Below are 144179 nucleotides of genomic sequence, written 5' to 3'. Positions count from 1 at the left end.
GTCGAATCCCACTTGCTGGACTGTCAAAACCGCAACATACAGGGGCACAACGAACGCACGACAGATCCGGCCGCTCTAAGGAGGAAGAGGCACAGGGGAGGCGACGTCCTCACCTAGGGAAGAAGAGGGGGCGCCGAACGGGAAGGAGGAGCGCCGGAGGGGAAGAAGCCGTCGACGAAGACGTCCTTGCGCTGCAGAACCGAAGGGGAGGAAGAAGACACCGCGGACACGTCCTTGACGGGCTCGGGGTCGTCGGCGTGGCCGTTCTCCGGGGCTGCTAGCGCCGGGAATGGATCGCAGGGATCCACCCCGAGCGCCCGGACATGGCGACGGCGGCGAACGAAGGCGGGGCGCGACGGTCGTCGGCGATGGCCTACTGCTCTACTGTCTACTCCTACCACTACCTTACCTGACAGAGAAGAGTGGAAGAGAGATGGGGAACGAGATGGTGGCGGCGCGAGATGGGAGGGGAGGAGGAACCCTAGATGAGGGGGAGAGGGCACAGACGCCAACGCACTTATAAGGGGGACCTCGACGTTGCTGCTCACGGCGTCAACTCCTCTCTCTCTCTCTCGTTCTGACGGAAAGGAACATGCGCGGGGGTGAGACGGCGTCAAGGAAAGAAAGAAGGGGGGGTGACTCGCCTGGGCTGCCGCTGGACAGTGGGGATATGGGCCAGCGAAGGGAGGAAGCCCATGCTGCGCCAGGGGAGAGAAGAAAAAAAACGCTGGGGTTTTCTATTTAGATTATAACACGCATGGAGAAAAAAATAAAACACAAGATAAACTACTGGGATAAAATCAAAAGGAAATCCTCCTGGACATAAGGAATTATGGCCCATTAGAAAAAAATTGGAAAGCAATATTTGGAGCCATTTGAAATAAATGCAAAACAGTAATTAATTTACTGTTTTGGGTTTATTTGCACCTTTAAAATCAAAGAAGAAATCAGCAAAATTACACCTCCTCATAACCACAATTTACTCTAACCACCAGACATTTTAGAATAACTTTTGGGAATAAGGAATTTTGACATGAGATAATAGGAGGGAAAAGGATTTAAAATAGCTAAGAGCTTTGAAATCCCTAGCACTCACTCCTACCCATCACCACCAACATCACATGTGCCTCAACACCAGAAATTACCATAACACAACATTACACCTAGCAAGATCACATGCAATCATAACACCACCAACACTAACTCCTAGTAATAACATATGCCAACATGATCATGACATGCAATCATAACATGACATAGAATCAAAGGTATGGCAAAGATGGTATGGCATGGATGCATGCATGCAAATGTAAAATAGAAGGTGACACATGAAATCCTACGCGCATAGAAACTCTCATGACAAAGTCAAGGTGGTCCCACATGGAAGGTTACAAAAAGGGAAAGTCCTACACTTAGGGCATTACAAACTCTCCCACACTACAAAGAAGATCTCGACCTCGAGATCTAAGACTGAAAGAAATCAGGAAATTCGGAATGGAGGTGATCCTCGCGTTCCCACGTAGCCTCTTTATCAGAATGGTGTGACCACTGCACTTTGAGAAACTTGACAGACTTGTTACGGGTCTTGCGCTCAGTCGCCTCGAGAATCGCAACTGGATGCTCGCGATAAGAAAGGTCAGGCTGAATATCGATATCCTGAAGATGCACAGTGCGCTCGGGGTTCTTGAAACACCTCCGAAGCTGAGAAACATGGAACACATCATGGACATTTGCAAAGGTTGACGAAAGCTCGAGCTGGTACGCGAGGTCGCCCCTCTTGCCAACCACTCTGAACGGACCAACGAAACGAGGCGCAAGCTTGCCTTTGATGCCAGAACGATGCATACCCTTCATAGGCGACACCTTGAGATAGACAAAATCATCAAGCTCATACGACATGTCACGGTGCTTGCTATCATAATAGCTCTTCTGACGGGACTGAGCTGCTCTGAGGTTGTCGCGAATGATCCGACACATCTCCTCAGCTTCTTCTATCATATCATTGCCAAGGATCTGACGCTCGCCTGTCTAGGACCAGTTGAGAGGAGTACGGCACTTCCTGCCATAGAGAACTTCAAACGGAGCCTTGCCAGAACTAGCTTGATAACTGTTGTTATACGAGAACTCCGCGAAAGGCAGACAATCCTCCCACTTCATGCCAAACGAGATAACATAGGCTCTCAGCATGTCCTCAAGAACTTGATTCACTCTCTCCACTTGACCACTAGTCTGAGGATGGAACGCTGTCCTGAAGCGGATCTTCATGCCCATAGCAGACTGAAAAGAGTCCCAGAATTTGGAAGTGAAGATACTCCCGCTATCTGATGAGATCATCATAGGTACACCGTGCAACGAGACAATCCTCGAGGTGTACAACTCTGCCAGCTGAGCTGCTGAAATGGACTCCTTGACTGGAAGGAAATGCGCCACTTTACTCAATTTGTCGATGACGACGAAGATAGCGTCATTGCCCTTCTTGGACTTCGAAAAACCTGTGACGAAGTCCATCTCAATGTGATCGAACTTCCACTCGGGAATCGGCAAAGGCTGCAAGAGGCTCGCTGGTCTTTGATGTTCTGCTTTCACCCTTCGACATACATCACACTCATTGACGAATTGTGCAATTTCACGCTTCATACGGGTCCACCAGAAAGTCTACTTCAAGTCATGGTACATCTTGGAACTTCCCGGATGAATAGAAAGCAGAGAATTATGAGCTTCTTCCATGATCACCTTCCTGAGATCACCTTTCGGGACGACAAGACGGTCCTCGAAAAACAAAGTGTCCCTGGCATCAACAGTGAAACACTTATACTTGGGAAGACTCTTTCCCACACCAATCTTGACCTTCTTCACCATAGTATCAAGTAGCTGAGCTGCTCTGACCTGATCTTCCAAGGTAGGAGAGATCTGAAGGTTCGCAAGAAAACCCTGAGGAACCAGCTGAAGATTGAGCTTCCTGAAAGACTCAGAAAGACCCGGCTGGAGAGGTTGCAGAATCAGACTGTTGCAATATGCCTTCCTGCTCAATGCATCTGCCACAACATTTTCCTTGCCTGGCGTGTACTCAACACTCGGGTTAAAATCCTGGAGCATTTCCACCCAACGTGTTTGCCGAAGATTCAAGTTAGGCTGAGTGAAGATATACTTGAGGCTCTTGTGATCGGTGAAAACTTCAACCTTACGTTCCAACAAGAGATGTCTCCAAGTCATCAAAGCATGCACAACAGCTGCTAGCTCGAGATCGTGCACAGGATAGTTCTTCTCCGCAGGCTTCAATTGCCTGGAGGTATAAGCAACCACCTTCCTATCTTGCATCAAGACTGCACCGAAACCCTGGGGAGAAGCATCGCAAAAGACCTGGTACGGCTTGGAATCATCCGGAGGAGCCAATACCGGAGTGGAGGTAAGCTTCTCTTTGAGTGTATCGAAAGCCAGTTGACACTCTGGAGACCACACATACTTGACACCCTTCTGAAGAAGACTAGAGAGCGGCTTGGTGATTTTGGAGAAGTTCTCAACGAATCTTCTGCAATATCTGGCAAGACCGAGAAAGCTTCGAAGCTGCTTCACATTCTGCGGAGGTTCCCATTCAACAATGGCTTGAACCTTGGACGGATCAACCTTAATGCCCTCGGTAGAGATAATATGCCCAAGATACACCACTTCTTTCAACCAGAACTCACACTTGGAAAACTTGGCATACAACTTGTATTCTCTCAGTTTATCAAGCACCAGCCTGAGATGTTTCTCATGTTCTTCCTCATCCTCAGAAAAAACCAGAATGTCATCGAGATATAGCAAGACAAACTCATTCTTGAATGGCGAGAAAATATACTTCATCAATCGGCAAAAAGTCGGAGGAGCATTAGCCAGACCAAAAGACATGACCGTATACTCATACGAGCCAAAACTGGTCCTGAATGCCGTCTTGGGAATGTCTTCCTCGCGAATGCGAATCTGATGATAGCCCATTCGGAGATCAAGCTTGGAGAATACTTTAGCACCTTTCAGCTGCTCGAACAACTCATTTATGTTCGGAAGCGGATATTTGTTCTTGATTGTCTTCTTGTTCAATGGGCGGTAATCGACACACAGCCGTTCCGTACCATCCTTCTTCTTGACAAACAGAACACCACATCCCCACGGAGACGAGCTTGGTCTGATCAAACCCAAATGCTCCTTCTCATCGAGTTGCCTCTTGAGTTCCTTCAACTCTTCTGGACCCAGCTTGTACGGCCGTTTGCACACTGGCTCTATGCCTGGCTCAAGCTCAATGACGAACTCCACTTCACGGTGCGGAGGCATGCCTGGCAGCTCTTCAGGAAACACGTCTTGATATTCGCAGACTACTGGAACTTGCTCAATGGGATTGATCGCACCCTTTTCATTCAAGGAGAACAAGCGGATTGTGTCATCGCGCGTCGCGAATATAATCACATCCTCCGAAGAGTGGGTAAGTTTCACTTCTTTATCTTCACAATCAATTGATGCCTTGTTCATGGCCAACCAGTCCACACCAAGGATCAAATCAATGTCGGGCTTGCCCAAGACAATAGGAGACGCCAGAAAAGAATAACTACCTATCTTGACAGAAGCATCCCGAACCACTCTGTTGGCGCTCATAAGAGTACCGGGTGACACCACACGCAATGCCTTCTTCAAATACTCAGAATCAAAATCATGCTCGGCAAAGAATGTTCTAGACATGAACGAATGAGAAGCACCGGAATCAAACAGGACTTTAGCAGGAAAATCATTGACTAAGAGATTACCCATGAGCACATCTGATGATTTTTCTGCCTCAGGTGCATTCACCATGTTGACTCGAGCTGATCTGGGGTTGAACTTCACAAGAGCGTTGCTAGGAGGTTTGCGTGGAGGAGGAGGCGGCAGACGGAGCTGAGAAGTGCATTTGTTGGCATAGTGACCCTTCTACCCACATTTGTGACAAGTGACATCTGCTGGCTGCGGGAACTGAATCTGAGGAGGCCCCTGCTTCTGATGCTGATATCTTTGTTGGAAGCCAGGGTTGGGTGGGTGGGAAGAACCACGTCCACCTGAGTGCTTCGGCTGCTGAGAGTGCCGAGGAGGAGGAGGAGAAACCCAAAACCTCTGTTGCTTCTGAACCACCTGAGCCGAGGAAGAGCTGGAATCTCTGAAACGTTTCTTGGAGTTCTCCACCCTGAGCAAGACTGCCTCTGCTCTGAGAGCTAAGTTATAGAATTTGTCAAACTCCTCAGGATCGTGCAAAGGGAGTGCTAACTGCAAATCCTCCTTCAAGCCACCGCTGAACTGGTATATCTTGCTCTTCTGATCCGGAACATCCTGAAGTGCGTAACGGGCCAACTCGTGGAACTCAACATTGTACTTGTACACAGAATTGCTGCCCTGCTTCAAGCGCCTGAACTTCTTGCGCATCTCCTCAACAAAACTGGAAGGAATGTAGTGGGACCTGAAGTCACGACAAAACTCGTCCCAAGACATCACCCTGCCACCTCTAGAGTCCTTAAGCTGCTGCCACCAAATAGAAGCCTGCCCCTTCAACTGGAATGTTGCAAACTTGACATAGTCCTCTGGACGCACATTGTTACACTCAAAATGCTTGTTCATATCACAGATCCAATCTTCCGCATCAACCGACTGGTCGCAAGAAGTGAACGTCTTAGGCTGGTTTGACAGGAACTGACTCAGACTGGCGACGTGATTGCCACCCTGCTGGAAATTGCCCTGCTGATGATTGGCTCTCTCCTGGATCAACTGCAACAGCATGTGATTGTTTGCATTGGTAGCTTCCATCATCACCTGCCAGGCCTCTGCAGGAGGAGGCGGCGGCGGTGGCAGAGGAGGAGGTGGAGGCGGCATATCCTCACGCGCTGGGGTCTGACGAGTTGGTGGAGCCATCCTGAAGACGGACATCATATTAGTCCACAGAATAATTGAAGATATGCTGAATCAAAAGACAGAATATCCGAATAGAATTTAGCATTGCACTCGAACAACATAGCAAGAGTGCATCCTCAAAGAAACAGACAACAAAATCCCGATAAGGGCCACTACAAACAAGTGTGAGCTAGAACTGCTCGGAACAAACATATGATCAAGATTTGCCCAACCTCAATCAAGCGTCTGTAGGAAGATAGTCCTATAAGATACTACTAGATATCCCACCTATGAATTCCCGAAATAACTGGTCATGCAATCAGGCACACGGATACAAGGAGTATTTCACACAACTCCTAAACTAACCCGTCACCTGTATCACATCCTTCAACACACAACCAGCACCTCGGACCTTCATCTACAACAGATCCTCGTGATTACAACGATACAGAGTGTGGTAGTACCCCCGAACTATCTACACCAGTACTGGGGACGTCGGGGTTATCTCACCACTACCCGTATTGAAGCAATAACGAACACCCTCCATTCTTAGATACTCAGAAATCTGAATGATGGCGATGTGCGCGATAATCCCTGGAGCTCAACTCCCCTGATACTTAGAGCAGATAGGAGGCACCAGGACATGATTCCGTCACATCGAAATCATATAGATTTCACAAATACCCGCGTGATCCTAAAAAAAATTTGACCGAGAAAAGGAGTAGAGTTAAAGATTTCCTAAGACGGAAGCCTCACCAGAGCAAATAAGAGGAGAAAAATGAAACCTACTCTCCGATATAACTAAGACTCAAAACATTTACTAGACTCGACTCGGCCAAATACGATCACACAAAGGCTCCTATGGTCGTAAGGCTCTGATTACCAACTTGTAACGACCCAGATGCGGTCCTTTCCGATGTGGGGGTCGAGGCCCCCGAATAGGAAAGAAGCGCATCTAAGCGTTTCGCAAGCAAGTAAACATAGCACATAATAATAATTACAGTAGACAATCTGGGATTCAACTGTCTTCTTATTAATAATACAGAGTACAATGCAGATACAAACAAGGTAGTTCCGGTACGGACTACAAAACAAGGAAAATGCTATGCTACCCGCTGCAGGCCCACGATCACGACCACGGCTCAGTCCTCTGGATAGTTCACGTAAAGGCGATCTGTCTCCTCGTCATACTGCCACGCCAGCTGGGTGCAGTCGGGATCATCTGTCTCCGGGATACCTGTACCTACTGGCAGTTTCGGAGGAATCCGTGAGCCACGGGGACTCAGCAATCTAGGACCTTGGTGCCAAAACTAGTCACGTTATTTGGGTAAGGAAGGGATGAAGTGTCTCAGGCTGCTACATCCTATGATTGAATGAGTGGCTATCTTTCGCAAAAGAGAAGTGAAAGTGGTCTATGCTAACGATCGGGATTACTTGATCAGTAAGTGATCCTGAACACCTACCTACGACATTCATAACCCCACCGTGTTCCGATCGAAGAGAGATCTTCGAAGGGACAGTCACGGTTACGCACACAGTTGGCATATTTTATTTGTTTGTGTTTAAGTTCTCTAATACCGGATATTAACAAAATATTCCAAGTTGCCACATAACCGCGGGCACGGCTTTCAGAAAGATTAAACCCTGCACGGGTGCTCCAACTAGTCCATCACAAACGAACACAGGCCGCAAAGGCATCCTCCATCACGAATCTCTTGATCTCGTCGGATTCCTTAGAGGAAAACCTCAACTCCGGGGAAAACCAAAGCTTCACTGGGATTCCTATACGCAAGATATACCGCTAAGGTAAGACAAGACTGGCAGGACCTCCCGACGTGTCGACGACCCTGATAAGAGCTGCGTATCTCAGTCTCAGGACATGACGGATGAGCGACGCGTACAGTGGCCTGATAGAAATCTCTCAAGTTGCCTTGAGTTGGCCCCGCACAGTGCTCTAATTTGGACCAACACTCATGAGGAGCACTGGCCCGGGTTATTGATTAAATTCCTCGGGGTAGCTATTCCCTATGCAGTTTATTATTAGGTGATTAGCAAATAGTACCAATGTTGGGTCCTACGGGACAAGCCTTAACACTACGCGATTTATCAAGGGGGTCCCCATAACAACCCCGAACGTGTTAGGAGCGATCATTATGGAATCAAACACCGGTAACCGGTAACTAAGGCGGCAATAACGGAACAAGGCACCCGGCAAAACGCTAGGCCTCCCGTCATTTACCAAGTATATAGGTGCATTAAATGAATAACAGAATTTAAAATAATGATATCAAGCTCATGTCACCACATGATTTTAAATCACCTGCAACTAACAATGCTAACATTAGTAGCTGAGCAAGCCTACCTAGCCATACAAGTTTGCTAGGAAAGAGTTCGATGTTTAAGCTCATGGGATATGAAGAGGCAATATATTTTCAGTGGTAGGCAGCGATCAATATGACATGGAATCGAAACTAACATAACAAGTCTAGAGATGGAATCAAGGTCATATCATCTTGCCTGTGATATCCTCAGCTTGGAATGGTTCTGGATCGTTCTGCACGTACTCTCCGGACTCCATGTATTCGTTCTCCGCTCCCGGTGCTACCCAACATAATAATAACAGCCAATGAACAGCAACACCACAAAATGCAACAATCACATGATGCAAGAGATGAAAGTTGAGCATGCACCACTATTTCTATCACTCGCACAAGCAAAACAAACTACAGCAAGTTTCTGGACAGAACTTTGCACTAACTATTTGGACATGTATGGGAATGACGTGATCAGATGAAGCTCGTAAAAACGGTGCAAAACCATATAAAGTACATTGCAAACGGAGCTACGGATCAATGGGAACCAACGATACAAGATATGAAGCTCTACGTGAAAGATTCAACACCACACACACAATTGGCACAAATCTGGTATTCCCAGGTTACCAAGACATATATTAACCCAACATGAATGAAATGGAGCAAGGTAGAACACCACAACAACAATTAAGCACACACTTTGAACAAAATGGCAAAACTACATAATCTGCCAGTTTCTGCATCTTAGCTGTTTGAGAGCAACATGCAACATAGCTACAGGTCTTCAAACATGACAAATAATATATGTGGCTGTTGCCAACCAAGAACACTACACGCCCCAGCAAGAATCACAGCAAAAGGAATTAAACTCTAGAAGATACAAGGCCACAAACTTTCCCAAAACCATCAGATCTCAGGGACTTAGTGAAAATTCCTGCACCTGAGTTTATGTTTCTGTTCTGAAGCTTTTTGACAGAAATCAAAACACAAGCTACTAGACTCCAAATGACTTGAACATTGACAGGAAGCTTCACAAACATACCAGGTTCAATATACTAGCACTGATCCAAGGCCAGTTCTCAACAGAATGACCAGCACATCCTCATCTACAGGGGAAGAAAATATTTCTAGCATCCCAGACTTAGTGAAATTTTCAGAGTTCAAAAATCTGGAATTTTCCAGCCACATGCCCACTTTGTCTAGGCATAGTTTTCACACACATGTCACCAAGAGGTTATTGACACCACTATGGTGTTGAGCACAAACCCCTACTATTAACACACAAAACCCCATGCCCTTGGGCTCCATCTATACCATGGAATCAAAGACCAAACTTCCAACAAAACGTAAATGCAACTCCATAAGGTATTCTTCTAAGATGACAATTACATAGGTGAGTTTTATGTGCACAATGACAAAGTGACATGGGGGTTTGAACCCCATGTTTGTGTCATGCACATCAACAACACCAACACCCATATCACAATAACACTAGCATCAAGCACACCACAATATAACTCTATACTAACAAGAGAGTATGCTCACCCCCACATATGGGCATGTGATGGTACACACTCTCACATGCATTACTAGGATCACCCTAGGAATCATGTCATCCTCAAAGTGCAACCCCCACAACAATCTACCCTAGCTTAACTAGTAATCCACACCTTCACATGCTAACATAGATAGCCACCTAGTGCATTTCATCACATCAAGTGCATGTGGTGAGGGGGAGGCATCCACACCCCACTAAATATATGCAAGCAAATGAAAGTACAAGATCAACTTAGTCCACACTAAAACTCAAAAGATGGGGCTACACATGATTAACTAGTGATACTTTCACACCTTAAGAACAACACTCACAAGAAACCACATCACATGCACAAACTCCCACCAAGGGTAACTTCACACCACAAGATGCACTCATCATAGGTTCACAAGGCTAGCAATACATCAACTAACACACACTAGTGTGCAAAACACACACACAAACAAATATAACCTAACTATACTAGCAAAAACAGAAATTTAAACCCCACTAATCCTAAGAGATAGTTAACCAGCAGAATTAACAGCAATAAAAAGCCACTTTGTATAAGAGTTAGGATAAACAGAAAGTAAAAAGGCACAAAAAGAAAAGACAGCAAAACAGACAATGGGATTCGAACCCAGAACCTCTGGTTCTAGCAACAGCAACACACCACCACACCACTGTCATCTCGTCGACAGGATAGAGGAAGGAAACAAAGTGAATTGCTTTACTGGTCACTGTGCACCGAATTAGCAAAAACAAAAATAGGCCGAGGGGGGGATCGAACCCAGAACCTCTCATCAGGCGCAAACATGGAACAACCACTGGGCTACGATGTGGTTACTAACAGAGGGGGGAAACTCAAAGAGAACAGTTAACGGGAAATCGCCCTCTGTCAACAGAGAACGCCAGCGACAGAGATCCTGACGGGCTACTCTTGCCGGCGTTGCTGCGCTGCGCTACCGACGACGAGAAGAACCTGCACCTGCTGAACACCTATCTACGCGGGGAAGGAATCCCTGCTGCTGCTAGTGAACACCTGCATGGCGGCCTAGACAGAAAGAGAACTCGCTCAATATCTACGCTGCTGCTCTGCGTCTACCGAGATCGAGGCGACAGGAAGGTCACTGCTGCTACACGTCGGCGGGAGACTACTGCACACCTACACATCCAAACGAGAGGAAGAGGTCTGCTGCCCAACTCGCGCGCGCTAAGCTACTGCACGTCGAATCCCACCTGCTGGACTATCAAAACCGCAACATACAGGGGCACAACGAACACACGACAGATCCGGCCGCTCTAAGGAGGAAGAGGCACAGGGGAGGCGACGTCCTCACCTAGGGAAGAAGAGGGGGCGCCGAACGGGAAGGTGGAGCGCCGGAGGGGAAGAGGCCGTCGACGAAGACGTCCTTGCGCTGCAGAACCGAAGGGGAGGAAGAAGACACCGCGGACACGTTCTTGACGGGCTCGGGGTCGTCGGCGTGGCTATTCTCCGGGGCTGCTAGCGCCGGGAATGGATCGCAGGGATCCACCCCGAGCGCCCGGACATGGCGACGGCGGCGAACGGAGGCGGGCGCGACGGTCGCCGGCGATGGCCTACTGCTCTACTATCTACTCCTACCACTACCTTACCTGACAGAGAAGAGTGGAAGAGAGATGGGGAACGATATGGTGGCGGCGCGAGATGGGAGGGGAGGAGGAACCCTAGATGAGGGGGAGAGGGCACGGATGCCAACACACTTATAAGGGGGACCTCGACGTTGCTGCTCACGGCGTCAACTCCTCTCTCTCTCTCGTTCTGACGGAAAGGAACACGCGCGGGGGTGAGACGGCGTCAGGGAAAGAAAGAAGGGGGGTGACTCGCCTGGGCTGCCGCTGGACAGTGGGGATATGGGCCAGCGAAGGGAGGAAGCCCATCCTGCGCCAGGGGAGAGAAGAAAAAAAGCTCGGGTTTTCTATTTAGATTATAACACGCATGGAGAAAAAAATAAAACACAAGATAAACTACTGGGATAAAATCAAAAGGAAATCCTCCTGGACATAAGGAATTATGGCCCATTAGAAAAAAATAGGAAAGCAATATTTGGAGCCATTTGAAATAAATGCAAAACAGTAATTAATTTACTGTTTTGGGTTTATTTGCACCTTTAAAATCAAAGAACAAATCAGCAAAATTACACCTCTTCATAACCACAATTTACTCTAACCACCAGACATTTTAGAATAACTTTTGGGAAGAAGGAATTTTGACATGAGATAATAGGAGGGAAAAGGATTTAAAATAGCTAAGAGCTTTGAAATGCCTAGCACTCACTCCTACCCATCACCACCAACATCACATGTGCCTCAACACCAGAAATTACCATAACACAACATTACACCTAGCAAGATCACATGCAATCATAACACCACCAACACTAACTCCTAGTAAGAACATATGCCAACATGATCATGACATGCAATCATAACATGACATAGAATCAAAGGTATGGCAAAGATGGTATGGCATGGATGCATGCATGCAAATGCAAAATAGAAGGTGACACATGAAATCATACGCGCATAGAAACTCTCATGACAAAGTCAAGGTGGTCCCACATGGAAGGTTACAAAAAGGGAAAGTCCTACACTTGGGGCATTACACTAGGCCCATGGCAAATTTCCTTTTTCCAGTAGTGATGAGTCCATGACCAATAGCTATGTGATGTCTCCTCTCCAATCTTGTGCTTCCATGATTAGCCCTTGTGAGCTTCCCTACATGATCAAGGCATCTATGTAATTCTCTTGCTATTGCTATGCTCGGTTTGTTGGGATCCGATGGATTATGAGACTATGTTCATATTGTTATGAGTTATATATCTTATTATCCTTTTATATTATGTTCCTTAGTTATTCGTGCATGTTCTCCGTTACTTTTTATTGCTTTGGCCGAGTAGTGGATTGTAACTCCAAGAGGGAGCGTTATGCATGATTGTGGGTTCATGCCCCTCGATGTCTAGCTTGAGTGACAGAAACATGAGACCAGGGGATGTGCCATTACCACCAGGAAGAAAACATCGGTGCTTGTGACCACGGTTGCAATGATTTTTTACCTTACGCATACTTCGTTAATGCAGTTGTTCGTTGCTTTGAGTTTACACTCGGGGTGGGGCTCGCAACTTAATACCAGCGAGATGTTCTGGATAGATATCTCAAGGTGGATGATTAGTAAGTAGATGCTGATGAACAAATGGTATACTTGTCTTGGCATACTGCCCATTACTATTGAGCATCTAACTTTCAAGTAGCGTAATTAGCATTGCGGTGCGTTTATAATTCTATCAATTGCCTAGTTGTAATTTGTTTGCCCAAGCATAGTTGTTTATCGTCTTTTGGGAGAGAGACATCACTAGTGAACATCATGTGACTCAGGTCCATATAATCACCATTGTTTACACCTCCATCATTTACCAATTTCATTTACTTTTCCGTTGCAATCACTATTACTATTCCCGCTTGTGTTTGATCCTTTGCAAACTACAAGCCCGGAGAGATTGACAACCTCTCTGTACTTGTTGGGAGCAAAATTATTTGTGTGTGTGCTGGTCCATGTCTTCTACCAGCGCCAGGGTGGGAGACACCTACTTGTTGATCCTAGGAGTCCTCCTGGTTCGATAAACCTTACACTCTCCGTGTAAGGGAAAACTTGCTTATGACTACATCTCAACCTTCCACTTGGGGTAACCAACGAGGAGCGAGAAGTATATACATCATCTCATCATCAAGCAAAGTTTTCTGGCACCGTTGCCGGGGACTCTAGTCTTCAAGATAGGGGAGTTAAACACTATCTTTTACTTTTGCTTTTTAGTCTTGTTAGTTTGCTTTCTAGTTTTTGCTTTAGAGTCTTATACCAAAAACCACAAAAAAATTAGTTGATTTGTTCTTGCTTGTTGCCACTGCTATGGGTTCCACTGAAAACACCAAGTTGTGTGACTTCACTAGTCACAACAACAATGACTTTATCTGCACTCCTATTTCTGCTCCCGCCACTCGAGCCACGTCCTATGAGATTAAACCTGCTTTACTGAACCTTGTTATGAAAGATCAATTCTCCAGTGCTGGAGATGATGTTGCTTTGCAATTGAACAATTTTGTTGAGCTCTATGATATGCAAAAATATAAAGAAGTAGATGGTGATATTGTTAAACTTAAGCTTTTTTCCTTTCTCCTTGAGAGGAGCAGCTAAAGTGCGGCTTCAATCTTTGCCTAGGAATAGCACAGATTCTTGGAATAAGTGCAAAGATGCTTTTATTGGGAAGTATTACCCGCTTTCTAGGATTATCCAGTTAAGAAGTAACATTATGAATTTTAGACAATTGCATAATGAACATGTTGCTCAAGCTTGGGAACGTATAAAATCTCTTGTTAAGAATTGCCCTACACATGGTTTGACTACTTGGATGGTTATGCAAACTTTCTATGCAGGATTGAACTTTACCTCGCGGAATCTGTTAGACTCAACCGCGGGAGGAACCTTTATGTCAACTACACTTGGTGCTGCCACAAAGCTATTGGATGAGATGATGACAAATTATTCTCAGTGGCACACCGAGAGAGCTCCAACAGGTAGGAAGGTAAACTCTGTTGACGAGATCTCCTCCCTTATTGATAAGGTTGACATGATCATGACTTTACTCACTAAGAAAGCTCCTATAGATCCTCATGATGTTCCTTTAAATTCTTTGGTTTCTCAAGAAAGAGAGAAAGTTGATGTTAATTTTATCGCTAGGAACAACTTTAATAATAATGCTTGTAGGAGTGATTTTGGTAGCAATCCTAGACCTTTCCCATCCAACAACTATGGGAATAGCAACACCTATAGTTACACTCCTAATGATAGAAGAATGCCTAGTTATGAAAAACTTTTAGAGATAGAAAAAGCTATAAAGAATTATATGCACACCCAATATGAACAAAACAAGGCCTTCTATAAACAATTAGGTGAGCATTCTTCTATCTTGCAAAACATTGGAAGACAACTTGAGAGCCTGAATAGTGAGATTTCCAATCTCAAAACTAGACTCACCACCACGGAGACCCAAGTTTCCAATATGTCTCACACACAGTCCACTTTGATAAATCAAATGGCAGCCAAACCCAAAGTTGTTGTAACTCAAGAATAGGAAGACAGGATTAAGAGCATTCCTTCACACGCTACCATTGCTACTATAGAAGTTGTTGAGGATCTCAAAACTTTTAGCACCCATCGCACTCCTAGTCCCAACGGACCTAATAATTGTGATGCTAATACATCAACTATAGGACACGAAGGTCCTTTGAATTTAGAGACTACTAAAAGAATGAGGTTAGATGACATTACTACCACTTTAATTAATGGTAGTAATCTTGATTTTAACAATTATAGTCTTTCCAAAGTTATCACCTTTTTGCAAAGAATGGCTAATACCCCCACACTAGTACACTTAATATCGCCTTCACCGAGCATATTGATTGTTCTGCTGTGTATCCCTTGCAATGGCGCCAGAAATACTTCTGCTACCTCAAAAAGATCCCCGGCAACGGTGCGAGGAAGTAGTTGTGTCGACGGCACCAGGAATCCTTCAGCTACGGCTACGCCTTAAGGGACTTCCTAGGCAAGTATGCAAATGATTTCCCCCGTGGCCTTGGAGCCTTGTGTTGGTGTTCCCTCGAAGAGGAAAGGGTGATGTAGTAGAAGAACGATAAGTATTTCCCTCAGTTTGAGAACCAAGGTATCAATCCAGCGGAAGAGTATCTCAAGATCCTTCACAAACACAAAAGCTTGCACCCAACGCTATGAAGGGGTTGTCAATCCCTTATAGATTGTTTGCCAAGTGAGAACTGAAAGCAACAAAGTAACAAATCAAAGTAAAAGCGGAGTTGTAAACGATGGATGTGAATAGACCCGGAGGCCTAGTGTTTACTAGTGGCTTATCTCACGAAAGCAAGTAGACGGTGGGTGAACAAATTACTGTCGAGCAATTGATAGAACTGTGCAGAGTCGTGACGATTTCTATAGGCATCACGTCCGAAACAAGTAGACCGATACTTTCTGCATCTACTACTATTACTCCACACGTGGACCGCTATCTAGCATGCATCTAGTGTATTAAGTCCATAAGAACAGAGTAACGCCTTAAGCAAGATGACATGATGTAGAGGGCTAATCTCAAACCAATGATAAAAACCCCATCTTTTTACCCTTGATGGCAACTGCTTGATGTGTGCCTTGCTGCCCCTACTGTCACTGGGAAAGGTCACCACATGGCAGAACCCAAAACCAAGCACTTCTCCCATTGCAAGAATCATAGATCTAGTTGGTCAAACAAAACCCAAGACTCGGAGAGACTTACAAGGATATAAAATCATGCATATAAGAAATCAGCAAAGACTCAAATATATATCATAGATAATCTGATCACAAGTCCACAATTCATCGGATCTCGACAAACACACCGCCAAAGAAGATTACATCGGATAGATCTCCATGAAGATCATGGAGAACTTTGTATTGAAGATCCAAGAGAGAGAATAAGCCATCTAGCTACTAACTACTGACCCGTGGGTCTGAAGTGAACTACTCACGAGTCATTGGAGGGGCGATGATGATGAAGAAGAAGCCCTCCACCTCCAAAGTCCCCTCTGGCAGGCCGCCGGGAAGGATCTCCAGATGAGATCTCACGGGAACGGAAGCTTGCGGCGGCCGAAAAGTATTTTCGAGGCTCCCCTGATTTTTTGCGGAATATTTTGGAATATATAGGCGCAAGACCTAGGTCAGGGGCGGCCAGGGTGGCCACAAGCTTGCCCACCGCCGCCTCCCCCCTGGTGACGTGGTGGGAGCTTGTGGGCTCCCGGGGGCCCATATGGCTTGGCCCAAAGGCTCCCTGGTCTTCTTTCGTTTGGGAAAAAATCATTTCGGGGTTTTTCTTCCGTTTGGACTCCATTCCAAAATCAGATCTGAAAAGAGTCAAAAACACGGAAAAAACAGGAACTGGCACTTGGCACTGAATTAATAAGTTAGTCCCAAAAATATATAAAAAGGTACATAAAACATACAAAGAAGGCAAGATAACAACGTGAAACCATCAAAAATTATAGATACGTTTGAGACGTATCACATATTACCAATGCTCTTATCAAAGCTAGGGAGGAGAAGCTCAAGCTTGAGACTTCTATCCCTAGGAAACTAGATGATGGTTGGGATCCTATGGTCAAGATTAAATTGAACAATATCTCTTGCTTTGCTTTATGTGATGTTGGAGCTAGTGCCTCCGTTATGCCCAAAAGAATGTATGATATGCTTGATTTGGAACCTTTTGATACATGTTCTTTTGGTGTTCGTCTTGTTGATTCTTCCGTGAAGAAACCTTTAGGGAGAATTGATGATGTTCTTATTGTTGTCAATGATAATTATGTGCCCATTGATTTTCTTATTATGGACATTGAATGTGATCCTTCACATCCAATTATTTTGGGACGTCCTTTTCTCTGCACCGTTGGTGCTATCATCCACATGAAAGAGGGGACCACTAGATTCCAATTCCCCTTAAAAAAGAGAATGGAACTGTTCCCTCAAAAGAAGATTAAGTTACCTTATGAGTCCGTCATTCGGGCAAGTTATTCTTATGGAGTTGATAAAACTTGATCTTTTTGCATTATGCCTAGCTCAAAGGCATAAAATAAAGCGCTTGTTGGGAGGCAACCCAATTTGTTTTTACTTTCAGTTTTAGTGGTCTTGATGTGTGTTACTACTGTAGCAACATCATTGTATCTTTATTTTTAAGCTTTGTGCCAAGTTATAGCCTCCGATTACAAGAAAGTTCAAAAATTGTGACATGCTGTCCAGAAACAGATTCTGACTGCCTGACGGAAAAAATCGCCAAAAATCACCAGATCATGTTTTTGATATGAAACATTTTGACAACATGCTCTAGATAATTTCCTTTCTGGAATCTGTTTTGAGTTTTTTATTTGAGTTACAGAAGTGCCAGGATAAATTATTTAATACCTATTGTTCTGTTATTCACAAATTCTGCCATGTTTTGCGTTTTCATCATTTTGCAAATCTTTTGCTTGCTTATCCATTGCAAAAACCTTTTGGCAATCATGAGAAACAGTAGCTTTTCATGAAAATCATTATTTGCAATAGGTAATGAATTATTTTATCATGGGTACTAACCACTCTAATCAGCCTATGATGAGTTTCTTATGAAGGGAGTTTTCAAGTATGCGATGGGAGATGAAGAAAGAACATACAGGAGTGTCAAGCTCTCAAGCTTGGGGATGCCCCCATGAACCCCAAGAAATATTCAAGGAGACTCAAGCGTCTCAGCTTGGGGATGCCCCCGTGCATCTCCTTTTCTAACAACAATCATCACTTCGTCCATCTCCATGCTATATTTTTATCACTTCATATGTTTTGTGCTATGCTTGCAGCGTCCCGCTCTTTACTTTTTAGTTTGTTTCAATTTTGCTTGATATTCATAACAAGTCGGAACCTAGCCTACCTTGTTTGGGAGAGAAACACGATCCATTCCACTCTAGAACACAACATAGGTTTTTATGCTTATCCTTTTTGTGTGTTTTTTATCTTTTCGTAGCTACTGTCATGCCTAGCTCTTATTTTTCATGCTATATCTTTTTAAGAGATATTATTTAGGTTTCTTTTGGAACTCTCTTGAGTTATCATGCTTATCTTGTTTAGAGCGTTGGCTTGTTGCACTGAGTTGTGTGTCTTGCATGAGTAGGTAATTGACGTTGCTATTTAAGTATAGTAGTAACTTGCATTAGTTTTGATGTATTGACTTGAGTAATGTTTGGACTATTGGTGCCAAGAGCTTAAGCCCATTAGTGATAGGTGTCGTACTTTGGTAAATCCGTGTGTTTTTTAAAAATTAAAAATTAGTTGAGAACTATAGCTACTAGATTGATCGCTAACCTCTGGAGGGGTTGGAATATATAGAGTACCCTCACGTTACCATGAGTCGAGGATGCGCAAGGATAACCAAACCCCCAAACACTCCTCCTCAGGGTACTTGTCTCTTTGTGAATTTCCTAACTAGATAGAGAGTTACCGATAATAAATGTATGAGTTCTTCAGACTAATGAGAGAATTTGATTGTTGGCACTTCCACCATCCATATTTTGCTAGCCTCTTCGGTACTGTGCATTGCCCTTTCTCACATTGAGAGTTGGTGCAAACTTCGCCGGTGTATCCAAACCCATGACATGATACGCTCTGTCATACATAAGCCTCATTATATCTTTCCTCAAAACAGCCACCATACCTACCCATTAAGGCATTTCCATAGCCTTTCCGAGATACATTGCCATGCAACATCCACCATCTCATGACTTGATCTTCATGTCATACATGCTTTTGCTTGATCGAGGAGTTGCATGATAGTTGGGCCTTGCCCTTATTATTGCTACATGACGCGCTAGTATCATTGCATATCCTGCTATACTAGCACAGGCATACATTTGCATACATCATGTTATTTTCACTTGTCTTTATGTTGAGTACTTCTTATAAAGTGTGATGATTTTTCTTTTTATTCTTGTAAAACATAGAGTGTTGCCCTTAAGAGAGGAAAATATCCCAAAGAGGACAAATTAAAAGATCCCAAAGAGAACAAATGAGAGATAAAAAAGAAAGAGCCAAAGAGGCCACACAAAAAAAGAGAAAAAGGAAAAGGAAAAAAAGAAATAAAAAAGAAGAAGGGGGCAACACTACTATTCCTTTTGAAAGATCCACACTTGTACTCCATTGCTATATTTGTACTACATAGAGATTATCATTCATGCATAACTATGTGGGGACCCTTACACTATAGAACTTGGCTTGCATATTCCAATGATGAGCCTCCTCAAATGAGCTCTAGGTATTCATGAGCAAACAAGTTGGATGCGACCCCACTAGTTCCATTGGAGAGCTTACCTTAGCTCATATGTGCATCTGTTGCATGGCAATCCCTACTCCTCACATCATATCTATCATTTGGCTTTCTATTGCCTATGGTTGTCCTCATTGATGTGAGCCTTTCACACCTTTTTGTCTTCCTTCCCCATCATTATTCTATTTTCCATCCTAAGTGCCAACATATCTTGCTTACGCTCATCCATTGCATGAGTGCTCAAAGTCGAAAGGGAGAGGATCGTTTTGACTTGTGCCTGACTAGTGGTCTGGGGACGAGTCAAAATAAGATTCTGAAGGAGACTAAGTGTGAGGTTTGGTAGATTGAGTTCTTAATTAAAAAATATTTTATTCTCTCAACCCATCTCCCACTTCTTGCATGCAAACACCATTTGGAGACATTAGAGTCACGGACAGCGAGAGCTCTTGCACCTTTATGTTCTTACTTTGCTAATTTTAATACTAGATATATACTCTTGCTTGTTATTGTCTTGACTTGAATTACATATCTCACTTGCTTTAATTGGAAGTTCATATATGTGTGTTAGCATGTCACCACACAAATTATTGTCTTATCATTTACCTACTCGAGGACGAGCAGGAATTAAGCTTGGGGATGTTGATACGTCCCAAACGTATCTATAATTTCTGCTTGTTCCATGATCTTTTGCATGACATTGTTATATGTTTTGCTACACTTTTATATCTTTTACACATATTTGGACAAACCTACTAACTGAGTGCACCCAGTGCCAGTTTATGTCTGCTGATGTCTTTTTTGGAGGGGCTTTTACCCAATTTTCCGGAGACCCAAAAATCCCGAGAAAAATATATAAAAATCAGCGGAGCAGAAGCGTCACGAAGCACAAAAGGGGACCAGAGGGGGGCCAGGGGCCGCCCAGGCAACCTGTGGTCGCGGCCCACCCCCAAGTCCGGTGCCCTCCTTTCGCCTATATTTACCCCTTTATGAGGAAAACCCTATACGGGATCCAGAATCACAAATTTCTCCATCGTTCCGTTTCCGCAACGCTTCCGAGATCGGGATCGTTAGGAGACCTCTTCCCGGCACCCTACCAGGGGGAGGATTTACCTCTGGGAGCTTCTCCACCGCCATGGACACTTCCCGGAGATGCCGTGAGTAGTCCTCCTTGGACCATGAGTCCATGACCAGTAGCTATGTGATGTCTCCTCTCAAATCTTGTGCTTCCATGATTAGCCCTTGTGAGCTGCCCTACATGATCAAGGCATCTATGTAATTCTCTTGCTATTCTATGCTCTGTTTATTGGGATCCGATGGATTATGAGATTATGTTCAAATTGTTATGAGTTATATATTTGATTATCCTTTTATATTATGTTCCTTAGTGATTCATGCATGTTCTCCATTGCTATTTATTTCTTTGGACGAGTAGTAGATTGTAACTCCAAGAGGGAGCGTTATGCATGATTCTGGATTCATGCCCCTCGATGTCTAGCTTGAGTGACAAAAACATGAGACTAGGGGATGTGTTGTTGCCACCAGGGAGAAAACAATTGTGCTTGTGACCATGGTTGCAAGGATTGTTTACCTTACGCATAGTTCGTTAATGCAGTTGTCCATTGCTTTGAGTTTACACTTTGGGTGGGGCTCGCAACTTAATACCAGAGAGATGTTCTGGATAGATATCTGAAGGTGGATGATTAGTAAGTAGATGCTGATGAATAAACGGTCTACTTGTCTTGGCGTACTTCCCATTACTATTGAACCTCTAACTATCAAGTAGCATAATTAGCATTGTGGTCTGTTCATAATTCTATCAATTGCCCAACTGTGATTTGTTTACCCAGGACTTGCGTCAGACAAACTTGTCCTTGTCGCACACAACCTTCATGTCTCTATAGTAGGGGTCTATGATGGACATGGTGAGATCAACCAGGGAGTCCTTCTACTTCTTTTTCTCGCTGCCCCAGACATTGTACTAATCTTGGATGTTGGCATGGTTCTAGCAGGACAATACCGAAGTCTTGAGCACCTTGAGATCATTGGTGGTGTCCACCATTGCGAACCGGTAGTCGGGGCTGTTGGCAAACCTGTAAAACACTCGCAAGGTATTTTGGCCAGGCAGTAGTGGTAGACGAGGACGTGATGTCACATGGACAACTGGGCGATCGCAACCATCTGATCATGCCCAGCACGACCGTCAGTGTACTAGAGGTAGAAGCCGACCACTTTGTACTTGTCATCGTTAGCAAGTACCTGCTCCAACGTGTTGATGGTGTTCTCCACAATGATCGGGTGGTTGGTGTACACCACCGAGAGGTCCGTCTTCCTGATGTGGGTGTCCACTTTGACAATAATGGTGAACTCTTGCTCGTTGCTACAAGGTGCCATTGGTTTCGCACGGGAAGGATGAAGCGATGAAGAGGTGTGCATCCTCTCTCTATTCTTTGTCATCGTGGGTGTGCTTCTTGTCTTGTGTGGCGAGATCGAAAGGTCGAAGAGATGAAGGTAAATAGTCACGCAAATAAATGGGTGGGCGTCGGACGGCCTGGAATTTCGGCATGTCCGCATGGCAGTTTTAGCAGCGCTTAACTCCATGGTGGTGTGCGTGTAAGTGTGTAGTGTCGCCGGGTGCGGTGCAACCGCATGCATATGGTTCCCCAAACATGGAGGGACTCTGGCAGAGCGTGCATGCATGGAGGCGAGTAGAGGGTGCCGCAGTCGCCTCATGCGTAGAGCAGTTCGCAGCGGTGCATACAGAATGGTTGTTTGCTATGCAATAAAAGCAAACCCTTTTTGATTATTAACCATTTGTGTACTTGTCATTTCTCCCTCCTCTCCCATGTCTTGTCACCATGTTGCTACACGAGGATTCCAGTGCACACTTTGGGAGCATGCACGCATTTCCTTTGGCCTTCCGGTTCCCGCGCAATCGCGCAGGTTCCTGTGCAAGCTTTCTGCCCGGCTCGACAAAATCCCACAAACCCCCAATGCCTTGAGGCTTCCTTTATAAACCCTCACGGCCTGAGTCTGCATAGTGATTCATCCCCGCTTGATACGTCTCAAACGTAATGACTTTTCCAAACACTTTTGCTATTAATTCGGCCTCATTCTTGCATGATTTGAATGAAACTAACCCGTACTGACGCTGTTTTCAGCAGATCTGCGTGTATGGTTTTCTTGTGTGCAGGAAAATGGATATTTAGGCGTCCCAGAAAGTTTCAATAAAAAACAAAGAAAATCGATGCACCGGGAGGAACCCTGGGCTAGAAGATGGGCCAGAGGGGGGCCACCAAGCCTCCCGGTGACCTGTGGGCGCGGCCTGCTCCCTGGCCACGCCGGGAGGCTTCCTGGGTGGGGTCTACCTCCGCTGGTGCCCTACCTTGACTCCTATTTTTACCCGTGACGGAGAAATCCTAGAACAGAAGTCGTTTTGCAAGTTCTCAACGCGGAGCCGCCGCCACCCTCGGTTCTTCTCCGGGAGAGCTAATCTGGAGGCTGCTTTGGCCTCCGGAGAGGGGAAATCGTTCCCAGCATCATCACCTTCACTACTCCATCACCCTTCCATGGCTTCCCCCATCATGTGTGAGTAATTCCCTACTGTAGGTGAAGGGGATTGTAGGGATTGGATGAGTTAGATCATGTAATAGTTCGTTGGATTGTTGGGGGCATGTTGCCTATCATCTACTATGGTGTTTATCATCTTTGCTACTACTTGTTACTCTTAATGCTTGTCACTTTGGGCATGAATGCCATGATTTCATATCTGAATACCTTATGTTTTCATGAATATATTTGTGTTCTAGATCCTATCTATGATTAGTATGCACCTATTATAGTCTGGAACCGGCGATCCCAATGGTGACATCTTGGGACAACAAAGGGGATAGACTATAGTTTGAGGATTCATTGTATCCATAGATTGTTAATGCTTTGTTCCGGTGCTCTTTGGCAGGAGCACCTTAATCTCCATAAGTTCCTTTTGGCCCCGTTGGTAGCAGGATGGTAGGAGAAAAGATGGTGTGCAAGTTCTTATTGCAAGCACGCACGACTACCTTGGGATACATGCCTAATGTTTGATATTTGCCTAGACGATCATTAATTTTCTATGTGCCTTGCCCCAAGTTAAATACATGATATCTCTCATCCATGACCAACCATCCATCTCCCTAGCCTACAGTGTTTTAATCCTGCTAGTTACCAGTGGCTCTACTTTAGCTGTTTTACTTTCGTTGCTTTGTCACCATTATCTCCGTTGCCAGAATCAATTGCATATCACCGTTGCTACTAATATTTCGTTGCCAAGCAAGTATCTTTTAGGTGCGGTTGAATTGCCAACTTAATTGTTAAAGCTTATACATATTCTTTGGCCCCCCTTGTGTCGAATCAATAAATTGGGTTAGCTTACCCATGAAGACTATTGCGATCCCCTACACTTGTGGGTTATAACCGCTCTCCCCGTAGCTTCTCTAATTTGCTTATCCCCCAGTCGCCAATGACACCCGTCCATCGTTGTCGCTCCAACTCTCCGCCAGAGGACAGCTCCACCTAGGAGGCTGCACCGCGTCTATGGTGGAGTGCCCGGAAGCATGCAGTGCGTGTGGCGTCCTTGTTGGGTGTGCACATGCCACCCGCGACACGCTGCGCCACCGCTGCCCGAAGGCAATTGGTGCCGACGACCATTATGGCCGCCACCCCATCACCTGTTGGTATTGTCCCCACCCCCACCAGTGGACTCCTTGGTCGCCACCACACAATTGTCCGCCTTGGCGGCCATCCCACCGTCAATCGCCGGGGCCATCACCAGCTCTGCTACCACGGCCCGAAGGCGGGAGGAGGAGGCCGCCGGCAATGCCTAGCTGCTCGGCTTTTATGACAGCGGCCTTGCGCGCTACAGTAACTTCCTACACAAGGAGGAGGATCGCCAGGTCGAGCACGCAAAGAGGCTCACCGTCGCCGTGGCCGCAACAGATGTCGCAGAGGTGGCGCAGAATGAGAAGATCTATGCGGAGTCCTGTCGCTTCGGGGGGGTGTGTTTGTAGCAGCGGAGGGTAACAACGACAGGCAACGAATTCGAATCCTCCATCTAGTCCGTAGGCTCCTCCTCCTCTTCCTCTTACCGAACGCACTCGGCAGAGGAGAGGCTGTTAGAAGTAGTACAAAGCCCCTCCATAGTACTAGTATTTAGGGGCTATTTTGTTCAGTTCATCTAATTATAGATATGGTTGAACTGTACCATGTACTTTAAATTAGCTAGTATATATTTATATAGTTGAACTGGTTATTTCAGAACGTGCTTAGCAACAACCGGAGAAAAGTTTGCCCGATTTAGCTACCGAGTCGAACTGTTTTGTACAAAGACCACCTTCTTAATATATGGATGAAATCTATGTGTACTGAAGTTCAGTTGCAAAATTGAACCGTAATAGAGATTTTTTTCCTATGAAATTTGGAAAATGTGAGTGTTACAATGATGTTAAATGTCAATTTTAATAGATCCACAAATGCCAATGTTTCCAATTTTACAAATGGTAATTTACCCAATAGGACAGATGCAAATCCCGATCTCATTGTATGCACTCAGCACACATGTCATCGTACACAACCGTTTGCGATGACGCAATGAAAAAATCCTTCTCGCCAAATTTTGTCTTGGCTTAGTAGCGAAGGAACCATTGCCCTCCGTGTGCATACATGTATTCAATCTAGAACGTTTGCGATGGTGGTGTAAGGACACGCCTCCCCAATGAGCGTGCAGAGGACTACTCGCACACCTCCCGTCTACTCAAACACATGTCCACACACTACCTCATAGCCAATATAGAGTGTGACACATGGCAACACGTAAATGGTGAGTAGAACATCCATGATTTCTAAATAACATGCTTGTTTGCAATGGTAACATAACAGCTTTTTGTTCCGAAATGCCTTTGTTGGCTATTAATAATGTTTGCGCCTTCTCTCAAAGTGGACACAAAAAATACCACAACATACTTGAGCTATATGGCTAGGCCCTGCCTAACATAGACCTGGTGGATGTAGATCAAATTTGAATTATGTACAATAAATGCACATAAAACTCAATTAGTGTTTAAAAAGCAAGATTAACCCTTAATAATTTCATATTTTTGTTGTACACACCTACTGGTTTATGTTGTTTCTAGAAAAAAAATCAAGGAAAGAAGAGGCATCGTATGTCGTTTCACCACATGTGACATGCATGTTCCCTATCGGAACCACGTAGCTTATTGTGAGAAGCACCGGTTTGTAAGAAACTTGTGCCAAAACATGTCCATGTTGGTATTTCTTTTACCACGACATATGTGTGCCTTGTGATGACACCATGCCAAGTTTCATGAATTTCTGACGAGTTTTGGATTTACAGGAATTTAAGAACCTAATTTCTCGATGTTTCTCGTCGAGCCAAGACGATGAGATGTTTGAAATTCATTCCCATTTCTTCTGTTGGACCTAACACATGCATCCAGGGGCACATATATGATCTTTGAACCCATTTTGGTGCATTGAACATTGTGATTGTAGATCAAATTTGAATTATGCACATTAAATGCATAGAAAACTCAATTAATGTACTAAAAAGGGAGATGATCCCTTAATTTATTCATATTTTTGCACTTCGCACCTATTTATCTATGTTGCTTCTATAAAAAATGAGGAGAGAAGAGGCATCGGATGTCGTTTCACCCGCAAATGTGACATGCATAATGTTCGTTGTCGAAATCACAAAGCTTCTTGTAAAAAGCTCTGGTTTGTAAGAGGCTTTATAGCAGTACATGTCCAAGTTGGAAAAATTTTAACCAAGTCATATGTGTTCTCTTGTCATGACACCAAACCAGGTTTCATGAATTTCTAACGAGTTTTTGATTTATAGGAATTGGAAAACCAGGTTTCTCAATGTTTGCGGCCGAGCCAAGACACTCAGATGTTTGAAATTCATCCCTATTTCTTGCATGGGACCTAAACATCCATCCAAGGACTCATAAATGACTTTTCAACCCATTTTCATGAACTGGACCTTGTGATTATAGTTCAATTTTTATTTATGCGCATTAAATGGCTAGAAAACTCAATTAATGTATTAATTAGGCAAAATGAATCGTGGAAAATTCCATTATATAGCATGACAGTCATCATGCTCTAAGGTGACTCTAGAAATAAATTCAAGGCGAGAAGAGACAACAGATGTTCTTGCGCACATAAAAGATGAACTTCCCTATCGAAATCACATGGCTTTCATGTGAGAATCTCCGGTTTGTAAGAGGCTTGTGCCGAAAATTGTCCAAAATTGGGCAAAAACTTTTACCATAACACACAACAGGGTATCGTCATGACACCATGACCAAGTTGCGTGAATTTCTAACGAGTTTTGGATTTATAGGAATTGAAAAAACAAGTTTCTCACAATTTGTGAGCGAGCCAAGATGCTGAGAAGTTTGAAATTCATTCCCATTTCTTGCGTGAGACCTAAACATGCATCGAGGGAAACGTATATGATTTTTCATCATATTTTCATGCACTGTGCCTTGTGTTGTAGTTCTATTTTTCATTATGCACATTAAGTGCCCAGAAAAAGATCGAACAACCCGTGGAAAATTCCATAGTTAGCATGACAATCATGTTGCTCTATGGTGACTCTAGAAATAAATTCAAGGCAAGAAGAGACAACGGATGTTGTTTCACACATAAAAGGTGAACGTTCCCTATGGAACCACATGGCTTCTTGTGAGAATCCCCAGTTTGTAAGAAGCTTGTGCCAAAACTTGTCTAAAATTGGACACTTTTTTTTTACCAAAACACACAACAGGGCAAGGTCATGACACCATGCCCAAGTTTCATGACTTTTTGACGAGGTTTGGATTTGCACGAATTTGAAAACCAAGTTTCCCAATGTTTGCGGTTGAGCCAAGATGCGGATATGTTTGAGATTCATTCAAATTTCTTCCTTGGGATCCAAATATGCATACGGGGAAATGTATATGATTTTTAAGCTATTTTCATGCGCTGGACCTTGTGATTGTAGTTCAAACTTGAATTATGCATATTAAATGCTTAGAAAAATCAATTGATGTATTAAAAAGGCAAAACAAAACCTAGAAAATTCCATAGTTTAGCACGACAGTCAAGTTGCTCTACGGTGACTCTAGAAATAAATTCAAGGCAAGAAGAGACAACGGATGTTGTTTCACACATAAAAGGTGAACATTCCCTATCGGAACCACATCGCTTCTTGTGAGAATCTTCAATTTTTAAGAGGTTTGTGCCAAAACTTGTCCCCGTTTGGGATTTTTTTACCACAACACACATGAGCCATGACATGGCACCATGCAAAGTTTCATTGTTTTCTGACGATAGTTGGATTGACTGGAATTTGAAACAGACGGATTCTAAATGTCTATAGCCAAGCCAAAATACCGAGAGGTTTGAAATTCATTTCCATTTCTTGCATGGGACAAAAACATGTATCCACTGACACATATATGATTTCAACCCATCCACGTGCCTCTTTGAACTATGCACATGAAATGCCTAAAAAACTATTTTAAAAAGGCCTAAACAACCCTGAATAATTCCATATTTAACAGACACTCCTATAGTTGCATGTTCACTTCAAAATAAATGTTATTGCAATCCAAACACCTTCAATTGCCGATGTAACCTTATTTTCCATTTCAAAATAATATGAAAATCAAGTACATCACTAACGGTTCTTGATCATGAAACGTGTGTGATTTGGAATAAAATATCTTGGATCAATCCTCTTATATATGGCTTACGTTGGAAGCTTCATCGGCTAATGTCCATCGGCGGTGCACCAACCACACAGTCACCCTTACTCCCCAAGACAAGTGTATTGTTCAAACATCGCTGGTGAAAGATGGGGACGTGGATCCACATCGTGAAGGCAGCTTCGGTGACCCACTCCGGCTTGAGCACGGACGCATCACGCATGAACGCTCTCACAACATCCATGAGTGCGGTCGCAGTCTCCGACATGGCGGCTGCAGTCAACAAATGGGCACGTGAGATTGCAGCAGCAACATCTACGATCGGGATAGCAAATGGCGAGAACAGCACAACACATGTCCGTTCATCGACGGCCGCCATAACCCTGATGGCGGATTCCCATGCGTATGCCGAGGCCGCCCACGCCCAACTCGTGTCGGTCACCGCAAAAATAGCAGCGACCTTCTCCGTTGCCGTTTGACAACCCACATCCGAAGAGTTGGCAATCACCAAGAGCGCTTGGGCAGTTGTCCATTCGTCGACAGCCTCCCTAGCACAGATGGAGACCGTCAACGCCCAGACTGCGGACGCCTCACACCCGACTCGTGTCGGACTTTTCCAAAGATATGGCGGACTGATGACTCACAAGTATAGGGGATCAATCATAGTCCTTTCGATAAGTAAGAGTGTCGAACCCAACGAGGAGCAGAAGGATCTGACAAGTGGTTTTCAGCAAGGTAAAATCTGCAGGCACTATAATTGTCGGTAACAAGTGATTGTGTGGTGAGATGATTTGTAGCAAGCAACAAGTAACAAAAGTAGTAACGGTGCAGCAAAGTGGCCCAATCCCTTTTTAGCAAGGGACAAGCCTGGACAAAGTCTTATATGAGGAAAAACGCTCCCGAGGACACACGGGAATTTCTGTCATGCTATTTTCATCATGTTCATATGATTCGCGCTCGTTACTTTGATAGTTTGATATGTGGCTGGACCGGCGCTTGGGTACTGCCCTTACTTGGAAAAGCATCCCACTTATGATTAACCCCTCTCGCAAGCATCCACAACTACGAAAGAAGAATTAAGACAAAGTCTAACCATAGCATTAAACTAGTGGATCCAAATCAGCCCCTTACGAAGTAACGCATAAACTAGGGATTAAGCTTCTGTCACTCTAGCAATCCATCATCTACTTACTACTTCCCAATTCCTTCCTCTAGGCCCAAATAATGGTGAAGTGTTATGTAGTCGATGTTCACATAACACCACTAGAGGAAAAACAACATACAGCATATCAAAATACCGAACGAATACAAAATTCACATGACTATTATTAGCATGACTTATCCCATGTCCTCAGGAACAAAAGTAACTACTCACAAAGCATAATCATAATCATGATTAGAGGTGTAATGAGTAGCATCAAGGATCTGAACATAAACTCTTCCACCAAGTAATCTAACTAGCATCAACTACAAAGAGTAATCAACACTAGTAGCAACCTTACAAGTACCAATCGGAGTCGCGAGAAGGAGATTGGTTACAAGAGATGAACTAGAATTTGAGATGAGATGGTGCTGATGAAGATGTTGATGGTGACGAGTCCCCTCCGATGAGAGGAGTGTTGGTGATGACGATGGCGTCGATTTCCCCCTCCGGGAGGGAAGTTTCCCCGGCAGGATCGTCCTGCCAGAGCTCTAGATTGGTTCTGCTCAAGTTCCGCCTCGTGGCGGCGGCGAAACCCTCCATATAGCAAAAGAGGGGGACAAGTGGGCCAGCAGGGTTCCCACAAGCCCGCATGGCGCGGCCCGGGGGGTGGCCGCGCCGTGCAGGCTTGTGGCCACCCCCTAGCGCCCCTCTAGCACTTCGTCGGCCTAGTATTTTTTATAAATTGGGAAAAAAATCTCGGTTGATTTTCATGGCGTTTGGAGTTGCGTAGAATAGGTATCTCAACTTTGCTTCACTTTCAGGCCAGAATTCCATTTGCCGGTATTCTCCCTCTTCATGTAAACCTTGCAAAATAAGAGAGAAAAGGCATAAGAATAGTACCATGAAGTGAAATAACAGCCAAAGAAGCGATAAATATCAACGTGAAAATATGATGCAAAATGGACGTATCAACTCCCCAAAGCTTAGACCTCGCTTGTCCTCAAGCGAAAGCCTAGCTCAATAAATATGTCCACATCTTTAGGGAGCAAGGTGTTGACAAAACAAGATACGAACATGCATGCATCATGATCAAGATCAGAACAACAATACCAACATATAATCTCTCATGCTAAAGTGATAATTCCTTCACAAAGTAAAGCATGGATCAAGAACCTTACCGAGAAGTAACAACCGATAGCCTTTAGTCATTGAAGCAATTGCAATTTATCACAACATCCGAAAGAGTCAAATAAGAGCTTGTAAAGCAAATCCACATACTCAATCATTCTTTCGTTCTCTACAATTTCTACAACTCACGTGGTACTCATGAGATCAAAGTTTCAGCTGAACACAGAGAAAGATAGGGGCTTATATTTGCCTCCCAACTGCTTACCTCAAGGGTAATGTCAACAATAATAATTCATGAATACGTACCTCCAAGTTGACATATGAATATAGATCTTTCCCAAGCATGTCACGGTAGCCAAGACAAAGGCAAAATAGGGAATTGGTGAAGATCACCATGACTCTTTCAAGGGAAAAAAGTAAAGGTACAAGATAGGCCCTTCGCGGAGGGAAGCAGAGGTTTTCATGCACTTTTGAGGTTTGGATGTGTGTCCTCTTAGTCTGGAGGAACGTCATTTTATATTGCCTCCTGTGATAAAGAACTTTATTATGCAGTATGTCGCTTTTATGTCTTCCTCGTCATAGGTTCGTATAAAGCTTATTTTCCACACACTAATAGATCATACATATTAGAGAGAAATTTTTATTGCTTTCACCGATGACAACTTACTTGAGGGATCTTATTCAATCCATAGGTAGGTATGGTGGACACTCAAGGCAAAACTGGTTTGAAGGTTTATGGATGCACAAGTAGTATCTCTACTTGGTGCGGGAGTTTTGGCCATTATGAGGTGGAAGCAATCGTCACATGCTAAGGGTTCTCTAATCATATAACATTGTTCAGAGCCAAGCAAACATAATTCATTATGTTGTCTTCCTTGTCCAACATCTACTTCTAGGCATGCAATAGTTTGGTGAGTGTTCACAATCATAGACGGTGTCAGAGATGATATATTTATATGTGAACCTCTCCTTCCTTATCACTTCCTATTAATTGCAACAATGACCCAGGTCTACATTTGCCTACCCTCAACAAGTTTCAATCCTCATTCTTTTTATATGTGAAGCCATCACTTCCCATAAGATCATTACATGATCATTCATGCTTTTGTTCTATTCTCACTCTTTTGATCATGACAAGAGGCAAAGCCTTTCAACTAAGACACTCTTTATTATATGGCTCGCGAGCAAGAATACATCAGGGGTGACACAAAGCAAAACTCAAAACTAAAACACTAAGACTTTTACTCTACTAGAGAAGAAGAAAACTGAAAAGGAAAACTTAAAAACGAAAGTAAAGGCAAAAGATGTGATGGTGATACGATACCGGGGCAACTCCCCCAAGCTTGGCAAAAGCCAAGGGGATTGCCCATACCAATGCTCAGTTGTCTTCCTTTGGTGGTGATGGTGGTGAAGTGGTTGCAACCTTTGATTCCAAGAGGGCCATCAGTCTTCGATTTATACTCTGGAGATCTGTGATATGTTTCTCCAGCAAAACAACTTCACGAGTGAGACAAGTATTGCGAGCACGAGTTGTTTCACAAAACCTCAAGAGTTCAATCAAAGATGGAGACAGTAGGTGGAGGTACGGTTGGAGGAAATCCACTTCTTTAACTTCTTCCTTGTTGAGCACAGATTGCACTTCGTCCCATGCCTGATCCTTCTCCTTAGCCTTGCCCTTGGCTTCTTTAGGTAGCCTCTCCTTAGCCTCCATGACCTCCATCCTTTTCAGATCAACATGAACTTCTCTATAGATTTGACGGAGGTTGTTCTCCCCCACAGATTCTTGAGAAGACATCTTGACCTAGATCTGCGGCAGAAAACAGGCTCGAAACGAAAAACAGAGGAAATCTGCGTGATGCAGGGGTCAGACCAAACGGAAGTATATATAATGATTTTTTTTATACCAGAAGGAGTCCCCTCCACAAAAACGGAGTCCGAGAAGCACACGAGGTGGCCACAAGCCCTCACGGCGCGGCCAGGGGGTGGGCACGCGTCGTGCACGCTTGTCGCCTCCTCGCGCACTTTCCGGACTACTTCCATTTTTTGTATTTTTTCAAATATTCCAAAACGGAGAAAATTTCCTATTGGAGAAGTTTTGGACTCTGTTTTCTTACTGAATCACATACCTCTTCGTTTTCGGTGTCTGAAACAGGATGATAAACATCCCTTAGGTATTCCTCCGGAGTTATGGTATTAATGATATTGCTTTCAACATTTATGGGAGTACCTGAGATATAATGCTTGATTCTCCGCCCATTTACCACTCTCGGACAATTACCTTCCGTGCTGTTGATCTTGATAGCACCGGAATGATATACTTCCTCAACAACATAGGGACCTTCCCATTTAGAGAGAAGCTTGCCTGCAAAGAATTTTAAACGAGAGTTATATAGCAAGACATAATCACCTACATTGAACTCACGCTTTTGTATCCTTTTATCATGTCACCTCTTAACCTTCTCTTTGAAGATCTTGGCATTATCATATGCTTGAGTTCTCCACTCATCAAGCGAGCTAATGTCAAATAACCTCTTCCCACCGGCAGGTTTGAAATCAAAGTTGAGCTCTTTGATTGCCCAATAAGCTTTATGCTCTAGCTCAAGAGGTAGATGCCATGCTTTACCATACACCATTTTGTACAGAGACATGCCCATGGGATTCTTATAGCCAGCTCTATAAGCCCACAGTGCATCATCGAGCTTCTTAGACCAATTCTTTCTAGACCTGTTGACAGTCTTTTGCAGAACTAGTTTAATCTCTCTGTTGCTTAGCGCTACTTGACCACTGGACTGAGGGTGATAGGGAGACGCAATTCTATGGTTGACATCGTACTTAGCAAGCGTTTTACAGAAAGCACCATGAATGAAGTGTGAACCACCGTCGGTCATTAGATATCTAGGGACTCCAAATCTAGGGAAGATAATTTCTTTCAGCATCTTGATAGAGGTGTTGTGATCAGCACTACTAGTGGGGATAGCTTCTACCCACTTTGTGATGTAATCAACAACAACTAAGATGTGAGTATACCCGTTGGATTTTGGAAAAGGTCCCATATAATCAAAGCCCCAGACGTCAAATGGTTCAATGACAAGTGAATAGTTCATAGGCATTTCCTGACGTTTGCTAATATTGCCTATTATTTGACATTCGTCACAAGACAAGAGAAACTTACGGGCATCCTTGAAGAGAGTGGGCCAATAGAAACCTGATTGCAATACCTTGTGTGCAGTTCTATCTCCCGCATGGTGTCCTCCGTAGGCCTCGGAGTGACACTTCTGTAGGATCTGTCCCTGTTCATGTTCAGGTAAACAACTTCTAATAACACCATCTACTCCTTCCTTATAAAGGCGAGGATCATCCCAAAAGTAGTGTCTCAAGTCAAAGAAGAATTTCTTCTTTTGCTGGTACGTGAAACTAGGTGGTATATATTTGGCAACGATATAGTTTGCATAATCAGCATACCACGGTGCACTACATGAAGCATTGATGACATTCAATTGCTCATCGGGACAGCTATCATCAATAGGTTGTGGGTCATCAAGGACGTTCTCCAACCTAGACAAGTTATCTGCTACTAGGTTATCAGCACCCTTTCTGTCAACAACGTGCAGATCAAATTCTTGTAGCAAGAGAACCCATCTGATAAGTCTAGGCTTAGCGTCCTTCTTCTCCATGAGGTACTTGATAGCAGCATGATCAGTGTGAATAGTGACTTTGGAATCAACTATGTAAGACCTGAACTTTTCACATGCAAACATGACTGCTAAAAACTCCTTCTCCGTAGTGGCATAGTTTCTTTGGGCACTGTCTAGATTTTTACTAGCGTAGTCAATAACATTCAACTTCTTGTCAACAAGTTGCCCTAGAACAGCACCAACAACATAATCACTAGCGTCACACATGATCTCAAAAGGCAAGTTCCAATCAGGTGGTTGAACAATAGGTGCAGTATTCAAAGCCCTCTTAAGTATTTCGAAGGCTTACTCACAATCATCGTCAAAGAAAAAAGGAATATCCTTTTGCAAGAGATTGGTAAGAGGCCCAGAAATCTTAGAGAAGTCTTTAATGAACCTTCTATAGAAACCAGAATGACCAAGGAAATTTCTTATACCTTTGATATCTGTGGGGTATGGCATTTTCTCGATTGCATCAACCTTAGCCTTATCGAATTCAATACCTCTTTCAGAAATTTTATGTCCTAAGACGATGCCTTCATTAACCATAAAGTGGCACTTGTCCCAATTCAAGACAAGGTTGGTGTCTTTACATCTGTGTAAGACTCGATCAAGGTTGCCGAGGCAATCATCAAAGGAAGACCCGTAAACGGAGGTCATCCATGAAAACCTCGACAATCTTTTCACATAAGTCAGAGAATATAGCCATCATACATCTTTGAAAGGTGTTAGGTGCATTACATAAGCCAAAACGCATACGTCTATAGGCAAAGGTACCGAAAGGGCAGGTGAAAGTGGTTTTCTCCTGATCAGATTGTGCAACTGGTATTTGGGAGAAACCAGAATAACCTTCTAGAAAGCAGAAGTGTGTGTGTTTGGATAGTCTATCTAGCATTTGGTCGATAAAGGCAGAGGGTAATGATCTTTCCTAGTGGCCTTATTCAACTTCCTAAAATCAATCACCATCCTATAGCCAGTAATAATCCTCTGTGGGATCAACTCATCCTTATCCTTAGGGACAACGGTAATGCCTCCTTTCTTAGAAACGCAATGCACCGGACTCTCCGAATCGCTATGAGCAACAGGTTAGATAATACCCGCTTCCAGGAGCTTTAGTATTTCTTTTCTCACTACTTCTTTCATCTTAGGATTCAATCTCCTTTGATGATCAGCAACTCGTTTGAATTCAGGATCAGTTTTAATCTTGTGCTAGCATAGGGTAGGACTAATTCCCTTAAGATCATCAAGAGTATATCCAATAGTAACACGGTGCTTCCTCAGAGTTTTTAGTAACTTCTTTTCTTCATGCTCTGATAGGCTAGCACTAATAATGACAGGATATATCTATTTTTCATCAAGATAGGCATACTTAAGAGTATCAGGCAACTGTTTAAGCTCGAACACAGGATCACCCTTTGGTGGGGTTGGATCCCCAAGCAGTTCAACAGGCAAGTTATTCTTAAGGATAGGATATTGTTTTAAGACAACTCTATCTATTTCATCCCTTTCATCCATATGCATATCATTTTCATGCTCAAGAAAGTATTGCTCTAAGGTATCAGTAGGAGGCACGTCAATAGAAGCTAAGGCAATAGTTTCATCCCTACTAGGCAACTCCTTTTCATGAGGTTGTCTACCAAACTTGGAGAAATTGAACTCATGCGACACACCTTCAAAGCCAACAGTGACAGTTTTCTTCTCACAGTCAATATGAGCATTGACGGTATTGAGAAAAGGTCTGCCAAATATGATGGGACAAAAGCTATCTTGAGCGGTAGCAAGAACGAGGAAATCAGCAGGATACTTTGTTTTACCACACAAGACTTCAACATCCCTAACAATTCTCATAGGGAAGATAGTATCTCTATTGGCTAGCTGAATAGTGACATCTATAGGTTCTATCTCAACAGGTGCAATCTCATCTTTGACTTCATCGTATAAGGATTGAGGTAATGCACTAACACTAGAACTCAAGTCACATAAACCATGATAACAATGATCTCCTATCTTTACAGAAACCACAGGCATGCCAACAACAGGCCAATGTTTGTCTCTAACGTGAGGTTTAGCAATTCTAGCAGCATCTTCACAAAAGTGAATATTATGTCCCTCAACTTCTTCAGACAGAAGATCTTTGATAATAGCAATGCTAGGTTCAACTCTAATTTTCTCAGGGGGTGTAGGTGTTCTAATATAGCCTCTATGTATAAAAGTTGAAGCTTTAGAATGATCCTTTATCCTCACAGGGAAAGGTGGCTTCTCAATGTAAGCACTGGGTACCACAGGATCATTATAGGCAATGACTCTCTCTTCAACTGGAGTGGGTTTAACTACATTGACTTCTAACGGAGGATGATATTTAAACCACTTCTCTTTGGGGAGATCAATATGACCAGCAAAAGATTCACACAATAAAGCTACTATCTCAGAGTCAAGTCCATACTTAGCGCTAAAGTCACAAAATGTATTTGTCTCAACAAAGGATTTAACGCAATCAAAAGTGAAATTCATACCTGACTCCTTACCTTCTTCAAGCTCCCAATCTTCAGAGTTGCGTTTAATTCTCTCCAGTAAATTCCACTTGAAGCCAATATCTCTCTTCATAAAAGAACCGGTACAAGAAGTGTCAAGCATGGTGCGATCATCATGAGAAAGTCGAGCATAGAAGTTTTGAATGATAATTTCTCTCGAGAGCTCATGATTAGGGCATGAATATAGCATTGATGTAAGCCTCCCCCAAGCTTGAGCGATGCTTTCTCTGTCACGAGGCCAAAAGTTATAAATATAATTCCGATCACGATGTACTAAATGCATAGGATAAAACTTTTGATGAAATTCCAATTTCAACCGATTGTAGTCCCATGATCCAGTATCATCACATAGCCTATACCATGTCAACGCCTTATCCTTCAAAGATAAAGGAAATACCTTCTTCTTGACCTCATCCTCGAGCACACCTGCAAGCTTAAATAAACCACAAACCTCATCTACATAGATTAGATGCAAGTCTGGATGTGATGTTCCATCTCCTGTAAAAGGATTAGCGAGCAGTTTCTCAAGCATACCCAAAGGAAATTCAAAGCAAGTATTTTTAGTAGGTGCAGCAACTTGAGGATAAACTCTTTGTGCTTCCGTTCGAGGTGAAGATACCCCGAACAAGCCCCTCAAAGGATTAGTATCCATAGTGACAAGTGACAAGAAATTTCAGCACAATATTTGAATGTTTCCTTACCAAGTTCCACTTACCAAAGGCGCTTCACTCCCCGGCAACGGCACCAGAAAAGAGTCTTGATGAGCCACAAGTATAGGGGATCAATCGTAGTCCTTTCGATAAGTAATAGTTTCGAACCCAACGAGGAGCAGAAGGATCCGACAATTGGTTTTCAGCAAGGTAAAATCTGCAAGCACTGAAATTGTCGGTAACAAGTGATTGTGTGATGAGATGATTCGTAGCAAGCAACAAGTAACAAGAGTAGCAACGGGGCAGAAAAGTGGCCCAATCCCTTTTGTAGCAAGGGGCAAGCATGGACAAAGTCTTATAGGAGGAAAAACGCTCCCGAGGACACACGGGAATTTCTGTCATGCTAGTTTTCATCATGTTCATATGATTCGCGTTAGTTACTTTGATAGTTTGATATGTGGGTGGACCAGCGCTTGGGTACTGCCCTTACTTGGAGAAGCATCCCACTTATGATTAACCCCTCTCGCAAGCATCCGCAACTACGAAAGAAGAATTAAGACAAAGTCTAACCATAGCATTAAACTAGTGGATCCAAATCAGCCCCTCACGAAGTAACGCATACACTAGGGTTTAAGCTTCTGTCACTCTAGAAACCCATCATCTACTTACTACTTCCCAATGCCTTCCTCTAGGCCCAAATAATGGTCAAGTGTTATGTAGTTGACGTTCACATAACACCACTAGAGGAAAAACAACATACAACATATCAAAATACCGAACAAATACCAAATTCACATGACTATTATTAGCATGACTTATCCCATGTCCTCGGGAACAAAAGTAACTACACACAAAGCATAATCATAATCATGATCAGAGGTGTAATGAGTAGCATCAAGGATCTGAACATAAACTCTTCCACCAAGTAATCCAACTACCATCAACTACAAAGAGTAATCAGCACTACTAGCAACCTTACAAGTGCCAATCGGAGTCGCGGGATGGAGATTGGTTACAAGAGATGAACTAGGGTTTGGAGATGAGATGGTGCTGATGAAGATGTTGATGGTGACGAGTCCCCTCCGATGAGAGGAGTGTTGGTGATGACGATGGCGACGATTTCCCCCTCCGGGAGGGAAGTTTCCCCGGCAGGATCGTCCTGCTGGAGCTCTAGATTGGTTCTGCTCAAGTTGCGCCTCGTGGCGGGGGGGAAACCACGAAAAATCTCCCCTCCTGATTTTTTACTGGACGAAACCCTCCATATAGCAAAAGAGGGGGGCAAGTGGGCTAGCAGGGTGCCCACAAGCCCCCATGGTGCCGCCTGGGGGGTGATCGTGCCGTGCAGGCTTGTGGCCACCCCCTGGCACCCCTCTGGCACTTCTTCGGCCCAGTATTTTTTATAAATTGGGAAAAAAATCTCCGTTGATTTTCACGGCGTTTGGAGTTGCGTAGAATAGGTATCTCAACTTTGCTCCACTTTCAGGCGAGAATTCCAATTGCCGGTATTCTCCTTCTTCATGTAAACTTTGCAAAATAAGAGAGAAAAGGCATAAGAATAGTACCGTGAAGTGAAATAACAGCCAAAGAAGCGATAAATATCAACGTCAAAATATGATGCAAAATGGACTTATCACGGACGCGGACTGCAAGGTGCTTGTAGACTATGTGGCGACGGATGCCATGGAGAACCTTGATACGTCTCCATCTTATCTATCATTTTTGATTGTTCCATGACAATATTATACAACTTTCACATATTTTTTGCAACATTTTATAAAATTTATTGGACTAAAATATTCGTCGAGTGCCAACTGCCACTTCCTGTTTGTTGCATGTTTTTGTTTCGCAGAATATCCATATCAAACAAAGTCAAAACGCGATAAAAATTGATGGATAATTATTTTGGAATATATGTGATTTTGGGGGGAGGCGAGGGAGAAATAATAAGGAGGGGGGCTCTCTCCCGGTGGTGCAGGAGTGCCGCTGGGGCGAAGAGAGTGACAGCAATCTACATCAACAATCTTGCTGCCGTCAACACCTACTCCCCCCCCCTCTATGCAGCAGTGTAACACCTCTTTTCCCGCTATAACTCTCTACTTAAACATGGTGCTCAACAGTACATACTATTTTTCCCAATTATATGTGGTTATCCTATGATGTTTGAGTAGATCAGTTTTGTCCTACAGGTTAATTGTGATATGATGTTATTGATATGAGTTGCGAGTTGATATGGTGATGTCCTAAGGTGCCTTCCGTGATGCACACACATGAAGGATACATGCTAGAGGGTTTGCAATATGTTCATGATTCACTTATAGTGGGTGGTGAGAGTGACAAAAACTTACACCCGAGTAAGGGAATTGTGTGTTTATGGGAGTAAAGAGGACTTGATATTTAATGTTATGGTTGGGTTTACCTTAATGATTTCTAGTAGTTTCAAATGCTTGCTAGAGGTCTAATCATAAGTGCGTATTATCCAAGTACGGAAAGTAATGATTTCTAGTAGTTTGTAGAATTATTATTGCACTTGACTTATATCTTTTGAGTATGGCTTTATATAATGCTTCATGTGCTTCACTTATATTATTTGAAGTTTGGATTGCCTGTTTCTCTACATATAGAAAACCATTATTTGTAGAATGCTCTTCTTCTTCACTTATATTTATTAGAGCATGGTCTTTTGTAGAAATAATTAAATTCCCATGTTTCACGTATATCTATTTAGAAAGTCAAACGGAATTGGTCATTTACATGGTTAGTCATAAAATCCTACATAGAAGTTGTAGATCACTAAGTATGATATGTTTGATTCCCTGCAATAGTTTTGTGACATTAAGATAGTAACATGTGGGTGCACTAGTTGACGATTGTGGATTAGTAACAATATTGATGTTAAGGTTTGTGATACCCGAAGCATGCATGTATAGTCTCTAGTTATGCGATGAAGTTGGAGCATAATTTATCCTTGATTGAAATCCTTTGTGTTGTTATAATTAGAGTCGCGCAATGGTTAACTCCTCCCAACCCTCTCCCTCGGGGCATGCGAGTAGTGCTTTGCTTTGAGAGAGCTAATAAAATCTTGCAATAATTATGTGATTTTTTGTGTGACTAATGTGAATCCATGGATATACGCACTCTTACCTTTCCGCAATTTCCTAGCCTCTACGGTACCGTGCATTGCCCTTTCTCACCTCAAGAGATGGTGAGAACTTTGCAGGTGCATCGAAAGCCTATGATATGATACGCTCTATCACACATAAGACTTATTATATCTTCCTAAAAGCAGCCACCATACCTACCTATTATGGCATTTCCATAGCCATTCCCAGATATATTGCCATGCAAGTGCCACCTCTTCCATTTTGATGACTTGAGCATTCATTGTCATATTGCTTTGCATGATCGTTAGATAGCTAGCATGATATTTCCATGGCTTGTTCGTTTTTTGATTTCCGTGCTTTGCTAGATCATTACACATCCTGGTACTCTACCAGAGGCATTCATATAGAATCATACTTTGTTCTAGGTATCGAGTTGTATTATTGAGTTGTAAGTAAATAGAAGTGTGATGATCATCATTATTCATTTTTAGAGCATTGTCCCACCGAGGAAAGGATGATTGAGACTATGGTTCCCCCACAAGTCAGGATGAGACTCTGGAAAAAATAAAAAATAAAAAAAGGGAAGAAAAAAGAGAGAAATAAAAAAAAGAAAAAAAAAGAAAAAATGAATGAGAGAAAAGATAGAACAGGCATGCTAATTCCACACTTGTGCTTCAATGTAGCACCATGTTCTTCATATAGAGAGTCTCTTGTTTTGTCACTTCCATATACTAGTGGGAATTTTTCATTATAGAGTTTGATTTACACCCACTTAGTTTTCATATTGAGCTTTCATACACTTATAGCTCTTAGTGCATCTATTGCATGGCAGTCCATACTCCTCGCATTGATATCTATTGATGGGCATCTCCATAGCCCGTTGATATGCCAAGTTGATGTGAGACTTTCTTCCTCACTTTTACCCCTTTGAAACCTACCACTATATTCTATTCCACCTTTATGTTATATCCATGGTTCACGCTCATGTATTGAGTGAGTAATAAAAATCTGAAGTGCAATAAAAGTACGATCTAATTGCTTGATTTGACACCGAGGTACCCATGATTTACACCTTATGCTAGGAATACCAAGTATGAAAGGCTATATGATTTTGTAGGGATAGCATTCTATAGCATTGTTATTTTAGAAAGGACATGATTGTTTGCTAGTAAACCTGAGTATGGATGTCTTTTTGTCAAACGATAGACTATTGCCTTGAATCACTCGTTTTTTAATATTCATGCCATGATTAGATATATGATCAAGATTATGCTAGGTAGCATTCCATATCAAAAATTATCTTTTTTATCATTTACCTACTCGAGGACGAGTAGGAATTAAGCTTGGCGATGTTGATACGTACCCGTCGTATCGATAATTTTTTATTGTTCCATGCCAATATTATACAACTTTCACTACAAGAAATATGCTCATACTTGACGTTTTTTAAAATGTCGTTGATGAATTCGTCATAAATCTACGACGATTTCATCCGAGATCATCGTAAACCGTTTGAGGGGATCAAATCTACACATAAATTACGACGATGTGAGTCAAAAACGTCGTGACCGCATAAGATGAGATCGTCATAACTTTTACGACAATTATAAAAACATCGTAACACGATGTAACATAATGTTTACGACGATTATAAAAACATCGTAAAATGTATTGAATTTTGTTTCATCTTACTTTTCTGTTGGCTATTTTTTTCATCTTACTTTTCTGTTGGTTATTTTTTTTCATCTTACTTTTATATTGGGCTTGCTAATGGGCTTGTCCACATCGTGTGCACCACTGTGCCATTTACAAACCCTGCTGGCAAAAATTCGGCGCTGCTGGGACTCGAACCCGAGAGGTCTGCGCCAACCGCCACTACGCTAGCCACTGCGCTAGCCACTAACTTCTGTTAGTTGGATACAACTCAACCAATATATAGTATGTTTAGAAAGATATCCCTAATTCATATAGATACAAGAGCGCAGAGGGATGCAGTTTTCAGATATGTTGCGGCGGCGGATCTGGTGACCGGAGGTGGCCGGCGACGGCGGCTGATGCGAAGGTGACCGGCGGCGGTGGCTGGTGCGGCCGTGCCCAACGGAGGGGGCTGGTGCGGTCGTGCCCAACGGAGGGGGCTTGTGCGGGGGCGCTGAGCGGTGGAGGGAGCTGGTGCGGGGGCGCGCGCTGAGCGGCGGAGGGAGCTGGTGTGGGGCTCTGAGCGGCGGAGGGAGCTGGTCCGGCGGCGATGGCGTGCACTTCTTCCCCTGCTTCTTCCCCTGCTCCGAGCGGCGGAGGTATGGTTACTTCTTTCCCTGCTCTGTCTGTCTGTTTGTTGTCTTGGAAGTTTCTGCAATTTACCCTCTGCCCTGAAGTTGTCTTGGAAATTATGTGCACAATATATGGTACTCTATCAACTCCTTGGAGCTGTTGTCTGTCTAGTCATGGATGAAGCCTTGTAAACGAATTAAATCATGTTGCTACTACTATTTTGTATGTTGTCTTGGCAGTGGCTTAGCCGTGCAGTGGCATGGCACTAGCAGCTTAGATCTATTGTGGCAGCTGTTGCAACAACAAATGCTGGCCAAAGTATACGCTCTGCGCCAAATAATCATGTCACTATGTATTCTAATAAATACAGTATAATCACATAATCGGGGAATTCAATATGTCTGAATTTTATGTGGAAGAGAAAACTAGAAGGAGTGGGAGACTTTGGTTTTGTGCGTGGCTATATAGGCAGCTTGACCAGTATATTGTAAAAGAAGACATGGGAACACAACCTCGTGAAAGCAATCTGCGTTTCGAAATGATAAACGATGTTAGCAAGCACCAACAAGCAAATAGACTGATGTATGTACTCATGTGAAAGTTATATTATAGAAATGTAAATCTACTACCTGCACGAATATAATAATGAATGCATTCCTACTAAAATGAAGATTAAAATATGCATAGTGAAGGACTATCACAACCAACAAATGGTACCTGAATAGCTTGCACAGGAAAATATGACTGGTCTGCGAATAGAGCTTCTGTCCCTGCAGCATGAGCAAAAATGTCTGCAGTGGCATGGCACTAGCAGTGGCATATCCATGGAGGGACAGTGTCTATAGTGGCATGTGCAGATCTTAGATGAATATGTCGTGGTGAAAGTAGGGACAGGGTCTTAGCAGTGCCTACATCTACATGTTTTATATTTATATTTATAATTGGTGAAAGTAGAGGTAGTGGCAAGAATTGTTCTCTAGGTTTGGTTTGCTTTTTGCTAGCTACTGTTGGTCTCTGAGCTTTGATTAATGCTAAGTTGCAACATTTCTTGGTCTTTGGCAGATGGACAGGAGCTGGATTAAAGGAGTTAGAAGGCTTTCAGCTGAACATACAAAAGGAGTCGAAGAATTTATGCAATTTGTTCGCAGAAGTGCTGCCGAGGATGCTCATGTTCTTTGCCCATGTCGGAGCTGTCTCAACCGTGCACAACAACCTCTAGGAACTGTAGAGGCTCATCTATTGATTTATGGGATGGCAAGCACATATGATCGGTGGGTCTATCATGGAGAACCTTTACATGTTGAACCTGAACCTGAACCTGAACCTGATGCAGACCCACACCATGTTGATGAAGGCAATGATTTTGTACAAGATGATCGGCCAGCGGGTGCCGGTTTTGAGGAGGGTGGAAATGAAGATGACAGAATTCCTGAGTTGTTAAAGGATTTCTACAATTCAGAACCACAAGGTGATCGACAGAAGACAATCTTTGCCGAGCTATTAGAGGAGGCGAAGCGCCCAGCTAGTGATGGTGGTAAATTGTCCAAATTTTCCTTCACCGTGAAGTTACTTCACGCCAAGTCTTTCTACCACATGACCAATGTTCAATTCAACGGATTTCTCCATGTCATGACCTTGCAATATCCAGATAGCGAAATTCCCAAATCTTATGATGAAGCATTGAGTATAATCAGCACATTGGGACTTGGCTATGTTTCAATCCATGTCTGCCCGAATGACTGTGTCTTGTTTCGGAAGCAGTTTGCCGACTACGACGAGTGTCCAAATGTAACGCCTCTAGGTGGAAAAATGCTGATGGGAAGAAGCGGATACCGGTGAAGGTATTGAGGCACTTTCCTTTGATTCCAAGGCTGCAGAGGATGTTTATTTCGAAGAAACAATCGGAGGAGGTACAATGGCACAAGCTAAATCGGAAAGCCGTGGAGGGTGAACTCAGCCATGCAGCTGTCGGGGAGGCATGGAAAGAGTTGGACAAATTAGATAAAGAATTTGCCGCTGATCCAAGGAACTTTTGACTCGGCATTGCCGGTGATGGTTTTAATCCATTTGGAAAGATGAGCACATCCTATAGTATGTGGCCTGTATTTGTGATTCCATACAACCTTCCGCCGTGGGCATGTATGGATCAGTCCAACGTCATGATGGTGTTGCTGATTCTGGGTCCAAATTCTCCCGGCAAGGATTTTGATGTCTTTATGGAGCCCCTTGTAGATGAACTGCTCCTGCTATGGAAGGGTGTACTTACATATGATGCCGGAAGTCCCGAAAAGTTCAATCTATGTGCTGCGATCTTATGGTGCATCCATGATTACCCGGTGCTGCACACTTTATCGGGGAGGACCACAGGGGGGTATCAAGCATGCGTTCGTTGTGACAAGGACCCTTGCTCAAAGAGAATAAGGAGAAAGATATGCTTTACTGGGCACCGCCGTTTTCTTAGTCGCAGCCATCCTTGGCGGAAAAGCAAGGATTTTAACGGCGAGACTGAAACTCGCGACAAGCCAGCACAATTCACTCAAGAAGAGCTTGAGCAGCAACTTGACAAGGTCAAAGATGTGAGACCAGGAAAGCATGGAAAGAAAAGAAAGAGTCAGCAGGGTCAATGTTGGGACCGGAGGTCTATTCTGTGGGACCTCCCGTACTGGAAACACCTGAAGTTCAGGCAAAATCTTGATGTTATGCAGATCGAGAAAAACATATGTGAGAATCTGCTAGGGACATTTCTGAATATTGAAGGAAAGACAAAGGACACGGTTAACTCCAGGCTAGATTTGGAAGACATGGGCATAAGAGAAGATTTGCACCTACAGTCTTCTGAAGACGGAGAGTCATTCGAAATGCCAGAAGCATGGTATACGATGACTAAAGAAGAAAAGCTTGCATTCTGTGAATATATAATGAATGTGAGATTTCCAGATGGGTACGCCGCGAACCTAGCAAAATGTGTTTCTCCTGATGGATGCAAGCTTCAAGGCCTGAAAACACATGATTGTCACATCCTGCTGCAAAGGATTTTACCGGCGGGACTCCGAGGTTTGATGGATAAGGAAATATATGAAGCGGTTGCTGAGCTAGGGAATTTCTTTAAAGAGTTGTGCTGCAAAACACTGAAGCTAGATGTTCTGAAAAGACTTGAAAAAGAAATCACAATTATCCTTTGCAAGCTAGAGAAGATTTTCCCTCCATCTTTCTTCATTGTTATGGTTCATTTGGCCATCCATTTACCTGAAGAGGCAATGCTTAGAGGACCTATACAATACGGCTGGATGTACCCGATCGAAAGAAGGCTGCCTACACTGAAGCGGTATGTGCGAAACACGGCCAGACCGGAGGGATCCATTGCCGAAGAATATATTGTCGATGAGTGCTTGACATTTTGCTCAAGGTACTTTGACGATGTGGAAACGAGACTTAATCGACCGGGTAGAAACAGAGAGCGGGATGATTCACAAGGTGGTGATCTCTCGGTTTTCAAGCATGGTGTGAGCTTTCTTGGAGCTTCAGATTACGTGCCTGCTGGTGATGACTATGACAAGATGGTTTGGTATGTCCTTAGAAGTTGCCCTGAGGTTCAACCCTATATCGAGTATGGCATCTCTTGTGCACTTAATTGTATCATTTTGTTGGCCTGATGCTTTAATTTATTATTTAGGCCTGATGCTTTAATTTATTATTTTGTTGGCATTACAGCTTGTGCAAGGAAGAGCTGAACCAGCAAGGTATCATCAATGTTGATAAATGGCTTGCGAAGGGATTTTCTCAATGGTTTAAGACTCATGTGAGATATTTAGCATTTGATCAATTGACACGTAATTTTCCATGTGTGTTATTCACCCTGGTTTTATTTGTGCAGATTGGAAAATTACAAGAGAAGAACAATGTTAGTGATGATCTCTTTGCCTTGGCATGTGAACCGGATAAGCGAGTGAGATTGTATTCTGCGTGTATTGTTGATGGTGTCCGGTACCACACTATTGACCGCGAGAAAGATCAAAAGTCACAGAATAGTGGAATTTTTACCGAGGGAGAACATGAAGGCTCTGACATCGACTTCTATGGTCAGCTCAAAAGCATCATAAAGCTGCAGTACAACACTATCAGAGGTGTCCGTCGTTCGGTCGTCTTATTCCGTTGTGACTGGTTTGATCTTAGTTGCAAGAAAACCTACACAGGATTCAATGATGATGGACACTTCATAAGCATTAACACTGGTAAGTGTTGGTACAAGAATGATCCTTTTATTCTAACAACACAAGCAACAATGGTATTCTATGTGTCAGACACTCGTTTGCATGGAAATTGGCGAGTTGTGCAAAAGTTCCAGCATAGGCATTTGTGGAGTGTGACTGAAAATGAAATAGGAGATGGTCCCGGTGGTATCGGGCTATCATACCAAGATGATGACACCCCAGAAGTTCTAGTTCAAGCTCAAGAAGCCAATGTGCAAACCAGATTCCGAAGGGACGGGGAAGGCGTGTTTGTTGAGGCTACAGTGGTAGAAAGAATGCAGAAAAGGAGGAAGGAGGTAGTGGATGGTCATGAAAGCGAGGATGATGAAGAGATTGGGACTGACGATACAATCCTCCAATATTGTAGCGACGGCGAGAATGATATGGACGATGACGAGTAGCAGTTCCGCTCATGCATCTTTTGCCACAATCAGTTCAGTTCCTTAGACATGTAGTGACTCTCTTGCCAGTATTATGCATATATTGAATTCTCTAGAGAGATTGTAGTCTGTCTGTTTCGCTTTTGTTCCTTCATGTAATGTGCCTATATGCTGAATCAGACAAATCTAACATATGGCATACTGTCTCCTCATGGAATGGATGGTCTGTAAATTCAGGAGCAATGAAGCAATGTTTCTCTAGGCATTAATCGTATCTTATATTGTTTGTTGCCTGCCTTCCCTGTCATGTTAAAATTATTTTCCAGGGGTTATCAAGAACAACATGTAAATCTTGATCCAGTAGGCACCTTCTCCTGGGTGTTGATGGTCTGTAAATTGTTTTCCAGTTGTTATCTAGGAAAACATGCAAATCTTGCTCTAGTTCCCAGGAACCTTCTCAGGTGGGCAGAAAGAATTTAATAGCAGCACAAATGACAAGATAGCAGCAACAAGTGCAACTGCCAGAAACTGATTTAATAACAGGGTACAAAATAACAATGTACTGATTTAATAACCAGAATATTTTCACAAAGTATTCATGCATTTAGAGAAATAAAAGGGTACTGATTTAATAACCAGAATAGCCAAAATATTCATGCATTTAGCAGCAAGTGCAACTGCCAGAAACTGATTTAATTACTAGAATAGCAGCAGCACAAAATAACCAGAAACTGAAACAACAGCAGCACAAAATAACCAGAAACTGAAACAGCAGCAGCACAAAATAACCAGAAACTGATTTAGGATCTAGAATAGCAGCAGCACAAAATAAGAGGGTACTGATTTAATAACCAGAAACTGATTTAAGAAGAGGGTACTTGTCAAACTTGATTCTGATCAAACTGGGTACCATAACATAATAAGTGCCATCAGTTTACATAGCCATAACACCTACATAACCAGGGTACCATCAGTTTACATAGCCATAACACCTAGATAGTCCTACACTAGTTTAGTAACTATTAATTTGAGTCCACCAAAGTGACGGCGGAACCAAAACACGAAGATATCTCCCCTCTTCATCTTGGTCTTGTCCACGACATCCTTCCAGTTGGTTGTTATGCTAGCACCCTTCTTCCTTGCCTTGCTGAAGATCAGCCTAACTTGAGCAATGTACTTCGCCTTGTAATAGACCTCGAGGGAATGTTCTTCTTCCAAGGCAAGACGCTTTTTGATGTGTTGAGTGGTGTAGGGCTTGTTGAAGTACTACACATAAAAAAACATGGGCAACTTGTAAAAAACATGGGCAACATGGACAACTTATTAAAAAGATGGGCAACTTCTTACCATTTTGGCCTTCTTGGGTATCACGTGAGCTTCTTGAATGCTGCATATGTAATAAGGTATGGTTGGCTTTCGATCACGAATTCGGCGCTTTAATTTTTCAACCTGTGAGGGCTTAAAGGCGACTTTGTTAGCATACACGCAATGCTTATCAAAATAAGCATTCCCTGTTTTGTTGGGACCTCGTGTTGTCATCTTGACAGCAGCCTCATCATCAGAGCCAAGTACAATGACCTCCGTCAGCCGATGAATGCAAACAGAGCCTGTTATGTTATCTATTTGTTCAGTACACTAAATTGGACCGCACTAAAATTTGATATAAACCTTGTCACAAAACCACTAACTTGCACACTTATTAGATGATGATTCAGACAGGGCCTGGTTGTGAATATTAGAGCCAATATTAGATTGTGAATACATGTAAAAGTGCACACATTGGTTTCAAACAGGGCCTGGTTCATGTTCAAGCAGCAAGACAAATGAAACTAGCATCTGCAACAAAAGTATTTGTGCATCTTATAAGAAACCAGAAATAAAGTTTAACGAGAAGAGCATCTAGTCAGTCTAGCTGAACAAAATGTGGACAGTACCATCATCAGTATTTAAGCAGACATCTAGCAGGCAATCAAATGAATATATCGAGAAGATGAATAAAATGAGGCAATCAACAGCGTAGCAGGCAACCATTTTTTCACTAGCAAAACAACCTTACTAGCTAAATAAGCCAGAACAATACTGGCATGTGGTATCTTACACTGGCAATAAACAAACAAACCAGTACATGATGATTAGACAAGCACATTCAATAGTGACAAACAGAGGACACTAGGAATCTCCATGCTTGAGCCTTTAAATCTCACAAGCATCAAACTGATTATCAATCACATTTAAGTATATTACACCTACCTAGTCAAACTGATTATCAATACTACATATATTCACCATGGAGATTTCATAATTTTGTTCAAGAAAGCATAGATAAATCTGAAACAGCCTGTAACTTTTCAAACCGCCTCGATGAGAAAAACAAGAAACACAGTCGATGTTCAACTAAATATTTCATATTTTGGTAAACTTCAGAGAACAGGGGATGCCCATGATATTGGCTATCCCATGTGATGGTGATACATACAGATGTGAAACATTTCAGTACATGGTTACAAGACAAGCACATTCAACTGTATTGAACAGAGGCTACTAGCATTCTTCATGCTTGAGCCCTTTCTCAAACATAAAAGTGATCGTACATCACATTTCGGTATTTTACCAAAAGATGGGCATTATTCAGTATCTACATGCTCCTTACAATACTACTACAGAAAAACAAGAAACACTGTTAATGTTCAACTAAATATTTGCTATTTTGGCAAACTTCTGAGAACAGGGCACTCCCATAATAGTGACTATCCTGTGTAGTATAGATGAAAGGCCACATGCTAGTATTGTTTGCCAAAATAAGCTTGCTGGAGTGGAGTGGCATGAAGAAAGAAAGCAGTAAACCACCCAGCCCAGCCGAGCTAGTTTGGTTTCAAAACCATGACACTAAGGGCAGCAAAAACTAAATATATATACTCATATAAGAACTCAGTTTTGGTTAAACAGAATCAATCCATTTGATCGTCTCATAGCAGGAGCCGGCACCCTAACCAATTATGTGACCCGTTGATTTGATGTACGTAGTGAAAAATAACGAGAGATGCTGCATAAACTAAACTGTAGACGTGGAAGTGTCAACAGCAGCATCGACCAAACTCTGGCATCCACCACAAATCCAGACGCTTAGCCCCACAATAATGCACGCAGGAAATAGCAACAAAAGCCTACAAGGGACCAAGAGTGTGCGCCCGACGAACACACATGCAATCCAACACAATATTTTTTTTAAAGAAAAAAAACAGAGGTCCTCCGTATGATTGGGAAGGGATGGGCCATCAAGGGATCCATGCCATGCAGGGCACCCAATCAGATACGGACCGGACCAACCAAAGCCCGACGATCATTGGGGCAATGTTCACTGCACTATGCGAGTGGATCCCATCGAGATCCATCCATCCCTGCATCTCTCGCACAAGACATCATCCCGAGCGTGGATTAATCTAACAGTTTGTTAGGCCAAAGCAGAAGGCTCACCTGCGCTTGGCGGGAGGGGAGGAGCCCGAGGACGGCGAGCCCGAGCGGCCACGGCGGGGCGAGGAGCCCGAGGACGGCGAGCCCGAGCGGCCGCGGCGGGGGGAGGAGCCCGAGGACGGCGAGCCCGAGCGGCCGCGACGGGGGGAGGAGCCCGAGGACGGCGAGCCCGAGCGGCCGCGGCAGGGGGAGGAGCCCGAGGACGGCGAACCCGAAGACGGCGAGCCCGAGGACGCGGACGCGGAGCGGGAGGAGGAGCCCGAGGACGAGGACGCGGAGCGGCCGCGGCGAGGCTTTGCCATTGTGTGCGTCTCCCCGCGGCGGCGGCGGGCGTTCCAGATTGGCGGGCTAGGGTTTCTCTCCGGGCGAGGCTTCGCCATCGTGTGCGTGCGGGCTAGGGTAACTGGCCACCGAACGGTGAAGGAGCCCACCCGCAGCGACCCTATGCGCTGCGCCCGTGCCTCTGCTTCTCGGGGGCCCGCGTGTCAGCCGGACCAAGTGTCTCTGTGTGTGTGTGATCTTGTGTTGCGTTGCGTTGCGTTGCTGCCTCAGTCTTCTGACAAATAGTTTTGCCTAACTTTCCAAATTTCTGGTGCCAATGCAAAAAATGACCAAGCAGGCCTATATTTCTGGTGTGAAATATGCTCTAACAAGAACGTGAAGAACTATTATGAACACTAATGATAAAAACTAGTCTTCCAGAGGAGATCATCTGCACTACCATGGCGGTGGCCTTCCAGAGGAGATCATCGTCTGGGAGATCCTCGTCCGTCTACCCCCGAAATCCCTCCTCCGCTGCCGCACCGTCTGCCGCGCCTGGCGACGCGTCACCACCTCCCGTGACTTCCTCCTTGCCCACCACACCCACCAGCCCTCACTTCCAATTGTCAACAGCCATGAATACCCTAGGGGGCATACGATCACATACACACCTTCGATCACCGGGCCGTCACGGACGCCCAGATCCAACCCATTGCCCGGCTTGACGAGTCCTTCCGTCTCACGGCCTCTTGCAACGGCCTAGTCATCCAGGTAACAACCACAACGACAACGACAACGACAACGACAACGACAACGACAACCACAACGACAACGACAACCACAACGACCACAACCATAATAACAACAACAACAACATAATAACAACAACAACCACGACCACAACCACGACCACGACCACCACCACCACCACAACCACAACCACAACGACAACCACGACAACGACAACGACAACGACAACGACAACGACAATGACAAGGACAACGACAACGACAACGACAACGACAAAAACAAAAACAACAACAACAACAACAACAACAACAACGACAACAACAACCACAACAACCACAACCACAACCACAACAACAACAACAACAACAACAACAACAACAACAACCACAACAACCACCACCACCACAACAACAACAACAACCATAATAACAACAACAACCACGACCACGACCACGACCACCACCACAACCACAACCACAACCACGACCATGACAACGACAACGACAACGACAACGACAACAACAACCACAACAACAACAACAACAACAACAACAACAACAACAACAACAACAACGACAACAACAACAACCACAACAACCACAACCACAACAACAACAACAACAACAACAACCACCACCACAACAACAACAACCACAACCACGACCACGACCACGACAACGACAACAACAAAAACCACAACAACCACAACCACAACAACAACAACAACAACAACCACAACCACAATCACGACCACGACCACGACCACAACGACAACCACACGACCACGACCAGGACCACGACAACGACCACGACCACAACAATAACCACCACCACCACAACAATAACAACAACCACAACAACCAGAACCACCACCACCACCACCACCACAACAACAACAACAACCACCACGACCACGACCACGACCACGACAACGACCACGACAACGACAACGACAACGACAACGACAACCAACAAAAACGACAACGACAACAACAACAACATCATCAACAACAACAACAACAACACCGATGACAACAACAACAACAACAACTTGTAGACACAAAAATCATTGCTTCTAGCCCCTGTTTCAATATAATGTATGCAATTGAAGGCGATAATGGAATTATCAGAGATAAATCTTCAACTGTGGTGTCGAGTAGGTAACGAACCACGCGAGCAACTTGCTCGTGAATCAGGACGTTTATTAGCACCTACAGGCAATGAGTCGTACGCTGAATGCCATGGTCTCTGGCATCTAGCATGTGGCCCGCTTGACCTGCTGACGTGGCAAAGGGCCAGACGGCAGGCACCATGATATTTGATCTTGGTAAGTGACCAAATGCCAGTGAGTTCGGTGTCTGGCCCCAGCAGATCACACAAACATTGCATAATGAGATAGGTCGGAAATCCTTCAGGGAGGAGGGGTGCTGGACTTTGGGAATCAACACGATGGAGGTGTCATTAACCCCTTTCGGCATCAACCCCGTTGTAAAGAAGTTGCACCACCTTCACGGGGGACTTCATCGGTCCAATTTGAAAAAGGGCATCCGAGATATCTTTCTCTGAGTAGGGAGTGAGCAAGCTATCATTCATAGCATTCGTAACCTTGGGCATTCATAGCAAACTATGAATTTCTTAATACAATGGTTTCTTTGAATAAATACCACAATTTTAAAAATACCACGTCTAAAATTACTATGGATTTAAATTACTAAGGTTTTAAATTACTATGGATTTGAAAATACTACATTGCCAAACTAGCACTAAACCTTTTTTCACATTATTTAAGATTGTAATATTTTACATAAAAACTAACTAAAAAATAACACGGAAAAATTCCCTCCAATTCTTGTCAAAAAAGGGAAAATTTCCCTTCCCACCAATTCTTCCCTCCCGGCCAAACCCAATTCTTCCCACCAATTCTTCCCACCAATTCCACGCGCCAAACCCCATTCAACGCGCCAAACCCCTCCCGGCCAAACCCCGCACCCAAAAAAACACCAAATCGAAACCCCGCACCCCGGGTCGGCTGTCTGCTTCTCCCCCTCCCACCCCCGTCTTCCCCAAATCGAAATCCTAGGATTTCCCCCGCCAACGAGGCCCTCACTGCCGCCGGCCGCCTCCTCACCCTCCCTCCAAGCCCTCCCCCGTCGCCCGCCGTATCAACCGCTCGCCCTCTCCCCTCCCCCGTCGCGGCAACCGGCCGACCGACCCCATCACCGCGGCCAAACCCACGGCCAAACCCCATTCCCCTCTCCACCCGCAGCCAAACCCTTTCCCCAAACGGCTCGCAACGACACCCGACGACGGCAACCACGCGCGGAGCGGCTACTGACGACGGCGACGGCTCACGACTTTGCGGGGAGACGACGCGGGGCAGCTACTGACGACGGCGACGACGCGAGGAGTGGCTCTCGTCGACGGCGACGACGCGCGGAGCGGCTCTCGTCTGGGACTGTCCTTCTCCTTCCTCGGTGGTGAGCATCCCGATCCGTTCCACCTTCCCTGCTTCGATTCGTTGTCCGTGGTCTCGAATAGCTTCAGATCTGCGTGCTTGCTTGCGTGTAGTACCCATACTCTGCTAGTAGATCGAGTTTTAGGCTCTTTTTGCGGTAAATCTGCGTGTAGATCGAGTTTTAGGCTCTTTTTGTGGGCCGCAGGTTCATATATGCGCGGATGCATGTCTTTCTTTGTCATTAATTTTGATTAGTAGCGGATAGCAGTCCCTATTCAGTCAAGTGCTCCAGCAGTAGCACGGTGGCATGTTGTTGTGTGTAGTTTCCAGGGGGTCTTGGGATCGATTCCCCCCAAGCCCTTTATTTTTTTGCCTAATTCCTTTGCTGTTTGTATTTTATTGCTATGTTAGTTGATGTAGGTGATGCTAGTGTTTGTGTGAGAAAGCCACTAGGTGCATGTGTGCTTGTGTGGTACAAACACCCCCAAGCCTTTTATTTTTTTGCCTAATTCCTTTGCTGTTTGTATTTTATTGCTATGTTAGTTGATGTAGGTGATGCTAGTGTTTGTGTGAGCAAGCCACTAGGTGCATGTGTGCTTGTGTGGTGCAAACACCCCCAAGGCTTGAGTAGAGGTAGATCACCATGTGTGAGTGTGTGTGAGAGTGTGTGCAATGTGTGTGAATCACTCACATATGCTTGTGCAATTGCACAAGCACATGAGAGCCATGAGAGTGCTCATGCTAGTAGGCATGTTGGTGTGTGTGTGTGTGTGTGTGTGTGTGTGTGTGTGTTTAGTTAGCTATTAGCTATAGCATATAAGGGGTACTACTGCTGAACGTGAGAATAGTGTTACCAGGAGTAGTAAGTTGGCCTGGTTAGTGTCCTGCCCAGTGCTACCTTCAGGCCCTTTAGTAGTTTGCTGGAAAGCTGTTGTAATTATGCTTATGTGACATGACATCATACATATCGTGTTCTTGCAGAATTTCGATTGTTTTGTGTCGTCAATATGGATGTTCGTTTGCTGGAAAGCTGTTGTAATTATGGCATGCATTCAACTTTGCCAAAAGTAATGCACCATCCATTCTGCATGTTTATGCGTAAAACACTTTGATCAATTAGATTAAAAGGTCAAAAATATTAGGTGATGTGGAAACAGGGTGCAATTCGATGTATCTTAACACAGGAACGTGATCATTAAACATATAGCGCGATCTTCTTTCACATGCTTTTGTCAGGTAGCTCATTGTATATGCTAAGTAATATTTCTTATTCCATAGCAGGTGCCAAGTTTTGGAGTCAAGCTGCCATGACCATGTGATTTTGTGGTTATCTCGCTTCCCTAATTTCTGTTAGTTGTGATTCTGTAAAATTTATGGTGTGGAACACTTATGTAAAGTTGTGAACTTATATGGTAGTCTATGCTGTATATGGTAGTGCTCATTGCCAGTGCTCAACACCTTGTAAATAAAATCCTGGGAGTAATTTGTTTGTTGAAGGTTTTGATTTGTGCATCTACTAATTCTTGTTGATCTGAACACAATTGTGGATCTGAAGCAAGTGGTCATGTGGCTAGTAGGCTGGTAGTTTTAGTTAATCTAAAGAAAGTGTATATGGTTGTTGGTTTGTTATTAACTATTAATGTAAATAGTCTATTGTTAGTAACTCATCTTTTACTTTAATCATTCTACTTTATCCCCATTGTATCTCATTCGTGTTCATTCTGTTTTGCAAGCTATTAGGGCAACTTCATACCATCAGCACAATCAGCACATATATAGCCCCTTGAGATCAGCCTACAGCCCCTCGAGATCAGCCATGACAAGGACGAAGCAGCCGTCGCCCGGTATACAACTTGCTACTTATTGTACCGCTTGTTTTATCAGCCATGTTAAGCTGCCAGGATGCATGGGACATTGGGTGCAATACGGTTTGTTTGTAAGTTTCACACAAAATATATTATGCGGCGCCTGGGTGTGTCTATGTACTAACTATAGAAATGTGCCTAGCTCATGCTTGTAATCTGGTAATTGAAATATATTGTTTTAGTCCAAACAATTGGTTTATATTTTGCTTGTGCCATTAATGTACTAGGATTAAATAAAACTAAGATCTTATAGGATACCTTAGTTGTTTGAGTTGTCTTGCTTCCCTATGCATTTCAACCATTCATCTAATGGCTATGTTTTCTTATTCATGTAAAGAAGAACCCCTGACTGAGATCGAGAAGATTAGGGCTAGAACTATGATGAGGAACAACCGCATGTTCCAATCGCTAGGTCTTGGTGCGATAGTATCAATGATTAGGAAGTCAAATGCACGTGAAGACGGTAGTGCAGCTACTTGTAATCAATCGGCATCTGCCGTAACACAAGATGGAAGCTCAGACTACAACCCTAAAGATGATGAAGTTATTGATGGAGAGGAAGTTGATGACAAATTAGTGAAGAAGAAAGGAAAGGTGCAAACTCTATCTTGTTTGGGGTGGGAGTTGTATGTTGTGTGCTTTCTTTTTTCGTACATTGCAGAATTTTCTTGTGATCTAATTCTAACGTCCTTGCCTTTTATACGACACCCTGCAGGTTTCTAGGAAGAAGAAGTGTGCTAACAGAAACAGGAGGAAAGTTTCAGAAACATCTACTCTAATGGCTCCAGGAAGGGTGTTAGCTCTATCTCCAGAAGGATCAAAGAGGCTTCTGACAGTTGATGATGAACCAGATGCGGCTAGACTCACAGAAGGATCAAAGAGGCTTCTGACACCTGATGATGAACCAGTTGTGGCTAGACTCACTAGGCAGAAAGTAAGGGAGGATGTTGATAAGAGCCTGCTGCACAAGGGTCAAGGACCACTGCGAACTGATGATGAGTTGGCCTCCATGGAAGAAGGAAGCAGGATGTGCATGGACCTCAGCCCCGTTGCACCTTCTGTGGTCAGCAATCATGGCCATGAGTTGAACTTGACAGTCCTTTCTACCGAACCTGAGCAGCCAATGGGTGATGAAGGCATGTTCATCTAGTTTTCTTTTCTTACTAGTTCATTTTATAAATGTAAGCAATGCATGTATGGGTGACTACTAGTCTTGACTAATGTTTGAATGTATCCTTTTCAGACGCTGTTGATGTGGTCAAGAGTTCTAGGAATGGCAAAGGGCTAGAAAAGTTGACACGTTTAATGGGAGCAAAGGTGAGAATTGAAATCGCTGAAGGGATGAGGCGTCCGGAGAAGCCCGTGCAGGCTGCAAAGGTAGCATCTGAGGGTGGCCTCATTGCGAGAGCTCATATGCCACTGCTTCCTCACTTCAAGGAGTATAAAAAGAACCCAAGTCTTGTGCAGAATTATATAGGAAAAGTATATGTAAGCTAACTATCTTGTTGCTGAATCTGGTCTTTATTCCCTGTTATTATACATCTCATACGATGGTTAATCTTGGTACTCATCTTGTTTGCTGCCTTTGTAGGCAAATTTTGAGATGGACACGGAATCAAGTGTCATTGAGTATGCATGCACTGATATCTTGAAGAATCCGTTGAGGAACAGACGCCATTATGTCAAGAAGCAGTACTTTGACAATGTCGAAGCAAGCAAGGTTAGCATCAAGTCCCCTGTTTCTGACATAACGGATACTGAATGGCAAAGGCTGGTCGAGCTGTGGTCAACTCCAAGATACAAGGTATGTAAATGTGTGACTGTTTCTTTACCTTGCCCATGCAAACTGTGTGATTTGCTTTATTGTATGGAAGTGATGATCTGATGTGCACATATGTAGGAGACATGTGCCAATAACAAGGTTAATCGAACAAAAGTCAAGTTTGTGCAGAAAACGGGTTCAAGATGCTATGTCGCTCATGTGCATGCAACTGTAAGATCCAACACTGATGTTCCTTTAGTTGTTTTCCTTTAGACATAAGCATCAATTTGTTGCAAAAGCTAATGGTTGGGTTGTTGTTGAAAAACATTTCAGCAAGAGCAAAGAAAGGGTGAAGTGTTATCTGCATTGGACATTTTCAAGGCGACACACAACAGCACCAAACATGGATTCTCAGAGGATGTTCAAGTTGCTATAGTAAGTAATCTTCCTTGGATTTGTTTCTGGCGTCATGTGCTATACCGTTGTATGCTCTAGGAGTGAAAAACATGGATTTGTTTGTGGATGAGCCACTATAAGTAGTATATGCATCAGCTCCTTTTGTGTCCAGCATTTTATTGTAACAACCAGTAAAATGCCTGTTTGACTTTGTATTATTATCCTTCTATGTGCTGATAGATGCTTATACATGTAGTTTGCTGAGTCTAAAATAACAACCAGTAAAATAGTAGTTTCTGTATGTAGTTTCTGTATAAGTAGTTTATGTATTAATTTCTGTATAAGTAGTTTCTGTATGTAGTTTCTGTATAAGTAGTTTCTGTATTCTTCATTATTTTTCATTAGTTTCTGTATGTAGTTTCTGTATGTAGTTTCATTATTTCATTAGTTTCTGGTTTTATGTAGTTTCTGGTTTAATTAGTTTATGTATGTAATTTCTGGATAAGTAGTTTCCTCTCCCTGGTTCTATTAACATGAAACCAGAAACTTATTCCTATCTTATTGGGAGATGGTATTGCCAAACTCTACTAGTTCTATTAACATGAAACAGAAATCTGGTTTCATTATGTCTGTTTTCCTCATTATTGGGCGCTTATTTTGCTTTCTTTCTCATGGATTTAAACTGTTTCTCAATGCATTCATTATCTTTCAGTCTGAGATGGAAGAGAAGATGACTGCTCCTGTACAAGAAGGCGAAGAGCGGAAGTCTTCTGTTTCAGTTGTTGCGGAAGTTCTGACCAAGCATCGCCCATCAAGCAAATTCTTGAAGAATGTTGGTCTGCAGCCAAACTCTACTGGCAAGTCCAACAAGTCAAATGCTGCTGTCAATACTCGTGTGATGGATCTACAAGAGCAGCCCGAGATGTCGCGTCAAAGAAGTGAAGTTATGCATGAAGAGATGGATGCTATGAAGAGGAAGGCAGCAGAAGCTGAAGCTGCACAAGCTGAACGTGACAAGTCCTATGAGCTGCTGCTCAAGAAGGCGGAAGAAAATGATGCGAAGTATGCTCAGCTGATGGCGTTGCTTGGAGCCAAAACAGGAAACTAGTTGGTTTTAGAACTAGATTTTCATAGCAGTTCTTGTGCACTTGATAACTATGGTGTGGGCTGAAATTTATTTTGGTTGTGCTCAGATTTTGGTAGCAGTTATTGTGCTACAGATTTAGGATCTGTATGGGCTCAGATTTAGGATCTGTATGTGCTATGCTATTTTTGGTGTGGGCTGAAATTTTTGGTTGTGCTACATACTTTGTGATGTGGGCTATATAATATCAGATTTTGGTTGTGCTTCATACTTTGTGATGTGGGCTGACTTTGTGATGTGGGCTCACTTTGTGATGTGGGCTAAGATGTTTTAGAATCTGTGTATGGGCTTCAAAGTTCCATGGGCTCAGATTTATGTGTATGAGCTTCGAATCTGTATGGGCTTAGATTTATTTGGACATAAAAGAAAAAAAAGTTGCTGAATTCAAAAATGAAAAAAGGCCAAAACTAAAAATGGATCAGATGTATTTGGGCATGAAAAGGCCAAGGCCCAAAAGAAGCCCAAATTAGAATGATAAAAAAATTCGAAAAAAAACTAAAGTGGCTGAAAATAGGCCAAGGCCCAAAAGAAGCCCAATAAGAAAAGCCCAAAAAAATAAAACGAGCCCATGTGATCAATTGAAATGGGTTCGGCTGATTTCAGCCATGACGTTTTGATTTCGTCATAATTTTGCCACGTAGGACTGGGTTTGATTGTCAGCGATGATTTAGGATCATCGTAAAGGTTACGACAATCCAGGAATCGTCGTAAAGTTATGACGATTATGATCAAAACGTCGTTGCTGTTCATTTCTGACGCTCCGTTTCCGACGCTTGGTTTTTCGTCGTGCGATCGTCGTAAATGAAAAACCGTGACGATGTAGCGACGAAAAAATAGCGTCGTGTACTAGCATATTCCTTGTAGTGTTTCACATATTTTCGGTAACACTTTATATGATTTATTGGACTAACATATTGATCCAGTGCCAAGTACGAGTACCTGTTTGTTGCATGTTTTTTCGCAGAATATCCATATCAAATGAAGTTCAAACACGATAAAAATTTATGGATAATTATTTTGGAATGTATGTGATTTTTGGCAGGCGGAATCAACGCAAACGGAGGCCCACAGCCTCCAGTAGACACTAGGTCGCGCCTGAGCCCCCTGGCGCGTGGTGGTGTCTAGTGGGCACCCCTTATGTCAGTTGGGGCTCTACTTCAGGCACAAGGAAGCTTATATCCAAAAAACGTGTTAAAATTTTAGCGCAATCGGAGTTACGGATCTCCGGATATTTGAGAAATGGTGAAGGGCCAGCAAATAGGAACATGGAATAGAAGAGAACAGAGAGGGAGATCCAATCTCGGAGAGGCTTCCGCCCCTCCGCTGCCATGGAGGCAATGGACCAGAGGGGGAACTCTTCTCCCATCTAGGGGGAGACCAAGGAGGAATAATACGGAGGGGGGATCTCTCCTCCTCTCTCCCGCTGGCGCTGGAGTGCCACCGAAACAAGGAGCATGATGGCGATCTACATCAACAATCTTGCAGCCGTCAACACCAACTCTCTCCCCCTCTATCCAGCGGTGTAACACTTATTTCGCCGCTATAACTCTCTACTTAAACATGGTGCTCAACACTACATACTATTTCCCAATGATATGTGGTTATCCTATGATGTTTGAGTAGATCCGTTTTGTCATACGGGTTAATTGTGATATGATATTATTTATATGAGTTGCGTGTTGATATGGTGTTGTCCTAAGGTGCCTTATGTGATGTGCACACGTGAAGGATACACGTTGGAGGGTTTGCAATATGTTCATGATTCGCTTATAGTGGGTCGGAAGAGTGACAAAAACTTACACCCGAGTAAGGCAAATGTGCGCGTATCGGAGTAAAGAGGACTTGATGTTTAATGATATGGTTGTTTTTACCTTAATGATTTCTAGTAGTTGCGAATGCTTGCTAGAGGTCCAATCATAAGTGGATATAATCCAAGTACGGATAGTGTGTTAGCGTATGCCTCTCCCTCATTGCACATAATAAGTATCTATGATGTTATATTCAATTGCCTAGGTACGGTCTTTCTCTTGCATTACACAAAAAGCTTTCTACTAAACAACCCCTACTTTTATTTACTTGATCTCTATTTTCTCGCAAAGTACTTCTAGTTTCATACTTGTTTTTATTAAAGTGAGCGTTTGTGCACGTAGATTTATATCAGTGGTCGATAGAACTTGGGAGACTATTAATTATACCTTTACCTCCTCATTGGGTTCGACACTCTTACTTATCGAAAAAGGCTACAAACGATCCCCTACACTTGTGGGTTATCACACCTTCCCGTAGAGGTCGTCGAGCGCGACCTTGTCATGGAGGATGTTGTGGAGATCGTCGAGCCTTAGGCGGAAAATTAATCTTTGTTTAGGGAAATTTTCTTTTTTTGGAGTAATGTTATGGTCAACAAGATCTTTTAGTTCCTCGATTAACTAAGTGCGGGCTGTGGTGTAGGCTCTTTTGTGTAGTACCCAAATTAGCAATTGATGTTAAATTATGCGAGGACATGGATGACCATTGTAACCAGGGTAATTCGGACGAAAATTTACCGCAATATTCCTATTTGGTCTTCCAATTGAAAATGAAATTCAAGTTCATCGCACACAATTTGTTGGCACGAACCATGTGCAATGTAGTATCAAATCTTACGCCGGAAACTTGGAGATAAAAATTTGCACGTTCAATCTCATCACACACATAGTATATAACATGCTTCGTTTGTGATGTATAGATATTGCAAACTGTTCTAAATAATTTGCATGTTCAAGCAAATCACACATCGGGTAAAGTACATGATTCATTTGCGATGTTTAGGTATCGCATAGAGTTCTGAATAAGGGACTATGTCCGATGATACTTTCCATGACATTTTTTGCTACACCGAACAAAAATTTTGGACTACGCGGAAATATCTACCTCCTTCACCCCCTAGTACCAATCAAAAGCCACATTTTCCCCTTTTCCTCATTCCTTTCCTAGTTCACACCTTCACTCCTTGCTTGCAGCGCTGCCTCCTCGTCGATGGCGCTCCTTCGTGCTCCTCGGCCTCGTCCATCTAGTCAAGTAATCGACACCTCACCAATACCCCCTCTCTCTCACGCCCTCCTCCTCCATCCCACATGACCCGACCACCAACGTGACACCTTCCACATAAATCATCACCCCATCCTCCAAATAATCGATGTTGAAAGCCATGGTGCACACAGTATAGCCAGGATCTCACAGAGCATTTCACAGTGGAGAATCAAATTCTGGTTGCATGTGCGAATGAGGTGGCAATGGCTGCCATGTGTGTCGACCCCTAGATCTTGGAGGAGCACCTCACTATCGAGGCCACCGTCGATGCCTCACGTGCGGATGTCGCGACGCGGTTGGCTGCTATAAACGAAAGCTCATGGTCTTTTTTCGAGGGCGTCGCTGGTGTGCTTGACTAGGACTACGATGTGATTTCTCAACATGCATGTTCTTACCTCAGATCCAGAGCCGACATAATGGTGCCGAGGCAGGATTAGGCCACTCACCACTACGAGGGGTGCACCCACTTTGTGGAGGCCTTGCCCTCTTCCAAGTTGAAGCAGCCCATTGTCATCGATATCTCCGACAATGAGGAATAGCTTGTTTTTCTTAGCTTTATCTCTAAGGACCTATGTTCAGCTAGCTATGCTGGTTAAGCATGTTTGGTTTACCTATTGCATGTGCTGCTCCTACCTTTCATTTAAAAAAATCCAGTGAAATGCCCAATATAATGCTACTTGCAATCTTACCTTCTAGTATATGTTCTATTGTGCAATGTGGTTCTTACTTAACTGTTTTATTCATTTGTTGTAGAGATCAGTTAACTATTTAGTTCAATTCTACAATATGATCTTCATTGTTGTTGGTACAATTCTGTATTGTTATGCATGTGAGAAATAAATCAAATTTTGATGTACTAAATACATGTGAAACATATACAATTGCTATGTTTCCTAGTTCTTAGCACGCTTGGTTTAGATAACTCGCTTTTCCATGTGGATCAAATTAATCTGTTGGATTCGCAACGTATTTTCTTTGTTAACATAGTTCACTGATAGTATGCCAAATATCACTTATAACCTGATCAATATCTATATTAAATATGTTGCAGGGGGAAACAATGGGAAACATTGAAGTTTACCATCGAGGTTTGCACATCCATGATCCTTTGGCTAATATCACATTATTATGAAATTGCAGAAAACATTATAATATTAAGGTTCTTAACAATTTGTTCTTGCACATGTAGGTCCTGCTGTAAGAGGTTTAGACCCACTTTTCGACCCTTTTTGCATGTGGGGAAATGAGGTGTCCTTGAATATCAGTCAAATCCAGAAAAGCAGAAAGATTGTTAAGATAAAGAAACTAGCTACGAAAAACAAGATGTTTGTCTACACAATGAACAAGACATCGCTCAATAATTGGATGGTACCATCTCTTTCATCTTGTCCTTTTCCCTTTGCACCATTTCAAATTTTAGAAAAGATATTTATGCATATGTTTGTTTTCAGTACTTCTCAAGGCAATTCATCAATGATTACATCTCAAACCACCAGTATGGTCAAGAGGCGAGGAAGGTATTCATACATCACCCATGGTATAAACTTGAAGTCTTTCTCAAGAAGACAAAGGATGGGTGGACAATCATCCAGTGGCACTGACGTAAGGTCGCGAGGACCTTCAACATCACTGAAGGCTCAGTATTCGCCTTCCACTTCAACAATTTTCTAGACGAGGCTCATTTGTCTATTTATCATCTATGATGATACTTAATTTCCAAAGGTTTTAGATGTTGCATTTGAATTTTTGTCCTATTGTGCAATTGGGTAGCTAAGTAGTATATGCTTATATGATGTTGTTCCCTGATGTAGTTCAATTATCAAATCATGGTTGCCGTAATATGAATAAGAAATATACTATGTGCTTGATATGAAATGTTAATTTGATTACTAAATGGATTATAAATAATTGAGGAGTTAGGCTGATAATTGTGGTTCCTATTGCACACGGTTTTTAAGAAAGCACCATGGGCGATGACCTCAACAAATCCCCACGGTTTCTAGAAAGTTAGCGTGTCGGACCAGTGAACAATCACACATGACTTCCAGTCGACAAATATCTGCGTTAGTCCACCCTATTACAAACGTTTTGACACAACAAGTGTGTGTGATGGACAGCCCAATGGAAAACAATTTCTTCTAGGCACCATGAGTGATGTATTGAATAACACAATCAACACAATTATGACTATTGTGTGTGATGGCCAGCCCTATCAGAAAATTGTATGTGATGTGCAATACGAATGGAGACATGTCTTTGGGATTCCCTGTGTGGGACGTGAATCACATATCACGTGACTTCTTGAATATGTCTCTTTGTGATGGTCTTCCCAATCACACACGCTCTATTTTTGCCTAGCGTGTGTGACCTGATGAAAGCATCACTCACGATTTATTCGTTTCTTGTGGGATCGCCCCCTATCTCCCACACATGGAAGGTGATGGTTTAGAACTATTGCATGGAAAGGGGGTAAAATTCGTTTGTATAGCACGCGACTGCACTAGTGTGCGTTATTTGCAAGGTACTGTGAACTACGAAATTCGGTATTTTGGGTACCCTGACAGTACTCGAAGGGTATAGTGATTCAAATGGTATATCTGATGCTGATGAGATGAAAGCCACAAGTGGGTATGTCTTCAAGCTTGGTGGTGGTGTTGTTTCCTTGAAGTCTTGCAAGCACACAATCTTAACAAGATCGACTGTCGAAGCAGAACTCACAACATTAGACACATCATGTGTTGAAGTAGAATGGATTCGAAACTTTGTGATGGATTTTCCAGTGGTTAATAAGCAAACCTTTGCTATTGTTATGGAATATGACAATCAACAGTGATTTATCGGGCTAAGAGTTCAAAGGACAACATGCAATCCACAAAGCATATAAGAAAAAAGATTGAAATCTATCAGGCATTCAAGAAACTCCGGAGTAATAGCATTGGTTTATATCTAGACGCCCAAGAATCTCACAGATCCCTTTACAAAAGGGCTATCACGGATTGTGATAGAAAATGCATCGAGGGAGATGAGCATGAGACCCACACTACTACGAAAGGGCTTATAGGTGAATGCCAACTAGTGGCAGGCACAATCTAGCATGTGCCACTACTAATCTAAGAATTTACGAGTGACGGGTCTTAAAACCAGCCCACCACCACTATTGGCATACCGGTGGTGGGCGCCAAATTGTGTCGGCCACTGGTAACATTTTTCCGGATTATTCGTGGGCCAAATGTTACTTGTGGCAGGCGCAAACTGGCGCGCGCCACTTATAGTTGAGTTACTAGTGGCACGCGTCGAGACGTACCCTCCAGTGTTATTTTTTAGGCTTGTGCCAAATTTGTCTAGAACTACCAAAGATGGGCAACCAGTGGTGCCAGCCACAGGCAACTCAACTAGTAGTGGCGGGCAAAAAAGGGCGCCCACTGTCGGTGTCAAAACCGGCGGATCTTGGGTAGGGGGTCCGAACTGTGGCTCTTGGATCGATGGGTAACATGAGACAAAGGAGACGGTGTTTACCCAGGTTCGAGCCCTCTCGATGGAGGTAAAACCCTATGTCATGCTCTTGTTTAAATTGATGGTGGAATATTGAGTACAGAGTTGATCTACCTCGAGATCGTATGTTGCAATCTAAACCCTATGAGTAATGATCTTAGTCTGTCCTACGAAACCCTCCGGCTTATATAGATATTGGGGGTGCTAGGGTTACACGGTGTCAGTTACAATCAGGAAGGAAACATGTCGATCTGCATGTAGTCTTGGAGTGCACACCAAGTCTTCGAAAGAGTGTGTCTTGAATACAACATGTCCTTCATTTATGCACAGTCCAATGATGAAAATAGGACTGCTTAGGAGTCCGACCCATAGGAATAGGTAAGCGGTCCAAGGACCCATTATTCCCGTACTCCCTCAGTAGCCCCCGAGCTAGCCTCCAACATTGTAGTCGTGTCCAAAGTCTTCGGCTTGTGGGGTGAGTTCTCCCCTTTTTACATTCAACATGTAATAGTTTGGCCGTCGATGACATCCTTACTCATATATATATATATGAGATAGAGAGAGAGATAGAGAGAGAGAGAGAGAGACAAAAGCAAAGATATAAAGTTTCGCTAGAGCGACTGCAATCTGTGTTGCACGTTATGTGTTGGGATCTGGTCCCCTCTATTTCCTCTTTTTCATTTCCTATATATTCGGTGGTTGATTGTTATTTCCTCATATAGATGAATTGGACCACACTTCAGCGTTCACTTGTCAGATACTCCAGCTCGTGTGCATGTGTGTGTGAGAGAGAGAGAGAGGTGGTTGAGGTAAAACTTATATCACATGCTTACCCAAAACAATTCATGCTCAAAGACCAATGCTAGAAAGTGCATGTGTGCATTCTATGAATACTCCTGCCATCACAGGTCATAGGCTGCTGTTTTGGTACGCTCCTTTGTAAAGGACCCCCACATGGCTTCCTCTTTGGTAATTGACATCATCCAAAATTCAATAAATAGGAACCTTATCTACAAGAAAGCTCGGATCTCGAGCAAACAAAGGGTTCAGATAGCAACCACCCTAGTTAGTGTTGATAGCAAATCCATGCTCTCTCTCTCTCTATCTATCTCTCTCTCTCTCTATATATATATACTTATTTCTTTCTTTCTTTCTTTCTTTCTTTATTATAAAGATGATATTTCACTTTTAGGCCAATTATTCAATCACGAATAGTGGTTTTTGCATGACACCCTTTCTAACAAAAGGTCGCGGCTGGCTAAGGGTAATGACCCATTACGGAAGCGCGGTTTGAGACCATCTTTACTGACATGTTCCATTACGGAGATCATGCTCCTCTTTTCCAAGGATATGGTTTATGAATTGGGTTATCCCACGCGCTTATAAACGCATGATTTTATTAGGAAACGATGAAGTTCACGGTGCAGTAGTGGGGCTCTTGGTATTTCAGTAGTTCATAAAAGAAAAAAATTGTCACCACTGCCTCTTCACGAATATCAAATCTCACATCTTCGTCACCATTCCTTGCCTCCAACCCTTCAATCTTCAAGCTCTCCTCTTCCCTCCATTTCCTCGAACTCTTTCGAGCCCTTCCATGGCTAGCTCAGGCTCTAAAGGCAAGCAGGAGGTCTCCCGCATCACCAAGAAGGACATCCACGAGTTGAAGAGTGCCGACTATTTGTCGGCGAACATCGTCCATCATGTCTTGCACAAAGGCCAGGTTATCCCCTCTCCCAAAGAGGGCGAGAGTGTAGTTTTTATCCCCCATTTTGTTCACAGCCTAGGTTTTCCTCTCCACCCCTTTTTTCTGAGCATAATCTTATATTATGCTTTAGATTTCCACGATCTTCCCCCAAATTATTTCCTGCACATCTCGGCTTTCATCATAGTTTGCGAGGCCTTTTTGTGGGTCCATTCCCACTTCGGTGTATGGCTGAAAGTCCTCAACATCAAAGCCAAAAGTAATCAATGGAGAACACGCAGATTGCAGGGGAGCAATGATTAGCATGCTCCACTAGTTCAATGGTCCAAAGGTACCTTCATTGACACCTTCAAGGCGTGGCAAAAAGAGTGGTTCTATATCACCTAGCTACGCGACGCTGAAGGGGCTACTCCTCCTGCATTCAGACTCGGCCCTCCCATCGGACTAGTGTCGTGGTCGGAGAAATCCCTGGATTGGGGGGGGGGCGCAGAAGTAAAGGCGCTAAAGAAGTGCGTCTCTGAACTACTGGAAAATAAAATCGAGCTGACCAATGTCATCCAAGTCATGTTGCATCGCTGCATCCTCCCGTGTCAACGTCGAGTTACTCTAATGCGGGCTTACACTCTGGTCGACCCAACCACTATGCAGGGCTTCTTCCGTACTACCCACAAGAAATTGTGGAAGGTATTGTTCAAGCCACAGAAGACTTCGCCGACCGAAGAGGAGGACATTGGTATCAATGTTACTAACCCCCAAGAGTGGTAAGATTTTACCACACATTTAGTTTTCTCCTTTTAACAATGTTCTCAACTTTCCTTTTCCTCCATGGTCACAGATCTAGATGATGAAGTCCCAGTAGATTAATTTTTGAGCACCCTTGCTGGAGGAACCTACGACGGCCTTACTAACAATCATGCTCGTCAAGAAGTCACACATGCCCCCGAAGGAGAAGGAAGAAAAGAAGAAGGAAATGAAGAAGGCCTCAGAGGGTATTCGGTCGAAAAGACCTCTGGATACTAGGTCTGAAGACACGTTTGCTATGTGCCATCTAGAGGGAGAGGAGGAAGAAGATGAGGAGGAGGAGAGTGACTCCTCCGACACAAAGAAAAGGGCGACGTTCAAAGACGTCGAGGGAGATCCAACTCCCTTTTCCCTGAAGAGGCAATGCAGGGCCCCCGTGGCACTCTTCGATGATGTTCTGGATTCCGACGAGGATCTGAGGATTATGAACTGGTCCCTCCAATGACCCTCAAGGTGAAACCCCGAGTGCAAAGGTAATTACAAAAACACGAACATAGTAAGTTTTGAGATGTTGTTAATGGTTAGGCCCTTTTTCCACATTGTAGCCAACCGCGTGATTTCCCCACCAATCGGATTTCGGAAGGGGGTTCTTTGCCGGCCAATCTGGCAGAAAGCGGGACCAGTTCATACAACACACCTCTCCCAGCCACCGAGGAGATCAGGGTGGTAGCATCTCAGGTGAATCCCCCTGAACCGGAAACCAGGGCCGGAGGTGACGATATCATGGCTTAGGCTAATATGTCACACCCCAAAAATTTAACTATGTTTTTATAAATTAAAATATTGCCTGGAATAAAAAATTTGAGGAAAAAATTGCTTCATAACTCTTTTCAAAAACCTCTTTCCAAAAACATTTATTTCCAGTGGCATTTTAAAATTATTTAGCGCTTGGGGTCCTAACTTGAGATAATTTTACTTCCTTATCTATTGGGAATATTCTTATAAATCTGACCAGGATTGTTGAAATCATTATTTCTGATTTTTCCTTTGATTTCGGAACTACTCTGGTTTCTCCAATTATATAGTTCTTCCCCAAGTAGATGTTTTTGAAAATTATGTTGGAACTTGAGTGCTTGCATGAAAACATTTCTTTTCTTCTCACAAATTCATTGGAGACCCCTTTTCATAAATAATTTTGACAAATTTCTCTTATTCAAAAATTGACTTCTAATTCCATTAAGGACCTGTTTTGCATTTCAAGCTTTTGTTAACTTTTTTCTAAAAAAGCTACAAAAATTTGTAGGTGACAGGTGATGTTCCTAGATCATTTTTTTTGTAAAAACTTAATCAAGTGTTTCAAAAAAAATTAGGCACATTGTCTTCTTTTCTATTGTGGCATAATCTGGTGTTTGTACTACAAACTCTAAGTATAACTTTCAAAAAAATTATAAAAATTTGGGGATGTCAAGTGATGCATTGGATTCACTTTTATGCAAAAACCCAACTTGGTGCTTTGGAAAAATTTAGCAAAACAACCACTTTTCTGTTCTGGTCCAGTTTGGTACTTTGTACTGCAACCATGGTTTTCCTTGCTCTTATTGCCTTGAGATTTTTCATTCTTGTAGAAAACCCTATAAAAAACTTAAGGACAATAGTTGAGCCCCATTAGATGATTTTAAATGCATGTAATAATGGCCTCAACTTGGTGACCAAAACTGTTTTTCACAAAACTTTGCATTTGCTAGTTTTGCTTTCTGCCAAACTAACCTCGCCACCACTCTTATCTCCCAAGGAGACATTAACTGGTATGTTTGGATGTGAGACAAACCTCCTAAGGGCCCGTGACAGCCCGAGACCGACGCCCCAGAAGATTCCCCTTTTTATTCCGTTCTCGTCGTGTCGTTTGTTTGCATGTCGCATTCATCGTCGCATCATTCACATCATCTGCATTGCATCGGCACTCCGTTGGAGCCAGTTTTCACAACTTGCATACGTTATTAGTTGCCGGTTCCCACTGTTTCTGTGGTTGACCGTTTTGAGAGCAACCACACCCGCACGCGCCTGCGACACCGTTTAAATCTTGTTTTTGTAAGTGCATATAAAATATTCTCGGGTCATGTTGAAACTTGGCATGCGGTCTTTGTTTAATATAGGTAGACCACCTATCAATTTCCGTTTGATACACGAACGGTCGACCGTAGCGGCACCGTTGTTGGTTATTTGTTGGACGGTTTTTTCGGTGTTCTAAATTGTGTGTCACCGGGTGTCCGTTTTCCCTCTCATCTTAGACAACACCCCCTCTACACAGCCTAACCCTAATCCACGACGTTTCGGAGCCGTCCGATCGAGATCGGAGGATCCGAAAACATCCCTAGCATCTCCCTCCTTTACCTATATATAGACGTGTGACCATCCCTAATTTCTAGGGATTCCCTCTGTTTGTCTCAGCGCCGCCGCCACCCTCTCCCTCCGGATCTCCTCTTGACCAACCCCCTTCTCCTCGTTGTGCGTTTGCATCCAACCAGAGCCACTTGCCCACAGCCGCAGCTTCCCTGCAGGCGTCGCATGCAGCACCAAGCAGCAGCCAGCCGCCCAGGTCGCCGCCTCCCCTTTGCCTCCAGCCGCCGGAGCACCATGCCCGCTCGAGCCCAGTAGCTGCGTGCAGCTTGTGATGTGGTGCAGGAGCACCCGAGCTCCTCTGCCCGCTTCCGCTCACTAGCCTCGCCGGACCGGCCGTCGTCGGCTTCCACCTCTAGGCCGGCCCTGTCGTCCTCTCCATTCTCCTCCCACTAGTTCCCTCTCTCTCCTTCACCCCTGCTCTCTCTTTCATGTACAGGAGGCAGCCATGGATGACCTCGAGCATGTGCTTCACCCGTGACCGATCCCGCCCGGATCCTGCCGTCTGCTGTCCGGAATGGTACCCCGCGGCCGAGATCAGTTCATCCCTGCCACCGACTCCACCAGATACGGCAAGGACCGGCCGGAGGTTGCGCTTCTACGCACGTTGCCCTGCTTCCCCGAACGCACGTGTTCAGAGAACTATTGCTGAATTAGTTGAATTTCGTCATAACAACACGGGGGTATGTTTCATCTAGCGCAAGTATTCAATTTTTCTAAAGTAACACCGTAGCCCATTGGTTGCCTGTGTGTGCAACGATCGAGGGGTCTGGGGTTCGAATCCCAGGCACCCCTATTTCTGTTTTGTTTTGTTTTTGGTTTAGGTTGGCCCCTTATGTACCTTCATATTGTCTAAAACCCATATCTTATCACAGCTGCTTCGTAGCTCGACTAGCTAGTGCCTTCGTCTCCACCAGAGATGTCCTGGGATCGAATCCCAGGGAAGCCTCGGTTCTTTCTGTCACGGTATTTTTTTGTCTTCTGTGTGCACAGCCACTTGGGCTGAATCCAGAAATGGACACTGCAAGCTGTTGCAATTCGGCCTATGTTCATTTTTTCCTCCTGTGAATTTACTAGATTTCAGAAAATAGCATGTTCTAAAAACGGTTGCAACTTTTAAACCGTCCGACGGATCGGAATGAGTTATATATGTAGAACATGTAGAATTTTGCATAGATTAATATTTTCCAACTCTCAAACATACTTAAAACTGTTAACCTTGTTGTTTGCCTCGTTTTGCGTGTCGTGTCGTGTTTAAACGGCTTAGGTCTTAACTATTTGTCCTTAGCTCCGTTGGAGATGAGCCATATTTGTAAATGGACTAGAACGACACGTAGTTTCACGTGCACCACTTTGTTTTTGCGTTTAAAAAACATAAAATGAGATTAGGACTAATCTAGACAGATTTAGGAATTAATGCATGGGGTCATTTCGGAGATGCTATATGTCGTATGAGGCCTCATTTAAAATGCCTAGATAGGTAGTTTTATTCCGCTTCACCTCTTGCCATGATTAACAACATTTAATATTGTCATGTACCTAACCAAGAGTGAACTAAATAATTCGTATATGAAGTTTTGTCAATATGCAACTCGTTGCATATTGAACTTCACTTAATGTGTAGTGTTTGATTGTTGTGAATTGCCATGTCATGCCTTGCATTAGACCGATCATGCATTATACATGTTGAGCATTATGTCGTGCATGTGTTGTGGTGTATATTGTGTGTTGATTCTTGTTTACGGTTTGCTTCGTCTAGATAGAGTTCCGACCGCTTCGGAGAGTGAGGACCCGTTCGACTACGTTGGTTCCGTTTGCTTCACGGAGTCGTTCTTCTTCCAAGCGGGATCTCAGGCAAGATGACCATTTCCCTAGATACCATTACTATCATTGCCATGCTAGTTTTATCGTTTCTTTCGCTATGTCTCGCTGCCTACCACCTGTTAAATATCAGCCTCTCATCATTGCCATGAAAACCTTCAACTTGTTCACAACCTAGCAAACCACTGATTGTCTATGTTACCACTTGCTTAACCATGTGTTAACGTTGCTAGTTGCAGGTGCAGATGTTTCCATGTGATAACATGGGTTCCTTGTTATATCACCCTATTAAATGCTATTTAATTTAATGCACCTATATACTTGGTGAAAGGTGGAAGGCTCGGCCTTTCTAGCCCGGTGTTTTGTTCCACCTTTGTCGCCTTAGTTCCGGCTACCGGTGTTATGTTCCATAAATGAGCGCTCCTAACATGTTTGGGGTTGTTATGGGGACCCCCTAGATTCTCATTTTGGGACAAAGCTCGTCCGGCAAGGCCCAACATTGGTACTATATTGCCCAACATAATAATTTTGTTAATACTGAAAAACATAGGGCGTCATGAACCCGAGGAGTAATTCAACATAATACAAGAAGGGCCAGTGCTGATGGTGCTGGTCCAAAACAGAGCACTGTGCGGGGTCAACCCACGGCAACTTGGGTGATTTCTATCAGGCCAGTGTACGCGTCGCTTATCCGTCGTGTCCTGAGAACGAGATACGCGACTCATGTCGAGATCGTCGACACGCCGGGCGGCCTGGCTGGACTTGTTTTACCTTTCTCGAGCGTCTTGTGCGAGGGATTTCGAGGATGCTTTAGGTAATCTCGAGGTTGAGGTTTTCCAATAGGAACCCGCGGAGATCACTTGTTTCCCTGATCGAGGTCATTCCGTCGCAGCGTGTGGTAGTTTGTGATGGACTAGTTGGAGCACCCCTGCATGGTTAAATCTTTCGGAAAGCCGTGCCCGCGGTTATGTGGAAACAAGGAAACTTTGTTTAACATCTGGTTCTAGATAACTTCAAGTTAACTTAATTAAGATTTGCCAACTGAGTGCGTAACCGTGACTGTCTCTTTCGTGAGCTCCTTCTCCGATCGAGGACACGGTGGGGTTATGTTTGACGTAAGTAGGTGTTCAGGATCATTCTTTTGATCATCAGTAGTTCACGTTCATTGTGCGTAGATCATCCCTGTATTTATTCTTGTACTCATAAGTTAGCCACCAAATAAACGCTTAGTCGCTTGCTGCAGCCTCACCACTTAACCATACCTCACCCATTAAGCTTTGCTAGTCTTGATACCTTTGGAAATGAGATTGCTGAGTCCCCTGTGGCTCACGGATTACTACAACACCAGTTGCAGGTACAGATAAAGGCTTATTTGACATGAGCGTGTTGATTGTTCATTTGGAGTTTCTCCTTCTTCTTCATCGATCTAGGATGGGTTCCAGGCCGGCAGCCTGGGATAGCTAGGATGTACGTTGTTCTTTTATCGTTGTTTTCATCCGTAGTCGGACTCTACTCTTATTCATGATGATTATATGTATTATACTGATAAGACGCTGATGTAGCTTGTGGCGAGTGTAAGCCAATTCCATATACTCATCTTTTTAGTACATGTACTTGTAACAATATCCATTCTTGCGAAACGACGAGATGTGTTTCTATCTCTGTCGAGGCCCTCACGCCTAAATGAGGATAGGACCGCATCTTGGGCGTTACAAGTTGGTGTCAGAGCAATACCGACCTTGGAGCCCCCTTGATTGATCGAACTTGACCGAGTCGAGTCTAGTGAAAGATTGCTTTGAGTCTAGTTATATATCAGAGAGTAGGATTCTTTTTTCTCCTCTTCTATGCTCTGGTGAGGAATCTTGACGTAATAATTGAAGTCTTCTCCTCTTCTCTCAAATTTTTTTAGGATCACGTGGATATTTTTGGAATCTATATGATGTCAATGTGACGGAGTTCTATCTTGGTGCCTCATGTCTGACTTGATTTCTTCCGGGGAGTTGAGATTCAGGGGATTCTTGAGCACATCGTTATCATTGAGATTTCTTAGTATCTCAGGACGAAGGATGTTCGAAATTTCTTCAATACTAGTAGTGGCGAGAGGAGTCCGGCTTCCCCAGTACTGGTGTAGATAGATCTGGATGTATCGCCACACATAGTATCGTTGTGATTACGAGTGTCTGAGATAGGTGAGTTTCCGAGATCTCTGGTTATGTGTTGACGGATGTGATACACTGGACGGGTTAGTATAGGAGTTGAGTGATATATTACTCCTTGTATCCGTGGACCAGATTGCATGACCAAAAATTTTGGGAGTTCTTAGATGGGAATTCAAGTAGCTACTTATAGGACAATCTTCCAACAAATGCATGATGTTAGGTTGGGGTTCGACATCTAGTGGATTCGTTTGTTCACGGTCGTCTTACAACAGTTTTCATTGTGTCTTAAAGATTCCTTGTAGATTGCTACGACTCGGGGACGCTTCATATGTCGTCTGCACTGCCTTCTACAATGATGGCTACTGTAAGGATCGAGCCCGTGCGATCCTGTCCATGAAAATATCGGACGGGATCTCTCTCATGAATTTGTTCTGGCTTGTTTCGTAAGCCGCATCCTTTGTTTCGTTGAATATAGTAATTCAAGTTGCTCCGATGTCAAATGGTGAATTCATATCTTTCCAAGAGGTGTTCTCATATTTTTATGGGAATGATGATTCTTTTGCTTAATCAAAGTTTCTTTTCAATTCTTTTCAACCGGAGTCGTCATGTCAATTCTTTTCCAACCGGTGTGCTTCTTTTCAGTGAATTCAATCCTCTCCAATATTTTCAAGAGCAATATCTCTTTCTTGCCGGAGTTGTCTCATCTGTCCCAAGTTTTCTTTGTTTTTCCCGCCCTCCCACCCTTTTCCTCAGTGATTCAATTATCATCGAAGTGTCTTCCGCTATCTTTTCTTCCATGTCCTATCCGGTGATTCATTGTGAAGATTCTCAGGAGCTTCGTGTTCATCATTTTTTCATTCTTGTTCTCTTTTCCGGTGTATTCAATTCAGTCTCTCAGTGTTCATCAAATCCTTTTTCATTCGTTCAGTGCTCTCTCATGTTGGAAATTCTTATCAAGTCTTTCTTGTTTTCCATTCCTCTCTTTTCTATCCGGAGTGTTGAAGATATCTCAGAAGCTTTTGTTTTCTATCCTTTCAATTATTTTTTTGAGGGCCTCACCTCTTCAAGCTTTCATTTGTACCGATGCAATCAATATTTCTTTCAATCTTTTCAACGGTGGTTTCTTTCGAGTGGGCCCTAACCCACATGTTCTTTCCCAGGATCTTTCCTGGCTCTTCTAATCATCTCCCGGGTGTCTTAGTAATTCTTGGTGGTGTTCTCCGCATTATTTTTAGCTTGGAAGACCAAAGGAGTGTTTCTCTCATATCTTGGTCCATTCTTTTGAAGGTTGTCATCCAAGTTTTGTGTTATCTTCTCAATTGTTCCCAATCATGAGAATCCCTTTCTTGATATCCCGTGCATTTCTGAGTTACTTTCATTCTTGATCCTCTGAAGGCCATCATTTCAGAAGATTTCTTCGTTCTCAGCTTTTAGCTTTCGTTCTCAAATTCTTCTCAATTGTTGTCTCTTTGTTCGTCTCTCAATTATTCCGGTGCTTGTTCAAGTTTTCTCTCAGGTGGCTCATTATCTCTTCATTCTCATCTGTCCCCATTCATTCCAATTCTTTCCGGTGTTTCCTTCAAGACTTCTTCAAGTTTCTGCTCATATCTCTCCTCAATCTTTCCAACAAGAATAAGTGGTATGCTAAACCCATTGCTTTTCGTCAATTTAACTTGATGAAGGATAAGCATAACATAAATCTTATTCTTGTTTCATAGTGATTTCAATTCTACTTCTGGAGTGGCTCATGATATCAATTCTTTTCCCATTTGTTCCACCTTTTCTTTTCCTTTATCCTTTGAGGTGGTGTTATACGTTCTTGTAGCGGAGGAGTCTCGAAGAGAAGTTGCTTCAAGAATTAAATATGTAAGCCCACCAATTCTTTGATCATGAGATATTTCAACCCTTGATTTTTTCATTGAGCTATCTTGGTTTAAACTTCGCCAAAAGCTTTTTCAAAGGATTGTTGCTATTATGGTGATTATCGTTGACCCAAGTTCTCAATACATCCTCTTGGTGTAAGAAGTTTTGCCTTTCTTGTTCCTCCCAATCAATCCTTGTTTCTGTTAGTGGTTGGTTGTCACCTCATAATTGTTGAGATGATTTTCACAAGTCCACTACACGCTTGTTCTTTTCGTTGTTGTTTTTCGAACAACTACGTTCAATTATTCTTGTCTGGAGGCTCTTGAATTCAATTGTGATAGAAGTTGTCATTTTTCTTCTCCATTCCTTCTTCCCAATGATCTAGTTTCTATTCTCTTGTTTCGGAGTTGCGGTGATGTTTCTCTCTTCAATCTATCATCTTGTTCTATCAAGATCATGTTCTCTCCTTTGCTTACTCAATATAGTTAGTTTGTTGTGAATCTTGTCAAGTTGTTCCAGTCTTATTGAATTTTTGCCCTCTTTTCCTACCGAAGTGCTGCCGAAATTTTCAGTGAATTCTTGCGTGTTTCTCTTACTGTTCTTCATCTCTTTGCAACCTTCAACGATCGTTGGTTTCACTCGTTGTCAAAGAAGCAATTAAGTTTTACCTCTTGCTCTTTCTCTTCCTCTTCCCCTTTCATTCTTGGATCTCGGGTCCAGATCCTCTTGTAGTGTAGGAGAGTTGAGACATCCCGAGACCGACGCCCCAGAAGATTCCCCTTTTTATTCCGTTCTCATCGTGTGGTTTGTTTGCCTGTCGCATTCATCACTGCATCATTCACATCATCTGCATTGCATCAGCACTCCGTTGCCGCCAGTTTTCAAAACTTGCATATGATCTTAGTTGTCGTTCCCTTTGTTTCTGTCGTTGACCGTTTTGAGACCAACCACACCCGCACGCGCCCACGGCACCGTTTAAATCTTGTTTTTATAAGTGCGTATAAAATAATCTCGGGTCATGTTGAAACTTGGCGTGCGGTCTTTGTTTACTATAGGTAGACCGCCTATCAATTTTCGTCACGATCGAAGTCCGTTTGATACCCGAACGGTCAACCATAGCGGCACCGTTGTCGGTTATTTGTCGGACGTTTTTTTCGGTGTTCTAAATCGTGTGTCGCCGGGTGTCCGTTTCCCTCTCATTTTAGCCAACACCCCCTCTACATGGACTTACCCTAACCCAGGACGTTTCGGAGCCGTCCGATCGAGATCGGAGGGTCCAAAAACGTCCCTACCCTATCCCTCCTTTACCTATATATAGACGTGTGACCATCCCTAATTTCTAGGGATTCCCTATGTTTGTCTGAGCGCCGCCGCCACCCTCTCCCTCGGTATCTCCTCCCGACCAACCCCCTCCTCCTCGTTGTGCGTTCGCATCCAACCAGAGTCGCTCGCCCGCAGCCGCAGCTTCCCCGCACGCGTCGCGCAACACCAAGCAGTAGCCAGCCTCCCAGGTCACCGCCTCCCCTTTGCCTCCAGCCGCCGGAGCACCATGCCCGCTCGACCCCAGTAGCTGCGTGCAGCTTGTGATGTGGTGCAGGAGCACCCGAGCTCCTCTGCCCGCTTCCGCTCACTGGCCTCGCCGGACCGGCCATCGTCGGCTTCCACCTCCAGGCCGGCCCTATCGTCCTCTCCCTTCTCCTCCCACTAGTTCCCTCTCTCTCCTTCACCCCTGCTCTCTCTTTCATGTACAGGAGGCAGCCATGGATGACCTCGAGCATGTGCTTCACCCGTGACCGATCCCGCCCGGATCCTGTCGTCTGCTGTCCGGAATGGAACCCCGCGGCCGAGATATGTTCATCCCTGCCACCGACTCCACCAGATCCGGCAAGGACCGGCCGGAGCTTGCGCTTCTACGCACGTTGCCCTGCTTCCCCGAACTCACGTGTTCAGAGAACTATTACTGAATTAGTTGAATTTCGTCAGAACAACACGGGGGTATGTTTCATCTAGCGCAAGTATTCAATTTTTCTAAAGTAACACCGTAGCCCATTGGTTGCCTGTGTGTGCAACGATCGAGGGGTCTGGGGTTCGAATCCCAGGCACCCCTATTTCTGTTTTGTTTTGTTTTTTGTTCAGGTTGGCCCCTTATGTACCTTCATATCGGCTAAAACCCATATCTTATCACAGCTGCTTCGTAGCTCGACTGGCTGGTGCCTTCGTCTCCACCAGAGATGTCCTAGGATCGAATCCCACAGAAGCCTTGGTTCTTTCTGTCACGGTATTTTTTTTGTCTTCGGTGTGCACAGCCACTTGGGCGGAATCCACTAATGGCCACTGCAAGGTGTTAAATTCCGGCCTATGTTCACTTTTTTCCTGCTCCGAATTTGCTAGATTTAAGAAAATAGCATGTTTTAAAAACGGCTGCAACTTTTAAACCGTGCGACGGATCGGAACGAGTTATATATGTAGAACGTATAGAATTTTGCGTAGATTCATATTTTCCAACTCGAAAGCATGGTTAAAACTGTTAACCTTGCTGTTTGCCTCGTTTTGCGTGTCGTGTCGTGTTTAAACGGCTTATGTCGTAACTATTTGTCCGTAGCTCCGTTGGAGATGAGCCTTATATGTAAATGGACTAGAACGGTGTTTAGTTTCACGTGCACCACTTTGTTTTTCCATTTAAGAAACATAAAATGAGATTAGGACTAATATAAACAGATTTAGGAATTAACGCATGGGGTCATTTCGGAGATGCTATATGTCGTATCCGGCCTCATTTAAAATGCCTAGATACGTAGTTTTATTCCGCTTCACCTCTTGCCATGGTTAACAACATTTAATATTGTCATGTACCTAAGCAAGAGTGAACTAAATAATTCGTATGTGAAGTTTCGTCAATATGCAACTCGTTGCATCTTGAACTTCACTTAATGTGTAGTGTTTGATTGTTGTGAATTGCCATGTCATGCCTTGCATTAGACCGATCATGCATCATACATGTTGAGCATTATGTCGTGCATGTGTTGTGGTGTATATTGTGTGTTGATTCTTGTTTCCAGTTTGCTTCTTCTCGATAGAGTTCCGACCGCTTCGGAGAGTTAGGACCCGTTCTACTACGTCAGATCGTCTGCTTCACGCTTCTTCCAAGCGGGATCTCAGGCAAGATGACCATTTCCCTAGGTACCATTACTATCATTGCCATGCTAGTTTTATCATTTCTTTCGCTATGTCTCGCTGCCTACCACCTGTTAAATATCAGCCTCTCAACATTGCCATGAAAACCTTCAACCTGTACACAACCTAGCAAACCACTGATTGGCTATGTTACCGCTTCCTTAACCATGTGTTAGCATTGCTAGTTGCAGGTGCAGATGTTTCCATTTGATAACATGGGTTCCTTGTTATATCACCCTATTAAATGCTATTTAATTTACTGCACCTATATACTTGGTGAAAAGTGGAAGGCTCGGCCTTTCTAGCCTGGTGTTTTGTTCCACCTTTGTCGCCTTAGTTCCGCCTACCGGTGTTATGTTCCATAAATGAGCGCTCCTAACATGCATGGGGTTGTTATGGGGACCCCCTAGATTCTCGTTTTGGGACAAAGCTCGTCTGGCAAGGCCCAACATTGGTACTATATTGCCCAACATAATAATTTTGTTAATACTGAAAAACATAGGGCGTCATGAACCTGAGGAGTAATTCAACATAATACAGGGAGGGCCAGTGCTGATGGTGCTGGTCCAAGACAAAGCACTATGCGGGGCCAACCCACGGCAACTTGGGTGATTTCTATCACACCACCGTACGCGTCGCTTATCCGTCGTGTCCTGAGAACGAGATACGCGACTCCTATCAGGATCATCGACACGCCGGGCGGCTTTGCTGGACTTGTTTTACCTTTCTTGAGCGTCTTGTGCGAGGGATTCCGAGGATGCTTTGGGTAATCTCGAGGTTGAGGTTTTCCAATAGGAACCCGAGGAGATCACGGGTTTCCCTGATCGAGGTCATTCCGTCGCAGCGTGTGGTAGTTTGTGATGGAGTAGTTGGAGCACCCCTGCAGGGTTAAATCTTTCGGAAAGCCGTGCCCGCGGTTATGTGGCAACATGGAAACTTCGTTTAACATCCGGTTCTAGATAACTTGAACTTAACTTAACTAAAACTTGCCAACTGAGTGCGTACCAATGACTGTCTCTTTCGTGAGATCCTTCTCCGATCGAGGACACGGTGGTGTTATGTTTGACGTAAGTAGGTGTTCACGATCATTCTTTTTATCATCAGTAGTTCACGTCCGTTGTGTGTAGATCATCCCCATCTTTATTCTTATACTCGTAAGTTAGACACCAAATAAACGCTTAGTCGCTTGCTGCAGCCTCACCACTTAACCATACCTCACCCATTAAGCTTTGCTAGTCTTGATACCTTTGGAAATGAGATTGATGAGACCCGTGTGGCTCATAGATTACTACAACACAAGTTGCAGGTACAGTTAAAGGCTTATTTGACATGATCGCGTTGATTGTTCATTTGGAGTTTCTCCTTCTTCTTCATCGATCTAGGATGGGTTCCAGGCCGGCAGCCAGGGATAGCGAGGATGGACGTCGTTTTTAATCGTTGTTTTCGTCCGTAGTCGGACTCTGCTCTTATTCATGATGATTGTATCTATTGTACTGATATGACTCTGATGTAGCTTGTGGCGAGTGTAAGCCAATTCCATATACTAATCTTTTCAGTACATGTACTTGTAACGATATCCATTCTTGCGAAACGACGAGATGCTTTTCTATCCCTGTCGAGGCCCTCGCGCCTAAATGAGGATAGGACCACATCTTGGGCGTTACAGGGCCTCTGGCATATCATCAAGCACCTTGTGTGCCAGGCCAGAATTGGCATGATCTTAACCCTGCATGGTGGACTGCTAACCTGGCCCAACCTTCATGTCTAGGAGCCTTGCCTCAATACCTAGACTAGATATGTTATTTTTTTCCCATGCCCTTCGAGATCTTTTAGCCATGCCAGACAATATGTCGAATAGGTGTTGTGTGTGCTCTGGGCGTTGCCAGAGCACACGTTTTGCAAGCGCGAGCCCGAGCTGTCGGGTCCTTCTGCTAGTGTCACTTGGCTAGCTCCGAGGGCCGAGCTGCGCCGCGTGCATTCCTGACCATTGGTTACCGCCCATGTGCCACACAAAACGGTAGGCAGGGCAGCTCTGGAACCTTGCTGGCGGCAACAGCATCTGCCGCAACCCCAGCTGCCCATGGTACCTCCCCTGCGTCGCCCTCCTGCTACTGGTTTCCCATGTTGCGCCTTTCTACCGCCCGTGTCACCCTGAGCGTCGCGAGGATGCTGTCGCTGGCATTCTTACCCGGAGGCTGCCATGGAACCGCCTTGATCGACTATAAAAGGGACCCCGAGCCACTTGGGTAGTTCAGTAGCCTCCCGGAGCGCGCAGCTCTCCCCCTCGCTGCAATTCGGCCGGAGCCCTCTCCCTGCTCACCACCGGCTGCAATGCCGCCATTGTTCCCCTGGCGCCTTCGGCTATGTTCATAGCCCCCTCCTCCCTAAAGCCTCATCCAACCTCCTGATGCACCGAGGAACCCATCCCCGCCCCAATTTTGGCTCGGGAGCCACCGATGACGAGGTTCCTCTCCTACCCGAAGCTACCATCCGCCATTGTCGCAGCCATGCCTAATGCAGAGTCTGCCTGTGTCCCTCTCCGCTACCTATGGGTATAGATTGAGTCTTGTCAGTATGTCACCTTACCCTTCGTGCTGCCGCAGGTCTTCCTGAAAGGAAATATGGTTTAGTAAGTCGTAAACCTATTACCAGGTACACACCAAGTAGAGGGGACGGGATGAAGGTATCCATGGCCCTGGACTTAATCGAGTCATACGGTCAGGGGGCATGGGTGTTTAAGGTCTGGAACCGAGTGGTGAAGAGCTCTCCCCTTGTAGCGTGTGGTATAAATTTTATCCCATGCAAGTTGAGGTTGGAGCCTCCCCATCTTATGATTTTTCCATGGCTCCGTAGTCCTCGTAAGTGAGGCCTTCGCGGTGGAAAACTGGGTGTCTGCTGGTTCTGTGTGTTTATTTCTAAAAGATAGTACATGGGATTAGTCCGAGTGACTATTCAAACCCGTGGGTTGTGGGTAAAGAGTACACCCTCTGCAGATTCAAAACTATTCGAGTACTATTTCCACGGTCAAGGACGACCGGTTGACTAGTCAAGTGTCGGTCTTTGGAGGAATTAAATCTAACAGGATGAATCCTATGAACTGGGATGATAAGTACTATTATTATTATGAATTTTGATTTGGACTAATCATATGTGGTATATTGAATTGTTATAATATCCTTGGGACGGCTACCTCCTGGATACTTAATGTTGATATTATATAAGCCCTTTATGTGGTGTCGCTTCGACGCCCAACTGTGGCAACTGTGATTTCTGATATATAAGCCCTTTATGTGGTGCCGCTTAGACGCCAGACTCTGGCAACTGTGATTTCTTTCATATAAGCCCTTTATATGGTGTCGCTTAGATGCCCGACTGTGGCAACTGTGATTTCTTTCATATAAGCCCTTTATGTGGTGTCGCTTAGACGCCCGAGTGTGGCAACTTTATGTGGTGTCACATTAAAAAATTAATTTTGGTTCCATTAAGGACTTATTTAGCACTGCAACCTTTTGATACCTTTTTCTAAAAATTCTACAAAAATATGTAGCTGACACGTGATCTTCCTAGATCAAATTTTTGAAAAACTTAACCAAGTGTTTTGAAAAATTTAGGCACATTGTCTTCTTTTCTATTGTGGCCCAATCTGGTGTTTGTACTACAACCTCTAGGTATAACCTTTGAAAAATTCTATAAAGAATTGGGGGTGTCAAGTGATGCATTAGATTCACTTTTATGCAAAAACCCAACTTGGTGCTTTGGAAAAATTTAGCAAAACAACCACTTTTCTGTTCTGGTCCAGTTTGGTACTTTCTACAACAACCATGTTTTTCCTTGCTCTAATTGCCTTGAGATTTTTCATGATTGTAGAAAACCCTACCAAAACCTTAAGTCCAATAATTGAGATCCATTAGATGATTTTAAATGCATGTAATAATGGCCTCAACTTGCTGACTTGAACTCTTTTTCTCAAAACTTTGCATTAGCTAGTTTTGCTTTGTGCCAAACTAACCTCACCACCACTCTTATCTCCCAAGGAGACATTGATATGAAAAGTTTGGATGCCAGACAAACCTCCTAACGGCCTCTGGCATTTCATCAAGCACCTTGTGTGCGTGGCCAGAATTGGCATGATCTTAACCCTGCATAGTGGAGTGCGAACCTAACCCAACCTTCATGTCTAGGAGCCTTGCCTCAATACCTAGACTAGCTATGTTACTTCCTCCGTTTCTAAATATAAGTATTTTAAGAGATTTCACTAGACGTCTACATATGAAGCAAAACGAGTGAATATACACACTAAAGTATGTTTATATACATCCGTATGCAGTCCACTGGTGGAATCTCTAAATAGACTTATATTTAGAAACGGGGGGAGTATTTTTTTCCATGCCCTTCAAGCTCTTTTAACCATCCATGCAATATGTCGAATAGGTGTCGTGCGTGCTCTAGGCGTGGCCAGAGTACATGTTTTGCACACACGCGCCCGAGCTGCCTCGTCCTTCTGTCAGTGTCCCTGGGCTAACTGCCAGGGCCACGCTGCGCTGCGTGCGTCCCCGACCATTGGTCACCACCCTTGTGCCGCAAAGAATGGAAGGGAGGGCAGCTCTTACAGCTTGCTGGCAGCAACAACATCTGCTGCAGCAATGGTAACGCCGCCCGAGGCCCTCCAGCGCACCAGCTGTCCATGGTCCCTCCCATGCATCACCCTCCTGCTGCTGCTTCCCCATGTTGCGCCTTGCTCCCGCCCGTGTCGCCCTGAGCGTCGCCAGGACGATGTCACCGGTGTTCTTATCCGGAGGCCGCCAAGGAACCTCCTTGATCGTCTATAAAAGGGACCCGGAGCCCCTTGGGTAGTTCAGTAGCCTCCCGGAGCCCGCAGCTCTCTCCCCCTTGCCGCAATTCGGCTCGAGCCCTCTCTCTGCTCACCTCCGGCCGCAAAGCTATCGTCGTTTCCCTGGCGCCTCCGGCTATGTATAGAGCTCCCACTCCTCCCTAAAGCCTCCTCCAACCTCCTGATGCACCGAGGAACCCATCCCCGTCCCAATTTTGGCTCGGGAGCCACCGAGGGCGAGGTTCCTCTCCCACCCACCGCCATTGTCGCAGCCACACTTAATGCAGAGGTTGTCAGCGTCGCTCGGCACTCCCTCGGGGTGTGGGTCCTTCCCCTAAGTGCTCTGGTGTGCTGAGCGCCACGAGAGATGACCCATGGCGCTGGCGAGCCTCGCTGGACTCTGCCCCTGGTTCTGTTCCAAGCACGCTCGAGGTGAGAGACGAACCCGACAGGTGGGGCTCACCTGTCGGTCAGTCATCGCGCCCCCTAGTGGCGCTAGCCGGCTAGTACGTTTCCCGTGGAAGTAAGCGCCTTCGGTTAAATACCTTTTCATTTCTGAAAAAGTATTCTCCCCCAAGATGTTTCCTTTTCTGAGTTATTTTAAATTAGAGTTTGATCTAAACTTTGACCAGCCACAACTTTTTATAGAAAACTCCAAATGGACTGATTAATTTTCCTACCTCTCTAATATTTCCTCTATTTTATTTACAGATTTATTTCAAAATATTCGAACAACTTATATGTGCAATTTTGACATTGTGTGTTGATTTAGCTATTTTCAAAATAGGAATTTGGAGAGAGGAGACTTACTTCAAGATTTTGGGGTACACATCACCCTCCTCAAACTCCAAAGGCAAGCATCCTGAACTCTGATTGGCATGAAGTTGTGTGATGTTTGCTGTGGTGCATCGATTGCATGATTTTAGGTTATGTTAATAAAATCTCGCATACAATCATACTTTGCATGAGTGCATGTGATGGAGATTTTTTTTGCTAAATGTATGTGAGACAGGTGGTGGGTGGGTACTGCCTCATGCCTCGTATGCTATGTTGTTCTGGACAACCTCGGAGTATGGTGTGTCGTGTTCGAAATGAGACCACGGGACTGACATCTCGTGGGACGAGAGTGGTCAGTGAAAGCATGTCAGGGTCTGATTGTGGTAACCTAGAGGTTTGTCATTCGGCAAAAGTCATGTGGTACTAACCCTTGCAAGGAAACTTAAACCTCCTAAGTCGACCATAGATCGAGTCTTGTGAGTATGTCACCTTACCCTTCGTGTTGCCGAAGGTCTTCTCGAAAGGGAATATGGTTTAGTAAGTTGTAAACCTATTACCAGGTACACACCAAGTAGAGGGGCCGGGATGAAGGTATCAATGGCCCTGGACTAAATCCAGTCATCCAATCAGGGGGCATGGATGTTTCTCGTCTGGGATCGAGAGGGGAATAGCTCTCCCCTTGTAGTGCGCGGTATAAATTTGATCCCATGCTAGTCAAGGTTGGAGCCTCCGTGTCATACGGTTTTTCCATGGCAGCGTGGTCCTGGTGAGTCGGGCCTTCGCGATGAAAAACTGGGTGTGTCCTAGTTCTTAGTGTTTACTTCTAAAATACCGTACACGGGATTAGTCCAAGTGACTATTGAAACCCGTGGGTTGTGAATAAAGAGTACACCCTCTACAAAGTCAAAACTATTCGAGTAGCCGTGTCCATGGTCAAGGACAACTGGTTGACTAGTCAAGTGTTGGTTTGAGTGTCGGTCTTTGGAGGAATTAAATTAAACAGGATGAATCCTATCAACTTGGATGATAAGTACTATTATTATTACGAATTCTCATTTGGACTAATCATATGTGGTATATGGAATTGTTAGAGTATCCTTGGGACGGTTCTACCTCCTGAATACTCAGTGTTGTATTATATAAGCCATTTATGTGGTGTCGCTTAGACGCCCGACTGTGGCAACTGTGATTTCTTTTATATAAGTCCTTTATGTGGTGTCGCTTAGACGCCCGACTGTGGCAACTGTGATTTCTTTCATATAAGCCCTTTATGTGGTGTCTCTTAGATGCTTGACTGTGGCAACTGTGATTTCTTTCATATAAGCCCTTTATCTGGTGTCGCTTAGACGCCCGACAGTGTCAACTGTGATTTCATTCATATAAGCCCTTTATGTGGTGTCACTTAGACGCCTGAATGTGGCAACTTCTATTAATTTCATGTGAGCCCTTTAGGTGGTGTCGCTTAGACGCCCGACTGTGGCACGCATGCCATTACTTACTTATCGTTATCTTCACATGAACCATTTATGTGGTGTCGCTAAGATGCCCGACTGTGGCTTGTGTTACTTGTCATTCTCAGGTGTCGCCTCACACGCCCGATTGACAAGCGGATAATTGATTAATTACATTCCGTGTTGGTTATACAATATTGGTGGAAATGATTTATGTGCATGAATGCATCCATGAGTTAATTCTTATGACATGATAGAGTCATTAAGTGAATTATGCATGCAACTCACTTGCTTTATCTTATCCGTTTTCTTGATGTTTGCGAGTATATTCAAAGTATTCACTCGCTTGTCCCTGGCTATTGTCTTGGCCTGATTTCATTGGAGAGGAGCATGATGTCGACAACCCCGAAGATCTAGGAGTCGTGGATAGTAGCCTTGTGAGATAGGAATTTATCCAGGTCGGTTGTTCCTGTGGGAATGGAGTCCCATGGGCACTGGAGATTCCTCGAATCGCTTTCGCCATCAGCCTCAGACTTTTGTCCAAACCCATAGACCTTCATGGTCTTGTAACCCAAAATTGTATTTTGCTTGGAATTTCTGTATCAAGTGAGTGTTCACTAGCTAACAGTAGTCCTAGGGATGGTGAACACAAAGGCCTGTTTTCTGGAAATTATTTTCCGAAAAACCGGTCGCCGCATAATACCTCATACACAAAAGACTAGGAGGATAAATCCCTCCTGGTAATAAAGCAAGGAGAGCCCGAACACGTCGGGTCTTCTCCGAAGACAATTAGAGGCCTCTGAGACTCCGAAACCATCTGCAACAGTTTCTCCACAAAGGGAAATTGCCATGTTGCACCGAGAGCTGTTCACAATAGAGTGGCCCGAAACTGGGTGGTTGGCCATGATGAAGGAGGGTCTAAATGACTCCTCCATCCATGAAGAAAAGAGTGCGGTTCTAAAAGTATTTGGTCCATTGACAGCGGGCTGAAAAAGGCTTTCGATGCCTTGTTGACAGGCTTCAAGGTAATCCTCAATCTCATTTCTAAAATTAATTGTATTTATATAGGTTTATAATAAATACCTATATTTAGTAGCCCCTCGGCCCTGTGTGAGTTGAAAAAACTTATGCTGGGGTCAAAGTAGTGCAGAAACATTACACTGATATAATTGTAAAAAAGTGAATAGTAGCCCCCCAAGACTCTGCTAGGATGATTAAAACCGCCTAGAAGAGGATTTCAAAAAGTTTAATAATTTGAGAGTCTAATAGGCATATCTGCAGTCCTCGACCTCGCCAGTAGCCCCCAACTCCGTAGAATTGGTGGAAATGAACCGGAAGCTGAATAACTCCAAAGAAGAGCTTAACCTTCTTAACAAGCGGTTTGATGACGCGCAAGTTAAGTTCGAATTGGACTAGTTAACCTTTAAGTTTCACATAAAAGTGAGGCATTCCTATTTGTGCACTTAAATGCGAATTATTTGCATGACAACTATAGCTGCTGCCGCGGAGGTTGAGAAGTTCAAAGCGGATCTGGGTAAAGTGAAGCAAGAGGCTGCCAAACAAAAAGGAGCGGCCGAACAGGCAGCTCCCAAACTATTGATGGTGAGGTTTGTCCGTGACAAGCATCACTCCAAGGTCAGTGAGGTACTGTTGGAAATATGCCATAGAGACAATAATAAAATGGTTATTATCACATTTCCTTGTTCATGATAATCGTCTATTGTTCATGCTATAATTGTATTAACAGGAAACAGTAATACATGTGTGAATAAATATATCACAATGTGTCCCTAGCAAGCCTCTAGTTAGCTAGATCGGTTATCAATAGATGATCATGGTTTCCTGATCATGGACATTAGATGTCATTGATAACAGGACACATCATTGGGAGAATGATGTGATGGACAAGACCCAATCCTAAGCATAGCAATAGATCGTGTTGTTCGTATGCTAAAGCTTTTCTAATGTCAAGTATCTTTTCCTTCGACCATGAGATTGTGCAACTCCCGGATACCGTAGGAGTGCTTTGGGTGTATCAAATGTCACAACGTAACTGGGTGATTATAAAGGTGCACTAGGGTACCTCCGAAACTGTCTGTTGGGTTGGTACGAATCGAGATTGGGATTTGTCACTCCGTGTGACGGAGAGGTACCTCTGGGCCCACTCGGTAGAACATCATCATAATGAGCTCAGTGTGACTAAGGAGTTGTTGGAAATATGACCTAGAGGCAATAATAAAATGGTTATTATCATATTTCCTTGTTCATGATAATCGTCTTGTGTTCATGCTATAATTGTATTAACAGGAAACAGTAATACATGTGTGAATAAATAGATCACAATCTATCCCTAGCAAGCCTCTAGTTGGCTAGCTCGTTGATCAATAGATGATCATGGTTTCTTGATCATGGACATTAGATGTCATTGATAATGAGATCACATCATTGGGAGAATGATGTGATGGACAAGACCCAATCCTAAGCATAGCACTAGATCGTGTTGTTCATATGCTAAAGCTTTTCTAATGTCAAGTGTCTTTTCTTCGACCGTGAGATTGCGCAACTCCCGGATACCGTAGGAGTGCTTTGGGTGTATCAAACATCACAACGTAACTGGGTGACTATAAAGGTGCACTACGGGTATCTCCGAAAGTGTCAGTTGGGTTGGTACGAATCGAGATCGTGATTTGTCACTCCGTGTGACGGAGAGGTATCTCTGGGCCCACTCGGTAGAACATCATCATGAGCTCAGTGTGACTAAGGAGTTAGTCACATGATAAAGTGCTATGGAATGAGTAAAGAGACTTACCGGTAACAAGATTCAACAAGGTATGGGTATACAGACGATCGAATCTCGGGCAAGTTCTATACCGACAGACAAAGGGAATTGTATACGGGAATGATTGAATCCTTAACATCATGGTTCATCCAATGAGATCATCGTGGAACATGTGGGAGACACCATGGGTATCCAGATCCCGATGATGGTTATTGGCCGGAGAGTGTCTCGGTCATGTCTGCATGCCTCTCGAACCCGTAGGGTCTACACACTTAAGGTTCGATGACGCTAGGGTTATAGGGAATTTCTATACGAGGTTACCTAAGGTTGTTCTAAGTCCCGGATGATATCCCGTACTTCACGGGGAGCTCCGGAATGGTCCGGAGGTAAAGATTGATATATAGGATGGATGGGTTTGGACGCCGGAAATGTTTCGGGCACCATCGGCAAAGTGTCGGGACCACCGGAAGGGTTCCGGAGGCCCACCGGGAGGGGCCACCAGCCCCAGGAGGCTACATGGGCCAAGTGTGAGAGGGAACCAGCCCCTAGGTGGGCTGGTGAGCCCCCCACACCCAGCCCAAGGCACCTAGAGAGGGAAAGGGGGAAACCCTAAGTCTGGTGGGCCGAAGGCCCACCAGGGGTGCGCCACCCCCCTCTCCCCCTCCTGGCCGCCACCCCCTCTCCCATCTAGGGCTGCCGCCCCCCTTTAGGGTGGGAAACCCTAAAGGGGGCGCCACCCTCCCTTCCCCCTATATATAGCGGGGGATTTTGGCCTTTGAGAACACGGTTTTCCACCTCTCTCGGTGCAGCCCTGTCTCTCTTCTTCCTCCTCTCCCATGGTGCTTGGTGAAGCCTTGCCGGGAGACCTCGTCTCTCCATCGACACCACGTTGTCGTGCTGCTGGAGATTTTGCCCAACCACTCCCTCCTCCTTTCTGGATCAAGGTGCAGGAGACGTCACCGGGCTGCACGTGTGTTGAACGCGGAGGTGCCGTGATTCGGCACTAGATCAGAATCACACTGCGATCTGAATCGCCGCGAGTACGACTCCATCAACTGCGTTCTAGCAACGCTTCTGCTTAGCGATCTTCAAATGTATGAAGATCCATTCACCCCTCTCTCATTGCTGGTCTCTCCATAGTAAGATCTGAATATGGCGTAGGAAAATTTTGAATTTATGCTACGTTACCCAACACTGGCATCCGAGCCAGGTTTTCTATGCGTAGATTCTATGCACGAGTAGAACACAAAAGGTGGTGGGCGCTGATTTGTCAATTGCTTGCCAGTACTAGTCTTATTCTTTTCCGGTGGTATTGTGGGATGAAGCGGCCCGGACCGACATTACACGTACGCTTACGTGAGACAGGTTCCATCGGCCGACATGCACACCGTGCATAAGAGGTGGCTAGCGGGTGTCTGTCTCTCCCACTCTAGTCGGATTGGATTTGATGAAAAGGGTCCTTATGAAGGGTAAATAGCTTTGGCATATCACCGTTGTGGCTTTCACGTAGGTAAGAAGGCGTTCTTGCTAGAAATCCAAATCAGCCACGTAAAACTTGCAACTACAATTAGAGGACGTCTAACTTGTTTTGCAGGGTTTGACATGTGATGTGATATGGCCAAAGTTGTGATGTTACATGTGTGATGTATGAGATGATCAAGTTATTGTAATAGGAATCACGACTTGCATGTCATTGAGTATGACAACCGGCAGGAGCCATATGAGTTGTCTTAATTTATTGTATGAGATGCAACGCCATGTGTTTACTACTTTTACTTCTTTGCTAACGGTTAGCTATAGTAGTAGTAGTAGTAGTAGTAGTAGTAGTAGTAGTAGTAGTAGTAGTTGGCGTGACGAATTCACGGAGACACGAGGATGGAGATCATGGTGTCACGCTGGTGAAAATGATGATCATGTGATGCCCGAAGATGGAGATCGAAAGAGCAAAGATGATAATGGCCATATCATGTCACTATATGATTGCATGTGATGTTTATCATGTTTTTCATCTTATTGCTTAGAAAGACGGTAGCATAATAAGATGGTCCCTCATAAAATTTCGAGAATGTGTTCCCCTAAGTGTGCACCGTTGTGGAGGATCATTGTCTCGAAACACCGCGTGATGATCGGGTGTGATAGATTCTAATGTTCGCATACAACGGGTGTAAGGCAGATTTACACACGCGAAACACTTAGGTTGACTCGATGAGCTTAGCATGTACAGACATGACATCTAATACAAGAGACCGAAAGGTCAAACATGAGTCGTATGGTTGAATATGACAAGCATGAAGTTGCTCACCATGACAACTAGTCCGTCTCACATGATGATCGGACACGGGTTAGTCGACATGGATCATGTATCACTTAGATTACTAGAGGGATGTCGATTTAAGTGGGAGTTCATGCTTAATTTGATTAAATGAACTTAATTGTCATGAACTTAGTCTAAAAGGTTGACTTTATAAATATTGTAGATGGCCAACGTCAACCTCAGTTTCAACGCATTGCTAGAGAAAAACAAGCTGAAAGATGATGGTAGCAACTATGCGGACTGGGTCCGCAACTTAAAGCTCATCCTCGAAGCAGCTAAAAAGGCTTATGTCCTTGATGCGCCGCTAGGTGACCCTCCTGCTCCCGCAGCAGCCCAGGACATTCTGAACGTCTGGCAAAAAGGGAGTGATGACAACTCTCTAGTTAGGTGTGGCATGTTATGCAGTTTGGAAACGGGGCTCCAAAGGCGTTTTGAGCAACACGGTGCATATGAGATGTTCCAAGAGCTGAAACTAGTTTTCAAGCTCATGCCCGTGTCGAGAGATATGAAGTCTCTGATAAGTTCTTTAGCTGTAAGATGGAGGAGAACAGTTCTGTTAGTGAGCATATACTTGGAATGTATGGGTTACACGGTCGTCTAACTTCACTTGGAATCGAACTTCCGGATGACGCTATAATTGACAGAATCCTCCGGTCTCTCCCACCAAGCTAAAAGGGTTTTGTTCTGAACTACAACATGCAAGGGATGGAAAAGACCATTCCCGAGTTGTACTCGATGTTGAAATCTGCAGAAGTAGAAATCAAGAAAGAGCATCAAGTGTTGATGGTCAATAAGACCACTAGTTTTAAGAAGGGCAAGGGTAAGAAGAAGTTCAAGAAAGACGGCGAAGCCGTTGCCGCGCCCGGTAAGCCAGATACCAGGAAGAAGAAAAAGAATGGACCCAAGACTGAGACCGAGTGCTTCTATTGTAAGGGAAAAGGTCACCGGAAGCGGAACTGCCCCAAGTACTTAGCGGACAAGAAGGCCGGCTACGTTAAAGGTATATATGATATACATGTTATTGATGTGTACCTTACCAGCGCTCGTAGTAGCTCCTGGGTATTTGATACCGGTGATGTTGCTCACATTTGCAACTCAAAGCAGGAACTGTGGAATAAGCGAAGACTGGCCAAGGACGAGGTGACGATGCGCGTCGGGAATGGCTCCAAGGTCGATGTGATCGTCGTTGGCACGCTGCCTCTACATCTATCGTCGGGATTAGTTTTAAACCTTAATAATTTTTATTTAGTACGAGCTTTGAGCATGAATATTGTATCAGGGTCTTGCTTAATGCGAGACGGCTACTCATTTAATTCAAAGAATAATGGTTGTTCTATTTATATGAGTGATATGTTTTATGGACATGCTCCGCTGGTGAATGGTTTATTCTTGATGAATCTCGATCGTGATGTTACACATATTCATAGTGTGAGTACCAAAAGATGTAAAGTTGATAATGATAGTCCCACATACTTGTGGCACTTCCGCCTTGGTCATATCGGTGTTAAGCGCATGAAGAAGCTCCATACTGATGATCTATTAGAGTCTCTTGACTTTGAGTCATTTGACACATGCGAACCGTGCCTCATGGGCAAGATGACTAAGACTCCATTCTCAGGAATAATGGAGAGAGCAACCGACTTATTGGAAATAATACATACTGATGTGTGTGGTCCAATGAATGTTGAAGCTCGTGGTGGCTATCGTTATGTTCTCACTCTCACCGATGATTTGAGTAGGTATGGGTATATCTACTTGATGAAGTACAAATCTAAGACGTTTAAAAAGTTCAAGCAATTTCAGAGTGAGGTTGAGAATTGTAACATCCCAATTTTCCTAATTGGGAATGTCTTACATTGTAGCTAAGCATCTATGCATATTGCTTGAAATAAAGTTGGCATTTGAATTCTTTCGATTTTTGTCTTTGCATTTCTATTTTTTTCCTCACACGAGAAATGCCCGGGGAAATACTCTCTTGCACGCAAGAGAGAGAGCGGAGGAAAATGACCCTCCAAAGTGCGGGCAATCTCTGAAATATTGGAGCCAAGAAATCCAAAGTTTATTTGCAAAAATATTTGCAAAAAGAAAATAAAGCATTTTGGGGAATTTCTAAAAAAACATTTTTTTTAAGTTTTTATTTTTGCTTTGGAAAAATGTTATTCGGGTAGAGGATATTTTTCTGATTTTTTTGGTATATAATACTCTATATTAAATATTTGATTTATTTCCTTTTTATTCACTTTTGCTTTTCTGTTTCGGAAAAGATATACAATAGGAAAGTCTTTTTTTAGGCAACCGCCCAAGCGCTTGATAGGCACTGGGCCGCCACCCCCACAGCCCGGGACCGAATCCCCTTAATACCGGCCACCGCCCCTTCCTTCCCCGCCTCCCTCCCACTGCCGCTAGGCCCCCCTGGCCGACCCCCTCTCCCCTGCGGTCACCCCCCACCTCTCTCCCTCCTCTCTTTCCTAACCGAGCCAACCCGACCCCAGCCCGAGCTCCCCTAGAACCCCGGGATCCTCTCGGACCCCTCTCCCTTTCCTTCCCGAGCACCCCTCCCTGACTATAAAAGCCGCCACACCGCGGCCGCACCCCGTATCCACCGCCACCACGCTGAGCCGCCGCCCACCCGAGCCCCTGCCGCAGCCTCACCGGAGCCCGAGCTCCCCCACCTTCGCCCCCCCCCCCCTGGGGCAGTCACCCCGAGCACCCCGACTCCGCCCGACGCCTCGCCTCGCCGGAGGGAAGCCGCCGCCGCCTCCCCGTCCCGTCAGCCACCACCGGAGCCCCTCCGCACCGCCGGTTTCCCTCGCCTCGCCAAAGTCATCTCGCCGGAGCATCCTCCTCCCCCTATGAGTTCTTCCTCTCTTCTCATCCGTTAGATTGTAGTTAGATGGTGTGGATTAGAAGTAGGATACCTGTTCGGTTTAGCTCAGAAAACCGTCGGTTTTATTTCACTTATTTATTAGCCAGCAAGTTTCGGTTAGAACTCGGCCGTTTGCTCCTAACATTAGCAATAAACTCCCCTTAGCCTATCACAGCGCGCCACCTATACCCCTGTCTGTTAGCAAGTTAGCTTCTTTTTTTCTGTCTAGTTGCAAAAACAGCAAAGTTTCTGTTTTGTTTTGGCCATAACTTTAGATCCCGAAGTCCAATGATATTGATTCTTGTTCCAGTAGACTCCAATTTTCCTGTAGTTTTTAAAAACATATAATTGTTCTATGTTTGAAATTTTCAAATATAAGTTAGATCAGATTTAGTTTAAACCTTGTTTTGCCTATTCCAGGAGTTTAAAAAATGATTTTGAGTTGATTATTTTTGCTACTGCTTCCTAGTGATTATACCCTACTGTGGTACATGTTTCAAAAAATTTAAAGTATTTTTACTGGTGTTTTTCACAGAAACAAGTTTCTGCCATAGGGACGCGTGTTGAATTCTTTTACTTAGGCCTTAGCAAATCCTTACTTGTGATGTTATTTTTACTTGTTGCTTGATTGTAGTTCTTATGGTGTGTTTTGTGTTTGTATCGGTAGATCATCCGGAGTGCGAAGCGTGTTACTTAGAAGCGCTCGATCAAGACAACTATCATCAAGGCAAGTCATTTTGATCATGTTATTTTCCTATGTTTTCGATGCATGGTAGTTCACCTTTATTTGCCCAAATGCATGCTTCCTAGGTACTTTGAAATTTTAGTATAGTTTGTAGTGTCATGTGGTAGGCACCCAACAACCCCGATACTTGGCCCCGGGACGACAATTTCGTAATGCTATGCTTGAGTAGACGGGTTTCTGGTTGAGTGCATAACACGAGTGATGCGAGGTTGATTAAATAATCAAGACCGGTTAAGACAAGATTTTCAAGACCTCGGACGCAACGCAACTCTGGGTGAAGGACGGTTGATCGGCTCCCTGGAGAACTCAGTGGATGCCCGGGATGCTGGAGAGGCCATGACATCCTGCGGAAAGCTTCACCCAGGCTCGAAGAGACGGACGGAGACTTCAAGACTCAAGGCTTACCTGCACAGCCACAAGTCATTATGGGCTCTGGCTTGGTTGGACAACGCGGCGACTCAGGACAGGCGGTGCTAGCAGATGTAGAAGAACGGTAGGAATGGATGGGCACCGACAGGGATTCAGAGGGACCCGTTGAAAGACCATGTTTTGATCATCCGGTCTTCAAACACCCTGAAGTGCGAGGACAAACCCGGAGGCGATCAAATCTTGTCGGGAACGTGTGCAAAACTCTGCAGAGTGCCCAACCTAATCGATTAGCCATATCCACGGTCATGGACAACTTGAGCCGAAGGCATTGAATTTCCTCTGAACTCTCGACACAACTTAATAAGGATGTGGGTGTTAACAACTATTCGGGTACGAGAATTGGTTGGCGGAACCATCTCGTTAACAACAAACAATGTAGTAACATTTTGCTTCCAGCCCCTCTTGTTGTAGGATAAAACTGGCTTTATGCAAAACTCATAGCCCCACCGGCCAAATATGCATGTAGAGATAGTTGATTATTATTTTACTCCTCTCTTTGATGACTTGCCGACATATTCAATATGCTAACCTACACGGCTGCAACGTATCATGTTGCAGAGTACTTTTCCGACCAGGGGTGAGGCTACGATCTACGCTCAGCGAGATGCCCTTGGAGTCGGATGGACTCGTCTACCTGATGCTTCCGCTAGTCTTCGTTAGATATCTCATGAGATGGCCTTCAGCCACTTTATTGTAATCCTTTATTGTAATAAAGTACTCTTTATGAGATTTTGATTAATAAAGCTGTGTGATTGAACTCTTGAATATATACATTATGTACTGAGTGTGTACCAGCATGATCTTGGAATGGTACGGAAACACCAGAGGCTTGACTCTTCATGAGTCGGGTCGCTATAGAAATGGTATTCAGAGCACACACTGACCTTAGGACGTAACCTCTAGGAATGGAAAAGCCTTAGGAAGAAAACTATTTTCTTATGTCTATAAATCTTCTATTTCCTCTTCTGATCATTTCTGACTTCTCTCAGATTTTCCAATGTTTTAGATGGCCACCTTCATCCCTGTTAAGTTCACGGAGTTTTGCCAGCCCGATGGCACTATGCCTTTCGGAAAGGAGCTGGTGCAGATCACCAAGGACTTGAGGATTGCTATGCCGACTATCACAGGGAAGCCAACTTCGTCTTACCCGGAGGATTCACGCTACAGGATCGAGGTGCACGTTCCCGGAAGGACATTCGAGCCACGCACTGAGCCGGTGGATTTCAAGTTCATCGCACCCAACTGGATTCTCGGAAGGGACATGGCGATCCATTGTGCACTCGGACGTATCAAGGAAGAGTACAAAGGCTGCCCTATTTCACCAGACCTATTCACCGTATCCCGGAGAATCGAAGACGGAGAAATCAACTCAAGCAAGACCAAGGACGCTCTCCTGTCTTATGCCCAGACCTTGGAGAAGCACAGCGGGACTCTGGAGCATCGTGTGATCAAGGACGCCAGGAAGATCAAGCAACTGTCACTCCGCGAGCTTGAACTTGAAGAACCAGCCCGGGAAGCCCACTATGAGCACGATCTGGAGGTGAAGGACTTTCTAGAGCGGATCGAGAAGCTGAAGACTCGAGTTGCATACCTGGAGGAGGAACTGGACATGGGCGAGAAACTTCATCCCGAAGGTGACGTAGCCCCCTTGATCAGCAACGACGAGGACTATGAAGAAAGCTCCACCGAAGGACCCATCACCATGCTTTTGTGAGGAGGACACTTAGACTAGACCACCAAATTTACTTTATCGTTATACGCTTAGGCCGATGTTTAGGATTATCGAATTTTGTATCCTTGTGTGAACCTTTGTGATGGTATTGAATAAAATGTGTGGTGTGATACTTGTTTGTTGCATTTCATATGGGTAGTGTAATTACTCTTACACCATTGTTCTATGCTAATCTCACCCCTCCACAAACATCAGATGCCTCCGAGACGCGCCCCTACCTCCAACTTTCCGCCGGAACTCACCCAGTTGATCTAGCAACAGAACACCCTGAACCCTGATGCAGCTGATCATCCAGAACCAGAACAATAACAACAACCGTCATCCACCCCAGGCCGACAATCTCACCCGTTTCCTGAGGTTGAACCCTCCGACTTTCTCCAGCAGCATTGAGCCCATTGTGGCAGATGATTGGCTCCGCAAGATGGAGCGTGAACTTACCACTGCTGGTTGTACTGAAGCCGAGAAGGTGCGCTTTGTGGCGCATCAACTTGAAGGCCCTGCAGCTGCTTGGTGGGAGAACTACACCACCACTTACCCCATTGCTGGAGTCACTTGGGAGCAATTCAAGCAAGCCTTCCGTACCGCACATGTCTCAGCTGGTGCAATGAGTCTGAAGAAGCGTGAGTTTCGCAACTTACGCCAGGGGAACCGCTCTGTGGCTCAGTATGTCGATGAATTCAGCATGCTCGCCCGTTATGCACCTGGAGATGTGGCCGATGATGCGGCCAAGCAGGAAAAGTTCTTGGAAGGACTCAATGATGAGCTGAGCATTTAGTTGACTGTAGCCACCTTCAACAACTATCAGGAACTGGTGGATAAGGCCCTCATCTTGGAGGGGAAACACCAGCAGATGGAGAACCGCAAGCGGAAGTATGGGATTGGAAAGTTCAACTCCGGCACTCAGTAGAAGCCTCGCTACACCCCCTATTCAGGGAATACCGGGACTGGATCCGGTAAGTTTGGAGGACACGTCCAGCATAACCACCCAGTGCACAACCATGGAGGCCACAACCATGGAGGAAATGGGAACCACCGCAACAACAGCAACTTCAAGAATGGCGGTACTGGCACTCAGCAGCATTCAGCTCCAGCTCAGAAGGATCTGAATCACATCACCTGCTTCAAGTGTCAGAAGACGGGACACTATGCCACTGAATGTCCCCAGAACAAACAGGGAAATGGAAACGGCAACGGCAACTCTGCAGCAAAGAAGCCCAATCCTTTTCCTCGAGCTCAGGTGAACCACATTGATGTTGAAGAGGTCTATGATCACCCCGATACTGTGGTTGGTAAGTTTTTGCTAAATTCACGTCCAGTATTGGTACTTTTTGATTCTGGTGCAACACATTCATTCATATCAAGGGTAGTGGTGGAAAAGTATAGTTTGCCAACTAGAACCCTCAGCCGGCCTATTAAGGTCAGTTCCCCAGGAGGCATGATGACAGCCGGGATAGGATGCCATGCTTTGAGTCTCAACATCGGGAACCATAATTTCCCCACCGACCTCATCGTATTAGAGTCCCAGGGATTGGATGTAATCCTAGGCATGGACTGGTTGGCCAAGTATGAAGGGAATATTGATTGTGCCCTTAAGTCTATTTTGCTCACCACCCCCGAGCAGAAGCGGATTAAGTACGTGTCTCAGCGCCCGACACGGAGTAAGCGAGTAAACTATCTCACGGGAGTAGTCCAGGAGGAAGTACCGATTGTACAGGAGTACCCAGATGTATTTCCGGAGGAATTGCCGGGCATGCCACCCGATAGCGAGATTGAGTTCTTGATTGAGCTATTACCCGGAACAGCCCCGATATCCAAGAGACCCTATTGGATGCCCGCAAATGACTTGGTAGAAATCAAGAAGCAAATTAAGGAGTTGTTGGACAAAGGGTATATTCGCCCAAGTTCTTCACCTTGGGGAGCCCCAGTGCTCTTGGTTGAAAAGAAGGATAAGTCCTTGAGAATGGTTGTCAATTATCGTGCATTGAACGATGTGACCATCAAGAACAAGTACCCCTTGCCGATGATCAATGATCTGTTTGATCAGTTAGTTGGAGCTCGCGTATTCTCAAAGATCGATCTTCGATCCGGGTATCATCAGTTGAAGATTCGTGAACAGGATATACCCAAGACAGCCTTCACCACTCGGTACGGCTTGTATGAGTACACGGTCATGTCATTTGGACAGACTAATGCTCCGGCATATTTTATGAATCTGATGAACAAGGTATTTATGGAATACTTGGACAAGTTTGTCGTGGTGTTCATCGATGACATACTGATATTCTCCAAGAACGAAGAGGAACACAAGGAACACCTGCGTCTAGTTCTGGAGAAACTTCGAGAGCATAAGTTGTATGCAAAGTTTAGCAAATGTGAGTTTTGGTTGAAGGAAGTCGGATTCCTCGGACATGTCATCTCAGGAGAAGGAATAGCAGTGGACCCTGCCAAGGTCGCAGCAGTCACCGAATGGGTAGCACCCACTTCAGTCAAGGAGATCCGCAGTTTCCTCGGACTCGCCGGATATTACCGGAGGTTCATCAAGAATTTCTCAAAGATCGCCAAGCCCATGACAGAGTTATTGAAGAAGGAATCCAAGTATGTTTGGACTGAGGAATGTGAAACCAATTTTCAAGAGCTGAAGAAACGTCTTGTTACAGCCCCAGTGCTGATATTGCCGAACATTCGGAAGGATTTCTAGGTTTACTGTGACGCTTCTCGTCAAGGACTCGGAGGAGTGCTCATGCAAGAAGGTAAAGTTGTAGCCTATGCATCCAGACAGCTCAGACCCCATGAGTTGAATTATGCCACACATGACTTGGAACTAGCAGCCGTAGTGCACGCTCTCAAGACCTGGAGACATTTCCTGATCGGAAATAGTTGTGATGTTTACACTGATCACAAGAGCCTGAAATATATCTTCACGCGGAAGGAGTTGAACCTCAGACAGAGGCAATGGCTAGAGCTGATCAAGGACTATGACATGAGATTGCATTATCACCCAGGCAAGGCAAATGTTGTAGCCGATGCATTGAGCCGCAAGAGTTATGTGAACACACTCATAGAGGGAGGATTACCCCAGGAGTTAGTCGATGACCTCCGAGATCTCAAAATGGAAATAGTTCCAAGAGGATTTGTTGTCACACTAGAAATTCAGTCCACTTTGACAGAAAAGATCCGCGAGGCACAGACATCACACAAGGAGATAGCTGAGATTAAGCAGAAAATGGAAGACGGGAAGGCTAAAGGTTTTCGTGAGGATGAACACGGAACTTTATGGTTTGAGGATCGCATCTATGTGCCCAATGATCCCGAACTCAGGAAGTTGATACTTCAGGAGGCCCATGATTCCCCGTACTCAATACACCCCGGCAACACCAAGATGTATCTGGATCTGAAAGAAAGTTTTTGGTGGACAGGAATGAAGAAAGACATTGCCGAGTTCGTAGCAATATGCGATGTTTGTCAGCGAGTAAAAGCCGAGCATCAGAAGCCAGCAGGTTTGGTCCAACCTCTGCCGATACCCGAGTGGAAATGGGAAAATCTTGGTATGGATTTCATCACAGTATTACCCAGGACCCGTTCTGGCTATGATTCTATTTGGGTTGTGGTCGATTGTTTGACCAAGGTAGCTCACTTCATTCCGGTGAAGACTACTTACACGAGTGCCAAGCTGGCCAAGATATATATGACGAGGATCGTATGTTTGCACGGAGTACCGAAGAGCATTGTGTCAGATAGAGGGACTCAGTTCACATCCAAATTTTGGCACCAACTGCATGAAACCTTGGGAACGAGATTGGAATTCAGCACAGCTTTTCACCCGTAGACAGATGGACAGACCGAGAGAGTCAATCAGATTCTGGAGGACATGTTGAGAGCTTGCGCACTAGACTATGGGTCTAGTTGGGATGACAATTTGCCTTATGCCGAGTTCTCATACAACAACAGCTACCAGACCAGTCTGAAGATGGCCCCTTTCGAAGCTCTATACGGAAGGAGGTGCAGAACACCGTTGATGTGGGATGGAGTTGGAGACCGACAACTTTTTGGTCCCGACCTTATCCGAGATTCTGAAGAGAAGGTCAAGCTAATTCGTGACTGACTCAAGATAGCTCAGTCCAGACAGAAGAGTTATGCTGACAGCAAACACAAGGAAGTAACGTACAAAGTGGGAGACCGAGCATATCTTCGGGTGTCACCACTTCGAGGAATCAAGAGATTCGGTGTGAAAGGAAAGTTAGCACCCCTTTTCATTGGCCCCTACAAAATTCTTGAACGTAGAGGCGAAGTTGCATATAAACTGGAACTGCCGGAAGGATTGTCCGGAGTTCATGATGTCTTCCATGTTTCCCAGTTGAAGAAATGCCACGCTGAGATGGCCGATGTTCCATTGAGAGATACAGTGCCCCTAGAGGCCATACAGCTTGACAGTGATCTGACGTATGAGGAGAAACCCGTCAGGATTCTCGAGACTGCCAACAGAGTTACCCGCAGCAAGATCATCAAGTTCTGCAAGGTGTTGTGGAGCCACCACACCGAGGAAGAAGCCACCTGGGAACGAGAAGAGGATCTTCGTCGAGACCACCCGCACCTGTTTTCTAGCCAACCCGAATCTCGAGGGCGAGATTCACCTTAAGGTGGGTAGGTTTGTAACATCCCAATTTTCCTAATTGGGAATGTCTTACATTGTAGCTAAGCATCTATGCATATTGCTTGAAATAAATTTGGCATTTGAATTCTTTCGACTTTTGTCTTTGCATTTCTATTTTTTTTCCTCGCACGAGAAATGCCCGGGGAAATACTCTCTTGCACGCAAGAGAGAGAGCGGAGGCAAATGACCCTCCAAAGTGCGGGCAATCTCTGAAATATTGGAGCCAAGAAATCCAAAGTTTATTTGCAAAAATATTTGCAAAATGAAAATAAAGCATTTTGGGGAATTTCTGAAAAAACATTTTTTTTAAGTTTTTATTTTTGCTTTGGAAAAATGTTATTCGGGTAGAGGATATTTTTCTGATTTTTTTGGTATATAATACTCTATATTAAATATTTGATTTATTTCCTTTTTATTCACTTTTGCTTTTGTGTTTCGGAAAAGATATACAATAGGAAAGTCTTTTTTTAGGCAACCGCCCGAGCGCTTGATAGGCAGTGAGCCGCCACCCCCACAGCCCGGGACCGAATCCCTTTAATACCGGCCACCGCCCCTTCCTTCCCCGCCTCCCTGCCACTGCCGCTGGGCCCCCCTGGCCGACCCCCTCTCCCCTGCGGTCACCCCCCACCTCTCTTCCTCCTCTCTTTCCTAACCGAGCCAACCCGACCCCAGCCCGAGCTCCCCTGGAACCCCGGGATCCTCTCGGACCCCTCTCCCATTCCTTCCCGAGCACCCCTCCCCGGCTATAAAAGCCGCCACACCCCGGCCGCACCCCGTTTCCACCGCCACCACGCCGAGCCGCCGCCCACCCAAGCCCCTGCCGCAGCCTCACCGGAGCCCGAGCTCCCCCACCTTCGCCCCTCCCCCCCTGGGGCAGTCACCCCGAGCACCCCGACTCCGCCCGACGCCTCGCCTCGCCGGACGGAAGCCGTCGCCACCTCCCCGTCCCGTCAGCCACCACCGGAGCCCCTCCCCACCGCCGGTCTCCCTCGCCTCGCCGGAGTCATCTCGCCGGAGCATCCTCCTCCCCCTGTGAGTTCTTCCTCTCTTCTCATCCGTTAGATTGTAGTTAGATGGTGTAGATTAGAAGTAGGATACCTGTTCGGTTTAGCTCAGAAAACCGTCAGTTTTATTTCACTTATTTATTAGCCAGCAAGTTTCGGTTAGAACTCGGCCGTTTGCTCCTAACGTTAGCAACAAACACCCCTTAGCCTATCACAGTGCGCCACCTATACCCCTGTCTGTTAGCAAGTTAGCTTCTTTTTTTCTGTCTGGTTGCAAAAACAGCAAAGTTTCTGTTTTGTTTTGTCCATAACTTTTGATCCCAAAGTCCAATGATATTGATTCTTGTTCCAGTAGACTCCAATTGTTCTGTAGTTTTTAAAAACATATAATTTGTCTATGTTTGAAATTTTCAAACATAAGTTAGATCAGATTTAGTTTAAACCTTGTTTTGCCTATTCCAGGAGTTTAAAAACTGATTTTGAGTTGATTCTTTTTGCTACTGCTTCCTAGTGATTATACCCTATTGTGGTAGAAGTTTCAAAAAATTTAAAGTATTTTTACTGGTGTTTTTAACAGAACCAAGTTTCTGCCATAAGGACGCATGTTGAATTCTTTTACTTAGGCCTTAGCAAATCCTTACTTGTGATGTTATTTTTACTTGTTGCTTGATTGTAGTGCTTATGGTGTGTTTTGTGTTTGTATCGGTAGATCATCCGGAGTGTGAAGCGTGTTACTTAGAAGCGCTCGATCAAGACAACTATCATCAAGGCAAGTCATTTTGATCATGTTATTTTCCAATGTTTTCGATGCATGGTAGTTCACCTTTCCTTGCCCAAATGCATGCTGCCTAGGTACTTGGAAATTTTAGTATAGTTTGTAGTGTCATGTGGTAGGCACCCAAAAACCCCGATACTTGGCCCCAGGACGACAATTTCTTAATGCTATGCTTGAGTAGACGGGTTTTCGGTTGAGTGCATAACACGAGTGATGCGAGGTTGATTAAATAATCAAGACCGGTTAAGACAAGATTTTCAAGACCTCGGACGCAACGCAACTCTGGGTGAAGGACGGTTGATCGCCTCCCTGGAGAACCCAGTGGATGCCCGGGATGCTGGAGAGGCCATGACATCCCGCGGAAAGCTTCACCCAGGCTCGAAGAGACGGACGGAGACTTCAAGACTCAAGGCTTACCTGCACAGCCACAAGTCATTATGGGCTCTGGCTTGGTTGGACAACGCGGCGACTCTGGACAGGCGCTGCTAGCAGATGTAGAAGAACGGTAGGAATGGATGGGCACCGACAGGGATTCAGAGGGACCCGTTGAAAGACCATGTTTTGATCATCCGGTCTTCAAACACCCTGAAGTGCGAGGACAAACCAGGAGGCGATCAAATCTTGTCGGGAACGTGTGCAAAACTCTGCAGAGTGCCCAACCTAATCGATTAGCCGTGTCCACGGTCATGGACAACTTGAGCCGAAGGCATTGAATTTCCCCTGAACTCTCGACACAACTTAATAAGGATGTGGGTGTTAACAACTATTCGGGTACGAGAATTGGTTGGCGGAACCATCTCGTTAACAACAAACAATGTAGTAACATTTTGCTTCCAGCCACTCTTGTTGTAGGATAAAATTGGCTTTATGCAAAACTCATAGCTCCACCGGCCAAATATGCATGTAGAGATAGTTGATTATTATTTTACTCCTCTCTTTGATGACTTGCCGGCATATTCAATATGCTGACCTCTAAGGCTGCAACGTATCATGTTGCAGAGTACTTTTCCGACCAGGAGTGAGGCTACGATCTATGCTCAGCGACATGCCCTTGGAGTCGGATGGACTCGTCTACCTGATGCTTCCGCTAGTCTTCGTTAGATATCTCATGAGATGGCCTTCAGCCACTTTATTGTAATCCTTTATTGTAATAAAGTACTCTTTATGAGATTTCGATTAATAAAGTTGTGTGATTGAACTCTTGAATATATACATTATGTACTGAGTGTGTACCAGCATGATCTTGGGATGGTACGGAAACACCAGAGGCTTGACTCTTCTTGAGTCGGGTCGCTACAAGAATCAACGTGACAGAAAAATAAAGTATCTACGATCTGATCGTGGAGGAGAATATTTGAGTCACGAGTTTGGCACACACCTAAGGAAGTGTGGAATTGTTTCACAACTAACGCCGCCTGGCACACCGCAACGTAACGGAGTGTCTGAACGTCGTAATTGCACTTTATTGGATATGGTACGATCTATGATGTCTCTTACCGACTTACCGCTATCATTTTGGGGATGCGCATTGGAAACTGCAGCCTTCACTTTAAATAAGGCACCGTCTAAATCCGTTGAGACGACACCATATGAACTATGGTTTCGCAAGAAACCTAAGGTGTCGTTTCTAAAAGTTTGGGGCTGTGATGCTTATGTGAAGAAACTTTAGCCAGAAAAGCTCGAACCCAAAGCGGAGAAATGTGTATTCATAGGATACCCTAAGGAAACTATTGGGTATACCTTCTATCTTAGATCCGAAGGTAAAACCTTTGTTGCCAAGAACGGATCATTTCTAGAGAAAGAGTTTCTCTCGAAAGAAGTAAGTGGGAGGAAAGTAGAACTTGATGAGGTAATTACACCCCCTCGCGAACCGGAGACTAGCGCAGCGCGGGAAATTGTTCCTATGGCACCTACGCCAACTTGAGAGGAAGTTAATGATGACGATCATGAAGCTTCGGATCAAGCTGCTACTGAACCACGAAGGTCCACAAGGGTACGATCCGCACCAGAGTGGTTCGGCAACCCTGTGATGGAAATCATGTTGTTAGACAACGGTGAACCTTCGAACTATGAAGAAGCAATGGCGGGCCCGGATTCCAACAAATGGCTTGAGGCTATGAAATCCGAGATAGGATCCATGTATGAGAACAAAGTATGGTATTTGGTGGACATGCCCGATGATCGGCGAGTCATAGAAAATAAATGGATCTTCAAGAAGAAGACTGACGCAAACGGTAATGTGACCGTTTACAAAGCTCGACTTGTCGCAAAGGGTTTTCGACAAATTCAAGGAGTTGACTACGATGAGACTTTCTCTCCCGTAGCAAAGCTGAAGTCAGTCAGAATCATGTTAGCAATTTCCACTTTTCATGATTATGAAATTTGGCAAATGGACATCAAAACAGCGTTCCTTAACGGGTATCTTAAGGAAGAGTTGTATATGATGCAACCAGAAGGTTTTGTCGATCCTAAGAGTGCTAACAAGGTATGCAAGCTCCAGCGCTCCATCTATGGGCTGGTGCATGCATCTCGGAGTTGGAACATTCGCTTTAATGAGGTGATTAAAGCGTTTGGGTTCATACAGGTTTATGGAGAAGCCTGTCTGTACAAGAAAGTAAGTGGGAGCTCTGTAGCTTTCCTCATACTATATGTGGATGACATATTATTCATGGGGAATAATATAGAGTTATTGGAGAGCATAAAGGCCTACTTGAAAAAGAGTTTTTCAATGAAGGACCTTGGAGTAGCTGCATACATATTAGGCATCAAAATGTATAGAGATAGATCGAGACGCCTCATAGGTCTTTCGCAAAGTACATATGTAGCGACCCGACTCAAAACGACTCAAGCCTCTGTGTATCTCTGCCATCCCTGGATCAGTATGCTGGCACACACAGTACATCAATGTATATATCAAAGTGCAATCACATGAAAATAACGTAAAAATGATATATACCTCAGAATCTCAGCGGAAACGGTCAAAGGAGTGGAGTCCCAATAAACACCAACGGCAGGTTGAGTGCATACCGTAACCCTGAATCATACTCTTACTCGTCGAAGAAAATATCTGCAACATAAGACGTTGCAGCCGTGTAGGTCATCATATTGAATATGCCGGAAAGTCACAAAAGAGAAAGGTGAAAAAGCATCATCTATACTATATGCATATATGGCAGGTGGGGCCGTAAGTTTTTAGCAGAAAGCAAAGTTTTCTCCTACAACAAGAGAGGGCTAAAAGCAAAATTTACTACATTGTTGCATGTTAATGAGAAGGTTCCACCAACCATTTCTCATACCCAAGTTATCAATATTACCCACATCAATAATAAATGGTGTTCATAATTCCTGATAACTTCAGTTCCTTCGGCTCAAGTTGTCCATGTCCGTGGACACGGCTAATCGATTAGGTTTGCGTACTCTGCAGAGTTTTGCACACATTCCCTACAAGATTTGATCGCGTCCCTTGAAGTCCTCGCACTTCAGGGTGTTTGAGAACCGGATGATCAAAACATGGTCTTTCAACGGGTTCATTTGAGCCTCTGTCGGTGCCCATCCAATCCTACCGTTCTTCTACATCTCGTAGCACCGCCCGTCCAGAGTAACCACGTTGTCCAACCAAGCAAAAGCCCATAATGACTTGTGGTTGTGCAGGTAAGCCTTGGGTCTTGAAATATCCATCCATCTCTTTGAGCATGGGTGAAGCTTTCCGCAAGATGTCATGGCGCTTCTCCATGCATCCCGGGTCCTCCGCTGGTTTTCCCAGGGAGCCCATCTGAACCGTCCTTCACCCAGAGGTATATTTTGTTCTGAGGTCTTGCAAGTCTTGGAGTCTTCGGGTCTTGATTATTAAGTTTCTCACTACACTCATGATAAACACTCAACCAAACCCCGTCCACTAGGAGCATAGCAATATAATGTCCCGGCCAAAGTAACAAGGGTTCAGGGGTGCCTATCATAACATACTACTCAATAACCAAAGTTTCCAAGTACCTACTTGCATGCAATGGGTGAAGAAGGTTGAAACTAATGCAATAAAACCATAGGTAAAAATATGATCTATGTGAACTTGCCTGGTATTACTTGATGAAGATAGTCGCTCTCATAATCCTGATAATTCTACTCGTCACACTCCGAGCAATCTTTTGTAAATGAATAACATTCAATAAACATCCATGCCAAAAGGAAGAACCAAAAGAACATAAGAACAAAACATGTCTTTGTGCAAAATAACAACATACTAAGGTTTAATAAAAATTGGTTCTAAGTGTGTTGTAAAGTGAAGGTGCAGGAATGAGATCAAAAGAGTTAATGGACGATGAACTATTGATATATAAGCTTAGGGTGGAGATACTATGGAAGACGATCCCAAGTATGCAGAGAACAACATGAATGACAAATAGCATAGGGCATAAGAATTCAGTTGCAAAATAAAATTAATTGAAATGGAGCACTACAACGCAAGTTATAGCAAATTGAAGTATGAATAGAATATGAATTCCATAAAGGTCAAAAGTATTTGAATTGGAGCATGGTTGTTATGAATAGAAAGTACATAACACGAGTCTGTAGGGGCAAAAGAAATCAATGGAAAAGGTGCTACTGTTTGCAAGGTAAGATGAAATGGATGTTCGAATACAAATTTGAATCGCTCAAATTTGTAAGGTTCAAAGGTCGAAACTAATGATGCTACTGGATGTAGGAGATCAATATGAACATGTAGAAAAAAAGAATTACTAGATTTGAAATAGCGGATCAAAAGATACAAATACTTCAATATAACATTGAATCAGCTTAGAACGATGTGAACACTTTTGGGCACTAATAGATAAATCTGATTTGATCAAAATTATAAGTTGAAAAGTTAAAACTAATGATACAAACGGGAAGATTACTTTGATACGAATCCAACACAATTGGATTCATCTAAAACGGAGCTACGGATAAAAAGGTGTGATCAAAAGAAGTTTGAATATGAGTGTGAACAAATTTTGAAATTTGAAAATTTCAAAAAGTTGATATGATAGGTTCACCGGATAGGTGGGATCAAGACGAAACTCTAGGCGTTGGTTTCATCTAATTCGGATAAACGAGTAAAAAGTTATGGCTATTTGAAAAATCAGTACCAAGCTGTTTTACGGAAGAAAAGTGCTATGTTTAAAAAAAATTAGGACTAATGTGTAAATACAAAGACTAATTGATAAATCTAATTAATCTACCGTATAGGCGTATACTAGTGTAGGAATACTAATCTAAAAATAATAAACTACGGGAGTATAAAAAGAATACGAAGAGAAATACCTTTAGAATGGTGAGTAAGAATTGATTCCAAAGAGGAGACGACTTCGAGAAATCCCGCCGAAGAGAAGAAAATATTTTTATTTAATAAATCTAGTTAAACCAAAAGATTGATTTAACCCGGAGTAGATGATTTTTTTGGATGCTTCTATGGAGCTATATTTATAGGTGAAAGGAAGGCCTAAAGATCAATAGATACGCAATGTGGGACTAAACATATATGTAATGTAGGGAAACTAGAAAAAAAGAAAGAGAAGTCCCGCATGGGCCAAGGATTCAGCCAGTCGCATCAGCCCAATATCCGGCCAGCTATTTTTTTTTGGATGAATAGTGTTCATGGTGAATAGTGGTTCTTTATTTTTGAAAAATAAACAACGAAAAAAAATATAAACGAAATTAAAAGAATATTTTATATAGGCATATTATATATCAAAATTTTCAGAATAAAATTTTCTACAACTTGAACATATTTTCAAGACCAAATAAAATACTTTAAAAAAATATTGTTTTTGCAATAACTTTAAATGAAAAAGGAATTTGAATTTCAAATAAATTGCAAATACTTAAAATTTGAGTCAAGACATTGACTCTGATTTGGAGTGTCATTGTCCTCCTCTCATTTGATTGTTTTTATCATAGGGTTTTGAAAACATTCAAACTCAAAACTGAGTAGGGATTCAAAATAGAAAATTTTGGGAATGTCATTTTATTCCCTCTCATTAAATTTTCAAAAAGTTTCAAATTACACTCGATTTCAATCACTCAAACAAACAATCAATCAATCTAGTAATTATTATAACATACCAAAATTTGGGATGTTACAAACCTACCACACTTAAAATGAATCTCGTCCTTGAGATTCGAAGAGGCTAGAAAGAAAAGGTTAGGGTTTGGGGGTCTTCTAACAAATTCAATCTCCTACAAGGTGGGGTGCTACCACACTTAGAATGAGAGTTACTTGTCCCTCAAAAAATTACAATCCTTTGGGGTCTTGGCATCATACTCCTCACATTCTTTATACTAACACCTTTGGTGATGCTCTTGCGTTATATTCATAATGTTTCCATCAAAATCGAGGGTTCTTCTGTTGGTATAAGGTTCTTCCGTCACTTGGTCTTCTTAACTGAGAAGTCTCGTGACCATTCTAAATAACCTATCGATTATTCTCATGGTGGTCTACCATTTGTGGTTATCCTGTAGAGAGAAGGGTCTTGGCTTCACCCTCACCATAAAATGTCCTACGCGTGACAACGATTGCCATGTACATGGGCTTCCAATATACCATTCTAAGGCTTAAACAAAAGCTTCAAAGAGCGTTGTCTCTAACTATGGGTAACTCTCTCAGATTTACCATTCCGAATAGCAAGAGAATGATAAGAGTAAGTTGTCATGGTGGCCAATCCATGTCGCACTAAAATCATTACCTTGTATAAGGTTTAGTGAATCTCGTATTCTAACACTTGGGCGTACTCACAAGCGTTGCAGAATTTCTCTTGTACACGAACGAAGTTCGGATAAATCCAATGATTTTGCAAGCTGAACAAAACATCTATCGTATTCTTCACAACTCTCGGGTTTTTCGTATCCTCCTAAGAAAACGTTTGTTGATCCATCATAGCTTATTCTTTCATGCTCTTGGGGCAACCTTCATGAAATCTTGAGATGCATCCTTGGTACAGTTGTGTTCCTTGAACTCATTTTCCTTTCCATTGGTCTATTTATCCTCAGGTACTGGTTCCTCATAATAATTACTTTATTTCATCCTCATTCTATTCCCGAAATTCCAACTTCAAAGGTACTTGGTTACAAATGTTGTCACCCACATAGTTTGATATGATCCAACATTTCCTTCAATTGTATTCTGTGGATTTGGCTCCTTGGTATGGATGGTACACTCTTACTCATTGGATCATGTGGGTTTACTGATTACTACCTCATTTAAAATGAAATATACTCACGCCTGCATAGACCATATTTTCTCATATCCTCGAAAATGAACAGAGATCTTTGTAATTGGAGAAACAACTCATACAATTTCAACATAGGAAATCATGACACAATAAATTCCATTGATTCATGAAGTTATTACAATCTCTGAGTCTTCTATTACAAAATTCAACTCCATAATCTCATGAAAAGGAGTGCTTCATGTTACACTTATTGCCACTGTCAAAACTTACTACTCCATGTTAGCTTTCTTCCCCTATGGACATTTAGTAGCATAATGTCCTACTTCCTTGCACCGGAAACAAATGACTTCCGATCTGTCTCGAGGCTTCTTGGTGTTTGTTGTTGCTCCTTGGGTTTCCTGCTTCCTTGCTAGGCACATATTGGCATAGTGACCTAAGGTTTTGCATTTAAAACATGGGATATGACTCAGGTCCTTATCTGCAGAGATTTGGCTCGTCCGATTGTACTTTCTCTTCTTGCTAGACTTCTTCGTTCTAGCCAGTTCTTCTATTTCATGAGGATCAAACTCTAATTTTTCTGTCGGGAAGTTCCCCAGACACTCTTGGCTTTCCTTCGTGCGATCCTCTGAGAAATGTCCTTCTTCTCCACATGAGTAACACACATTGGAGAAAAATCTGGTTAGGCCTTGTCCATCAGGGTCTTTAATATTTTCCTTCATCACATGTTCTTCTAAAATCTTCTTCTTGAGTGTTTTCTTCATTGCTTCTTTCTGCTGCTTGACAACTTGTTGCACCTTGGGGTAAATGTGACACTGAGCTAGGTAGTTGATGGTTCCTTCACACAAGAAACAAGTCACCAGACTAATTGGGCATTCCTCTGTTGGGTGATTTTCTTAGCAATGAGGGCATCTATCCTGATGTTCTTCCTGGGTGTGCCCTATTTCTCCACAGATCTTGCATGCACAAGGTTTCCTCATCGGGTTATCATCACACTTTTGAGTGAGACGAGATCTTAACAGAGTCTTCTTGAATTCGTCCCAAGTTTCTGCTCCACTAAATCCTTGTATGGCATGATGCATTTTGCACCAGATAGCAGCACCTTGTGTAAAGTACTGAAGAGCGTGTGCCACTTCATACTTCCTTGAAATCAAATTGCTCCCGAAGTAATTCTCCATGTTCTGAATCCATATTTCAGTTTCCAGCTGGGTCATTCGTCCAGATTCATACGCCATCTATTGGGTCCAAGGTTTCGGGGATGAGATGGGTAAGAGAGAGAGGAAAAGGGAGATACAAACAATACTTTTGAGAATAGGTTTTATTTCTGGCTGTCGGAAAACACACACAAATGACCGCTCACAAATCATCATGTCTAACGTGGGTATATAACAGGGGTTTGGACTTCTAATTACCATATAAATATTGGAACGCTTCAGGGTCTTCGAATTCTTCTGGTCTTTAGAGTCTTCAATTGGCGCAGCTTCAATTCTTCAAATGCATGGTGAAATCCTCTTTACTTTGAAGTGGTCATAAGTTGTTTCGATATCTCGTCCTTCTTTAAGTGGTCTCAGTTGATCCTTCGCGTGGTCAAAGGGAAAGGGTGTTGTCTAACTATTTGGAGTAAGAAAGAATAGTTTTAGAGATATCCTGTCCTAGGAGCTTTCCAGTTTCTAGGGCCATGTCCTACAGTCAACATGTGCTCTGATACCATATCTGTAGCGACCCGACTCAAAACGAGTCAAGCCTCTGTGTATCTGTGCCATCCCTGGATCAGTATGCTGGCACACACAGTACATCAATGTATATATCAAAGTGCAATCACATGTAAAGAACGTAAAATTGATATATACCTCAGAATCTCAGCGGAAACAGTCAAAGGGAGTGGAGTCCCAATAAACACCAACGGCAGGTTGAGTGCAGACCGTAACCCAGAATCATACTCTTACTCGTCGAAGAAAATATCTACAACATAAGACGTTGCAGCCGTGTAGGTCAGCATATTGAATATGCCGGCAAGTCACAAAAGAGAGAGGTGAAAAATTATCATATATACTATATGCATATATGGCAGGTGGGGTTGTAAGTTTTGAGCGGAAAGCAAAGTTTTCTCCTACAACAAGAGAGGGATAAAAGCAAAATTTACTACATTGTTGGTTGTTAATGAGAAGGTTCCAGCAACCATTTCTCATACCAAAGTTATCAATATTACCCACATCAATAATAAATGGTGTTGAGAATTCCTGATAACTTCAGTTCCTTCGGCTCAAGTTGTCCATGACCGTGGACACGGCTAATCGATTAGGTTTGCGTACTCTGCAGAGTTTTGCACACGTTCCCCACAAGATTTTATCGTCGCCGTTGAAGTCCTCGCACTTCAGGGTGTTTGAGAACCGGGTGATCAAAACATGGTCTTTCAACGGGTTCCTCTGAGCCTCTGTCGGTGCCCATCCAATCCTACCGTTCTTCTACATCTCGTAGCACCGCCCGTCCAGAGTCATCACGTTGTCCAACCAAGCCAGGGCCCATAATGACTTGTGGCTGTGCAGGTAAGCCTTGGGTCTTGAAATATCCATCCATCTCTTTGAGCCTGGGTGAAGCTTTCCGCAAGATGTCATGGCGCTTCTCCATGCATCCCGGGTCCTCCCCTGGTTTTCCCACGGAGCCCATCTGAACCATCCTTCACCCAGAGGTATATTTCATTCTGAGGTCTTGCAAGTCTTGGAGTCTTCAGGTCTTGATTATTAAGTTTCTCACAACACTCGTGATAAATACTCAACCAAACCCCGTCTACTAGGAGCATAGCAAAATAACGTCCCGGCCAAAGTAACAAGGGTTCAGGGGTGCCTATCATAACATACTACTCAATAACCAAAGTTTCCAAGTACCTACTTGCATGCAATGGGTGAAGGTTGAAACTAATGCAATAAAACCATAGGTAAAAATATGATCATTGTGAACTTGCCTGGTATTAATTGATGAAGATAGTTGCTCTCATAATCCTAATAATTCTACTCGTCAGACTCTGAGCGATCTATCGTAAATGAATAACATTCAATAAACATCCATGCCAAAAGGAAGAACCAAAAGAACATAAGAACAAAACATGTCTTTGTGCAAAATAACAACATACTAAGGTTTAATAAAAAATAGGTTCTAAGTGTGTTGTAAAGTGAAGGTGCAGGAATGAGATCAAAAGAGTTAATGGACGATGAACTATTGATATATACGCTTAGGTTGGAGATACTATGAAAGACGATCCCAAGTATGCGGAGAACAACATGAATGACAAATAGGATAGGTCATAAGAATTTAGTTGCAAAATAAAAATTAATTGAAATGGAGCACTACAACGCAAGTTATAGCAAATTGAAGTATGAATAGAATTTGAATTCCATAAAGGTCAAAAGTATTTGAATTGGAGCATGGTTGTTATGAATAGAAAGTACATAACACGAGTCTTTAGGGGCAAAATAAATCAATGGAAAAGGTGCTACTGTTTGCAAGGTAAGATGAAATGAATGTTCGAATACAAATTTGAATCCCTCAAATTTGTAAGGTTCAAAGGTCGAAACTAATGATGCTACTGGATATAGGAGATCAATATGAACATGTAAAAAAAAGAATTACTTATTTTGAAATAGCGGATCAAAAGATACAAATACTTCCATATAACATTGAATCAGCTTAGAACGATGTGAACACTTTTGGGAACTAATAGATAAATCTGATTTGATCAAAATTATAAGTTGAAAAGTTAAAACTAATGATACAAACGGGAAGATTACTTCGATACGAATCCGACACAATTGGATTCATCTAAAACGGAGCTACGATAAAAAGGTATGATCAAAAGAAGTTTGAACATGAGTGTGAACAAATTTCGAAATTTCAAATTTTCAAATAAGTTGATATGATAGGTTCACCGGATAGGTGGGATCAAGACGAAACTCTAGGCGTTGGTTTCATCTAATTCGGATAAACGAGTAAAAGGTTATGGCTATTCAAAAAATGAGGGCCAAACTGTTTTACGGAAGAAAAGTGTTATGTCTAAAACAATTTAGGACTAATGTGTAAATACAGGGACTAATTGATAAATCTAATTACTCTACCGTATACTAGTGTAGGAATACTAGTCTAGAAATAATAAACTAAGGGATTATAAAAAAATACGAAGAGAAATACCTTTAGAATGCTGGGTAAGAATTAATTCCAAAGAAGAGACGACTTCGAGAAATCCCGCCGAAGAGAAGAAAATATTTTTATATAATAAATCTAGTTAAACCAAAATATTGATTTAACCCGGAGTAGATGATTTTTTTGATGCTTCTATAAAGCTATATTTATAGGTGAAAGGAAGGCCTAAAGATCAATAGATAGGCAATGTGAGACTAAACATATACGTAATATAGGGAAACTAGAAAAAAGAGGAAGAGAAGTGCCGCATGGGCCAAGGATTCGGCCAGTCGCATCAGCCCAATATCCGGCCAGCTGTTTTTTGTTTTGATGAATAGTGTTCATGGTGAATAGTGCCTTTTTTATTTTTGAAAATAAACAGCGAAAAAAATATAAATAAAATTAAGAGAATATTTTATATAGGCATATTATATATCAAAATTTTCAGAATAAAATTTTCTACAACTTGAACATAATTTCAAGACCAAATAAAATACTTTAAAAAATATATATTTTTGCAATAACTTCAAAACGAAGAGGGATTTGAATTTCAAATAAATTGCAAATACTTAAAATTTGGATCAAGACATTGTCTCTGATTTTGGAATGTCATTTTCCTCCTCTCATTTGATTTTTTTTATAAGAGGGTTTTGAAAATATTCAAACTCAAAACTTAGTAGGGATTCAAAATAAATTTTTTTGGGAAAATCATTTTATTCCCTCTCATTAAATTTTCAAAAAGTTTCAAATTACACTCAATTTCAATCACTCAAACAAACAATCAATCAATCTAGTAGTTATTATAACATACCAAAATTTGGGATGTTACAACATACCTTGACAAGATATTGAAGAAGGTCAATATGGAAAACTCAAAGAAGGGGTTCTTGTCAGTTTTGCAAGGTATGAGATTGAGTAAGATTCAGTCACTGACCACGCAGCAGATACAGAGAAGATGAGTATTGTTCCCTACGCTTCAGCCGTAGGCTCTCTAATGTATGCCATGATGTGTACCAGACCTGATATAAACCTTGCCATAAGTTTGGTAGGGAGGTACCAAAGTGATCCCGGTATGGAACACTAGACAGCGGTCAAGAATATCCTTAAGTACCTGAAAAGGACTAAGGAGATGTTTCTCGTTTATGGAGGTGACGAACAGCTCGTCGTAAAGGGTTATGCTGATGCTAGCTTCGACACAGATCCGGATGACTCTAAGTCACTGACCGGATACGTGTATGTTTTGAATGGCGGGACAGTGAGCTGGTGCAGCAACAAGCAAGACGTCTTGGCAGCATCTACATGTGAAGCGGAGTACATAGCTGCTTCAGAAATGGCTCATGAAGAGATTTGGATGAAGGAGCTCATCACCGACCTTGGAGTGGTTCCAAGCGTGTCGGGTCCGGTGACACTCTTCTGTGATAACACTCGAGCCATTGCCATAGCCAAGGAGCCCAGATTTCACCGGAAGACGAAGCACATCCAATGCCGCTACAACTCCATCCAGGACCAGGTCCAGAGAGGAGTAATAGATATTTGTAAAGTGCACACGGATCTGAATATTGTAGACCCGTTGACTAAACCTCTTCCTCAAGTAAAACATGATCAACACCACAATGCTATGGGTGTTCGATACATCACGGTGTAACTAGATTATTGACTCTAGTGCAAGTGGGAGACTATTGGAAATATGCCCTAGAGGCAATAATAAAATGGTTATTATCATATTTCCTTATTCATGATAATCGTATAGTGTTCATGCTATAATTGTATTAACAGGAAACAGTAATACATGTGTGAATAAATAGATCACAATGTGTCCCTAGCAAGCCTCTAGTTAGCTAGCTCGTTGATCAATAGATGATCATGGTTTCCTGATCATGGACATTAGATGTCATTGATAACGGGATCACATCATTGGGAGAATGATGTGATGGACAAGACCCAATCCTAAGCATAGCAATAGATCGTGTTGTTCATATGTTAAATATTTTCTAATGTCAAGTATCTTTTCCTTCGACCGTGAGATTGTGCAACTCCCAGATACCGTAGGAGTGCTTTGGGTGTATCAAATGTCACAACGTAACTGGGTGATTATAAAGGTGCACTACGGGTACCTCTGAAAGTGTCTGCTGGGTTGGTACGAATCGAGATCGGGATTTGTCACTATGTGTGACAAAGAGGTATCTATGGGCCCACTCGGTAGAACATCATAATAATGAGCTCAGTGTGACTAAGGAGTTAGTCACAGGATGATGTGCTACGGAACGAGTAAAGAGACTTATCGTAACGAGATTGAATAAGGTATGGTTATGCCGATGATCGAATCTCGGGCAAGTTCTATACCGACAGACAAAGGGAATTGTATACAGGATTGATTGAATCCTTGACATCGTGGTTCATCCGATAAGATTATCGTGGAACATGTGGGAGCCACCATGGGTATCTAGATCTCGCTGATGGTTATTGGCCGGAGAGTGTCTCGGTCATGTCTGCATGCCTCCCGAACCCGTAGGGTCTACACACTTAAGGTTCGATGACGCTAGGGTTATAGGGAATTGTTATACGAGGTTACCGAAGGTTGTTCGGAGTCCCGGATGAGATCCCGGACGTCACGAGGAGCTCCGGAATGGTCGGAGGTAAAGATTGATATATAGGATGGATGGGTTTGGACGCCGGAAATGTTTCGGGCACCACCGGCAAAGTGCCGGGACCACCAGAAGGGTTCCGGAGGCCCACCGGGAGGGGCCACAAGCCCCGGAAGGCTATATGGCCCAAGTGTGGGAGGGAACCAGCCCCTGGGTGGGCTGGTGCGCCCCCCACACCCAGCCCATGGCGCACCAGAGAGGAAGGGGGAAACCTAGGCGCTGGTGGGCCTAAGGCCCACCACGGGGTGCGCCACCCCCTCTCTTGCCCTGGCCGCCGCCCCCTCTCCCATCTGGGCTGCTGCCACCCTTAGGGTGGGAACCCTAGAGGTGGCGCACCCCTCCCCTCTCCTCCTATAAATAGAGAGGGTATTGGGGCTATTGGGGACACAAGTTGATCTCTCCCTTGGCGCAGCCCTGTCCCTCTTCTTCCTCCTCTCCCACGGTGATTGGCGAAGCCCTGCCGGGAGACCTCGTCTCTCCATCGACACCACGCCGTCATGCTGACGGAGATCTTCCCCAACCTCTCCCTCCTCCTTTTTGGATCAAGGTGCGGGAGACGTCACCGGGCTGCACGTGTGTTGAACGCGGAGGTGTCGTGGTTCGGCACTAGATCGGAATCACACCGCGATCTGAATCGCGGCGAGTACGACTCCATCAACCGCGTTCTAGCAACGCTTCCGCTTAGCGAGCTTCAAAGGTATGAAGATCCACTCACCCCTCTCTCGTTGTTGGTCTCTCCATAGGAAGATCTGAATATGGCGTAGGAAAATTTTGAATTTTTGCCACATTACCCAACAGGTACAACACGGGCTCAAGGATGTTGTCACTAAATGTGAGGTCCTTGAGCAAAAAAATAAAGAAACATCTCCCAAGTTGTCCTCTGCAACCTCTACACTTCAAGATGCATAGAAGGAGGCACACATCCATGAGAAGGAGATCCACCAGATCAAGCAGATTGCAGATGGTAAGAGATATTTACTGCAATATTTTTTGGTGGAAAAAGGTTTGCATTGTTTACTCGAGTATGGCATTCTCCAGGCGTGTTCACGAATATTGTCAATAGTGCGGCATTGCCTCAAGGCATTATGCATCCGAGGAAGGGGCCGCCGAGCAAAGGTGTTTCTGGGCGCAATTCCGAGCCCCAAAGCAACCCCTCCTTGTCTCCGATCAGCTAAAACAGTTGATGGAGTTGTACAAGATGGCAGAGCCGGCAATGAAAGATCTCTGCGTTAGGTTATGGCCCATAGAGCCGCTGCGAGGCAGCTATTTTGGCCTGATGCATAAATTGATTGATGTCGCGCCTCAGATTGACATTGTGAAGCGCTCCATTTGCACTGAGGGAGCTCGGATGGCCTTTGCAAGGACTATGATGCATTGGCCGAAAGTGGAACCCATCAAGATGGCCATCGTGCCTCCGCCGCTTGGAAAGGAAGATAGATGCCCCGAGCGATATTTTGCCAACGTTATGGAAGGTGCTCGGGCAATAGAAGCCCAGTGCCCCAAGGATGTAAACATTGATTGAGAATAGTATCATGTATGAGTTGTTGAATCTTTGTATGATACAATGCTATATTGCTTTGCATGCTATACCATGTCTTATGTTGTTTTTCATTTTGACTCATGTGCGGTCGTTTAACTTGCAAATTTCCAGACGTCGGCCTTAGCCCCCCGACAGATGCTATTGGAGGTGTTTTCGGCTTCCGCATTGTTACCCTTAGCCAACTTCTTGGCGCTCAAAGGCAGTAGTGTGGGAGGAAACGAGTCAATCGGACTATGTGGCCTTAATCCTTTCACACCATAGGAGCTTAACTTTGGGAACGAAACAAGAGCCCCTTGAAAATTGTGATGTTCGGCTATGCCAAGGTGTAAGAAACCATTATCACTTCGTTTGTATTACTCCAAACCCTCCATATAGCATGGTGAACCTCCAATATCTCTTAGTTTAATTTTTTCGTCGGATCGCACACTAGTTCTCTCTTATTATGATAGTCATTTTTTGGCTTTCTCCAATGAGGTACTTAACCAAACAATCTAGAAGTACAATCGCACTGGTTCTACCTTTACCCGTTTAGCTGAACAAGCAAAACATAAAGGGGAAAGCAGAGGTGCCAGCAACCCAACTATTGACCCAAGACATAATTCAGAACCTATGCATATGACGCAATATCCAAGACTCCGCACACATGTAATACCAAATAGTGTCGGAATGATGCTTAGGGCGACCCTGAAAGCCAAGCCCCTGGTAAGTTAACCAGTAGCATCTAATATGTGTACCAAGCAGGCTTGTGCTGGTTTTGAAAAATAGTTCAGAAAAGAAGGAGAAAGAAAAAGATATAGAAAAGCTAATGAACCCTAAAGAGTGCTCATTATTTCCGATTAACTCGTATCCGTACAATCCGAATTGAATCAACCAACTATTATATATATTGAAAAAAAAATTACATGGGAAAGGTTTACACAAGGTTTTTTATGGATGGCTTGATGTCCTTTGTGATGCCCTGCTTCACGTATGTGCCTTCACTCTTCGGGAAGTACTCCTTGACAGGGGGATAGTTGGTGAGCGACCTTTAACGAAGGTAGTCTTTAGAAGTCGATGAGGTGTGTGTAACTTGACGCAAAGTTGGTCCTTTACTGTCCCTGCATGTGTCCGAGGATGTTCATGACCACAGTTTGGTTTAGCCGAACACCTGGTCTTGTGTAATCGGTGCACACAGCTGCCCATGGTATCTTAAGTGCAAAATTGTGCCTTTGATGCACGTACTTTGCTGGTGGCGAGGTGCTGCTGAGGGGAGCATATCCCTATTTAGTTTGAGCATAGGAGGGATCTGGGAACTACGGCAGAGCGCAAGCTCGTTTGTGTTCCTAATGATTAGCTGGGACTTGAGAGTCATATTTCAGACCTGTACTTTGGCTGCGAGAACCATAGTATCTTCCTCGGTTTGGACAAAATCGCTCAGTGTTACCATTGATGGTAATGACACCCTTAGGTTCTGGCATCTTGAGCTTTAGGTATGCATAATGGGGAACGACGTTAAAGCGAGCGAACACTGTATGGCCGAGGAGTGCACGATACCTGCTGCAAAAAGGAACAATGTCAAAGATCAAGTCTTCATTCCAGAAGTTATCGGGCAAACCAAACACTACTTCCAGAGTTATGGTGCCCGAACAGCGGGCCTCGACGCCATGAATTATTCCTTTGGAGGTGGTGTTGCTGATTTGATCCTTGTCGGGTCAACACCCATTTTTCTCACTATGTTTGCATAAATCAGATTGAGGCTACTTCCTCCGTCCATAAGGACTCTAGTGAGATGTTACCCATCAATATTGGGATCGAGGACTAGGGTTGTTGGACCCCCGTGCCAAATACTTGTCGGGTGATCTATGCGGTCATAGGTGATCGTACATGCCGACCATGGGTTATACTTCGGGGCTACAGGCTGTATGGCCTATATATCCCGAAGTGCTCGTTGTCTCTCCTTTTTTGGTATATGTGTGACATAGATCATGTTCACAGTTTTCACCTCGGGAGGAAATTGCTTTTGTCTCCCATTGTTCGGCCGACGAGGTTCTTCATCATCCCCGCTACGGTGACTCTTGCCCTCATTTGTGGCTGTATTATTGCTCACCTTTTTGATTGCCCAACAGTTACGGTTGCTGTGGGTAGTAGGTCTATTCTAGATCTGGCAGGGCATGTCCAGTATTTTGTCCAATGCAGTCGGTCCATCCTGGTTCCCCTTAAAGGGCTTCTTCCGTGGTTGGGACCCGGAGCTGCTATATCCGGCATTAACTGTCATGTCTTCGGCTTCATCGTTGTTGTGTCGACGCTTGTTCTTGTTGCATTGTTGCTTTCGATTAACATCCTGGACTGCAGAAGTGTTGGGGTTTGCAGGAGGGTTGTTCCGACGGGCTAGCCAAGTATCCTAGGCCACATATAAGCAGGTCATGAGCAAGTTAAGGGCTGCCATTATCATCAGCCTCTCATGTTCGAGCATCCGGGCTAACCATTCGTCTCGTATATTGTTTCTGAACGAAGTTAGTGCATTGGCGTTTGAACAATCAACAATTTGACTTTTCTTAGTGAGGAATCGATTCCAAAATTTCTGATATGACTCGTTGCTTGTTGGATGATATGGCTCAAGTGATCGGGCCCATGCGGTCGAACATAAGTGCCTTGAAAGTTGTCTCGGAAAGCTTCTTCGAGCTCTTCCCAATTCCCAATGGAGTTTTTTGGGAGACTGTTCAACCAATGTCGCACTGGTCCTTTGAGCTTCAATGGTAAGTATTTTTTGGCGTGGATGTCATCTCCACGAGCCATGTGAATGTGGAGAAGGAAATCCTCAATCCATACGGCCAGGTTTGCTATCCTATCATATTGCTCTATATTTACAGGTTTAAACCCTTCGGGGAACTGATGTTGCATCACCTCGTTTGTAAACACACTGGGTGATCAGCCCCCTTATCCGAGTTGTGTCATGCTTGAGGTTGGACGAAATCCTGCCTCGCTGCTACTCCCGAACTCAATCGTTTTGGTCGAGCCGAGATTGCTACCCGTCCTGTCTAGCAGGAGTGTGCCCTCTACATCCATAAATGGATCTTGTGTGTCCTTTTCTAGCATTCACATTGCGTCGCGGGTCAAATGGGTCTCTGTGCTGAGCTGGCTCTTTTGTCCTGCTGTGGGGGTGTTCGGAATAGTCTCCGACCTCTCGAGTTGTCCTGTCCCATCCTCAAGGGGGCGGTCCATTGGTCATCCTTAGCGAATCTGGGTGATGCGGGCTCCAAGGCCTCGCCTTCAAAGTCTGGCAGCAACCAATGGTGTGGGCAACTTTTATTTTGTCCCCGCCATTCCTGGTTGTAGCTTTATTCGACGGCTAGGACTTTCATCCATCTTTCATTGATGGTGTCATGTTCGGCTTTAATTTATCTCTGTTTTAACTTGAGGCTCCGAGTAGTGGCTATGAGATGCCACTTGAATACTTCTTCATCCAGGGGATCTTCGGGGACGATGAAATCCTCGTCTCCGAGGTTGTCCTCCTCTTCAGTAAGAGGGAGGTAGTTGCTATCTTCGGAATCATCGAGGTCCTCAGGCTTGTCCGGATCCATGTGCCCCGGCGGATTTTTGGGGTTGTTTTTGGGAGCCAGGGGTTCGACGGGATTTTCTATATCATCAGGTGTGGGGTTATCTCCAGTTCTCGCTTTACTTTCCCTGCCCTACGCGCCTTAGGATTTTTGTGCTAATGTCGGCACGTGATGGGTTCATCGCCACTATCTTTGACCGGTGTGTCGTCATCGCTCTTCCCTATGATGCCATGATCTTTAGGGGTGTATACCATGTACATGTCTTATGTGGAACTGGTAGTCCAGCGTCCAGTCGCAGGAGGAACGGGTGTATTGACAGCCGTAACCATATCTTCGGTCTCCTTCGAGGAGAAGTCTAACAAATCAGTTGGATCTTCGATAGTGGCTGTCAAGTGGGTGGTGGGTGGGTAATAAAATTCCGTGTGACCAAGATCGAAGACGAACTAAGAGTAGAATATATTTTGGACATCCAGAATTTCCTTAGTTTCGATCCGTCCTATCATCTCGTTTCACAACGAGGGGCCAGCCGAACTAGTCCTCGGGGCTTTACCGGAGTTAATTTCCGATGCATCGGTGCAAGAGGCATGTTTGGCCAGGGATAACCCCTGAACCTCGAGCGCCATGGTCAAATCCGTTCTCGAAGGTGGATCCTGAGTGGTCACCGCCCCGCACACGAAGTCGGGGTGGGGACCCGAAGCCAAGGCTTTGGGGCTTCGGGGCTCATCGAGTGAAGCCGAGAACCCCATGAGGCCAGATCGCCTTGGGCATCGGGGACATAATCGAGGTCGCCGAACTTGATTCCCTGGCCCGGGGTGAACCCATTGATCTGGCTAGAGTGATGTGTAGCCTTGACGTGCAAGGCAATGATGTCGTGTGCAGGGGATTAGCCTGGGACGAAGATATCCTTGGTGTTGACATTATTTCTTATGAACAGGCGAGCCATCGATCCTTCTGACGTTCTTGTAGTGCAACTCTCAATGAAAGCACCAATGTGAGTGTCAAAACCAGTGGTTCTCGGGTAGGGGGTCCAAACTGTGGATTTTGGATCGATGGGTAACAAGAAACAAAGGAGACGGTGTTTACCCAGGTTCGGGCCCTCTCGTGGAGGTAAAACTCTACGTCGTACTCTTGTTTATATTGATGGTGCAGTATCGAGTACATAGTTGATCTACCCTAAGATCATATGTTGCGGTCTAAACCATAGGAGTAATGAGCTTAGTCTGTCCTACGAACTAAAACCCTTCGACTTATATAGATACCGGGGGTGCTAGGGTTACACAATGTCGGTTACAATCAGGAAGGAAACATGTCGATCTGCACGTAGTCATGGAGTGCATGCCAAGTCTTTGGAAGAGTCCATCTTGACTAAAACATCACCTTCATCTATCGAGAGTCCAATAATCAAAATAATACTACTCAAGATTCTACCCAATAGGAATAGGTAAGCGGCCCAAGGACCCCTTATTCCCGGCCTCCCTCACCTGCCAGTGCTTTGTTTTGACAAATTTTCCTGTGACCCAAAATTACCAGTGGCAGGCCACTCATAAGTGATACACGCCCAAAAGCCCACCAAACTCTATCCTAGCCTCACGTATAGCCCAATCATCTCATTCTCCGTGTCTCTCATGCTCTCCTCTCCCTACCTCCCATGAACCTTCGATGTCGTCGCCAACGCCACTGATTCCGACGAGTTCTGGTGTTCCTCACCAGTGCGCCACATCCTACCCTGCTCACCTCGTCATGCTCCTCCCTTTACTCCAACCAGATCCACCTCTCACGGCCTCAAGAGCTCACCCACTACTACTCCCCTTGGCTAGGGTTTGGGTGGCGGTGTCTCCTCCAACTCCGACGCAACTCTGGTGTCGCTTATTCGTCCTCTCCGACAGTTACCTCTCCTTCCACATGGAGATCCGCTTCATTGACGGTCCTCCTGCACTAGGTGGCTCCGGCATGGATGGTCGCGGCGGTCCAACTTCGGCATGGCGGTCACTCCCTCCTGTAGCTTCCTCCACGACGTGACATCGGTATATCACGTCCTTAATGTCATGGTTGTAACTATATGTTCTGCTGGAAAGATAAATTCTCGTATTGGGCAACATAGTTGTTAGAATAATCTTGCCTGATTACTGGAGCTAGATACGAGTTAGTTTGGGCTACTTTCCTATGTGTGCTACTATTCAATGCCAAATATTTTATGAGTATGACTTGTGCCAAGTTTTTTAATAGGAAATCATATGCTAAGTGCAAATGTTTTGGCGAAAAGTTGATTAAATTATTTTTTTCCAAATTTCTCGCACTTAATATGTCAATTGTTAAGCAAATGGCATGCCAAAATTTGCATATGTAAAGGTCTAATGATATGCATTCGTCTAACAACGTTTACAGGGATTCCATTGCTCCTAGACGTTCTCATGAAGAGGAGTTGGAGTGGCAGAGGAAGTTGGTGGCTCGGGGAAAAAGGATTGATGATGCAGTGTTCGGATGGAGACATTGTATAAAGGAGCTGAAAGAGGTGGAGAATATGGAACGGGCGACTCGTAGTGGTTACTAGGAGTATGAAGTCAATATGCGCAATATTTATGCTAAAACACAATTAAAATTTGTGGCAGACTCCATCTTCTCGGAGTCCAACGTTGTAGAGCATGCTCAGATGCTGCCTCACAGTAGTCCATCTTCGTACCTAGCATAGAGAGCCCGATGGGGAAGTGTTGTCAGAAAAAATCCACCAAGAATGCACCCACTACCACACCATTCTACTCATTAATAGTATTTTAGTAAGATTAAGCTCGAGTTTAAGGTTCACTAGTTTTATCATTATTGGCCTTGATCTAGCAGCTCGGTTTGGACTTGTAAGGTTTTTGAAATCTAGTCATCTGTTTGAACTCAAGATGTCATTAATAATGATATATATACACCCATCCAAGTGTTTCTTTCATTTATGCTAATATGTGTCAACAATTACCACTTTCAAATATTAGGTTATTCCAAGTGAATGGATCAATGGCGTGCACTAGCAACAACATGCCACTATAGATTGCACTAACAATGGTGGGCCATCCCACTATGCCCATCACTACGGAAGCTCTACAAGTGGTCAGTGGGCACACACCATTGATGAGGTTATAGCAGTGCTAGAAGGTTAGTGGTAGGCGCCCATGGGAGCCTGGCTTGCCATTGATGGCCTTTTTCTGCCGCCACTGCCAGGCACTCATGTAGTAGTGCCACTTAAGTTTCCATGTGGGTAACCCAACCTATGTGATCAGAGATCCCGTGAATTAGGATCTGGGAAAGCAATCCAGCGATCAACTCAGGAGAGTATCCTTACTAGCCCACTCCATTGGAGACACAATACTCTCGTTATCTAAAAGGCAGACTGACTTTGTCTTAATGTGTTCCAAAGCTTGTGTAAGCAAGATGCTGACCTATAGATCATTCTTTGGAGGAGCACACCTATGTGAGCCCGACTGCTGGTCATAGTCTATGAGATTGTGTAATCTCTAGGAAGCTCATGAGAAGGTAAGGAGTATGACTAATAAGCTCCATCCATGGGATTTAGCCTTCGGTAGGCACGTATCAGCTGACAATAGGCGAAACTTCTGCACGATAAACTAAGAAGTCATGGTATAGTCCATTGTTGAGTTGTGAAGAAGTCTAATCATGTTTCTCTAGGTGGAAGTACAACTTAACAATATCCACTGAAAATTCTAGTATATCAAACATTGTTTGGAACAGTTGAACAATAGGCGAAACTTCTGCACGATAAACTAAGAAGTCATGGTATAGTCCATTGTTGAGTTGTGAAGAAGTCTAATCATGTTTCTCTAGGTGGAAGTACAACTTAACAATATCCACTGAAAATTCTAGTATATCAAACATTGTTTGGAACAGTTGACAAACTTATGTACCTCGAGATCTAGTGGGGGATTGTTGGATTATAGATGGGCTTAGGCCCATTTAAGACAATAATTCCTCGTTAATATCTATGATCCATGAGGGTGTAGGGCAAGTGGTGGGAAGTTTAGTACCATACTGCTACAGTAGTAAGAGTGAGACCCATTTACAAGGGTTGCTCTACCACTTGCCATTGGGAGCTTGGAAAGAGGAGTTGTACACGCGTGCTCATCCTCCTCCGCCGTACACCTCGCCTCGCCTCGCCTCGGCATGACGCGCTCACGCGCTGCGGATTGTGGGAATGAGCCAAGCCGAGCCTTACTTTTGCTGGTTAGAAATGGTTAATTAATTGTGGATTAATTAAAGAGTCACTAAACGGAAGTGCTAGTGTCAGAGATGTAGGACCGTGGGCTGTTCAATGACTCGGTCGTGGGCCTGTCCCAGACCCATCTACCCGATGGCCTATATAAGGAGGCACCGCCTCTCGATTGTAATTGAATACGTTCACTCTCTCCCTCTCTGTGCAACCCTAGTCGTCATCTTATGTTTCTCTCAGTGTACTATTCCGACGATCCCATCCCGACGGCCTCGTGCGCAGTTGGTCGGGAGAGCAGGTGCCCCCGGAACCCTGTTGTTCGAGATCCTATCTTCGAGAACGGCAATAAAGTTTTTTGGGAGCGTCTCAGCGCGACTACTCTCGATTCGTCCCTGTATCCGTCCTCCTATGCTTCAACTACTTCCCCTACAACAACCAAAAGCATCAATTCAAGGCAATAACATGACATCAATAGGTTACGTTGTGAGCAAAAATTATGAGTGTGGAAGAAAATAATGAGCATTATATTGTTAAACTAGTTATAATGCTAAACCATCGTTTAAGGTCATATGGACCCTCTTATTGACCATCTAGTCAATCAACTTATCCTCGTGATCACCCTCTGACCACCTCATAATCATCCAATGATCATCACCAACTTCCAGCCAAATTTTTACTTACTCAATCATAATGATAAGTCATTCCATCATTAAAGTGTTGATCGGAAAGTGTGACCTAGCACGAAATGTGTCAATACCGTGGATTCGTCTGTTTGAATATATTCACACACTCTGCACAGGTTGCGCACTTTACGCATATTATGAAGCTCCTGGGTCCATCACTAGTGGAAAATGGCTAGGCACAATTTTTGTTGGTGGCGCGCTACTTCGAAGCCAAGCCAACACTATTTTTTTCAAATAGCGTTGGTGTTTGACAAATTGGTATGCCAACTTTTTACAGATAGTGCTGGCATGGACTTAAATTGAAATGCCACCAACATATGAGCGCTACGGTGCTGACCAGTTGAAAGATATTGGTGGTGCCGGATATCTTGGCACATCATATCAATATATATATTATGATTCACAGAAAACAAGGGCAAAAAAATTCTACACATGGATATGATTTGATCTCGTCAAAAAGTACGTAAGCGAGTTGATCGAGTACACCATTGGACCACTCACACAATAGATAGATTATATGCAACTGAAGAACGATGTGATGTGAGGCCAAAACACAAAAATCAATATGTTTCGATATGCACTTTTAGCCGGTGGCATGATTGACCTCTTTTTGTGAGTTGGATGGATGACAACATTACTTATCATGGGATTCATTAAAATGATGATGTTCTTAGTCTATATCTAGTAGTACTAAAATATAACTCTTATTGTCTACTATTCTTCTGTAATCTATGTAAGAAGGCCAGATTAATTAATGAGTATATGTTCTGTAATCTATGTAAGAAGGCCAGATTAATTAATGAGATCTATGTTGTTCTCATATATATATATGTGTGTGTGTCTATATATATATATATATATATATATATATATATATATATATATATATATATATATATATATATATATATATATATATATATATGACTACACCCGGTAGTAGGATATATTTTCCTTATATAGGACAAATTTCCCCTACTACCGGATGTAGTTACTTCCATTTTTGTTTTTTATGTATCTATCATATCGGAATGTATGTACCTGTAGTATGCATTATCTAAGAATATTTGAATAGTATATATACTATTTTTTTGTTATATATACCATATTTTGAGCATACTTCATTTTACGTACAAATAATATATACCATATTTTGAGCATACTCTATTTTACGTGCAAATATGTACGTACTTCACAAATACAACAAAACAATGGGTTCAGTTGTAATGTTTTCATATAATTCACTTTGGAGTTTCTTAGATATAATATATGAACATACTAAAAATAATAAAGCTGTGTATATACTACCACATGATAGTATATGAGACATGTGTGTAACTACACCCGGTAGTAGGATTTATATATATATATATATATATATATATATATATGAAAAATACATCCTACCACCGAGGAGTAGTTACCCCACATATTTCATATACTAGCATGTAGTAGTATATATACGAATTTATAATTTTTAGTATGTCCATAATATATATATATATATATATATATATATATATAAGATATATTAAAGTGGGGTGCATGAAAAAATTACAACTTGACTCATGGTTTATATATATATATATATATATATATATATATATGGTACTAGCAACACCTTACAATGATGACAATACATTGTCTATTAACACGCTCCAATTGAATGTAATCATAATCCAAATTCTAAGCATGAGATAACTTATATATAAATGCCTCTGGATATGCTAGGATCCAGTGTAGCGCAAACATAAAAAGGCAGACAAGCCCGAAAAGCTATACTATGATCATACAAGGCAAATGGCAATGAAGAATATGTCTTTAGTCATGTAATGTAATATGATGGTAGTATAATGCAATATCCTTAAAATGGCTATGAAAATCACTTGGTAGGTAAGTATGATGACTGTTTGAGAAGATGTGGTATCTATGCGAAGGAGAACAGGAGGAAGTCCTCCCACATGTTTGGATGTACCAGCAAAGTATGCTCGAAGTCTCAATGTGAGAGTGGGCAATGCTCGGTGCCAAAGAGGCTAGCAGTAAAAGATGAACAAAAGTGCAAATGCTTCGAACGCTTTAATCAAAATATAATTCAAACATTATACAAAGAGTGTTGTGGTGTCATATTGCATGAGATTCAAAAGCTAATTACCCCAAAGGGTAATTTGGTGGGGGTTACCAGTTGCGCATCCTGGTTTAACCAAGAGGTTTCTGAGTAAAAAGCCTCTACAAAATTCAATCACTAATAAAGTCACCACTAGAATCTCCAACTTACACAATTAGGTGAAATAAAGGCAATAGTTTAAAGGACCCATTTTGGTTTTTTTGGATAAAATAACATGGCAATGTCTTTCAAAAGATAACACGATTTCCTCGTGCTAAGTAAAAAATGAATGCAAATCAAGCATGGCAAAATAGTGGGATACAAGATTGCATGAAAAACCTATGAAAAATAGCATTGCACAAGACACTACGCATGCAGAAGTAACACACCCACCCTTAGGACTTTGCAATACTAAACTAGGAAAAAAATACAAAAGTAAAAACAAAGTGGAGTTGTTAAAATAGAACATGAGAAGTGGTTACCTCCCTAACCTTAAGATCAAGTTAGGGTTAGATACTTTCACTATTGAGGCGCATATGACATTTCTCTTAATATACATATGTCTTGCTTCAATGTATTATTCTTGTTGTGGTCCGGCTACGCCCTGTGAAGAACCTGCTAAAAATAAACAAAAAAGTCAAAGCTTTCTTATTCTTTTGTTTTTTTATAGCACAAAGAATTATGTGACAAGTGTCAAGAAAAAATTACCTAAAAAATATCAGTTTCTCAACCTAAGTCTCGTGCTTAAGTGAAAACACGGTGTCTAAGAGGATGAACTCTTCTAAGTTAGGTAAAGTGTAGGTGAGACAAGATACGAAATGTAGGTGTGTAGCTCCTAAGTGCCTAAATTAAAAAAAGATCTCATTTGAGGCGGGGAAATTCACTACTACACAATATTTGAGAAAGGTTCAAGTCAGAAACATTACGAGGCACTTGTCGATGTGGTTCCTCGAATTGAAGAAACCAAGCGGCGTGTGTAGATCCTTTATACGGTTGGTACCATTAAAAAAAGACACACGTGTGATGACGTATTTGTCACGTCTCATCCATGTACATCCGTGATGATTTTATGAGAATCAAGATCATCATATATGTGATGTCGAGAATGTGTTTTATGACAATAGTCACTTCTTCATGAGAGAAGTGTCCACTTTCATAATAATAAACGACTTGTTCTAAAAGTGTTTTTGTCAAGGACAACAAACACGTGGCACACATGTTCACACAATACCGTGGGCCTCAACCCACCAAACGGCTCCCCCCTTCTTTTCCAATTGTAGTTGGTCAACCTTTTTTCTTTCATGTGTGATTTTCTCTTATAAACGGACCATAAGTATGCTTGTTTTTTCCTTTCAAATATCCTTTTTTGGCTTTCTATATTTTCTTGCTTTATTTCCTAAATTTTTTCTTCTTTTCATTTATTTTTTTCATATAATTTTTTACAAATTTGTATTTCCCTTTTGTTATTTTTTTATTTCTTTCAGTTATTCATGTTTTTCGTTAGGTTTTCTGGGTTTTTACTTTCAGATTTTCATTTTTTCTTTATTTTTCATTTATTTTCATTTTTTCCTTAAATTCTAGAACATTTTTAATCTTTCCAATTTAGTATGTCATGAGTATTTTTATAACTTAGCTTTTAATATTTTTATAATTTTTAAAATGTACAAATAGTTACCCAGTGTTTTGTTTTTCGAAATGGTATAATCAATATTTTTTGTGTTATTCATAGTTCTCTGAAACATTCTGCAAATAAACTTTTACAATCTGTAAACAATTTTTAAAAATGTGAAGATTTTTTGTTGAATGGTAAAACTCAAATGGTACAGCTTTTTATTTATAAACTGAAAAACATTTTATAAAATATCAAGATATTTTTATTAAAAATTATTAGTTTTGTATTAAAATATGTTTGTCCATGTATTTAAAAAGCGTTCATCATGTAAGACTCAAAAAATATTTTGCGTCCAAAAATGTCATCGCATATTTTGAATCATAATCGTGTATTTTTTAAAAGTATTCACACCCTTTAAAGAAATATGCTATGTTCAAAGAATGCATTCACAGATTTTTTTTAGTAACTAAGAAGTACTCATTAAAAAAAAGCATTGAAAAATAAGTGGAAATTTGGGCCCTTCTTCGCTGACCGCTTTGCTTCTATTGTTTTTAGACCATGCTAATTCAGTTTATATTTTCGCGAGCTCGTAATCAACTCCTACCCGCAGCATTTTGCGACAAATAGACTCGCAATGCATACTTAACTAGCCTTGTTGGTGGACTATTTCTTGGTTCTATAGCGAGCGGAAAACAAAAATCTAAAAACTGGGCGACCTCATGATTATTCATCAATTTTTTAAACCCTAAATAATATTTGCGGACACAAACATTTCAAATGATTTTTTTAAATAAATAAATAATGGGAACAATATACGAAATTGCTAACTATTGTTGAAAGGCGAGAACGTCTTTTGAAATTCCAATTTTGTTTTTTAAAAACACATGGTTTTGATATTACGAATAAAATTTGAAAACATGAACAATTTTGGGAATATGATACTTTTTTGTAAATACATCATTTTTAAAATGTTCAAAAATTATTTGAACTCCTGAATATTTCTGAAAAAAAAACTAAATAACCAATGATTATGAACTTATGAACTTTCTAGAAGATTGCCAAAACTAGCCAGGGACCCTACAGAGGGATCCTAGAACCGGTCATGTGCCACTCTCGCTGATGGTAAATAAGACTGATCAACATTGTTTGTCCGTCCCTCTTTGTGCTAAAAAAATCAATGACCTGACACATTGTACGCTGTATAGGATTTTTCCGCGTTAAGCACCCATTGCCCTCGCAACAGGCACGCGACGCAATGGTTGCTGCACAAATAAGTTTCGTCCCTCGCTTGCTCGTCTTATGAGCTAGCCGATTGCATCTTAAAGAAAGAATGTTAGGCGCTCGATACTCACAGCTACGGTCATGTTTGCAATCACTCAGATTATATAATCTAATTTTTATAATTTATTATGTCTCTAAACAATACATATTATGGTGTAGATAAAAACTAGATGGACAGATTATTAAAAACTCACAATCTATTTTACCCCAGCTAAAATTAAATTATGGATTGCTAATGACCCATTACCTTTATAAAGTTAGAGATAGATACATTTTTACCACCACCACCCTCCTCTTTTTTAAAAACACAGGATAGGCAGGTCATTATGCAATGTAAAACCTGGATTACATTTTATATAATCTGAACTTCAAACATGTTCATCTAAATTATTTTTATAAACCAGATTATATAATCTATCTTCATAATCCAGATTATCATAAACTATTGTGGTTTCAGGGCCTACATGGTTCTATCGCTCCCCAGTAAGTTAAATAGTCCTACGGCTAACGATTGAACCATTAACTTGCTAACAAGTGGAATCACCGACCGTTGACTTCCCGAAAAACATGGAACTAACAAAATCACGAATTTCAAAAGAGATCAGGGACTTTGATTTTTTTTTTTGTACAAATTTTCAAAAAAGTTGATTCCCAAGAAATGTGAAATCTCAAAAAGTTCACAAATATGAAATAATAAAAAGTTATTGAGAAGTTCATAAATTTGAAAAAATACATTCATAAATTTGAAAAGGGAGTTCATGAATTTGAAAAGACAAAATTACGGAATAGAAAAGTCCAAAATTTACAAAAATTATGAATTAAAAGAAAAAGAATGTCAGGAAGTGTACGTATGTAAAATGTATTTGTGATACTGAAAAAAAATTATGAAATTGAAAGCAAATCAATGTTTTTAAAATGTTTAGTTATTTGGGCAGAAAGTTAGCATATGGGAGAGAAGTTTGAAATTTTTAAAAACAAAGTTCATTATTTTGACATATGCTCATGATTTTGTAAACATTTCAAGGGTTTCGAAATAAGTTTGTGAATTCAGAAAAGTTCATGAATTTGAATAATGCTCATAAATTTTTAGAAGTTTACAATTATTAAGAAAATCCCATATTTTAAAATTACCATAAATTAAAAAATATAATAAAATGGAAAACACAACAAAAAGGAAAAAAAATGAGAACCAGAAATAAACCCGACCCAAGGAATCTATGTAACTAACCCAAAAATAAACCGTTGAAAAGGGAGAAGGGAACATATGGGCCAGCCCGCTTAAGTGGAAGATGAAAAAAGGTAGGCTCTGTATGCAGGCAATCCCTACTTGGCGCAAATGCGCCCGTTTGCAAACGGGCGCCTGCAGGACGCGCCTACTTGGGCTCGACCCATTTTGCTTTTTTTGCTTCTAAATAAAAAGAGAGAAAAAGAGAACCTGTGACCTCCCGGTCGAAGGTTCCTGGTGTAACCATCCTATCAATGAGCATGATTGTGCTAATATTTTAACCAATACATCATTTATTCATTCTTTTTCCCTTTTCTTTTGTTTCCCTTTTTTGCTTGCTTATTTTCATCTTTTTTTTACACTTGTTTGATGAAGTGTCCGCAAATATATTATTTCTTTTTCTAAGCGATAAACTTTTTTGAATTTGGTAAATTTTTCTTAAAACTACATGAATTTTTCTTGAATTTTTATAAACTTTTCTCATATTTATTGATTTTTCTTCAAACTAAATGATGTTTTAAAATTTTATGAACTTTTATTCCTGATCTTTGAATTTCTTTTTGATATTGATGAACTTTTATAAAAAATACATGAGATTTTTTCCGAATTTCTGTGAACTTTTTTAAATTGAAGGATCTTTTTTTATTTATAATAGTTTTTTCCAAATTGGATGATGTTTTTTTCATTTGTTAAAAATCAATGAATTTTTTCCATAGCGTTGAACTTTTTTCTAAAATGACGAACATATTTTTCAATTTTCAGTGAACTCTTTGTAATATTTGATGAACTTTTTTTTGAAAATTCGTGAACTTTTTTTAAAGTTTGTATTAATCTTTTTCCAAAATCTGTGAATATTTTTGAATTCACGAATTCTTTCAATGTTTTTCTTTTTTCAGATTTTTTTTACTTTTTATAATGGTCAACCTCACATTACATGGGCCATCCCATGAGGAGGGACGCTATTGGTGTCTCTTTCCCAAGTGACGCTGAAAGCGCGACATAGGAGCTCCCCTGTGTACGAAAAGAACTGTAGACGACGCCATTGAGACTAGATAAGATTCCATTTTGTTTCGTCGTATTTTCAACTGGTATTTATCACATTTATAGTTTTACTTGTTACTAGCAAACATGTCCCGTGCGTTACAATGAAAGAAAAAAAAGCACACCCTTATTGCAAATCCTTTGTAACCATCACACAACAAACAACATGATAAGTAGTGTTATGTAAAAACGTAATAATTGCATGATTTTTGAAGTGTACCCAATGTGTTTTTAAAAATCATTGTGGGCACAAGTTCAAAAAATATGAAGGTCAACATTAAGCCACTTATTTACATAAAGCTCATATCAATGGTTTAGTGTACATCATCGTATATTCGCTGGTTATTGTGCACGATGGGAAATATCATGACTATGTACCTATTGCAACATTTAGAATATGAATCTTTTATGAGAGCATTAAGCCACATTATCTACTCAAGTTAAATGAAACAGGAAACATGTATAATAGGCATTTAAAAAAAACCAATATAGAGATGGTATTAATTAATATTGCACCATAAAATTCATCCTAAAAATTAGTAACATGCAAAATAATAGCATATTTTAAATCTTCACATTTTTCTGAGCAGTTTTCATATATAACATGTTAGATTTCAAGTTAGGGTTTGAAATATATGAATGTTTTAAAAAGCATTTGAATTTACACACAAAAAAAGTTGAAATATATGAATGTTTTAAAAAGCATTTGAATTTACACACACAAAAAAAAGGGTGCTGCTTGGGTCGAACTCACGTACCGTAGTGCTGTAGTAAGGAGTTCGACAACGGACTACCTATATGCTTGCGTTCATTATGAGGCAACAATCTAAATAAGCTATATTTTGAGCTAAATAAGCTATATTAAATGGTCCATGTAGCATAACGAACTTTTTTTTATGGATGATATAGTGGGTAATTTTTATCAACTTAGAGGATAATTTAAATGATATACGACCAGAAGCAGTATGTGTTTTATTATAGGTAAAGTTAAAAATTATTATAGGCTTCTTCTTGAAACATACTTAATTATAAGGAAATTTGTACTCGTATTGCAAAACAACTGTTTACATGAATCATATTTTTAAATTAGTTGATTAAAAGGGCATTCATGTATTTTATTAAATGCTTGTGCATTTTCAATATCCATACAACACAAACAACTGTTCACGTATTTTGTCTGTAAATATAATTTCAAGATTTTATTTTCCCAAAATGATTATGCAGTTATAAAAATTGCCCGTTCATTCATAAGTTATATATATGATTAAAAATTACATATTGTTTCAGATGCTCGTGTAAATAAAAATGTTTGTCATGTATTTAAAGAATTGTTGATCATGCATTTGTCACACATATAACTATTGTATAACATGTATATGGAAAATGTTCAATGTGTATCTAAAATATGAAGATACATTTAGAAGATGTTTAGTCTGAATTTCGAAAAGGTTTATCGTGTATTGTAAAATGTCCAACGTCTACTTGAGTATATTTATGAAAATAATAGTCTATTCATAAGAGAGTATATGCATTCATGACAGAAGTGTTGGAACTTGCCCATTCAAATTTTAGCTCTTACCACTACTGCAGGATGCTGCAAACGCGACACTACGATCACAGACCTTTTGACGAAACTGTGTGTGATTCATAAATCACAACCGGTATAGTTCAAGCTCCGTCGTCAATGACACGAACTGTGTGCGATGTTGGATCCATCAAATACGATTCAGAAAAGAGTTGCGTGTTCGATATGAGGCAAACAACTATTATTTACGAACTGTTTGTGATGAGGAAAAAATAACACAAAAGGTTTAAAAAACACGTGTGTGGGATGTTCGACATATAGTTGACAACGTAGAACAGTTTGCGTAGATCCAACATAATGCAAGCAGTTACGCAGATCCACATGTGTGTAGTATACGGCATACATGTCACTCAGATGAACTGTTTGCGCTGATCCGAAAGAACACAAACGGTTTGGCATAACAAGGCATGTGTGGTACTCCACAAACAAGTAGGTAATCAGAATTGTGTGTGATAATTCTAGACAACATGTGCGGTTTGTTGTTCTAAATTGTGTGCTCGACAGGGCACATAGTTGAAGAAACCAAGCATGCTTATTGATGTAGCTTGTAACTCAGACAAAACCCCTAATCATCATGGCAAACAATGCATAGAAGATGTCTAATGCGACTACTACAACTACACATGCTAGTTCCTTCTTGTCTCTTGCTTTCATCTGTTGCATGTGATTGATTCTTTCTTGCTTCATCGTACTTATTGTACACTCCAGATCAGTCAGGTTATTCTTCAACTTTATGCTATCTTCTGCAAGCTTGGTGATAACACTCCGAGCCCTGCCATGTCATTCATCATCTAACTAGTTAACAAAGGCACAAGCCTCATATCCTCGTGAATGTTATATAATCAGGATGAGTGGGGGCATTAACTGAAGTTAAAGGATGAACTAGCACTAACCTCTAACGGGCAACCAAGACATTGTCTGCCAATGTCGAATCCCTCCATGCATACACATTGAGCGGGAGTGTGTCCATGCACGCAACTCAACTTTTGGTACTTCCTGGTGGCGCAAAACTCGGAATTGAACTCATGTTACGGGTGTCTGATGGAGTCATATTCTGGGTCCGGCATTTTATCACTTTCCCAAGAGAGACGGAGGCGGGGGGGGGGGGGGGGGTTCCAATTCAGGACGAATTGAGTGAGCTGCTTGCTCTGGACATGTTAAAAAGATGAGGAATGATTGGGACCTAACAAGACGGTTCGGATCCGTAGTACACCAGCCTATTGATGACCTTTGGCAAGTGCATAGTGGTGACCGCCGTCGTGGTGGCGCCGCTAATGGCGCTGCCAAGAGCGATTGTACAAACCAGAGTAGCTGCACTCAAAACCATCGACACCACTCACCCGCATTCCCCCAATGTCAGCGCCACTCTAGGGAATTTGGGGGCTACAGATATGGAGGCTATTTAGGGATTTGGGGAAGATGGGGAAACTACGGGGATCTAGTAATGGTCGGGGAACTATTTATCACACTCTGTTGTATACGACACACGGTTTCCCAAACCAAATTGTGTGAGATGGAAACATGCATGATACACGGTTTCCGTAACATGACCGCTTGTGATGTGCTACCCGATACATATGGGGCGGTAAATAGACGCTCTCCGGAAACCCCCAAAAATGTTATGTTGATAGAGATGTGGGCACTGACCGAGGAAGCGGCTACAAGATAGGATCCAATCCACGGTCGATTGGAAGTGTCCGCATTATAGGAAGTCCATCCTCGGCCGGTCGACGGTGGCGCCGTGATAGGACGTCAATCCTCGGTCGACAGTGGGAGATATAGGAGGAGCTCAATCCTCGTGGTTGGCGCCGGTGTGACTAGAGCACATCCCTCGCGGTCATAGGCGGGATAGTGGAGCGCGGACTTCAGGAAGCTGCCCCGCTAAGCTCTGCTTCTAGACCCCGCTGTCTCGCCGTGCCGTTACTAATTAATTAAGGTATTATTTTTGTTGAGTGGCCTAGTTAAGGTATTAAACTCATATAAGGGTACTAGTACTGATGATACGTGTAGATTGACTGGTCATTGATTAGTGTCATCGCACGGCTGGATAACATTATGTAGCACTCTCCAAAAATTATGAAAATAAAATCTTGTGACTTATTCATGCATCTTTGTGCATCCATTAATCCATACATTAGAAACACACTAATTGATCTCTGTGATTTCTTCAACAAACTATGATAGAAGGTGGTAGATATTGAAGAGCTGGATCATATGCAAGATGATATTGCAAGAATATTGTCAAACTTAGAGATGTTCTTCCCACCGTCATTCTTTGATGTCATGGCCCATATCACCGTGCACCTTGTCCACGAGATAAAGAATTGTGGTTTCGTGTTTCTTCGCAACATGTATCCCTTTGAGCGGTACATGGGAATATTGAAGCGCTATTATCGAAACCAATGTCATTCAGAGGCAAGCAACCTACAAGGTTATACTATTGTGACAGCCCGATGCCGACGTTCCAGAAGATTCCCCTTTGTTTCCGTTTTCGTCGTGTGGGTATTTTCATTTGTTGCATCATCAGCGCATCATGTGCATCATCAGCATTGCATCGGCATCCCGTTGCCGCCAGTTTTCGAAAGTTGCATCCGTTGTTAGTTGCCGGTTCTCGTCGTTGTTCGTTCTGAGCCCGTTCCCACATACACGCGACCGCGGCGTCGTCAAACCCTGTTTTAAAAGTGTGTTGAAAACTTTCTCTCATTGGGTTGAGATTTGACGTGCGGTCTTATTTTAATATAGGTAGGCCGCCTGTCAAGTTTCGTCGCGATCGGAGACCGTCTGGTACCCGAACGGTCGACCGTAGCGGCACCGTGTGCGGTTATTCGTCGGACGTTCGTTGGTGTTTTAAAACTCGTTGCCGCGCCGCCCGTTTTCCCTCTCGTCTCCGGTAAACCACTCTTCACAGCCACTCGTCCGTCCCGCGTTCGGTATGAGTCGAATCCGACCCCGCGATTGGATCCGGAACGGAATTCCGGTTAACCTAGCCCCCCTTTTTCTCTATAAATAGATAACCCCTACCATTTTTAGCCACCCTCTCTCCCTGCCTCGAAATCCGTGCCCCCGAAAGCCTAGCCAGCCTCCACCTGCTCTCTCTCGTCCCCCCAGCGCCGCCGGCCCGCCAGGCCCGATCCAGGCCCGCCTGGGCCCAGATCCGAGCCGCCCCGCTCCTCCCGAGCTGCTCCTCCTCCCCGAGCCAGCCCTCGCCGGAGTCCTCGCACTCGCCGCCGGGCTCGAGCCCCACCTCGCCCCGGAGCCGTGCCCCGCCACCGGCCAGCAGCCGCCGCTACCGACCATCCCCGCCGCCGTGGCCTGCAACTCCAGCCCGCCGCCATGGCCGTCCTCCTCCCGGGAGCCCCGTTCCTCCCGCTCGTTGCCCCGCCGGGTCCAAGCCGGGCAGCTCCCGCGCCGCCCCTCCCGGAGGAGCCAGATCTGGCCAGCCGCCGGCCCGTCCCGGTCTTCTCCCGTGCGCATCGAGCCGGCCAGCGAGCTCCAGCGCCAGCCGCCGCCTCCTCTCAGTCTCGATCGGGATCTGGACGAGGAGGGACGAGCACCGCGGTGGCAACCGCTCCTCGGCCGCCTCCCGCTTCGCCCCCGAGTCGGCCCACCACCGCCTCGGTCTGCCTCCTCCATGAGGCCCAGTGTGCTGCAGCCTCCGGCCGGCCCAAGAGGCCCCCCCAAGGTGAGCCCCCTGTACTCTATTCCCTGCCCCGTGCGCTGGATAGTATTCTGCGCCCATGTGTCGGCCCGTTAGCTATTTAGATTTTCGGAATTTAATTATAAATTCCAGAAATATGACGATATTAAAATGCCCGTAACTTTTTATCCGTAAGTCGGAACGAGGCATATTTTATATGGTTTTGGGGTAGTTTTGCGAGTAGAACACGATTTCACAATTTGCATATTTATTTGACATTGTGTAACGTGTCGTATGTCTAGTTTAGTGTGCTGTCTGGATAGGTTTATTGTCGTAGTTATTTTTCGTGCGTGCCCGAATTGCTCGGATGCCGTAATAGAAATGCCCATGTTTTAGGAACTAATTTTTCATGTATTTTAGAGTGGTCATTTGTATTTTTGCGTGTAGGGATTTGCCGCTAGATTATTTTCTGTGTCTAGGCCATTATCTCGCATTTACGTGTGGCATTACTTTGTTACGCAACCCCACATGTCTTATATGTTTTCGGGGTAGAAAAATCCATAGGATTTTTCTGTGCAGTTAGTTTTAGCTTTTGAGCAAGTTAGTTCGCGCGATATTTTGCCGTGATGCCCTTTTGTTTAATTTGTAGGATTTTTTCTGTGCTCCGTTTGATTAAGTTGTCAACTAGAGATTTGATCTTGGATGTTTTGTATAGCATCTGGTATTTTTAGTTGCAATAGAAATGCATATTTAGGTGTGTTTTGCTTGCTCTCAAGTTGCTAGAAATAGTGCTGTTTTAGAGGAGCTGGAATATTTCTAAGTCTGGAATCTGTTATATTTTGTTGCTGTCTTGTCTTGCTTCTAACTGTTGCTCTGTAGCTCTTTTGAGGTTGGTCCAATGGATTTAGTGGTACCCCTTGTGTTTCTCAAGCATGTTGTAGATTTTCATGCCATTTGGAGACCTGTAGCTTAGGATTTTGCTGCTGTCAATATCGCTTGAGATCGAAAACTGCACTTTCATGAGGTGTTATTTTCACTAAGTCTGAAATAGTGTGTGGGAAGCCATTTTGTGACTTCTTTTCCTAGTGTTCAATGATGCCAGGATAGTTGTTGTTAGTTGTTTGTAGTAGTGCTTCTTGCCCTCTTTCGTGTCATGCCTTTCTTGAGTGTATCGGAGATGTGTAGCTCGTAGTTGTGGGGCGTAGTAAATGCTATGTGGTTGATTTTGGCAGATTGTAGTGATTTCTTGTTTTGCTCGTAGTTTTTGAACCGTAGCTCCGATTTGATCGTGTCCTACATGAAACTTGCTTAGAATCTCGTGTAGTTTCATTTTCTCTTGCTGTTTGTATGTTTTGAAGTGCTCGTGACCGTCGTTGCACACATTTTGCATTCATGCCATCATATCTTGCGGTGCTTGTAACTTTTGATCCGTAGCTCCGTTGGAGATGTGCTTTATGTGTAGATTTCTTGAAATGACGCGTAGAATCACATGAACCTATTTGTTTTGCAGTTTAACAACTAACTAAAAGCATTAGTTCAGATCTGGACATAATTGTAAATTAACTTGTGAGGTCGTTTCAGAGGTGCTATATGTCATTTCCGACCTCATTTAAAATGCCTACATAGGTAGTTTAATTGCGCTTCACCTCTTGCCATGTTTAACCACATTTAATATTGTCCTGTATCTAATCGGCATAGAACTAAATAAATAAACGTGGAGTTTCGTCAATATGCAACTCGTTGCATATTGAACTTCACTTAATGTGTAGTGTTTGATTGTGTGAATTGTCATGCCGTGACTTGCATGTATTCAGCTGTTCATGCATCATTTGTGTTGTGCATCGTGTGGTGAATTCCGTGTGTTGATTTGTGTTTCTGGTTTGCTTCGTTTCGATAGAGTTCCGCAAGCGTGCCGGATTGTGAGGACCCGTTCGACTACGTCGGTTCGTCTGCTTCACGGAGGCATTCTTCTTCCAAGCGGGATCTCAGGCAAGATGATCATTTCCCCAGATACCATTACTATCATTGCCATGCTAGTTTTACCGTTGCTATCGATTATGTCTCGTTGCCTACCACATGTTATATACCAGCCCCTCAACAATGCCATGAAAACCTTCAACCTGTTCAACCTAGCAAACCACTGATTGGCTATGTTACTGCTTGCTTAACCCTGTTGATAGCGTTGCTAGTTGCAGGTGCAGATGCTTCCATGTGAAAGCATGGGCTCCTTGTTATATCACCATATTAAATGCTATTTAATTTAATGCACCTATATACTTGGTAAAAGGTGGAAGGCTCGGCCTTTCTAGCCTGGTGTTTTGTTCCACCTTTGCCCCCTTAGTTTTCAGCTACCGGTGTTATGTTCCATAATCGAGCGCTCCTAACACGATCGGGGTTGTTATGGGGACCCCCTTGATAATTCGTTCTAGATTAAGACTGGTCTGGCAAGGCCCAACTTTGGTACTACATTTGCCTAAACACCTAATAAAATTGCATAGGGACTTTCCGGACCCCGAGGATAATTTAATCAACCCCCGGGCCAGTGCTCCTCATGAGTGTTGGTCCAAATTGGCAGACTACGGGGCCACCGCGGGGCAACCCGAGGTTTGGTTCTCCTAGTGTGACCCATCCGTCGTGTCCTGAGAACGAGGTACGCGACTCCTATCGGGATCGTCGACACGTCGGGCGGCCTTGCTGGATTAGTTTTACCTTTGACGAAATATCTTATGCATCGGGATTCCGGTGATGCTTTGGGTAATCTCAGAGTTGAGGTTTTCCACTAGGGAATCCGACGAGATCGCGAGCTTCGTGATTGAGGATTTCTATGCGGCTTGTGGTAATTTGTGATGGACTAGTTGGAGCACCCCTGCAGGGTTAAATCTTTTCGGAAAGCCGTGCCCGCGGTTATGTGGCAACGTGGAAGCTTTGTTTAACACTGGTTCTAGGTAACTTGAAGTTAACTTAATTAAAATATGCCAACTGTGTGCGTAACCGTGACTGTCTCTTTCGTCAGTTCCTTCTCCGATCGAGGACACTGTGGGGTTATGCCTGACGTAGGTAGGTGTTCAGGATCATTCATATGATCATCTGTAGTTCACGTCCGCTATGCGTAGATCTTCCCCCTCTTATTCTTGTACTCGTAAGTTTAGCCACCAAATATATGCTTAGTCGCTGCTGCAACCTCACCACTTAACCATGCCTCGCCCATTAAGCTTTGCTAGTCTTGATACCTTTGGAAATGAGATTGCTGAGTCCCCTGTGGCTCACAGATTACTACAACACCAGTTGCAGGTACAGGTAAAGGTTATAT

The sequence above is a fragment of the Hordeum vulgare genome, chromosome 2H (assembly GCF_904849725.1).
Source record: "Hordeum vulgare subsp. vulgare chromosome 2H, MorexV3_pseudomolecules_assembly, whole genome shotgun sequence".
NCBI lineage: Eukaryota > Viridiplantae > Streptophyta > Magnoliopsida > Poales > Poaceae > Hordeum > Hordeum vulgare.
This window is presented reverse-complemented; position numbering follows the sequence as displayed.